This window comes from Hemiscyllium ocellatum, chromosome 37 (genome assembly GCF_020745735.1).
Source record: "Hemiscyllium ocellatum isolate sHemOce1 chromosome 37, sHemOce1.pat.X.cur, whole genome shotgun sequence".
NCBI lineage: Eukaryota > Metazoa > Chordata > Chondrichthyes > Orectolobiformes > Hemiscylliidae > Hemiscyllium > Hemiscyllium ocellatum.
In genome coordinates, this window is record NC_083437.1 from 42,746,742 (window position 1) to 42,890,920 (window position 144,179).

The window sequence follows — 144,179 nt, forward strand, 5'->3', positions numbered from 1 at the left end:
AAAGTTAACAACTTTTGACAGGAATAAATGTGTGTTGCAGGATTGTTGCTACAGCAACTGTTATTGCTGGCACCTGCCTGTCAGCTCAAGATTAAACAAAACCATACTCTGAAGAACAAAAAGCAAACAGTTCTGTTGCTGGTTATCTAAAATCTAAACTGAAAATGCTGAGCAGATCAAGTAGCCTCTGGAGAGAGAAGAGGTATATGTTTCAGGATTTGTAACATCTTGACTGATGCTGCCTGACCTGATGACTGTTTTGAAAATTTTCAGGTTGTTAGGGTGGCACAGTGGTTAGCACTAGCGCCAGGGACCCAGGTTCAATTCACGCCTCTGCCAGCTGTCTGTGTGGAGTTTGCAAATTCTCCTTGTGTGTGTGTGTGGGTTTCCTTCAGGTGCTCCGGTTTCCTCCCACAGTCCAAAGATGTGCAGGTCAGGTGAATTGGCCATGCTAAACTGCCCATAGTGTTAGGTACACCGGAGGCCAGTGTGGACTTGTTGGGCTGAAGGGCCTGTTTCCACACTGTAGGAAATCTAATCTAATCTAAATACTCCTTCAAATGTTTGGAACTATTTTATCAAGTTTCCGATCGTTGATTTTAGTTTGTTTATAATTGGAGTGTGCAAGGAAGTTGGGGATGTTTTTGTTAAACATGTTCTCTAAGGAGATCAAGCACGCAGCCACACATGCACATATTTATGTGTGCATAAATACATTATAGAAATATTCAATACATTGCAGCAGGTACTGTTATATAGGAAAAGCCTTTCTTTGATTCAGTTGCATTGACACACATTCTGTTGACAAATGCATCTTCAGGTCTAGCACGTTGTGCTCTGTCCAATGTAAGTTGTCCAATATGGAGTTAATTTCAACATAAGCACATTTTGCAATTTACTGCTATGCAAGTACACCAATGACTGTACATCTGAAATTGATTATAATGCTGAATGAGATCCAAATTCAGAGACGTTGCAGTGTGCCCAGCTGTTCCTGGCTAGCTTTCAAACTGATGGATAGAGATCTTTTGAGATCTACATTTTAAGTAATGTGATACTGTTTGGCTGTCACAGCCACGCGGAAACATAGTTTATGTAAGTGCTACTGAACTAAATAGAGTCCTTGAAAACCCATTTTCTTAATAATCTTTCTTAAATTGAACTGCAAACAGACAATGATCTCCAGACACGCTCCTGGACAGAGTGGTCTGAGTCTGAGGCACTGAAGGGAACGTGGGAAAACTTTGACCATGATGGAGTTTTTTCGAAGATCTGAAGATGAAGATTATTTCACAAATATTAAGTTTTTGATGTGCATTGCTGTGTCGTTCATGTTCATAGCTGGAGATAAATCTGTTGATGCATTTCCTGCTTGGACACCTCAGTTAGTGAGTATAAACTTTACTAAATCTTAAGGTGCTGGAAATTCTTAAAGCCTACTGCTTCTGTTTTTAATTATACATTGCCTAAAATTAAACTGGTGTACAAATAATGAAGAAAGGGCTATCTCTAAAAACTGCAAATCCTAATTTATTAATCTAATCTAACAATTCATTTTTTGTGCTGCAGTTAAAAGTTGTTTTGCAGAAAAGTTGTTACTGTTCTCACTATTTTACAAGATTTGAAACAGTGTAATGCTCAGTGCTAGGTGATTTCTACAATTTGATTTCTTTTGGTGTGAACTTTTTGTTGTCAGTAATATTTCTTTCCTCCCTGGTGCCTTGCCTAATGCACAGTTCTGTTCATTATTTTCCTGTTGAAACTGCACCAGTAAAACAATTCAGCCCTACTTCACACCCCATCCCCATATTCTTCAATTCCCTTACAGCCCAACAGGGTCCTATTGATCTCAATCTTGAATGTACTCAGTGACTCAGTATCCATAACCATTTGGGGCAGAGACTTCCAAAGATTCACAACCAACTGAGTGAGGAAATTTCTCTTCATCTCAATTGTAAATGGGCGACCCTTTGAAATTGTTCCTAGTTCTCAACACAGCAATAACCTTATCAATGTGAGAGATTTATTCTCAATATTACCTGCGGTAATCTGAAAGACTGTTCATTTCTGACAATCTAAGAGACTTTATTATTAATATTTTTCTTTTCAAAGACATACTTTGTTTATAAATTATCAAGTAAATACAACAAATGCAAAATAATAAAATAAAATGGTACAATTACAATATGTAAAAAGCATCTGAATGGGTAAATGAATAGGAAGGTTTTAGAGGGATATGGACCAAGTGCTGGCAAATGGAACTAGGATATCTAGTCGACATGGACAAGTCGGACAGGGGTCTGTTTCCGGGCTGTACATCTCTACAACTCCATAAACCTTACAAGCATTTTATGTTTCAAGATTTGGAGATGCCGGTGTTGGACTGGGGTGTACAATGTTAAAAATCTCACAATAGCAGGTTATAGTCCAACAGCTTCCAATTAAACCTGTTGGACTATAACCTGGTGTTGTGACTTTTAACATTATGTTTCAAGATATTGACTCGAGTTCTTTTGAGATAACGATCCATTTTACTCAATTTCTCCCCATTCCCTCTGATTCATGAATAAATAAAGGAAAACGTTTTGCTCCTGCCAGTATTGTCCGTGCGATATATTTCTGATGTAGGGTAACTAATTTTCCTCTTCCAGTGAAGATTTGCTGGACATCGATTCACTGTTTTCACTGCTGAGATTGCAGCAGGATCGAGTCAAATTTCAAGGAGATGATGGATGCAAAACTGAGATTGCAACATAAACAGAAGAACTTCTCCAAACAAATTTCGGAGTGATTTTGTGGGGTAAAAAAAAACGCAAACCAATCCCAGCTTCAGGGTAATTTCCCCTCCTTCCATGTTATCACAAATATTTATTTTCCAGTGGGATGTTCATCAAAAGTCCAAAAAATTCATTTTGTTCTCATTACTGTGAATTAGCCAAGCCTAGAAAATGGTTTTGTTTCTGCCGTTTCCATTTCCTGCTGCCAGTGAGTTAACTGAAAGTGAAGAGGTTAATTGGACAGTGGGCTGGGGTGGGGACTCGGCTTGATGATTTACGATCGAATTCTGTAATTTTGGGTTTTCAGTGCACAGGTTTCCTAGTTCTTCATCGTCATGCTTCAAGGTGTTTTGTGAAACTGAATGATAGTCTGTACTGAGCAGGGTCTGAGTGTGATAGTCTTTGGAGAGCCGGTGTAGACTAATTGGGCTGAATCTTCGAGTAAAAAATGAGGTCTGCAGATGCTGGAGATCACAGCTGCAAATGTGTTGCTGGTCAAAGCACAGCAGGTTAGGCAGCATCTCAGGCTGAAGGGCTTATGCTCGAAACGTCGAATTCTCTAGATTCCTGATGAAGGGCTTATGCTCGAAACGTCGAATTCTCTATTCCTGAGATGCTGCCTAACCTGCTGTGCTTTGACCAGCAACACATTTGCAGCTAATTGGGCTGAATGCCTGTTTTCACACTGTAGAGATTCGATGATGTTTCTATAAACATAGTGACCCCTTTAACTTTGGTAATCTGCAGTTGTGTTCCAGCTTTGGGAGCTGACATAATAGCTTGCTGGTCTCCACACTAATGCTTGGGTAAGCCATGTAGATACTCTGTACTTCCACCTAAATAGTAGTGGATGTTTTAATGTTCAACAGGACATTTTGCTCTTTTGCAGTGCCAATAACAATGAAGTTTAAGGTTTTTTGCGCAACTTGTAGTTCTGGAGGACTGTATACATTATGGCAGTGTTTAATAGCTTGTCAGATTCCTGGTCTCTCTCTATACTGCAGTTTTTAACCTGACTGAAATTTGAATATTAACCACATAGACCTCATGGTAATTACTTTTTACGAATTTCAGCAGTCACATTCTATAAACAACTAATGGCTTCATCTTCTAGGAAAATACCGTACCTCCCAGTTTTTTGGTGTTCGATGTTCACTCCACATTCCAGCACCAGGCAAGAAAGAAGAGGTACACATTAACTCCGCAGATGCAGAAATGGGATCATTTCAATCTAACATACAAGTAAGCGTGAAGAAATGTTGAATATAAAAGACCACACTTTTATCCCCCAGAGAATGCTATAAAATGAATATTTGATTTTTCTGAAATTCTTCTTATATGCAAGTGTGCCTGCATGCAGTTGGAGTATGAGGGGAAATTAAACTGTAAATTAGTCTGTAATGTGGTTATTTTACTTCATACCTTATTGTATAACTTACTGACGCAGAAGTCAGGTAATACTTGGTCCCAGTATTTCAAATTAAACCTTTATTTGGTTATTTTATGAACATTTTCAGTAATTGAATAGGTTAATTTCCATTCTTCTTCATTCTCTATTCTAAAACATGCTCCAGCCTTATTTTTAATTTCACCCAATCCCACTCTTTTCCCTGAGCATGGGAAGAAATCCAATTCGCTAGTAGGTCTCTGCTGGTGCTTCTGTAGGTGGGGTTGAGAGGAATTGACGAGGAGGATCATCCCCAGGCGAAACTCCAAGGCCATAAACTACTTTTGGGTTTGGAGAAAACTGCACTTTGACCCCTCCCAAATTCACAGCGATAGGCAATAGTAGCCGGCCCAGCCAGTGATGTACGTGTGTCATGAGCAATTTTGTTCTTTAAAAAAAGTCACCAAAGTCAGCCCATGGCCCTTAGATAATACCACGACGTCTCTATACCTACTCAGGTCATTCAGGAAAGTGACTGAGAACACTCGACAGTTGGATGGGTGACCCAAAATAGCCCAGAACACAGCGAATTAAAGCGTGGTCATCAGTGAGACAGTGATTAAAAGTGGCTAGAATGTACGGACCGTGGTGATCTGGCAGTGTGATCATACAGTTGGCTGCAGTGGACTTGGGTGGGAAGGAATCAGCCACGTATGATGACCATCTGGTAATTCTTGCTGAAGTGTAATTTTTTGGATTTGGGACGAAACAAGCTGAGCTGAGGTGACCTTATGATGGTAAGGCATGCCAACTTGAGTGAGGCACAGGATGTCTGCCAAACATCACGAACCATGCTCCAAACCTTCAGGAAAGGAGTGGAGAAAGTTAGAGGAAAATTACAATTTAGACTGTTATGGGAATTTAAATGCTGTACAGTGTACTGCAGTCCAGACAGTGCATACAGATTAACTATTGAATTTGTTAGCCTGTCTGCATGTTACTTTTTTGAGATATCTGATTTAGAATTCCAATTAATGGGAAATTGATTCTTTGAAACTTCACTATATTAAACATGCAAACAGTAAATGAATTGTTGAGTTGTATCTTGCATGGAAAATTATTTAGAAATTCTTTCTGCAAAGAGTTTTTCTAAATACTTCATGATAACAAGAACACTGGTGAGGAGAAAGTGAGGTCTGCAGATGCTGGAGATCAGAGCTGAAAATATGTTGCTGGAAAAGCGCAGCAGGTCAGGCAGCATCCAAGGAACAGGAGATTCGACGTTTCGAGCATAAGCCCTCCTTCAGGAATCAACTTCTTCAAGGAAGGCATCCTTGCAAGAGGATTCGCAGTAGGTTAAAATCTTTGAGGAGAAAGTGAGGTCTGCAGAAGTTGGAGATCAGAGCTGAAAAAATGTTGCTGGAAAAGCGCAGCAGGTCAGGCAGCATCCAAGGAACAAGAGATTCGACGTTTCGGGCATAAGCCCTTCTTCAGGAACACTGGTGACCACACTTCAGCTGCTCTGCTTTGCACAAAGTTTAGAAATCTCTTGGTTTGGTAAAGGTCCCCTTTACACAGTGTGACAGATATAAAGAAAAGTAATGAGATCCTCTACTGAGCTGTTACTTTAAAAAATAAGGTTGATTAAGAATGTATGAATATTATTTAGGACAAACCTGATGTTGCAGATAATTTCTGTCCCATTTGCTCATTCTGACAATCTATGAAAACTTTTCAAAGACTTTCAGAATTAAATATATTCTCCAGTCGCTTCTAGTGGTAATGACAAGTTTCTTAACTGATCTGGGAAACCCAGTTTTGAAATCCCTATTCCTGTTGATACACTGGGTTTGCCAGCTGAGCGGGTTTGTCAGTTTGGCCGTGCTATGCAGAGGACGAGGTAAATAGGCCGCTGGGTCTGCAAAATATAGAAGCAAAGAAACCTAACAATGAATGTGAAAGAAGACTCCCTCTCCCACTCTGTTTTCAGTTGTATATTTACAGTTGTTGGTTCACTTTATTTGTTTCTTGTCTTCCTGTCTTTAAGACTGGAATCTGAAGTAAACAGGAACCAAGGCCTATGTGCCTCCCAGACTCCTCGTGATTTTTTTTTTGTTGCTTTTTTTTTTGTCAGTGAGTGAGTAACATACTGCCTCAGGATGAATTGTTAGTAAAAGAAAGATGTTTTCATTCTGAGGATAAGTACTGCCATTAGCTGTCTTTATTACATTTCAGATTAAATGTTGGGCCAGCACAACTTCTACTCTCTAGAAAATGATGTTGGCCCTCTCCCTGGTAACAAAGGGCAAACCACACTGTTCACAACTCTAGTGTTGTGTCTGACCCCAAAGTGGGCTCCTGCTCACTTACTCGTGGTGTTGCCAGCAGCACATTTCCACCTCTGTGGTATTACCCAACTGCACTCCTGTCTCAGCGCATCTGCTGCTAAAACCTCTCCAGTCCTTTCTCAACTCCAGAACTGACTTATGTAACACACTCTTGGCTACCCTGCAGCGTTGCACCCTCCATATGCTTCGCCCTTGGCTCCTGTTTACTTGATGCTCCTGTCTTAAAGGCAGGAAGACAAGAAACAAATAAAATAATTCAACAATAATCCATGTACAACTAAAATCTGAGTGGGAGCGAGGTCATCCAAATCTCAGCTACCTTTATTCTAACTCTCATCATGTCCCACAGACCCATCACCCCCTTTTGCTTCCTGACCAACATTTGGTTCCTCGTCAAAGAACATCTTGATTTTAAAATTTTCATCCTTGATTTCAAATCCTTCTATGATCTCGTCTCTTTCTATCTCTGTAATCTGTGTTTTGACAACAAACTGATAATTTCATGGTCCATGTTGATGATGCACGTTCTTTATTGTAGGTTATTTCATTAAGTGAATTAAAGTGCCCTTATACAATAAGTAGGACTTCAACTCTCGTTTCTGGATAGCTATTCCAGAGGAAACTGCAAAACTGCACCTGTCAAACAAACATAAGTATACATCTAATGAATTATCCATTGACCTGCAGTTTTATTATTCAACATACGATATTCATCTTAACTACATGTTATGAAATGCATGTTTTATTCATGGTACCATCATTAATTCAGAAGCCAGATACAATACTGCCTGCCTGTCTCCCAGTCAAACTTTAAAGTCTTTATTATCTGGCCCCTTTTAAATATCAATTAACATTACTGAAATGATTGCAAAGGTTTAAGCTTATATAATTTTTTAACGATTCTGTGTTTCATTAAAGCAAATTAAAGGTGTTGCAGAAACTAAGTTGGTGTTCTATATGAACAGAGCAATTCCATTCAACTAAACTATCTGACTCCATTTTCTGCAACTTCTGTGTCAATGTTGCATGGCTTTCACATTGTGTTATAGCAAATATTACAGATAGCACTGGCCTTTCTAGTCTGGCCAACAATCTTATTATGTTCTCTCAAGATTTGCAAAGGCTACTGCAAAATAACAATGCAAAGGATACCTTTTCAAACTTAATCTAAAAGTCTGTGGAGTCTTCATTTTTAAATAGGACAAATCATTAGCATGTAGATGCTACTCTGAAAACATCATTTATTTGTTCATGGGATGTAGGCATTGCTTATTAGACTAACATTTATTATTCATCCCTAATTGTCTTTGAGAAGGTCATAGTGAAGCATCTTGAATTGCTGCAAACAGTAGAGAGTAGATACACCTTGTTAGGAGGGAACAGCGTTCCAGAAGCTTGCCACAAACAAATATAGGATAGCCAATTTTCTCTGATATAGACTATTTTGTCTATGGTACAAAGGATTATTTGTAAGTGTGATGGCTGATGTCTGTTATTGCTTATCATGCTCATAAGCTTATTTGACAATGATTTGCTGGGCTGTAAGAACTAGTCTCTTGCATATGGGAATGTCTTTTCATGGGGAAAGAAGATTCTGTTGAGTTAGCTGACTTAGTGCTCAGTTCTAGAGCTCTAAAGTCATCCTAATAACATTAGGCTTTTATATCCAGCATCATTGGGACACAGTTAAAATGGGAAAATAGAAAACTGAAGATAAATCAGACCTCCAACCACAATGTGACAAGTTCAAAATTTGTCACTTTGAGCAACTTGACATTTATTACAGTGAGACATTCCAATGCCAAGGGCAAAGGCAGAGGTCTGTGGTCAATTAACCCAACTGTAAGCATTTGATCTGACGAGCTGATCAAGGTATAGCATTGGAAGTGATTGGTAAACTCTTTCTAATAAAACCTTGCCACAACTTTCCAGGGGAGTGTATGTGCTCAAACTGCTTGTAGCACATAATTTTTGTGTGTATTTTATTTGTAATATCATCCATGAATGAAGTTGCTTCCATTCACAGAATTCTGTCCTTTCCAAAGACCCTGAATGAAAAGGACACAGAAAAGGGAATCGCACTCGCTTTTCAAATGTGGAGCGAAGTTTCTCCTTTCAATTTCACTCAAGTTCCTGCAAATGTCAGTGCTGACATTAAAATAGGTGAGAGTTTTTTTTATTCACTTACGGGATAAAGGTCTTGCTGGCTGGGCCAGCATTTATTGTCCATCCCTAGTTGCCCTTGAGAAGATGGTGGTGAGTTGCCTCCACAAATTGCTGCAGTTCTAGAACTGGAACTTGAATGTGTTGGTGTCCCCATGTATCTGCTGCCCTTGTCCTTCTCAGTACTGGTGATCATAGATTTAGAATTTCTGGCTAAGGAGCCTCAGTAAATTTCTGCAGTGCATCTTGCTGATGCTTCAGAGTATCAGGGATGGAGGGAGTGGATGTGGGCTGTTTTGTCCTAGATGGTGTTGAGCTTCTTGAGTGTTGTTGGAGCTGCGCCCACCCAGACAAGTGGAGAGTATTCCATCATGCTCCTGACTTGTGCCTTGTAGATGGTTTACAGGCTTTGAGGAGTCAGGGGGTGAGTTACTTGTTGCAAGATTCCTAGCTTCTGACCTGCTCTTGTAGCTTATTGGTATCAAAAATGATGAAAATACTCTATTACAGAAATAGAGGCAGTTATTGACAAATTAGTTGAATCCCACAGTTCACCTGGTTTACCTTTCCTCCTTCAAAAAGCCTTCCCAATGTTTCCCTCCTTTTTTAGGACCCCTGCTGCCTTCCCTAACTTCACCGAACAATACGCAGTCTTGTCTCATACTTTGTTTTGTTAAAGGTGTTTAATGTTAGATTTTCAGAAGTGAATTCTGATCTGAGTTTATTTAAACTGTGGAAGGAAAAGAAAGAATCTTAAACTAAAACCGAATCTCAAACTAAGATCAAATCTGAGCACATTTAATCAGTCACTCCAAGTTGCAAACTGGATTTCTTCTGGATGCAACAGGATAAATGTAGAAAATGTAATAAATATGATCATTGATATTATGTTGTTCTTCTCCTGTGCTAGGGTTTTATTCCATAAATCACACCGACTGCTTGGAAGTTCCTTCTCATCCGTGTTTTGATGGAATAACGGGAGAACTAGCACATGCTTTCTTTCCAACTATTGGAGAAATCCATTTTGATGATTTTGAACATTGGCAATTGGGTAAAACTCGCTTCAGCTGGAAGAAAAGTATGTTTCATAAAATAACACTCAACAAAAGTGAAAAGTACTGAAATGTAGTTAAGTTACTGGACTCAAAATATTAACTCTGTTTCTCTCTCACAGATGCTAACAGATCTGCTGAGTTTCTCCAGGAATTTCTGTTTTTGTTTCTGAACTATAGTTCATTGGTTCTCTTTTGCTCTGCTAGCTGTGCACTTGATTAAATAAATGAGTGGATTTATCCGCTTCCTCATGTAGTATGGGCAAAAGTAGAAAGTTAGGAAAATACAAGAATGAAAGACATCAGAATTTTCACGTCAAGAAAATGTTTTGTGGTTTTCATCTTGCGTTCTTAATCAGATTCTCGCTATTGAGCAGCGACCACTTATCTCCATTTATTTGCATCTCATCATTACCCCAACTCTCATTTCTACTTCACTTCCACTTCTCTCCTTTTTTGAGAAACTAGATGGTGCAAATACCCTGATGGTGTTACCTCGATTGGCAATCCATTGGATAAAGCAACGATCTTCCTCTCCATCGCTATATCCACCAGCACCTCCAAAATTCCACCCACGATGGAGGGTGCAAGTTTTCCCTGTTGAGTCATGTCCTCAGTGATGGTCTTGAAACACCATTGGAGTGTTCCACCAGTTCCTGGTTTACAGCATGTGATGTGGTGTGCAGCTGGGGTTTAAAGTTCAATGTCAGCAGCATTAATACTGCAAGGTCCTGACAGTGCGGCATCATCTCTGCCTCTCCTGTCACATGATGCCTCGAGACATTGCTCAAATTACCCAACTGCATGATTAATGAGGTGGAAGATGGTAGGAACAAAGTCACCACAGATGACCAAGTGTCATGAGTCTTACTCAAAATAATCTGTTTAACTGAAAATTGGAACGTTCTACCCTGCAGTTCTTACTGTGGCATATTATACACATTATCTGTTTATACGTATGGGAGAATTGTCGTTATTTCATTTGCTTAAGCACAACACACTCAAAATAATAACATCCCACACAATGAAAGAGCCCACCTCATTTAAAATAAAGGTGAGATCTACACTGTGGATATCCTGTAGAAGCTGCTGGTCTCTATAGTTGAGGTGTTGTTGATGTTACAGGCTTTGACTGAATGCCAATCCTCAATGTGCTTCAGATAACATTTTTGCGTAAATTGGAATTCCAGATAACTTACATTCTCAATGGCTACATGCAAAATTGACCAAGAACAGGGTCAATACTTGGTCCGTCCAGTGAGGCTGATCTCAGCTGAAATAGTAATTGTAGGGTTTTTGTGAAAAAAGCAAAGTTCAATATTACTGAGTGAGGGCAGAGGAAATAATAGTTGGTGTTTCTCGTCTTTGTAGATCTTGAGTAACCCCGGGTTTCTTATTTATCTTTGGTAGAACAATATTGCATGATAAATTTTAATGATTCCAAAATAAACGTTAATTTTATTTTATAAATGTAATTCTAAAAATGATTTCTCTCTTTCGCAGTTGTCTGGCTTACTGATTTGGTACATGTTGCAGCCCACGAGATTGGACACAGCCTTGGATTAATGCATTCACAGAACGCAAATGCACTTATGCACAAAAATGCTACTTTAACAGGAAAAGATAAAATCAGTCAGGATGATATCTGGGGGATTTGGAGGCTGTATGGTAAGGCTTGAGGGACTACCCTCACCTAGAGTTGTGAACAGTGACAGTACTGTGTGCGGGTGTGATACAGACTTACAGTTCTGGTTCCCACATAGCAGGTCTGACATCTAGGCCTGACTGTCTGAGCCACGCACAACTGCTGATACCCAATTATTTCCTTTTAAGTGAAACATCCTGCTGCTAAGAAACCTCTGCCCAACCAGCCAAGCTGCTTGTGGTGTACATGACATCCCAAATGTGGATGGAACATTCTGGAGACAAAAGCTGGTACGCAACTAACTTGAGTCTTCAGTTACTGGACAACAAACTAAGCACCCAGGGATGCAAAGGATACTAATAACTTACTGTAACTCTGGAAATATTTAACATCCATTTCAGATCATTGAAGTAAATTCTGAACTTTTAATGCTAATTGATGTTAGTTCAACAGCCCCAAGCTGTGCCATCAAAGGAGAAATATATAGCCCCATGAGATGAACAATGATGAGTATTTCCATTGATAGCTTTATTTTGCAAAAACAAAAATTCAAACTTTGTAAAAATATCAATGCAAAGTGAAACTTTAAGGTGAATCCATAGCTGGGCCTTCCAATTATCAAATTAGTTCCATACTGTATTTTCAATTTGAAGAGGAGTATTGATTGCTCAGTAGATTAAATTGAGGATTCTGGATTCATCAACACTCACTATAGCTGCATTCTCAAAGCAGAATTAACAGTTGTGCTGTGAGAATGCTGATAATCTCCCACAGGATAGAACATTACAGTGCAGTACAGGCCCTTCGGCCCTCGATGTTGCGCTGACCTGTCATACCAATCTGAAGCCCATCTAACCTACACTATTCCATGTACGTCCATATGCTTTGTCCAATGACGACTTAAATGTACTTAAAGTTGGCGAATCTACTATCGTTGCAGGCAAAGCATTCCATACCCTTACTACTCTGAGTAAAGAAACTACCTCTGACATCTGTCCTATATCTATCACCCCTCAGTTTAAAGCTATGCCCCCTCGTGCTCGCTGTCACCATACTTGAAAATAGGCTCTCCCTGTCCACTCTATCTAACCCTCTATTAAGTCACCTCTCAATCTTCTCTCCAACGAAAACAGCCTCAAGTCCCTCAGCCTTTCCTCATAAGACCTTCCGTCCATACCAGGCAACATCCTAGTAAATCTCCTCTGCACCCTTTCCAAAGCTTCCACATCCTCCTTATTATGCGGTGACCAGAGCTGTACACAATTCTCCAAGTGCGGTCGCACCAGAGTTTTGTACAGCTGTAGCATAACCTCATGGTTCTGGAACTCGATCCCTCTATTAATAAAAGCTAAAACACTCTATGCCTTCTTAACAACCCTGTCAACCTGGGTGGCAACTTTCAAGAATCTGTGTACCTGGACACTGAGATCTCTCTGCTCATCTACACTACCAAGCATCTTACCATTAGCCCAGTACTTTGCATTCCGGTTACTCCGACCAAAGTGAATCACCTCAGATTTGTTCACATTAGATTCAAGGGGAAACTGAAAAGAATGTCAAAGAGACAGGATCAAAAGGAGAATGATAAAAGGGTTACAAGAATGTAAACTTAGATTTATATAGCACCTTTAATGTAATGAAACACGCCAAGTACTTCACAGGAACATTGTAAAAGGAGTGTATGATGCTGGAACACATAAGATATTAGCTTGGATGAGCAAAGGCTTGGTTAAAAAGGTAGCTTTTAAGAAGTATCTTAAAGGAGAAAAGTGAGACAAAGAAGTGCAGTGAAGGGAATTGCAAAGTTTAGGGTCCTGGCAATGGAAGATATAGCTCCCTGTGATGGAGTAATTATGATTGGGAATGCAAGAGGCCTAAGTTGAAGAAGTGCAGAGATCTCAGAAGGTTGTGGTGTTGGAGATTACTAACGCAGCGGAAAGAGCTTGTAAACAAAAGAGAATTTTAAAGTTGTTTGATCAAGCACAGGGATGATCGGGGAACGGGTCTCTTAGGCAGCAGATTTTTGTATGATCTCAAGTTTATGGAAGATAAAATATGAGGCCGACCAGGAGTAGAGTCGAATCAAGCCTCCAGGTACAGAAAGTATGAATGAAGATTTCAGCAGCAGGAAATCCAAGACAGAACTGAAGCCAAGCAGTGCTACTCAGGTGGAAATAAGCATTCTCAAGATGTCTCAGACACAAACTTGGAAGTTCATCTCAAGATCAAAGAAGATAGTTGCCAGGGAGAAGGATGAAGTTGGTAAGTTGGGAATGGGGTTTGGAATAGGAATTGAAAATGATCAGTTCAATCTACTCAAAATTTAACTGGGGACATTTCGCATCCAGTACCTGATGTCGATGAACAGTCTGATAAAGTAATGGTGGAGAAGTCGAGAATGTGGTGGTGAGATGGAGCTGGTGTAGTCAGTCTATTTGTGGAAACTAAAAACATGCCTTCATGGTGAGGGGTAACGTGGAGACCAGAGATAGGAGGGGGGCTAAGGATAGATCCCTTAATTACAATTCTGTAGGTAAAAAATGGAACCAGGTGAGGGAATGAGCCTGTGAGCATTACATTAGGGAGGGGAGTGAAGGCATGCTTGACTAATCAAAAGTATAATTACTGATAACTTATTTGTTAATTTAAAGGTTGCTTGGACAGACTTGATGAATGTCCTTCCTGGGCGCAGATGGGATTCTGTGAAAAACAACTTTCTTTCATGAAGAAGCATTGTCCCTTAAGCTGTGACTTCTGCAGAGGTACAGTTCATCCGATGCCAATTACTCACCACATCCTTCTGTCTTTGTGTTTTCATCCCATGCTCAGAGATTGTAGGTTCACACTCTTCCTGCCTCAAGGTTGTGGCAGTGGATTGTGTGAAATCCATTTACTGCACAATAATGAATTATTTTCTGATTGTGAATGCACAAATTCCATTACAACATAAATGCATCCTGTAGGGATGTAGATCTCATAGTTAGAAGTAATAGAATCACAATTGTGTGTTGTCTCTATCTTGATAAGTTCATTTCAGCAGTTGTGTATGTGCAAGTGACTTTCAGCCTTAGGTAGAAAACTACCAATTCTTTCCTCATAATTCAGACCAGAATTTTATCATTAAATATTGAGAAGAGACGATCCATTGAGCATTTTCTGTAACTAAAATGGACACTGACTGCATTATATTTTTGAACTGAAGTTTAAATTCTCAAGTGGAAGGGTGTGGTGATATCAGCACAATAAGTAAACCTGCCTGCACTTGGGTTATTGCTACCCTGGTACAGATTTGAAGTATTTTTCAACGCAAGATAAGAAAACATGTTTCTGAGAAATGGACAACTATTATTTGCCTATTAATGAAATTGGGAAAAGTTATTCACCAACAAGCTCTTGTGTTTTTATACCTTTCATTGTAATAAAATGCCCAAGGTTGTTCCCACGAAGATTGTAAAACAGAATTTGACAATGAGCCACATCAGGAAATATTAGGGCAGATTGGTAGGTTTTAAGTGGCACCTTAAAGGAGAAAAGCAATGTAGAGGGTGGAGAGGGAATTCTAAAGCTTAGAATCTTGGTAGTGAAGGTGTAGACACCAATGGTGAAACATATCAGCCATGCTCCAGAGATGGGTGCAGTTATGTCAAAGATCTATAGGGCTGGAGGAGGTTATACAGAAGCAAGGCCACTAAAACAAGAACATGAATTGTAGAATTGAGATGTTCCTTAAGTGGGTGCTAGTGTTGGTCAAGAAATGCAATAGTCAATGGGATTTTGTGCCAGTAAGGACATAGGAAGCAGCATTCTGGAAGATCTCGTGCTTACGGAGGGTGGAACATTGGATGCCATCCAGGAAAGCACTGGAATAGTCAACTTTAGTGGAACAAAAGCATAGATGTGGGTTACAGCAGCTTCCTGTAAGACAGATGCATACAGTATGTTTTTCTTATACTGTTCAATATTGCTTTGTAACTTGGCCAAGGATTTGCAAAATTCATCACAAGTTCTGTTGCTGTAGATTTGAGACAATTCTGGGACTTGGAAATCCCAGCTGTTAAGTATTATTCTACTTTTCATTGTTCAAAAAATACACTGAATCTAATGTTTCATACAAGTAATAAATAATGGCTCAAATGCTCTGCAGATCCACCCATTCCAACCAATGCACCTACACCTTTACCTCCCAGGACTAAAGTTAGACGAGTTTCCAAAGGACGAAAGGTTACAGTTCAATGTGGACGAAAGGTTGCTCATAAGAAAGGGATATTGCAGTAAGTAATGCTTTTTCAAATAATCTACACTTCAGTAATTTCCTACAATTTACTTTCTACTTGGGCAGCCAGCCCATGGGGAAATGACCCAGCGTTAAAGTTCCTTTTACATTGCTGCAGGGACATATCTTCATTCCAACCTGAGGATAGCACATCCATGTAAACGTGACTACCTCCATGTAGACATGTTACCGTCTATACGGTTACAAACTTACTGCCTACTATCAGTAAGTGGTGCTCCGGTTTCCTCCCACAGTCCAAAGATGTGCGGGTCAGGTGAATTGGCCAAGCTAAATTGCCCGTAGTGTTAGGTAAGGGGTAAATGTAGGGGTATGGGTGGGTTGCGCTTCGGCGGGTCGGTGTGGACTTGTTGGGCCGAAGGGCCTGTTTCCACACTGTAAGTCTAATCAGATCAGGTAACTCCTGTGGGCATATACCTGGTAGGAGTTGGCATGAAATTCATTTGCAGAAGATGTATCAATAAGAGATAATTTTGTGGTGAATTTAAAATCTTGGTTAGTGTCAACACATTTGGCATCTAATCCACCAATTTTTAAAAAGCATTAACCAGCATGGCATGAATTGCTTGTCGACATTCCCACTACTCAGAGGCAAAACATAACCGGTCTCTGTTGGTGTAGAGTCTAATTTAAGTACCCAGGACTTACACAGTTAATGGCAGGGTACTGGGGAGTATTGCCAAACAAAGAGACTGAGAGGTGCAGGTCCATGATTCCTTGAAAGTGGAGGTACAGGTAGACAGGATGGTGCAGAAGGCATTTAGCATGCTTACCTTCGGATGTCATGTTGCAGCTGTACAGGACATTGGTGGGGCCACTTTTAGAATACTGCATACAATTCTGGTCACCTTACTATAGGAAGGATGTTGTTAAACTTGAGAGGGTGCAGGAACAATTTACAAGGATGTTGCCAGGACTGGAGGGTTTGAGCTATAGGAAAGACTAAATAGGCTGGAGTGTCAGAGGCTCAGGGGTGACCTTACAGAGATTTATAAAACCATGAGGGGAATGGATAGGCTGAATAGCCAAGGTCTTTTCTCTGAGGATCTAAAACTAGAAGACATAAGTTTAAGGTGAGAGGGGGAAGATTTAAGAAGAACCTAAGGGGCAAAATTTTCATACAGAGGGTGGTGCGTGTATAGTTACAAGCTGCCAGAGAAAGTGGTGGAGGTTGCGATTACAACATTTAAAATGCATCTGGATGTGCAAATGAATAGGAAGGGCTCAGAGAGACATGGGCCACATGATATCAAATGGCACTAGGTCAACCTAGGATATTTGGTCAGCACTGATAAGTTGGATGTGAAGTGTCTGCTTCTGTACTGTATGACTCTATGATCAGAATTATTTATGTTCCTCACTGAATAATATTATCCCTGAAGTGAACTGTCTATGAAACCAGGCCACATCAATTGATGTGAACATTAATTAGTTTATAAGAGTTTGATTTAAATTATGATTAATTTGCACATGATCAAGGCATTAAGTCCCCAGGAGCCAAATGCCTCGCTAATCAGAATCCCATTACTATTTTTAATTATGAAGATAAACCGTAGAAAAGCATTTGTTAAAATACTGTGAATGAGCTAGGTTTAAACTCTATTGGTGGAAAATGTTAGCACAGTGGTGATGTAATTTCGAGATCCAGGCTTGTTGATTAGAGGACCCAAGTTCAAATGCCACCATGAAAGCTGATGGAAATTTAGTTTCATCTGCCAGACTTAGTTTCTGTAACGGTGACCATGACACTACCAGCACTCCTCGTAAAATCCCCTCTGCTTCCCTAATGTTCTTTAGAGCAGAAAAATCCTTATTTGGGCTTGTCTACATGTGACTCCAGTTCCACAATAAGATGGTTGGTTCTTCTTGCTCAGAAGTGGCTGAGCAAGCCACACAGTTCAAGGGCAATTAGGAATGGACATTCCTATGGATGGCCAGTGACATCCACATTCCATAGGAAAATATTTTAAAAGTTGTATGACCAAAGACAGCCCTCCGCTTATAGTAGTAGAAATTACTGAACTAATGTTTGAAACACTGTTGTGTAGGTAAGATGCTCCTGCAGCTTATTGACCTCTGGTGGTAGAGGCTTTAAGGTTTGACTGGTTCTCTGAATCAATCCAGCTGGATCTTGGATGTCCTATGTGACTTATAGTCTGGCTCCCCACCAGCTACAGTATTCAGTTCAATGATGTCCTCACTGTCCCCTCCTGATCAGGTCAATTATGTTCGCAGTGTATGGCGGAGCAGACTTGATGGGCCGAATGACCACCACCTGTTCTGACATTTTATGGTCTTAAATACTATTCTGCTTTTTTGTGAACTCCTGCAATCCAAGGTCATTGTTTTGAGACACGTGTACGAGTATTGGACAAATTGCTTGTCTATTTTGCCACTAATTTGATATGGCCTGAGAACCGATTACATGAAGCACTGACATAACCAGAAACTAAAGGAGGGGTTCGTTTGGCTCATGCCATTAGCCTGACTTGTGTAACTTTCCAGTTATAAGCCAAGACAAAAATATTTGTGGTTTCACAAGAATCCAATGTTTGCTGGCCAGACATGCAAGTAGCATATTGTGTAAACTGGAATTGGAAATTTAAAAAGATATCAAGGCAAGATAGTACCCAATCTGCATGTAAGAAATTCATAAACTAATTCTGCTGTTGCCCCAACTGTTAAGTGATTCTGGTCTCCAAAACGACAAATGAGCCAGGCTTTCTGTTCTTGAATATTCTCCAACGATGTCTGCAATTGTATGTACAGTATGTGGAACCCAGGGCTGGGTCCTCTGTTTGAATAATAAACTTGTGCTGACTGAGGAGGCAGAATGCTCTGGAACTTGCTGTCTGTAACAGAAGGTGTGGGTGAGGCATTATTCTTAAATAGAAAGTCATAAAATCAGTTGGTTATTATTGTTTCAGCATATGTATCACTGCTGCCTCAGTGCCAGAGACTTGATGCGACTCCACACAGGCATTCTCCCAATGTATGCATGAGTTTCCTTCCACGGTCCATGTAGGTTACATGGATGGGCCATGCTAAATTACCCATAGCGATGTACAAAACTGAAACTACTGTTTGATATGTACAACACTTGGCTTTTTGCCCCTCTACTCTAACAATGTGTTTCTCCAGTTTGTAAGTGTTTAGCTAGCTATCCCACTGGACACTAATGTAGAACATCAATTGCTCAAAATACATAAAATCTTAAGTTATAAGAAGTTTAAAACTTGTTGTTAATGCTAATTTAGCTGCTTGGATTACTATATGGGATAAGGGATAGCATTACTGCTGTATTTCAGGGAAGTTATTTGGGTGGAACTGAGAAATACGAAAGAGATATTCCCCCTATCGTGATTGTATTATAGACCCCTAATAGCAGGGAAATTGCAAAATAAATTTGTAAGGGGATTTCAGTTATTTCTAAGAATAATAGTGTGTTTATGGTAGGGGACTTTAACTTTCCAAACATTGACTGGGACTGCCGTAGGGTTAAGGGTTTAGACGCAGAGGAATTTGTTATGTACAAGAAAATTTTGAGTCAGCATGTGGATGTATCTAATAGAGAAGATGCAAAACTTGGGAAATGAGGCAGGGCAGGTAACTGAAGTGGCAGTGGGGAAGCACTTTGGGGCCCATGACCATAATTCTATTAACTGTAAAATAGTGATGGAAAAGGATCGACTGGATCTAAAAGTTTAAGTTCTAAATCGGAGGAAGGCTAATTTTGACAGTATTAGGGCAAGAAATTTCAAAAGCTGACAGTGGGGGGTGGGGAGCAGATATTTGCAGATAAAAGGATGAGTGGAACATGGGAAGCCTTCAAAATTGAGGTAACAAGAGACAGTACATTTCTGTTTGGGTGAAGGGAAAGGTTGGTACAGGGAATGCAGGATGACGAGAGAAATTGAGGTTTTGGTTAAGAAAAAGAAGGAAGAATATGTCAGGTACAGACAGGAGAGATCGAGTGAATCCTTAGAGTAAAAAGATAGTAGGAGTATACTTGGATGAGGGAGTCGAAGGGTGGGTCAGTAAATTTGCAGATGATATGAAGATTGGTGGAGTTGTGGACAGTGAGGAGGGCTGTTGTCGGCTGCAAAGGGACTTAGATATGATGCAGAGCTGGGCTGAGGAGTGGCAGATGGAGTTCAACCCTGCCAAGTGTGAGGTTGTCCATTTTGGAAGAACAAATAAGAACGCGGAATACAGGGTTAACGGTAGGGTTCTTAGTCAGGTGGAGGAACAGAGGGATCTTGGGGTCTATGTACATAGATCTTTGAAAGTTGCCACTCAGATGGATAGAGCTTGTAAGAAGGCCTATGGTGTATTAGCGTTCATTAGCAGAGGGATTGAATTCAAGAGTCGTGAAGTGATGTTGCAGCTGTACAGGACTTTGGTTAGGCCACATTTGGAGTACTGTGTGCAGTTCTGGTCGCCTCACTTTAGGAAAGATGTGGAAGCTTTGGAGAGGGTGCAGAGAAGATTTACCAGGATGTTGCCTGGAATGGAGAATAGGTCGTACGAGGATAGGTTGAGAGTTCTCGGCCTTTTCTCGTTGGAACGGCGAAGGATGAGGGGTGACTTGATAGAGGTTTATAAGATGATCAGAGGAATAGATAGAGTAGACAGTCAGAAACTTTTTCCCCGGGTACAACAGAGTGTTACAAGGGGACATAAATTTAAGGTGAAGCCAGGGAACTATAGCCCAGTGAGCCTGACATTGGTGGTGGGCAAGTTGTTGGAGGGAATCCTGAGAGACAGGATTTACACGTATTTGGAAAGGCAAGGATTGATTAGGGATAATCATGTCTCTCAAATTTGATTGTTACTTCTTCAAAAAACTCAGGATTGAGGTAGAACTAGCCATTTTGATACAGAACTGACTCAAAAGGTGGTGGTGGAGGGTTGCTTTTCAGACTGGAGGCCTGTGACCAGTGGTGTGCCACAAGGACTGGTGCTGGGTCTAATGCTTTATATCTATGCCAAGTGCTGGCATAGATTAATTTTGGATATCTGGTGGTTATGGACAAGTTGGACAGAAGGGTCTGTTTCAGTGGTTAGTCGGGACATGAGGGATTTTGACCACATGGAGTTGATATTCCAGTTTTTAGTTTCTGGGATTGGCTGCACCAGAAGAGGGAATTACGGCAGTTCAAAGGTTCCCCATATTCTTCTTCCAAAATGAGTGATCATTACTTATTTAGAATAGCCAGATTTCTGTTTCTGTCCTCACACCTTCTGTTGTCTTCAGGTGATATCACAAAATCCTTTACATCTACCTCAGCCAGCAGCTGGGATCCTTTCACCCACAAAAGGCTGAAATTAGTCTTGCAAAATTAGTTACAAAAGAAGCAGTCTATTACTGTAAACTGTTGCATGACCCCTGTGGCACTATAGACTCATAAGTATAATTTCATTTTCAGATGGTATAAAGATGACGAGCTATTAGAGTTCTCATATGCTGGTTATATCTCCATGATGGGGAATAAGCTCATCATCGTTGCTAATGCAATCAATCAAGGAACCTACACCTGTCTAGTGAAGAAAAAAGACAAAATTCTTACAAAATACTCCTGGCGGTTAATAGTTAAAGAGTAAAAGACTTTACCTACCCTGTACCTGGTTATGATCTACTTAACTTGTTAAGTTAATACATTGTTTGATGTTTGTACAGTGATCTTTATTAAATCTGACTGACCAATCTGTCAAAATGTGGAATTTATGGCTTTTTTAAAAAAAAGAGTATCTTGCTTCTCACAAGGCGAGTAAGTTGACTAAGTTTGACCACAAGTAGAGTGCTACTAGTCCTAAAGATGCAAAAAGTAACTAGTGCATCAAACCTCAACTTCAAAAATAAAACAAAGTACTGCAGATACTGAGATGGAGTTTTCTAAGCAACTTCTATTTTCAACCTGTGTATATTATTGGTTGGTTCCTCACCTTCCTCCAGCTGAGAATGATGAACACACCACAGATCAGGAATCAAATATTCAATTAGCTCAATGGGTCATCAGCTTCAACACTGACAATATGGAAAACTAGCCCAGGGTGTCCTGTGCATAAAAAGCAATACAAAATCCAATCAGCACAACCAAACAATGTCTGCTTAGCTCCTGCCCTCATTACAGCCTTAGTCTTTATTTGAACTAAGGAGCCAACGGGAATCAGACAAAACTCTCCAGTAGTTGGAGTCACACCTCGCACAAAGGAAATGACTGACCAACAACCACCTTCAACTCAAGATAGTGTCCAACCATTTCTAGCTGCTTCATTCCCATCAGCATCGAACATTACAGCACAGTACAGGCCCTCTATGTTGCTCCAACCTGTAAAACCAATCTGAAGCCCATCTAACCTACACTATTCCATTCTCATCCATATGCCTATCCTATGACCATTTAAATACCTGAAAAGTTGGTGAGTCAACTACTGTTGCAGGCTGTGTATTTCACACCCCTACTGAGTAAAGAAACTATCTCTGACATCTGTCTTATATCTATCAATTGCCCCTCAATTTAAAGCTATGCCCCCCCATGCTAGCCATCACCATTCGAGGAAAAAGGCTCTCACTGTCCACCCTTTCTAACCTTCTGATTAGATACCACCATTTTGACTGGGACAGGCTAAGCAAAGACATGCCAGAGAATTCCTAGAGACCTGGCACTCCAATCACAACGCCATAAACAAACACATAGATCTAGATGGCATCTATCAACCCCTCAGAAAACTAACAGGAAATGACATCACGACAAACATTATAAATAGAAAGCAGGAGAGAACAGCTTTGCTTCACTTGGAGGTCACCACTGATGATGTTACCTAGCCAGATAATGAAACGTCAGCGAGCAAACCTACACCCTAAACCTTCTGATTATCTTATGTCTCAATTAAATCACCTCTCAACTTTCTTCTCTCTAATGAAAACAGCCTCAGGTCCTTCTGCCTTTCAAGACCTTCCCTCCATACCAAGCAACATCCTGGTACACCCCCTCTGAACCATTCCTAAAGCTTCCACATCCTTCCTATAATGTGGTGACCAGAACTGTATGCAATAGTTGAAGTGCTGCTGCATGACCTCATGGTTCCAAAACTCAATCCTTCTACCAATAAAAGCTAACACACTTGCTTCCTAGCAACCTGGGTGATGACTTTCAAGGATGTACATGGACACCAAGAGCTCGCTGCTCATCTACACTACCAAGAATCTTTTTATTCCTGTTACTCTTTCCAAAGTGAATTACCTCACACTTTTCTGCATTAAACTCCATTTGCCACCTCTCAGCCCAGCTCTGCAGCTTATCTATGTCCCTCTGTAACCTATAACATCCTTCAGCACTGTCCACAACTCCACCGACCTTAGTGTCATCTGCAAAATTACTAACCCAACCTTCTATGCCGCATCCTGATCATTTATAAAAGTGATAAACAACAGTGGACCAAAACAGATCCTTGTGGTACACTATTACTAGATTAGTGTATCTGCAGTGGGGAAACAGACAATTCAGCCCAACAAGTCCATACCAACCTTCCAAAAAATAACCCACTCAGACCCATTTCCCTCTGACTAATGCATTTAATTTTATGGGCATTTAGCAAGGCCAATGCACCTAACTTATAGAACATAGAAGGATACAGCGCAGTACAGGCCCTTCGGCCCTCGATGTTGCGCCGACCGAATCCTACCTAACCTATACTAGCCCAATAACTTCCAAATGCCTATCCAATGCCCGCTTAAATGACCATAAAGAAGGAGAGTTCACCACTGATACAGGCAGAGCATTCCATGAACTCACAACCCGCTGTGTGAAGAATCTACCCCTAACATCTGTCCTATACCTACCACCCCTTAATTTAAAGCTATGTCCCCTAGTAACACCTGACTCCATTAGCGGTAAAAGGTTCTTAGTATCTACCCTATCTAAACCCCTAATCATCTTATACACTTCTATCAGATCTCCCCTAAACCTTCTCTTCTCCAATGAGAACAGCCCCAAGTGCCTCAGCCTTTCCTCATAAGATTTTCCTACCATTCCAGGCAACATCCTGGTAAACCTCCTCTGCACTCGTTCTAAAGCTTCCACATCCTTCCTATAGTATGGCGACCAAAACTGCACACAATACTCCAGATGAGGCCTCACCAGAGTCTTATACAACTGCAACATGACCTCAGGACTCCGGAACTCGATTCCTCTGCCAATAAAGCCCAGTACACCATATGCCTTCCTCACAGCACTATTTACCTGGGTGGCAACTTTCAGAGATCTGTGTACATAGACACCAAGATCCCTCTGCTCATCCACACTACCAAGTAGCCTACCATTAGCCCAGTAATCCATCATCTTGTTATTCCTACCAAAGTGAACGACTTCGCACTTAGCTACATTGAATTCCATTTGCCACACTTCCGCCCAGCTCTGCAACTTATCTATATCCCGCTGTAACCTACCACTTCCTTCCTCACTATCCACAACTCCACCGACTTTTGTGTCATCCGCAAACTTGCTTACCCAGTTTTCAAGTCCTTCCTCTAGATCATTTATAAAGATAACAAAAAGCAATGGTCCCAAAACAGATCCTTGTGGTACACCGCTAGTAACTGCGCTCCAAGATGAACATAATCCATCAACTACTACCCTCTGTCTCCTTCCAGCCAGCCAATTCCTAATCCAAACCTCTAATGTATCCTCAATGCCATACCTCCGAAGTTTTAGCATTAGCCTACCATGGGGAACCTTATCGAACGCCTTACTAAAATCCATATACACAACATCTACTGCTTTACCCTCATCCACTTCCTTACTCACCTTCTCAAAGAACTCAATAAGGTTTGTGAGGCACGACCTGCCCTTCACAAAACCATGCTGGCTATCCCTGATCACGTTATTCCTACCCAGATGTTCATAAATCTTATCCCTTACCATTCTTTCTAAGACTTTGCCCACCACTGAAGTCAGACTCACTGGCCTATAGTTACTAGGGCTATCCCTACTCCCTTTCTTGAACAATATCTTTGCACATCTTTGGACTGTGGGAGGAAACCCACACAGACATGGGCAGAATGTGGAAACTCCACACAGTTACCCGAGCCCCTGGTGCTGTGAGGCACCATGCAACCCAGTAAGTGAACTCCAGGATGAATATTTCCCATCAACCACCACCCTCTGTCTCCTTTCAGCTAGCCAGCTTTTGATCCAAACCACTAAATCACCCTCAATCCCTTACCTCTGTATTTTGTGCAATAGCCTACTGTGGGGAACCTTATCAACCTTACTGAAATCCACATAGTCAACATGAACCTGTTTGGTCACCTTCTCAAAGAACTCAATACTGTTTGTGAGACGTGACCTACCCTTCATAGAACTGCACTGACTACCCCTAATCAGTGGGGAAATTTTCTAATCAGCCTGTACTGAGGTGTTCTCACACACCTCCAGAGCAGGGGTGTCTTGAACTCAGATCTCCTGGACATTGTGGTACACTGATAAAGTCCTATAGAAATGGGGATGTTACTGATGATCACACGTTTCACAGCAGCCAGCCTGCCATGTCTGCGCTTGACTATAATATGAAACTTGCTGCAGCTGTATAAGGTCTCATTAACACCCCACGATATTTTCTGATTGTTGGACCAGGCTTGTGCTTTTCAATTCAAGTCCATTATGAGTCCTTGCAACCAAATTTTCTGAACCGCCTTTTAAAAGTAAACAGGCTTTGGGTGATACAATTCTGGTTAAAATGCTCCTTTTTAAATATATTGTTTTTAAAAGTCTCATTTAATTTGGAGGATGTTGTTTATGCCTAAGGTGTTGTTTTAAAATTAATTTATCCCTGTCACTTCCAGAGAGCAGTCTAACATTTTTCAACAGAGTTGCACTTTACACACGAACATGGAATCGAAGATAAATCCATTAAAACTTGAGAGATTATCATCAGACTATTGGATATGCAGTCCAGAAAATTTGTAGAGGTTTCTTGGATTCACTAGTATTGTCCCATTTTTTAGGATTAAGTAATATGTAGGTTGACTGTTTGTTCAAGGGAGAAGAGATCAGCAAGGAATGCTGAAGGCATGAAACAGTTTCTGAAAGTTTATAATCTCAAAAACAAAGAACAAAATTGGAACCTCATGCTATATCAAATGATTGAAAACCAGCCCCGACTTGAGAAGTAATACAGTGGATTAAACTGTTTATATCCAACCACGATATTGCATGTTACAGATGTTTAACAAACCAGATTTTGTTTTTTTATTTGTTCATCTCTGGTGTAAACAAATTCTAGCAAAGGAATCTAAATTTTATTCTGGGTGACCACTGGATGTGTCAGAAAATAGTACAACCTAATAGAGTCAGATGGCGCTCTCGGCTATATCATGGCCGTTGACTTGGGAATTAGCTCTCACTGTGCCCTTTTCTGGGGTAGGATGGTTAATTTGCTACCATTTAGTTTTAAATGGAGTTCTGGACCTTAGCCTATACCTACAGAAGAATTTTTCAATTCTATGTCTTCACATACCCAGAGTAGACAAGTTCTTTGATTGGAACACTCCCAAGTTCAGGATTCAGTTTTGCAGACACATTTTGGGATTCCTTCTGATAAATCTACAGCTTTACTGTAATACAGAGACTAAAATTCAAAGAACACTTGATATGCCATCATTGCCCCTAATTACAACTGGAACATATAATACAACCTAATTAATACAGGCAGCTCTGAAGATGTCAACCTGAAAACTTTAACTGTTTCTCTCCTTAAACACCACCAAACCTGGAGTTTCTCCAGAATTTTGTTCCTGGCTATAACATCACTGTTAACAGTGTCATTTGCTCCTTTGAACACGACATTTTTAGCAACATGTGCATCAACATTTCAATGTTTCTTCTGCATAATTATTAAATGGAAACATACTTGAGATATTTAACCATGCTCCACCTTCCCATTGAGTTGTGTTGAGATCTCTGAATTATTTCACATTTGACATTGTCTTTTTTAAACTCCATAAACAATACTCTGCACTGGGGTCATTTACAGAAATTATGAACACCCTTACACTGAATTCCACAATCAACTATTTGAGACACAAACAGCAAACAGTGTGGAAAGTATTTATCTTTCAGCTGCATCAATCCAGGATAGTACTCCTCATTTAGATGATGCAAGTCCTTGGGGATCAGTCAGTGTGTTATTTCAACAATAACCACAGATCCATTGTTAGGCTCTGCAACCTCCTCACAGCAGGTCTGTCATTTCAGAATATATCCTATCATTCCCTGCTTCAAACCCCATCCTTCCAAATGGTTTGTGTAACCCCTTCCTCAAGTCCATTCCATTTTACCATACTTGATCAAGACTCCAAGATCTGCAAATCAACAGTCCATCACTTTTCAATCCAGTGGGACTCGAAGACTCGACAACAATGTTTGAAAACTATGTTTAGGGTCTCAAATTGCATTACTATTTGTAATACTTCATCAAGCGTCTTGTTCACCTTCAATGTCCTAAATCTTGCTACTGAAAGTTTTAATCTGCCACCTCCCTTAGCATACTCCCCTTTCAGTGTCGCACAATATAGAGTTATTTTTCAGTCATCGTTAATAGTTCAGTGCCTCCATGCCCTTGCTAAAATTCTAACATTTTTACACCCTTCATATTTTTCTTAATTCTGATATCCCCTTATTACACTGTGCCCATTTTTCCAGTCTCCTCTTTTGTCTTATAGTTTTGTCCATTTCGTCCCATATACAAATAAATACTAATGAGTCATTAGATTTTGTAAAGACAGGCAATTTTTGCATTTCAAACTATTCAGGAATGTTTGATTTGTAATTCAATACTATTGAAAAGTTGTTTAATCACATTTTTGTTTTAAATAGGTAACCACCCCAAGCAAATAGAGACATTTCACTCAAATAAGGCCTGTCTTCCGACACAGAACTGAACAAATTGTTTTTAGAAAAAAAATTCTGCTACCTCCTTGGAGACCTGTCCAATTTATTAATGTATTTCCATGTCCCATCCCGCCCCTTTCAAGTTTATTAAAATTAAGAAAATGATGATTGCATGTATCATATTCAAAATATATTATCTCAGCTTATTCTTTGGTTCAAACTGGGTACAAACTGACCTTGAAAATCCAGAACCTCTAACTTGCACCTTTCTGAACAGCATTTAGCTGAGTCTCAATAACTACTCACATCACATTAATATAGCACTAATGTTGAATGAGTTACTTCATTACTAATCCATAAAATAAGCTCCCGGCTCTGGAGCTGAAACCTATACAGAGCTCAGCTAATAACCTCAAGTAAAATGAACTTTTACTCATGTTTATTTTTAAGTTTACCAAAACTCTACATGTACACAAAATATTCCACTTTAACCAGTCAAGTTGAACAATTATTTTCCACATTGCAATTGACTTGATTAAATTATTTTAAATTTTACAAATGGATATTTAAAAGTTTAAAAAAAAGATGGAGCTCGCTGACCTGTAATGCTGTACAAGAAATACAGCACAACTTCCACTAGAAAGCAGAGTTTAAGATACCAAATGAAAGGCATCTTTGAGCTACTGAATTGTCTTTCACCCTAACCTTCAAATAAAACGTCAGGGCATTAGAACTTGAGGCTGAAACCTGGTCCAGCAGCAGAGGCTCCCTGGTTGGTGGTTGTCAGATGGAAGCCTGTGTCTTTCAAATCATCATCGCCCTGCAAAAAGAGAAAGTGTTTGCAAATAAAACAAAGTGCGTTTACAAAGTATCTGTTTCATTTCTGTCCTTTATTATTTTCTCATGAGATCATGACTGCTAAGTAAGAATTCTTTCCAATAGCTGTTAAGCACTCAATACTGAGGCCAGGCCGGGTGGGTGACATCCAATTTCAGTCAACCTAATTCCCCAAGCAGACAAGTGGCTACATCCAACTGCATTACACAGAATAAAGTTACCAGGCTTCAGAACAGGATCAATAACAAATATTATACTTTAATCTGTGACAATTTCCTGAAACATCCAATCTTGCTAATGTGAACAGTTACTGGCGTAGGGGTGTTTTAATCTGTACCAGACCATTTATAACATTCAGAAATTATTTTGCTATAGACAACATTTGAAATGAAAAATACATTTTCATGCTGAAAAGCTATTTCACACAATGGATTTTTTTTTTTGACTGGGTCCACTTGAATAGTGGAGAAAATACCAAGCTCTGTAAGTATACGTACTTGTCCCAGTTGGTGACAGCATGGGAGCGCTTTGAAGCAAAACATGTAAGTTTGAAAGAGAGATTGAGAATACAATGGAAAGGGAGTCAAAAGGGCTTTGAGCTCAGCACATAAGAACAGACTGTTGAATCATCATTTATGATCAGGTTTAATTTCTCTAATAAAAGTTAAGTCAGTAGACCGAGTTTCATTTCACAAACACAATGTCAAATTTCCCACAGAACTCCACTAATCCCTTCTTGCGCTTCACCAGGATGCTGTTCACTCATCCATGGCTAACTGTTCAACATACCACAAGTACAATTCTCATCCCAGTTTATAATTTGCACCACCATCCTCCAGATTTTTCTGCATGAGAACCACACCTAAATGAATTCACCAAGGTCAAAGCCTCCTCATGTTTAACTCTGTTATTCAGTCTTCCTCTATGGTTTTAGTTTAGATCTCCAACCACTTCTCATGGCTTCACTATTGGTTACCCTACTCCTTCGAATCCTCTCTCCAAACTTGAGTGCGCTTGTTCTCAATATTTTAGCTGACACTCCCGTTCACTTTCCCTACTACCAGTTACGCAGAAATATAAACAACTTACCAGTTGACTATAACCAAGTCCACCCTCAGGGGGCCGAGGACTAGTGCCACGTTTAACTCGTTGCTGCTCACTCTTTGCAGGCCAGGTTGGGAACATGGCTGATTCTATAGGGAGCGGAGTCTCCCTGAAATACTCATGTTTTAATGCTTCTTCTGCTGTAATTCTTTTGGCAGGGCAATAGGTCAAGAACCTGTTTCAAAACGAAAGAGTTCTTGCTATTATGCAGATCTTGCAACAATATATTTCTTAGCTTTCAAGATATGTGCTCTCATCACAAAATTAAACTTAAGAATACTAGATGCCCCCATTTCAAAGCCACACAAATGTACTCAAATTGACGCAAAATATTGTTCATCTTCAAGTTGATTGAAATGAGGTAAACATTAAATAAGTTTTAATAAAAATGGTAAAAAGTTAAAATGCAGCAATTGCGTGCATTGTTTTAAAATTCATGCAAATAAACTTATTTAAGCAGAATTATGGAGAGAATTTAACATTTAGAGTGTAATTTGTTTCCAGTTTACATCATTTGTCTTGCACTTTTCAACACAGCACACCACATCTTTTGTGGTACAGTGCTTGTGTCCCTACCGCTCAGCAGATTTCAACACCACAGCTTAAGGAAGATATATTGGCTTTTAAGGGTATACAACATTGGTTTACAAGAATGATACCTGGGAGTTCAGTTATGAGGAGGGATTACATAAATTCACCGGTTTTCTCTAGAATTCAAAAGGTTATTGTGTGGTCTGATCAAAATCTTCAAGACATTAACAGGAAACGTTTGGGTAAACAAATATAAACTTTTTCTATTGGTTTGGGATTCTAGAATTGGGGCAGAGTCTGAGAATTAACGCCACACTATCCAGAAGAGATGTTAGGAAGCACTTCTACTGCACAGGGTGGAAAAGACTCAGAGCCTCTTTCCGATGTTTTATCGGGGCAGAGCTGACAGACTATCAGGATTAGGCAGGAACATAAGAGTCATCATTTCAGCTACGATCTTACTGAATAGTGGAGCAAGCTTTCAGGTCGAGGGATTAACTCCTGCTCTTAATTTAGATATTCTGTAACTTGCAGTAAATTAAAACACACTGCTAAATTCACATAGGAGCCCCTAAAACTTACTTGTTCATGAGGTCAAAGCCTTGATCAGATAAAAGGGCCCCAAACCGTTTCCTCAGGTTGTTGAATGGATACTCAGTAAAGGTCATTTTCTTCACTGCAGGAAGTTCATTGTAACCAGGCCAGATCTTCTCACTTGGTGTACCCAGCTCCTGCAAGGAGAAAATCATTACACAGCTCAATGTATTACGGGTGAGCTATATTTTAAACTGTAGCCTTCACTTTCAATTATTCTATCAATGCAGTGTAATTACCAAGGAACTCCTAATCAACCTAGCTTAGATTATCCAAAGATTTTCAAGCATTTTTACCAGTCTATATACCATTCAGATTCTGGGATTAAGGAATTAGCCATTTTATTAAATTTTCCGGATTTGATGAACCACGAGGAAGTGAAGAAATGGAACGAAACCAAGTGAAGCATTCAAAGCAGCAAAGGCATGACTGGATCTGGTGGAAGCATTGGCATAATGGGGGTAGATCAAAATGGCCAAATACTGCAAGAAATGCATAACCCTGGCAATTCTTCTCAGAAGTCAAAAATACTGCATGAGGTAGAATTCAAAGTGCTTGCGTTGAAGTGGAAGGTGGAAGGAATGAGCTCCCAAGACAGGCAGCAGCTTCATCTTTAATATTACTAAAGCAATATGGACAGGATCTTTTCTGGTGTATAACAATTTGGGAACACATCAAAAAAGGCAGGTTTAAAGTCAGTTCCACTGCAACAGGAAATTAAAGTGATTAGTGTAAAAGAAAGTAAACAATATAGACATTACAGATAATCCCAATGTCTGCAGTTCTTTCGGTTTTTAAACAATCCAGCTGTTAGCCTCATTTGTACAAAATCAAGACACATCCCTGATTCAATATGCTTGTATACCTTAAAGATTTTGTTAATCTGATCAATTTCAGATTTCCCTGGAAACAAAGGTTTCTGAGTTAGGAATTCAGCAAAGATGCAGCCCACTGACCACAAATCAATAGCAGTTGAGTATTCCTGCAAAAGATAAAGATAGGATGTCAGTAGCAACATTTTCTCCCTCACTTCCAAAAAGAAACCCTAGGTCGAGATCATTAGAGAGATAAGTTTTTAAATATCCACTTTCAGAATCTTTAAGCAACATCAATTGTGTATGAATGCAATCATAGCCAAAAAACAGCCCAATATTTGTTCTGTCGAATTTCTCAAGTTAAAAACAAGAGAATAAATCTCAACAGAGAAGCATACACTGTACATAATAATGTGGATGCAAATGTAATTTTACACGAATACTGAAATGAGCCACCAGATAATGATAATCCACCAATTCCGCATATCTATTGCAAAATGCTGTTATGAAGTTGTAGGTGTGTACTGTACCTTTGAGAGAGTGCAAACTGGCAAGGATTTAACAAGCACGGAGTATGCTGAACAATTTTAAAATTTGGCTGTGAAACAAATAGCTGGAACTGAGTTTCTATGTTACACAATAAATTCAAGTTTGACCAGTTTAAATTATGCCCCAAGATACCAAAACCCAATCAAATTTGAATTTGAACATTTTGACGACATCAAACCAAAGACACGATCCGATGTTTTGGGGTATAAAAATCCGGCATTTTGAACAGTTAGCCAGAACGGCAAAGAGCACCAACCGACTGCCAACAGAATCACTCTCCGAAAGGTACCTCCTCATGTGAAATCTGTGAAGACTGAAGAAAAGATCCAGAAAAATCTACAGAGGAAGATAATAAGGGAAGACATTGCTGACTGGTTTTGAAAGGTTTTTTTGTGTAAAACTTAATCAGGGGTTTTATCAAATCAGTATATTGTTGGATAGTGGGAGGTAGATAAATCAATCAATCAGACAAAGGAGACTTACAGTGTAGATAGTTGTTGTTTAAATGTTTGTTTTTTTTTCTTTGGAGTTAAAAAATAAATTGTTATATTTTTCTTTAAATAGTGGGATTTGGAGATTCTTTATCACTCACTTTTACAGGTTACAAAGCGAGTTGAGTTTTCCTGTGTCTGGTTTAAATTAGCATGAGGGCTCACCCCGTGTCATAACAATACTTTCCCCACATCGCCTTACCTATTGAAATGAACTAGCCATATTGGGCAGCATGGTGACTCAGTGGTTAGCACTGCCGCCTCACAGTGAAAGGGACTCAGATTCAATTCCCGCCTCAGATGACTGTGTGGAGTTTGTAAATTCTCCCAGTGTCTGCATGAGTTTCCTCCGGGTGCTCCTATTTCCTCCCACAATCCAAAGATGTGCAGGTCAGATGAAATGGTCGTGCTAAATTGCCCATAGTGTATATTTATCTCTGCTTTAGGATAGGGGAATGGGTCTGCATGGGTTACCTTTCAAAGGGTCAGTGTGGACTTGTTGAGCCAAATGGCCTGTTTCCATACTGTAGGGAATCTAATATGCTCCAGAATTCAGTTCAACAAGGCAAGAATTTAGCAATTAATACTTAATTAGCTGAAAGATAAATCCACAAGAATGTTGCAAAGTACAGCACAGAAGCAGGACAATTGCATAAAAATAATGAATAGCTTCTCTAGTGATCAGTAGAAAGCAGCCAGTACAATGATACTGTCAGAAAAAGTACTCTGTTTGTAAATTACCCACCTCATTCCCAGGCTTAGATCACTAACCTTTGCTCCAAGTAGCAGCTCAGGGGTTCGATACCAAAGAGTTACTACTACTGGGGTGTAAGGTTTCAATGGGGAGCCATATTCTCGGGCAAGTCCAAAGTCGCCAATCTAGATAATGTTCAGGAAGACAGGTTTTAAATTATTCCATGGGCAAGCTAGCATCCATCACCAAGACAATTCAGCAATATATTTTCATTTTCTACAAACATCAAGTGCCTTAAATGGGCCAATCAATCAGAAAGTTTATCTGCTGCATAAGAACCAACACTGTATGTACTGATCTTAAAAAGAAAAAGACAAAAGTCAGTGCTTGCTTTAAATAGTATTTATTGATGATGCAGTCTAAAATGATAAATTATGAACGTGCATTATGTAGACCAACCTGCAACTGCCTGGAATGGGCAGTCAGTTATTGGTGTGAATACAGTATAATGCAACCAGGTAAGGTCTTAACGCTCTGGCAAAGAGCAGCCAGTGAATCTTAGCAGCAGCAGATCCATTCTTGGTATAATATTGTACAAACAACAGCAGAGAAAGAGTAACTTGAAATCAACAAAATGGGAGGAAGAGAGATTAACCTACTGCCTTTATAGCCATTCTTAGTGATTTGATCACCTACACGCTAATAAAAGCCAAAACTATCCTGGCAACATGGCTGGGAGCAGATGGTATGTTGGGTTTAAATTAGGGAATGGTACAGCAACCTGTACATAATGAATAGGAAAAGAACATCTCACTCGTTAAACAGGGGATATAACATGGTTGTAGGAATAGGTGGCATTCCACAGATTTGATGTTGCTAAGCTAGGATGCAAAAAAAATAAATTACAAAGCTAAGAATGTGCAGATCCAAAACATCTACAGTTTGAACATGGCAATCACAAAGCCTAAGGGCTTCAGAGAAAGACAGACTAGAGTACAATCCCATTAAAGTGGGATGTGTCTCAATGCAGCAGCACTGACCTTGAGGATTCCTGAATGACTCAGTAATAGATTTGATGTCTTTAGGTCCCGATGCAAGATCCAGTTATCGTGAAGATGTCGAACACCTTTTAGAAGTTGTATCATCAGTGTTTTAACTTCACCTGGAAGCAGATGATGAAGACTGATGAGTTTTCACACATGGGCGATTCTTTGGTCCATGTCAGTAATAGTGCGATTGCCACTACAGTATTTGCCCTCAACCTTCCCACAACTGCTGAAGTGACTGAAGACAAACCTTCTATCCTCTGTGTCAACTGTGTTATCGCGGTTCCGTTCCTGTGTTTCGCTTTCACAGCCACAATCACACAGGTTGTTTTTGAAACTTCAATCTTTAGCCTTTGTATTCCTTGCTGAAACTTCACTTCTTTAGTAATACTATCCACAACATTACATCTGTTTCTGTATAACACCAACACTTAGCTTTACTGTTCTACAATCTCCCATTATTTAATTCTGTACTGTTCATTATGATGTCTATGAGCCAGAATTTTCTTCAAGCATCAGCAAGGCTGAAGTTGTCCTGCTCTCCTCTCATTAGAATTACTCCATCACTGGCCTGATTTCAGCTCCTGCCCCCTGTGGCAGCTCTCTTGGATTGCATTTGACTGTTCACAATCTCAGCAGCCTGCACCACCGGGGACATATATATGACCCCACACCTCTGGCCTTTTTAAGGCTATTCACTTCCAACACCAAAAGACTGCTACTCCTTGCATCTACATCGCACTCACTAAATCCCAGATGCTGTCATCTCCAGCCTCAACTGTTCCAAAACTCTTCCAACCTCTACAGGAGAAAGGCATTCAGTCCCTTGAGCCTATTCCATCATTTGGAGAGATTGTGGCCTTAATTCCATCCATGTGCCTAGCTTCCACATCCTTTTACATTATCATCTAGTAAAATTCTAACAACGCTTTCCAGTCACCCTATCCTGATCAGTATTTGACCCACATCTCTTATGAAATTCTACCAAGAAAAGTCAGAAAATAATCCTAAGAACAATTTCTGGGGTTCTGGTACTGGACTAGAAAGTTAAATCTGGACATTTGCCGGCTAGCATCAAAAGTGACAGTGAAAGCCACTGACTGCAGTAAAAACCCAATAAATCACAGGGAAGGGAATGCTGCCACTCATACCCAGTCTGATGGCCTACCACCTGACGCTATCTCAGAACTGGTTCATAGTCCTCAAAGAAACAAATGGGGAATGCTGCCAAAATTACCCACATCCCATGAAGTATTTATTTAACAAAATGTTCTGGTGAACTAATCATATTTTTTTTACTTAGTCAGAAATGGTTGGTAGAAAGATCTGGAAGCCTAGTTCCACACAGTGGTCAAGTTGCAAACTGCATGCAAGTTTTAAAAGCACATTTGCAGATGCAATATTTAAAGCCAACAAGGGAAGTGGCTAATAAATGCCCACATTCTAAAAAAAAATGCATTTAACCATATTGGTTTAGTAATACATTTTCAATTTACAACAGGAAATGAAGAGAGATTTCCATTGTACTTCAAGATGCCAAGCCACTGACAGCTTGTCCCTATCACATCAAACAGTGGAAGATTTGGTATTATAATTCCACTAACAATTAAGTCATTCAAATCGGTTCCTAAGAAGAATGCTCATTTCATAAACTTACTATTGAAGTAACTCATTTATAGGACAGATACTGGGCAACAAAGGGAAAACAATCTATGTAAATTGGTCAGATTATACGTATATCACTTTCCTCTCTCAAAATAGCAGGTATTTTTGAAATGTTATAAAACTTTTATATCTTCACTATGAAGTCACAGTATCAAAAGAACCTAAGTTAGAATAATTTAATTCTGACTTCTCAATAATCAGCAAAGATGTCTGAGAATAGTTATTGTCCTTGATACTGGATGATATCCTGTCAAGAGATTTATTGCAAGTGAAGGTGAAGCTGGAAAGTGGAAATTCCATATTGTTATTTGCGATGCTGAAACTTGGGAGGTACCCTGACTCTTGACATAGCTGGTACCCTCATCTCTTAGTGACAATATTTTAAGTAAGCTATCAAATATCATATGCAACTTGACATGGAGCTAAGCAAATGACTTGCAGCTGTAAGTCAATTTTTACTGACATTCTCAATTTGAACGCCAAATCGGTGCAAAGGTTTTTAACCTTATACAGAAGTAAATGTGGTACACAGAATCTAGTACGCCATCATCAAAAATCATAACCTTAAACAACAAGAACCAAACAGGAGGTTCGAGAAACTGAGAACTCGCTCAATCTGAGAATGTTAACCCAAATACCAACAAGTTTTACTGAAGACAAGGGATATCTTTGTCATTAGAAGTTAGAATTTAAGATTGAAGTAATTCAAAACATATATAATTTACAAAGAAAATTTCTGAATCTATAGATTAAAACGTTAGGCTGTATTGTTAGATCCCTAACATATAGAAAAAAACTAAAGAGTTCACTCCATACATTTATTTAACTATGTGCAGAAATAAGAAGCAAAACACTTGCATTGCTTCCAAACGCACTAACATTTGCACGTTAATTATTTCAGATTGCTGACTTTGCGTTGTTCACAATGTGCAACACAGACTGTACCTGGTAAGAATGGTTGCTTCATGGTTTCCATTAAGCTCTTGAGGTCATGTTCAACATAATTCATAACTATGTATATCTTGTCCATGTTGCTCCCCACTACAATTTCCTGAAGAAATAACAAGAGATCCAATAAATATTTATTTTCACTATCAGCTTTCACTAAGACAGCATGCAATTCACTTCTCTCTCGTTTGTACAAAATAACATTTAAATCTATAACCCTGGGAGAGAGCTGGAAATACAAACAATGTGGATGATGGGGCCCAAAAGTGAAACTGTTTTCTTGCTGGACTGCATTAAGAAGAAAACACTATTCTTTCCAATTTTGAACAACCAGAATGAAGATCTGAATACATTTACCTTTATGGGAGTCATGAGAACCCCTGCATCCTAAATATTATAAGAGCTTCCACTGTAGTTGCAAAGATTAGGAAGTTCAAATGTAATTTCCCTTCACCTGTTCCCTCTCCCACACCTGTATTCCAGCAGGTGGCACAAATCCATCAAAATCACACTCAAAAATGATCAACATAACCTGGAGAATTTAGAGTCATAGAGATGTACAGCGCAGAAACAGACCCTTCAGTCCAACCCATCCATGCCCACCAGATATCCCAACCCAATTTATTCCCACCTGCCAGCACCCGGCCCATATCCCTCCAAACCCTTCCTATTCATATGCCCATCCAAATGCCTCTTAAATGTTGCAGTGTACCAGCCTCCACAACATCCTCTGGCAGCTCATTCCATACACGTACCACCCTCTGCGTGAAAAAGTTGCCCCTTAGGTCTCTTTTATATCTTTGCCCTCTCACCCTAAACCTATACCCTCTAGTTCTGGACTCTCCGACCCCAGGGAAAAGACTTTGCCTATTTATCCTATCCATGCCCGTCAATTTTGTAAACCTCTATAAAGGTCACCTCTCAGCCTCCAACGCTCCAGGGAAAACAGCCCCAGCCTGTTCAGCCTCTCCCTGTAGCTCAAATCCTCCAACCCTGGCAACATCCTTGTAAATCTTTTCTGAACTCTTTCAAGTTTCACAACATCTGTCCGACAGGAAGGAGACCAGAATTGCACACAATATTCCAACAGTGGCCTAACCAATGTCCTGTACAGCCGCAACATGACCTCCCAACTCAAGTACTCAATACTCTGACCAATAAAGGAAAGCATACCAAACGTTCTCTTCACTCTCTGATCTACTTGCGACTCCACTTTCAAGGAGCTATGAACCTGCACTCCAAGGTCTCTTTGTTCAGCAACACTCCCTAGGACCTCACCATTAAGTGTACAAGTCCTGCCAAGACTTGCTTTCCCAAAATGCAGCACCTCGCATTTATCTGAATTAAACTCCATCTGTCACTTCTCAGCCCACTGGCCCATGTGGTCCAGAAACTGTTGTAATCGGAGGTAACCCTCTTCGCTGTCCACTACACCTCCAATTTTGATGTCATCTGCAAACTTACTAACTGTACCTCTTATGCTCGCATCCAAATCATTTATGTAAATTACAAAAAAAAATTACCAATCCTTGTGACACTCCACTGGTCACAGGCCTCCAGTCTGAAAAACATCCCTCCACCACCATCCTCTGTCTTCTACTTTTGAGCCAGTTCTGTATCCAAATGGCTAGTTCTCCCTGTATTCCATGAGATCTAATCTTGCTAATCAGTCTCCCATGGGGAACCTTGTCGAACAACTTACTGAAGTCCAAATAGATCACATCTACTGCTCTACCCTCATCAATCTTCTTTGTTACTTCTTCAAAAAAACTCAATCAATTTTATGAGACATGATTTCCCACGCACAAAGCAATGTTGACTATCCCGAATCAGTCCTTGCCTTTCCAAATACATGTACAACCTATCCCTTAGGATTCCCTTCAACAACTTGCCCACCACCGAGGTCAGGCTCACCGGTCTATAGTTCCCTGGCTTGTCCTTACCGCCCTGCTTAAACAGTGGCACCACGTTTGCCAACCCCCAGTCTTCCGGCACCTCACCTGTGACTATCGATGATACAAATCTCTCAGCAAGAGGCCCAGCAATCACTTCTCTAGCTTCCCACAGAGTTCTCGGGTACACCTGATCAGGTCCTGGGGATTTATCCACCTTTAACTGTTTCAAGACATCCAGCACTTCCTCCTCTGTAATCTGGACATTTTGCAAGATGTCACCATCTATTTCCCTACAGTCTATATCTTCCATATCCTTTTCCACAGTAAATACTGAATTTCTGCAAATCTTGCTTAAATATTCCAGTCGAAACTGGATCTAATCTAGCTTGGGTAAATACCAGGGTAACCTCAAGTCTCTCAATATGTCTCTGCCCCACACAAAAGTAATTGTTGCTTGCTTACCCTAACAGTGACAATGTTTGGGTGCTGTGCTTTCAAAATTGTGTTGATTTCCCGGAGAGACGTAATTGGAAACCCTTCCTTCTCCTTTTCCATTTTTAATCGTTTCAAAGCCACTATCTCATCTGAAACAAATCAATCCCAACATATCATTCTATGGCATCTTCAGGATTCCTGATTCAAAGTTATTATTTACATATTTATGTAATTTACAAATTCTAACAAAATATAAAAACTGGCTATAATTCTATATAGGAGCCAAAGGTGGATTAAATCTATAGATCGGGCAGACTGTATTCTTACACCCCTAACATAAAAAAACAAAAGAGTTCGATCCATACATTTATTGAACTATGTGGTTACCTTTGCAAGAGACAAGAGCTTCATTTTGATGTTGCAATGTTATTTACTTTGAAAACTATTCAGTGCAACAGAGGATAGTTATGTGAATCCCTGAATACTGCCTTTACAGAGAAATGAAGATTTGATATTCTTAGCTTTTTGGAAAAGGAAGGAGCTCTGAAATCCATATCTCTAAAAGAACAAGTTACATTAAAATATACTGTAACCTCACAAAAAGCAATGTGTAGTTATAAAAGTATACTAATGACTAGACTCAAAAGTAGGTGATGTTTCTCTGCACAAGTCGTAAGTAGGTGATGGAATATGTAATGCTGCCTCTGCATTTAGCCTGTCTGTAGTCTGACCTGATGAGTGGCCTTCTCCAACACTGGTGATAATTGCTGAAGTGGCACGCAGTGATCAGAAGTATCAGATTAAATCTCCTAAGTGGTCCCACTAACACTGGTGCTGGATTTGTTTAGTCTTGGACTAATGTGCTTCAATCTTAATTGTCTTCTGAAGTGATGAAAAGTCAAACTGCTATATATAAAAAAAAACATCCACCATCCCAGGATAACATCAGGCATATAAAATAAATGATGATGATCACACTCCAATTAGAAAGATAAAAGATTTCATGATGTTACCACCTCTTCTGATGGCCTTTACATTAACTTGAAGAAACTACCTTTCAGGTAACCCAGTACTCTGATCTGCCACTACTGGCCTTTTCACTTTTTAAGTTGTGAAAGTCTTAAACTCAACTAAAAATCGAACTGCCTGAATTACCGACTGAACATAGTATCTGCTTGCAAATAGCTAATTACATTGTATTGTATACCACCACTCACCTGTCTTTTTGTCTTTAGCCCTATAAACCACACCATAAGTTCCTTCTTCAATTCTATTAAGACACTGAAATTCTTCTACACTGCGGCAACCCTTGAAACAAATAAACAAAGATAAATTAAATTTGTGGTTATAGCCCATTTTAGGGATGTTACAAATGTTGTACAATACACAATTTATTTTTCTTTTATCAATAAAAGGGGTGCTATCACTGAGAAATGCTGAAACAATCAGGACAGCAGTACTCAGACAATAGGTGCAGGAGTAGGCCATTCAGCCCTTTGAGCCAGCACCACCATTCATTAAGATCACGGCTGATCATCCACAGTCAGTATCCCGTTCCTGCCTTATCCCCATAACCCTTGATTCCACGATCTTTAAGAGCTTTATCCATCTCTTTCTTGAAAGTATCCAGAGACTTGGCCTCCACCGCCTTCTGGGGCAGAACATTCCATACACCCACCACTCTCTGGGTGGAGAAGTTTCTCCTCATCTCTGTTCTAAATGGCCTACCCCTTATTTTTAAACTGTGTCCTCTGGTTCGGGACTCACCCAACAGCAGAAACATGCTTCCTGCCTCCAGAATGTCCAATCCTTTAATAATCTTGTACATCTCAATCAGATCCCCTCTCATCCTTCTAAACTCAAGTGTATACAAGACCAGTCGCTCCAATCTTTCAGTGTAAGGTAGTCCCACCATTCCGGGAATTGACCTCATGAACCTACGCTGCACTCACCCAATAGCCATAATATCCTTCCTCAAATTTAGAGATCAAAACTGCACACAGTACTCCAGTTGTGGTCTCACCAGGGCCCTGTACATTTGCAGAAGGACCTCTTTGCTCCTATACTCAATTCCTCGTTATGAAGGCCAGGCCACCATTAGATTTCTTCACCGCCTGCTGTACCTGCATGCTTGCTTTCGTTGACTGATGTACAAGAACACCTAGATATCACTGTACTTACCCTTTACCTAACTTGACAACATTTAGATAGTAATCTGTCTTCACCCAGCTTTGTGTCATCAGCAAATTTGCTAATATTACTTGTAATGCCTTCATCTACGTCAATGATGTATATTGTAAACAGCTGCAGTCCCAGCACCTCACCTTGTGGTACCCCACTGATCACCGCCTGTCATTTCGAAAGGGAGCCATTTGTCACTACTCTTTGCTCCTGTCAGTCAGCCAATTTTCAATCTAAGCCCAATACCATGTGCTCTAATTTTGCTCACTAATCTCCTATGTGGGACTTTATCAAACGCTTTCTGAAAGCCCAGGTACACTACCTCCACTGGCTCTCCCATGTCCATCTTCATAGTTACATCTTCAAAAAATTCCAGATTAGTAAAGCACGATTTCCCCTTCGTAATTCCATGCTGACTCTGGCCTATCCTGTTACTGCTATCCAAATGAGTCGTAATTTCATCTTTTATAATTGACTCCAGCATCTTTCCCACCACTGACGTCAGGCTAACTGGTCTATAATTCCGTTTTCTCTCTCCTTCCTTTCTTGAAAAGTGCGGCAACATTAGTCACCCTCCAATCCGCAGGAACTGATCCTGAATTGATAGAACATTGGAAAAAGATTACCAATGCATCCATGATTTCTACAGCCACCTTAAGTATCCTGGGATACAGACCATCAGGTCCCAGGGACTTATCAGCCTTCAGACCTAACAGTCTATCCAACACCATTTCCTGCCTAATGTAAATTCCCTCAGTTCATCCATTACCCTGGGTCCTTCAGCCACTATTACATCTGGAAGATTGCTCGAGTCTTCCCCAGTGAAGACAGATCCAAAGTACGTATTCAACTCTTCTGCCATTTCCTTGTTCCCCATAATAAATTCACCCATTTCTGTCTTCAAGGGCCCAAGTTTAGTCTTAATCATTTTTTTTCCCTTTCACACTTGGGGGAATATAGAGAATCCAGAGGTTGGGGCAGGAGAGTTACATGAGCATTAGTAATGGAATTAAAAATATTGCTGGAATCTCAGGTTCTTCAAAGTCTCCTGCACAGTAACCTGGAGATGATTAATAATATAAATACACAATACATTTGTTTTGATATATTATTCAAGCAAATATTATAATTAAATTTTTTGGTGGTCAATCTATTTCTGCCCCCCCTTCCCTGCTTTCAACATTTCCATCTGCTGGGTGAGGCTCCTTTCAATAGATTAAATTACTCTTGTTCCAGTGAATCTATAAGACCCTTGTGGATGTGAAACAATTACGACATTTGTGTATTACCCGGACTAATGAATAAAAATTATTTTTGGATTAAGATTGCTGTGTGCCCCTGCTTTTATCATTTACATTACAAGAAACAGCAGAGTAGCTGTATTATGCAAATCTATGAATAATTTTAAGTGGTTTGGATCAAGTTTAAGATTCTAAGTTGTAAGATCCTGGTTCAATACCTGAAGAGCAGGCAAGTACTGTGGCAATTCTTTTTTCAGTTCAACCGGTGAAACAGGTGGAGAATCAGGAACATAGTCCCCTTCAGTGGGAGTATTTGAGACCAGACTCTCCTCCTCCTCCATCTCCTCCTCTTCCTCTTCCACACTCTCTTCTGAATCGTGATCAAATTTTGACTCTGTAACTAAAAATTTCAGTATCAGGAAGTATAAATAACACACAAAAGCATAACTTACACATTAGATTTGAGAAAGGGAAAACAGACAACATCATTTACCGATTTGGATGTGATTTCCATTCTGCCTTTCTTCATCACTGAGTTCCTCCTCTTCACTGATTTCTCCTAATGCAAAGAAAGTCAAACCCTTAAAAATCAGAAAGGTCCTCAATTCTAAATTCTTCGGGTATTTACTCCACCGAAGATTCTAGCATGTTTATTCAGAACCTATTTGGATCAGATAGTGCAAGAAGAAATTAGCTGTTCGCTTCAGAAGTAGATATGCATCAGCACTGGGAGAGTGACAAGAGGATGACTGTATTCAGTTACAATTCTCTTATTATTTAAAATTCCTTTAAGAACCCATGACACCAAACATGCAGAATTACTCAATGGCAAGAGTGAGCTAGTTTACAGGTGCCTAAGCCTCTGTATGGAACTTTTGTGAAAATTTAGTCCTCACCAGGAGATTGTTCAGATTCGACCTCCGACAGACTGGGAGACTCTTCAGATGCCTCGCTGCTGCTCTCTTCTTCCTCGGAGGCAGTTGCAGACCCTATTAAAAGATATTCAGGAACAAAAGCAGACCATTGAGTCATAAAATAAGTGTTGAAGGAGGTGTCCACAATGAATTTTTTAAAATTCCACAATATTTTGTGTAAACATGCTCTGTGAAAGAAAAACTTACAGAATTAAGACGACTAAAACAGACCAGCATTAAATTCTGATATAATTGTGGGAAAACAGCTTTGGAAAATATACTGAGTTCAGCAGTTTATGGAACTTAAATGAAACAAACAATTGCAGCAGTCTTCTTGGATGAAAATTGTCCCTGTTAATGTTCAAATTTATCTTAGCACCTCCTCTTCGGTTAATCACATCATGCATTACTACTTGACTGAAAAGCTCCATAACTCAAAAAAAATCATGACACAAAAACAGGCTGGGAGGACCTTTCTATGGATTCACCTTGAGTCGGTCTAACTGTGCGAGATGTAGTGGCTGTAAGAATTGTCATTCTTTGCAGCTAACTGGGATGGAGGGGCAAGTCGGAGAGAGAGAGTAAATGAGGTAAAAGATGTTTATGTCTCGTGTGAGTGTTCTCAATTCATGGATGAATAATCCATATGAATCTTCCTGCATATTGCGTACCACGCTCAGGAAATCACCACAGGCTCTACCATATGAGTTCATAGAAGCAACATATTTCGTTGGCAGAACGAGGTGCTTAACATGACAGATTAATATATTACTGTATATGCCACTGAGAGTCAATTGTTTTATTAGTTTGTGGAATGTAGTACTGCCAGCATTTATTTGTTCCCATAATGGTGGAGAATCATGTTTATGAAACTTTACAATCCATGTATATACTTCACTGCTGTTAAATTGAGAGTTCCAAAACTTTAACAGAGCATTACTAAGGAAGTACAATTTATTCCCAAATCTGGATGGTGTGATGGAAATTACAGAGTAGGAATCCCTCATTCACCCTTTCGCTTCCAGTCAGAAAAGATTATAGGGTTCAAAGATGCTGTCAAAACAGCCCTGGCAAGTTGAAGTGTATCTTCTGGGCCGTACACATTCTCTCCGTCACTGTAGCAGTAGTAAGTGCTTAAGGTAGTGAATAATGTCCTGGAAAGGTGTGGAGCTTCTGAGAACTGCATTCACTCATACAGGGGAGAGCGTACTCCATCACACCCTCATCTTGTGCCTCATAGATGGCAAACAGGCTTTGGACAGTAAGAAGGCAAGTCGCTCAAAGAATTCCAGTCTCTGACCTGATCATGTTACGAGGTGTTTATAGTCCCTAGTTTAGTTTCTGCTCCATGATATCTCTGAGAACGTTCAGGTGAACAGATTCTGTGATGAATTCAACCACTGAATGTTCAGGGGAAGTGGTCAGAGACTCTATTGTTAAGAGATGATCATTGCTGGCCAATTGTGCACTACAAACATTCCCTGCCACTAAATTAGCCCAAACCTGGAAGTTGTCCAGGTCTTGATGAATGTAGGTAGAGACTGTTTCATTATCTAAGGTGCTGTGTACTGAACACTGTGCTATCACAGAACAGCTCCATTTCTGACCTCATGAAGGAGGGAAGGCTTTTGATGGCTGGGACTAGGACACTACCCAAAGAAATGCTTGCAACAACATCCCGGAGGCTTACGTAATTGGCCTACAATAATTACAATGATCACATTTTATGCCAGTAGAAAGTTTTCCCAAGATTCTCAGTTGCTTCGGTTTTGCTCGGTCTCCTTGATGGCATTCAGGTCCGATGGTGCTTTATGTCAAGGGCAATCACTCTTACCTCACATCTAGAAAGCAGCTCTTTTGACCAAGTTTGGACCAAGTCTGCAACAAGACCTGGAGCCAACTATTCCTGGTAGAAACCATTTATTGATGTCTTTACAGCCTAACACTTGTACCCTAGCTTTTGGGAGGCCAGGATATCTACAATACCTGAGGAGGATTCACCAGATGTTGTCTTTCTTTCACTGTCACTTATATCCTGCAAATCAGACAGTGGATCTTTCTCTTCATGCCTCTCCTCTTTAACTGCATAGAAACAAATAGGACAAAGATTTACAGACAGGAACGTTAGACATGCCATTCATTAACTCTCCTCTGGAAAGTTCTGCCTTAAACATTTTACACTATCGGTTGCTTCACCAGCCTCACAATTTAGCAACCATCCTTTTCCTCTTCAATACTCATACTCTTCGCCTTATTGTTATTTGCTAATCAGCTCCCCAATATACCCTCGGAATTGCTTTCTACATCTTGAGTCAGGTTTGCATTCCCGTTGTACAAGGCTTGGGATGAGTCATACGCAATTTGTCTGGAGCGTGACTGGAATTAAGCGGTCAGAAAAGAATCTCTCTGATGAACTTTCCTGATTTGTCTGAGGATTTCTTTTATTGCTTCTCAGAGTTTGTGATGTTCTCATTGAATGAGTAAAATATGGCATACAGTTGATTGGGCAGAACATACTTAATAAGCTTTCATTTTTCCACCCTTTTTGGGATTTTACAGCTCAGTGCTGGATTGTTACACTTCTTTATGACTATGGGGCACTCATGTAGTGCTACATGTATTTCACAAATTCCAATTCAAGTGCAGCTAGCATGAAGCCAGACATAATTTGTGTAAAATTATAAAGATGTACAATAGTTAAAATTTATCCTGTTAACTTTACCAATTTTTCTTCCACCTCCAAGTTCAATCCTCTCCGTGTGATACCACACTGGGCTATGACTTCTGTGATGAGACTTCATTTTTGCAGTGTACTCCTCCTTTGCTATTCTTTGCTGTATCATAACTGAAAAAGAGAACAGGAAAGTTGAATCAAATCAAACCAAACTAAATGGACAAGAATTAAAACAGATAGAAAGCTACATTCTTAAAAAGATCAGCATTAAATATTATACACATTCCAGCAAAATAATTTCAAGTGGGCTGCATCTTGTGCTGGAGTACTCATTTCAGGACTCATTTCAGGACACAGCCATCTGGAAAATGGATTAGTGGTTCTATTTTCTTTGCAAAAAGATAATTGGAATAGCTAAAATAGAAGGCAAAAACAGATCAAATATAGTAAATTTTAAAATCGCTTCATCTGAACAATGCATTAATCATTACTAAATTATCAAGATGGTCTTACACTGAACTACAACACTTTTAATTCCTGCCTGCATTTTGCATCTCACAATGCTACTTTAACCCCAAGAGGCCCATGATCATCTAGCCTACAGCACACACATGCTGCAACAGTACAGAAATTGAGGCCTAACTAGTTGCTATACCCTTTTCAGGCAAATTTTCATCTGCATTATTTGTCCTCGGCTAAACCAGACCAGGCTGAAATCTAATATAACTATTGGACCATAAAGTCTAGGAGCAGAATTAGTGAGTAAAAAATGAGGTCTGCAGATGCTGGAGATCACAGCTGCAAATGTGTTGCTGGTCAAAGCACAGCAGGCCAGGCAGCATCTCAGGAATAGAGAATTCGACGTTTCGAGCATAAGCCCTTCATCATCCTGATGAAGGGCTTATGCTCGAAACGTCGAATTCTCTATTCCTGAGATGCTGCCTGGCCTGCTGTGCTTTGACCAGCAACACATTTGCAGCTAGGAGCAGAATTAGGCCATGTGGATCATTGAATGGCAGAGCAGATGCAATCACTGCTGATAGGGTGAGAAACCTATCTCTCAATAATCCTTGATCTCCTGACCAATTAAGGATCTATCTCTATCTTAAAGACACTCAATGACTTGGCCTCCACAGCCTTCTGCAAGAACGCATTTCACATGTTAACCACCCTCTAGCTGAAGAAATTCCTCCTCATCTCAGTTCTGAAGGGTCATCTTTTCACTTTGAGGCTGCACCCTTGGTTCCTAATCTCTCTGACTACTGGAATCATAATCGCCTTGGCCATTCTATTCAGGCCTCTCAGTATTCTTTAAGTTCCAATGACACCCACCCCTACTCATGTTTCTAAACTGCATTGAGTACATACTCCGAGTCCTCAACCTCATATGACATCTTGTAGGTCTGACCAGATTAGTTAAAGACCACATTATAGATAGGGCTTCAGTTATAAGACAACAACAGTGTCCTCTTTTCAGTATTATTGTGCACCTGACACCTATACTTGCTTTGTAAAAGGAGCTAAGCAAATACAATGTGCCATTCATTTTGTCTATTTCCACAAACAGACTAATAACACTGCCTAGTGACTGACATAAAGCCTTTCCAACATTAAGGAGTTGCCAACTTTATTTTCCATAAAATACAATAATGATAATTCCTTGCTAACACACAAACACTGTTGGAATCTAGATTCAATTAATAAATATGGATCATAAATCTGGTCTCGATAATGATGACCAAGACAACTATCATGAATTTTTGCAAAAATCCATCTGGTTCACTCATGTCCTTTTAATGTATCTCAAACATAACTGTACATCTACAGCAATGCGGCTACTGTTAACAGCCCTCTGAAATGGAATTAAGAACAAGTAACAAATGCTACCTTGCCACATACAATGACAGAAAACAAAATTTGTCTTGGGAAACATATACTCATTCTAATTCAAACACGTTCCTGTAATGCCCTATTGCAAAGATAAAGGTCACAAAGGGAGTAATTCAGTAGGAGGAAGGCGAGAAAGGGGGCGAGGAGGAGGATGGCGAGAGAGGGGGCAAGGAGGAGGATGGCGAGAAAGGGGGCGAGGAGGAGGATGGCGAGAGAGGGGGCGAGGAGGAGGATGGCGAGAGAGGGGGCGAGGAGGAGGATGGCGAGAGAGGGGGCGAGGAGGAGGATGGCGAGAGAGGGGGCGAGGAGGAGGATGGCGAGAGAGGGGGCGAGGAGGAGGATGGCGAGAGAGGGGGCGAGGAGGAGGATGGCGAGAGAGGGGGCGAGGAGGAGGATGGCGAGAGAGGGGTCGAGGAGAAGGATGGCAAGGGTGGTGAGACAAGATGGGAGGGGAACGAAGGGGTGGGCGAGAGAGAGGGATTTCTGTAGCAGTGGTCTGAGTTTGGGGCAGGTGACGTTTTGGAGTTTCAAGCAGTATCTCTGTGGTGGAGGGGATTATGGAAGTTCATATACTAACAGCATGCAGTATAATTATTCCAATTTTTTAAAAAGCAACATCATATGGATAGATTAGACAGTTATATACAGACATATAACCATTAAAAACAAAACCTGGATTTGAAAATCTCAAAGATTAGATATCAGAACTGACAGGTTCTCAGTCCTAGTTTTAAACAGTATAAACACCTTCTCTCCTGATATCTCGCCCCTTGAGCCTTTCCCGTTCCTTCTGTTGCTCCCACTGTTCCTTCTGCTGTTGTTCTCTCTCCCTCATTCTCCTCTCCCGTTCCCTCTGACGCTCAAGTTGCTCAAGACGGTCCCTGGAAGATTCACCACAAGGTGATAAGTTTATAAAAAGTATTCAAACAGAAAACATCAAGTGGTGTTTTCACACTTCACACACACAACAGCTCACGTCACTCACCAAGGACTGCCCTGCCCCACATTGCTTGTATCTATAAAAGGTTTCATGTGCCTATCAAAACAAAAACAAAACCTACTTAAATAACCCCACTGCAGAATCCAGGCAACTTTATTTCAATGTATGGATCGATACACTTCAGTTCTGAAGATCAAAGCTCTGTTCTAGAAACTACGTTTACAAACTTTTTAATGGTGTAGAAAGCTTCATTTCAAGACCAAGGTCTATCACAACACAAGATAAAGCTTGTTTTCTTGCTATTTTTAATTGGGCAGTAAGTCTGCATTACACATAACAAATTGCCATGATTTTTCAGAAGATCGCTGTGGGTTTATTTCACACATGACAGGATGGTTTTTGTTGGCAACAATTGAGCTCTATTCTGCAATCACACAGGAGTAATTCAGCTAACTATTTTCTGTCCACTCATGTCCCTCAATTTTGAGGCACCAAAACTCAGGCTATTCTGACCATAAAGGTACACAATGAGAAGCAACCATAACCCTCTAGGATAGAGAATGCTAAAAGTTCATAACCTTCTGAGGAAAAAAATTCCTCCTCCTCTCAGTTCTAAATGATAACCCCTCGTCCTGAGAAGATATCTGTAACTGGACTTGCATGATAAGCACAGATAAGCTCTCAACATATATCCTGTTCCAAACAGCCGCAGAATCCTGTCTCTCTCAATGGGATCACCTTGCTTTCTTAGACACTGCAAAAAAAGTGTCCGGTTTACTTAGTCTCTTATCAAGATGGCCTAGTTGTAAAGCACTAAACTATTAATCCAGAATGTCGCTAATGTTCTGGGAACCCAGGTTCAATCCTGCCAGAGCAGATGGTGGAAATTTAAATTCAATGAAAAATCTGGAATTAAGAATCTACCAAAGACTGTACAACTTGCTGATTGTCCAAAAAATCCCGTCTGGCTCATTATTGTCTTTCAGGGAAGCAAATCTGCCCTCCTCACTTGATCTGTCCTACATGGTACTCCAGACCCACAGCAACGTGGTTGGCTCTCAATTAGCCTCTGAAATGGCCGAGTTAGCTACTCAAATTGTATCATACGCTACAAAATCCCAACAAGAAATGAAATTAGACAGACCACCTGGCACTGAGCCACCGGAAAAGATACTGGCAGAAACAGCCGTGTCAACCCTGCAAAGTCCTCCTTCCTAACATCTGGGGGCTAGTGCCAAAATCAGGGGGAGGGATGTCTCACAGATTAGTCAAGCAAAGCCTGATCTTTTTATACTCATGGAATCACACCTTGCACACAATGTCCCAAATACCAGCATCACCATCCCTGGATACATCCCGTACCAATGGCAGGATAAAGCCAGCAGAGGTGTCAGCACAATAATAGAGTTAGGAGCAAGCTGTCCTTGGAGTCCTCGACATTAACTCTGACCCCATGAAATCTCATGGCTTCAGGTTAGACATGGGCAAAGAAACCTCCTGCTGATTAATACGTACTTGTCCTCCCTTTGGCTTATGATCGAGTACTCCTCCATGCTGAACAACAATTGGAGGAAGCACGGAGCGCGGCAAAAGTGCAAAATATACTCTGGGTGGGGATTATGGGCAACTCAGTAGGACAGTGATTAGCACTGCAGCCTCACAGCACCTCAGACCTGTGTTAGATTCCAACCTCGGGTGACTGTTTGTGTAGAATTTGCAAGTTCTTCCAGGGTCTCTGTGGGCTTCCTCCAGTTGGTCTGGTTTCCTCTCACTGTCCAAAGATATGCAGGTTCAGTGATACCTAGTTCGGATTTTGCCAGGGTCACTCAGCTCTTGACCTCCTTATAGACTTGGTTCAATCATGAGCAAAAGAGCTGAATTATAAAGGCGAAATGAGAGTTACAGCCCTTGACATCAAAAGATGCATTTGACTGAATGTGGCACCAAGACGCCTTAGCAAAACTGGAATCAGTGGGGATTGGGGGGATACAAACTGGAATCAGTGGGGATTGGGGGGATACAAACGCTCCAAGATGGAGTCCTATTTGGCACACAGGAAGATGGTTGTGGTTGTTGGAGGTCAGTCATCTCAGCTCCAGGACATCTCTGCTGGAGTCACTCAGGGTAGTGTCCTAGGTCCAACCATCTTCAGCTGCTTCATCAATGACTTTCCCTCCAGCATAAGGTTAGAAGTGGGGAAGTTCACCAATGATTGCACAATGTTCTGTGCTACTCGTGATTCTTCAAATACTGAAGCAGTCTATGTTCAAATGCAACATGATCTGAACAATATCCAGGCTTGGGCTGACAAGTGGCAATTAACATTCTCACCACACAAATGCAGGCTTCAACCATCACCAATAGGAAATAATCTAACCACCGCCCATGACATTCAGTGGTATTATCTCCCACTATCAACATCCTGGGGGCTACCATTAACCAGAAACTCAATTGCACTCACCACAAACACAGTGACTTACAACAGCAGATCAGCCAGTACGAATACTGCAGTGAATAACTCACCTCCTGAACCAACCTCGCCCCCACCCCCCCTTCCCAATAAAAAAAAGCATGTCCATCATTTACAAAGGCACAAGTCAGGAGTGTGATGGAACAGACCCCACTCGCCTGGATGGGTGCAGCTCCAACAATACAAGAAGTTTGACACCATCCAGGACAAAGTAGCCTGCTTGATTGGCACCACATCCACATCCTTCAACACCAATGTTCAGTACACACTGCTACAACTATCTCAAAAACGCAGTGCAGAAATTCAGAGATCCTTAGATTGTACCTTCCAAATCCACGAGCACTTCTACCTGGAAGGGCAAGGGCAGCAGATATATGGGAACACCATCCCCTGCAAGATCCACTCCAAGCCACTCACTATCTTGACTTAGAAATAGAACGCTGTTCCTTTATTATTGCTGGATCAAAATCCTGGAATTCCTCCCTAAGAGCATTGCGGGTCAACCTACAGCAGATAGACTACAGTGGTTCAAGAAGGCAGCTCACTACCACCTTCTCAAGGGAACTAGGGACAGACAGTAAATGCTGCCAGCTAGCAACGCCCACATTGAGTCACTGAATCACATGGATGCAGACCCTTCAGTTCAACCAGTCCGTGCAGAACATAATGCCAAACTAACTAGTCCCACCTGCCTGCTCCTGGCCCATATCCCTCCAAATCTTTCCTATTCATGTACTTATCCAAATGTCTTTTAACTGTACCCACATCCCCACTACCTCAGGAAATTTGTGCCATATGTGAACCACCACCTGTGTAAACGATTTGTCCCTCATGTCTTTTTAAAAATTCTTCTGTCACTTTAAAATTTTGCTCCCGGTCTCGAAATCCCTCATTCTAGGGGAAAGACAAGTATCACTAACTCTATCTATTCACCCAGGTTGGATAACGAGAGTAAAATTATTTTGCTTACTACTTTAACTTAGTAAATTTAAAGTAAGATTTGACACAGGGTAGTGTTCATCAAGAAACTAAGAAAACATTTTATATCTTAAAAGTAACAAAAAAAGGCCATGTTCTCTGCTAAGATACAAGTACACATTTATTTACCACATGACAAATTTTAGCTTGATTAAACACCATTGTTCTGCTTACACAACTAAAACCTAACATTTCTCACAGGAAAGCTTTATAAAAGATGAGCAAAATTACCTCATCCAAATTAGAACACACAGACCTAGATTCAAATTTGGTTCCTTCAGCCTGCTTCACTATTCACTAAGATCATGACTGATTTAATTGTGGCCTCAACTTCACAAACAACCCTTCCCCAATAACTCTCCCTTGACAAACAAATATCTGTCCGACTCAACTGATTACATCCAAGGACCCAGCCTCTACTGCTCTCCAAGTAAACAGAATATCATATTTTTCTTTGTGGGCATTTAAACTATCTCCACCTTAAATGGAGAACTCAATCTTCAAACTGCATTCCTTAGTTCTAAACTCTCCAACAGGTGGAAACATCTTTTCAGCATCCACCCGGTCAAGTCTCCTCAGGTTCTTATAGGTTTACACAAAAGTAATTCTCATTCTTCTAAACTCCAGTACGTACAAACTCAGTCTAATCTTTCCTCATAAAATAGGCCCTCATCTGAGGAATGACATGAATGAAACTTATCTGAACTGCTTCTGATGCAATATTCTCTCTTAGGTAAGGTGTCAAAAAATCTATACATTACTCAAGATGCAGTCTCACTCAAGGCTCTAATACATTGATAGTAACACTTCCTTATTTTTATATTTGATTCTCTGCAGTAAACACCATTATTGTATTTGTCTTCCTAATCACTTGCTGTACCTGCATTCCACATTTGTATGATCATGTTCCAGCACATCCCAGGTCCAGAGGTCTGTAATCTCTTCCCATTTAAATAATGTAATTTTTCCATTCTTTCTGCTAAAGTCAATAAGGTCAATAAAGTCATTTTCCTACAGTAAAGTTCATACTCCAATTTTTTTCCTACTCTTTTCACCTATCTATATCTTACTGTAGACTCTTCACAACTTGCTCTTAACTTACTTTCTTACAATGGTCATTGTGTCATCCACAGATTTAGTTACTATTCACTCCCTTCAGCAGAGTCATTAATAGATTGCCAACAGTTGAGGCCCAGCACTCATAGATCAGATTATTCAATAATTATGGTTAACCAATGCAAAAATGAACACCTAACTAATCCTGTATGCGCATATGGAATGAGCTGCCAGAAGAAGTGTTGGAGACTGGTACAGTTGCAACATTTAAAAGGCATCTGGATGGATATATGAATAGAAAGGGTTGAGCGAGATATGGGCCAATTGCTGGCAAACGGGACTAGATTAGGTTAGGATATTTGGTCAGCACGGATGAGTTGGACAGAAAGGTTTGTTCCCGTGATGTACGTCTCTGTGACTCTATGACCGAGATCTCCTATTTTGCTTGTCATCTTTGTGCTATCAAAATGGCTTTGAAATCCAAGTACACTAAAATTTAATAAATTAGTCAAAGAATTTCCCTTTCATAAAACCACGCAGACTTCACTATGATTCTCTATATATCCTGCTATTAATAAATTCTAGCATTTTTTATATGACACGTCAGGTTAAATGGCCTACATCTTTCTGATTTTTTTACCTCCTTCCTTTCTAGAAGAGATAAATTATATCTGGGATTTTCAAATCCACTGGAACCATTCCAAAAACTGGGGTGCTATGGGGTGACCTTATAGAGGTTTACAAAATTATGAGGGGCATGGATAGGGTAAATAGGCAAAGTCTTTTCTCTGAAGTCGGTGAGTCCAGAACTAGAGGGCATAGGTTTAGGGTGAGAGGGGAAAGATATAAAAGAGACTTAAAGGGCAACTTTTTCACATAGAGGGTGGTACGTGTATGGAATGAGCTGTCAGAGAAAGTGGTGGAGGCTGGTACAATTGCAATATTTAAGAGGCATTTGGATGGGTATATGAATAGGAAGGGTTTGGAGGTAAATGGGCCTGGTGCTAACAGGTGGGACTAGATTGGGTTGGGATATCTGGTCAGCATGGACGGGTTGGACCAAAGGGTCTGTTTCCATGCTGTACACCTCTGTGACTCTATGAATTCTGAAATGTAACAACCAATATATCTATCATCGTCGTAGTCAATTCAAGGTAATTAATTAAGCAAGGTAGTCAGTAAGAGTAATTTATTTTGCAAATTGTCTTTCAATTTGCAAATATTTCAAATTAATAAAACAAATTCCTATCATTTCACATTGCTCTATAATTTTGACAGCGGATCAACATAGAAACACTGCTGTGTGGCCGCAAGGAGCATAGCGTAATCAATACAGAATGGGAGGGTACAGATTCAGTTCTCTAATTTACTGATATTCTAATGAGTAACAACTGATGCAGATAAGCAGTAAGCACAGAATATGAAAGAGTTACTTGGATCAGTAGCATCTATTGTAAACTAATGGTGAACAGAATCATTGGCAATTTAATTATATAAGAGATGTTGGTCTAGAAAGGGGAAGAAATGGGAGGCAATGCCCCATCAGTAGCTTAAGCAGATTTAGATAAAACATGTAACTCAAGAGTAGACACACTCTGACATAATTTCCAACTATGTGACGGGGGAGGGGGGGGGGGGGGGGGGAGGGTGTGGAGGGTCAAAAATAAAACCTAACTTAAGCCAGGTGATATGAATCCAAGTTTCAAAAAATCAACATTGCTCTACTCATTGGCAGAAACATCAATCCCAATGTTTCAACTCAAAAATAATTTCCAAAAGATATGTATTTTAACTCACCAACATACTGGATGTCTGCACCAGTAAACTCAAGTTTCAATTTAATACGTACTTTGCATTCCAAAAATCAGATATTTCAGTTAGTAGTCGTTTGATTGTTTCAAGGTTTATCTCCCAAACTAAGTAAACTTGACTTCTGCAATATGGTTCTTAAGCGCAATGAAAATGAAGTTTTATTTTTATTATTGCACTCCCATGGTTAAAACAGGTTGTAAATAATTCAGATTGAGAGTGCACATTTCATTAAGCCATTTGATTCATTGTTCGAGGTAATACAAATTAAATAACTGCTGGAAATATGAAATGGCTGAAGTACAATCTTATTTGATCCTACCTGAGCCCCAGCAGAAAGACTAACTTTCAGCATTGTTCTAATTCATGAATTTCCCTAAGACTGCTGCACTGCATGTTATGCAGAAGTGATGTGTACATTAAAACCAAATATAAACTGCATGCTACGAGCACTGAGTCTTTCTTAAGTATCCAGGGTACTGTATATCAGAGGATGTACAAGGAACTTTGCTGTAATGATCATATGTTGGTTAACCTTCACAAAAGTTATAGCCTAGATCCCATGTTTCAAGCAGAATCAATTTGAAAGCTTTTGCAGGAGCAATGTTTTATTTAAAAAGTTAATGTTACATTAGCTGATACCATGGGCATAAGTTGCCAATTCCACAGGATGCAAAGGTGCACAGTTTAGCATTAAGCAGAGAAAACTGCAGAGATCCCAAACACTTAACAGAAAGATGGAAACTCTTCACTTCTGTACTATCACTTTATGGAGGTATATGGTCCTGAGAACTTTTCTTCAAGTCATTAGATATCCTTAACAACGGTTGCACAGCCTGCTAACCCAGAGGAAAATTATGTTCCTTCACCTTTCTCTTCTGGAATGTTCTCTGGCAAGTTCTCTCCGTTTCTGCCTTTCCCGTTCTCTACGTGCCTTATCTTGCTCTTCTCGCTGTCGTTTCCTTCGCTCATGCTCCCTCTCTTTTTCCTTATCTTTCTCCTTCCCTCTGATGTGTTTTCCTGTTTACAAACATTTGCATGTTATACCGCTCTTAAACTTTAATTAAATCTAATACTAGTTATCAACTGTAAATTAAGAGTCATCAAAATGGAATCAGTTGGAGTTTCTCAATTTTCCGTATCAGAAACATGTTGCATAGCAGTATCATGGACTTGTAGGACAGAAGTACTCACCACGATTCTCAGGAGTTTTAATTGCTTTTTTACACTCTCAGACTCACCCACATTGCTTCATGCAAAACGATATTCCATCTAGTAACCTTGTGACAGATGCAAAACAAGCTTTGAAAACAGAAAGCTAATCAGACCTAAAGTCTGAAATTTCCAAGTAGTAACAAGTGTCTTCTGGTTCACCTCATCTTTGTACCGGAACAGGAGGGGTCTTCAACCTGTTCTGATATTCAACTAGTTTGAGATTGACATATAGTTTAATGCTATTTACCCACCTGGATTCCATAATACTCTCGCCAATCAAAATTTTATCAATCTCAGTTTTGAAATTTTCAATTGACCTACCAGCTTCAAAGGTTTCTGGGAATAGTGCTCTAGGTTTCCACCACTTTGTGAGATGAAGTTTTTCCTAAACTAACTAGCTCTAATTTTAAGGAATTAATCCATTTGAGGAATCTTAGAATACATGTGCACAGATCCATGAAGGTGACAAGAAATATTGACAGGGTACGGAGTAAAATATATAGGATTGTGTGCATCATAAATTGAGCATGAAAGCAGAGAATTTATGTTGAACCCTTATAAAGTTCTAATTAGGCAACTAAAGTAATGCATTCATTTCTGGCAGCCATGTTTTACAAAGGATGGGAGAACCCCTGAAATGGTGCAGAGTGCTTTCAGCTACAAGGTTAATTTGAAGCAGCTGGGCTTGGGGTAGTTCTCATTGGGGCAAAGAGAATGGGGGAAACAGTACAAAGATGCATATGATTACCTACCCTGTCTAAATTGTCATAAAGAAACCCTGGCCCCTCTAGATGATGGTACAAGGGAACACAAGTTTAAGAGAATGAGGAGATTTTTGTTTAAATCACAGCAAGTGTTAATGCCACGGAGGATGGTGGAGACACAGAGCTCAAAGAAATAGGAAGGGGTCTTGAAGAATATCAATTTCCAGGCCTACATGGACACAGTAGGGGAATGGGATTGACTGGATTACTCCACGATGAACTGAAATGGATATGATGGATCAAAGGCCTCCTTCTGTGCAATAATTCTGACTCTATGAACTATCCCCAGCTGAGGGCAACAAATTCTATTAGGCTTCCCCCTCAATGGGCTCGGCCATCATTTTACCAACGTCCTTCCTCACTCTCAGCCTCTCTTCAGAAATGCCTCCACTTATGACTTTATTTAGATCCCACCTTAACCGTCAAGAACAACAAGCATCATTTATGCAAATTAGTATCATAATTTTAAGCCTTTGGATTACACAGTAAAATTACTCCAGCTCATATACCTTATGGATTGATTATGAATGGCCCAAGCCAGATCAGTAGATAAACATTGCAGCCATGTGAGCAATACCACAAGAGATTCACAATTAAATAAGCAAGAAATGAAAAATAGTTGTTACATCATGAAGCATGTTACCCCCATGCACTGAGCACTACGTATCCCGATTAAATTTCTGTGCATCAGCATGTGTTCGATACAATAATTGATTGAGTTCATGTTCATCTTTTCAATACAGATACTTATTCAAGCATTTCTTATAGAGATTAATGAATTCTTTTCCTAAGGATTTATTAAAGAAAGAGAGTAATAAGAGATGGGACAGGAAATCCTTTGGAGAATTAATAAATTAAATTTTCAGAGGATAACAACTGAAAATGGAAAAGTGGGGTGCAACAATGAGAGAGGATAACTATAGATAAGGAGTGAAGTAATAAAAATGATTGAGTTGTTACATCCTGATCTTTTGTCCAGAGGAGTTCCCGCAAAGCGAAGTAACACAGGCTGTGACCATATTTCAAACATCACAGGATACTGAAGTTGTGCAAGAGCATGGAGGGCTGCCACTGTAATACTACTGCTTAGACAGAATAAACCTGATAACTATGAACCAGCCAATCTAGAGTCCGGTAAATTCTCTAATGAGACTACCCAAAAACTGGCATTGCTCAAAAACCAGGCTTCTCAGAATCCCTACAGTGCGGGAACAAGCCATTTGGCCCAACAAGTCCACACTGACTCTCTGAAGAGCATCCCACACAGACCCAACCCCCCACACTATCCCTGAAACCCTGAGGTCCCCTTGGCTAATCCATCTATCTAACCTGCACATCCCTGCACACAATGGGCAATTTAGCATGGCCAATTCACCTGACTTGCACACCTTTGGACTGAGAGGGGAAACCCACACAGACACAGGGAGAACATGCAAACTCCACACACACAGGCGCCCACGGCTGGAATCAAATCTGGGTCCCTGGCACTGAGAGGCAGCAATGCTAACTACTGAGCCACCGTGGTTTCTTTTCATTTAAAAAAAATTTCTTGATTTTTCACCAAAAATGACAGAACACGGTGCAATCACAAGCAATAAACAACCGTAAACAAAACCCTGATCACGCGGCATACAAAACGCCCTCCCCGCGGCATATACGTCCCCCAAAATACAAAGAAGAAAAAAATGACAAACAACCCTAATAAATATAAACATATACAAAGCACAAAACCATAATAAATTAGACCAGCAATAAGATAACTGCATTAGCTAAAGAAAACAAAAGAAAAATCGCCACAACAGAAGATACTCCAATCTGGAACAGTTAAAAAGACAACATCCTTAACATATGAAATGGTTCCAGAATTTTGTAGATTTGTTAGAGGAGGCAGATAAGGATAATCTAATCTTTTCTAATTTCAACAAGTATAGCAGCTTTCTAACCCAGTGTGTAGGAGCAGATGGAATTAGGGATTTCCATTTTAACAATACAAATCTTCTGGCCAATAGGGTAGTGAATGCCATCATGTCTTTTTTAGAGGAAGAAAGATTAGGTAAAGAGGATGACACCCCAAACAAAGCAGTAATAGCATTCGGAGTAAGATTTTCGCCCGATATCTTTGACACCTTATTTAAGATATCAGTCCAATATCTCCTTAAAAGGAGGACAAAGCCATGTGCATATAATTTACTGGGGTTTGTTGACACTGATCACAGGATGGAGACATCTCTTCAAACATTTTTGCAAGTCGAGCTTTGGTATAGTGGGCGCGGTGTAGCATCTTGCACTGAATAAAACAAGGTTTTGCAAAGATAGAAGATCTGTGCACCCTTTCTAAAACCTCTTTCCACACATCACCCTGGAATTATCTCCCCAATAGTTTATTAGAATCAAGAGAATCTGATCATGCTTTATGAATGTTTGAATAAATAGCTGAAATAGCCCCCTTTAAAAAAGAAGGCAGTTCCAGAAAGATATCAAAACCAGAATCATTGGGAAGGGCGGGGAAAACCTGAAATGAACTCGAGACAAAACTGCAAACTTGGATGGATCTAAAGAACTGCCTTTTAGGAAGTGAAAACATATCAATTAATCGTTGAAAAGATGCATAAACACCATCAACATATAAATCTTTCACAGCTTTTATCCTTAACTTAGCCCAACCAGTGGCGTCTACATTGAAACTAAATTTTAAAGATAGGAAAAAACAATTACATTGTTCATGTAGTCATTATTTGGAGATGCCAGTGTTGGACTGGGGTGTACAAAGTTAAAAGTCACACAACACCAGGTTATAGTCCAACAGGTTTAACTGGAAGCACTGGCTTTCAGAGCACTGCTCCTTCATCAGGTGGTTGTGGAGGACACAATTGTAAGAGACACAATTTATAGACGGAACTGAAATTATACATTGAAAAATACCTTGATTGTTTGTTCAGTCTCTCATTTGTTAGAATGACCATGATAATTTCATTTCCTTCATATGTAAATCACAAAGCTTTTTTATAAAGTTACATTCTCAGGTTAACGCTAACAATTGGTGTCAGCCCAGATAAGATGTTGAAGGTGTTAGCCCCCTGTCTGTGCCATAATATTTAGGCTGATTGTAATCTAAAAAGCAAGTTAACAGAGTCTTACATGGATTCATGCAGTTTTTGAGCAAAGTACAACGTAACTCTGCAAGTACAAATTCACCCCACAAAAATATATGTGTATATGTGGGGCATGTGTGTGTGTCAGTGTCTGTCTTGGATGGGAGGTTGAGAGTATCTGGGAGAGACAGAGAGAGAGTGTGAGAGAGTGCGAGGGCGTGGGGGAGATGGGGAGAGGGAGTGTGTAAAGGGGTCTAAGTCAGTGAGAGATTGAGTGTGGATGTGTGTGTGGGTGTGTCTGTCAGAGAGTGTGCGCATGCGTGTGGCTGGGATGGAGGGTTGTCAGTGTCTGTAAGACAGAGTATATATGCGTCTATGAGAGAGTTTATATGTGTGTGTGAGAGAGTGTAAAGGGGTCTAAGTCTGTGAGAGGGTGCATGTAAGAGTGTGGGAGCATGAATGTCTGTAGGAGTGTGCATGAGTGTGTATAGGGGTGCCTGCGTGAATATATGAGTGTGTGTGCATGTGTGTGTGTATAGCGCAATGATGGTCAACTGTAGTGTGACATGAACCCAAGGTCCTGATTGAGCCCCTCCCAATGGGTACCGAACTTAGCCATCAGCCTCTGCTCGGCCGCTTTTCACTGCTGCCTGTCCCGAAGTCCGCCTTGGAGGATGGTCACCCGATGATCAGAGGTCGAATGCCCTGGACCGCTGAAGTGTTCTCCAACTGGGAGGGTACACCCCTGTTTGTTGATTGTTGCGCAGTGCCCATTCATCTGTTGCCGTAGCCTCTGTTTGGTTTCACTAATGTACCATGCCTCAAGGCATCCTTGCCTACAGCGTATGAGATAGACAACGTTGGCCGAGTTGCACGAGTACCTGCTACGTACATGGTGTTCCTATGCGCAATGGTGGTATCAGTGTTCACACTCTGACATGTCTTGCAGCACCTGCAGTGACAGGGTTCATGTCACACTACAGGTGACCACCATTGCACTATACATACATACAGGCAGATCTTTATACAGATACGCACACAGACACACACACTCCTACACTCACCCATGCACCCTCTCACAGACTTAGATCCCTTTACAGTCTCACTCTCACATACACTCAACCCTGCACCCCACACACATGCACATTCTCTCAGAGACTTAGAGACTTTACACTCACACACACACACCCTCTCTCTCACATATACTCACAAACCCCCTACCCCAGAACCCCCCCCCCCCCCCACTCTCACATGCAACCTCTCTCAGGCTTAGAGCCCTTTAGACTATCTCACACACATACAGACTCTCTCTCACAGACACTCACAACCACCCCCCACATCTTATCTGGGCTGACACCAACTGTTATAGTTAACCTGAGAATGTAACTTATTTAAAAATGTTTTGTGATTTACATATGAAGGAAGTGAAACTAACATGGTCATTCTAACAGATGAGATACAAAATAAACAATCAAGGTATTTTTCAATGTATAATTTCAGTTACATCACACTCTAAACTTTTGCTATAAATTGTGTACTCCATAACCATCTGAAGAAGGAGCAGCACTCAGAAAGCTAGTGCTTCCAATTAAACCTGTTGGACTATAACCTGGTGTTGCGTGATTTTTAACACTGTTCATGTAAATTGAGGTAGGAGAAACGAGAGGTAAATGCAACAAAGCCTCCAATGTTACCAGCCGGGTGGAATTTGCCTCAACAGTCAACCAAATTGGGAGAACATCAAGATTCTCCTATTGGAACCAACAGGTCAAATTTCTAATGTTTGCTGCCCAATAATAAAACAAAACATTCAACAGCGCCATTCCGCCTCGTATCTTAGGCGTCCATAACAACTGTTTTCATAGCCTAGAAGTTTTTTTAGTTTCATTCTTGAATTTATTTGGAATATTTACTTTATGGAAAAAGAAAGAGAGAGAATAATTAGAAGAATATTAGTGGAACAATATTCATCTTAATGGAATTGATTCCAGCAGTAACAGACAAATTAAGGAGAGACCATCATTCAAAGTCCCGTTTAATTTGTATCAGTTACAGTTCAAAACCTCTCCTGCACAAATTGCCCAGTGCAACTGCCATGTGTACATCAAAATTAACAAGACCAGACTTGGCTATTTTAAATGGGAAATTATCTAGAAGGCTTATTGAAAGGAAATATCTCACTTTTGCTAAAATTCAATTTATACCCAGAAATTTTACTGAAAGATTCTAAAACTGAAAGTGTGGTGGGAATAGGGAGAGACATTCGAGACAAATAGCAAAAGGTTACTTGCAAAGAGGACAATATTAGACACCATTTCTAATAATGCCAGAGAAATCAAGATGAGTCTGTAGTGCAACAGACAGAAGTTCAATTACAATGGCAAACAGCAGTGGATTCAAAGGACAGCCTTGTCTAGTGGAACGATAAAGGTAGAAATAATCAGAATTCATGTTGTTGGTCCTGATAGAGGCCGGCGGTGAGTGGTTTGATCCAAGAAATAATTTTTTTCCCCAAAGCAAAAAGAAAGATAATTTCATTCTATTCTATCAAAGGCTTTTTCAGCATTTAAGATATCAAAGCCTCAGGGAGAGTGGATGGGAAAGAATTGGAAACAACATTAAATACCCGCCTAAAATTAAGAAAAGGAGCACCAGTTGCAAATAAATCCAGTTTGATCCAAGGATATGATTGACGGAAGGACGGTTTCCAAACAGAGGGCCAATAGCTTTGACAATAATTGAAAGTCAACATTTAGTAGACTTATAGGATGATGTGAACCACACAGTAAGGGATCTTTAAAAGCAAAGAAATTGATGCCTGAGTTAAAGTTTGAGGAAGAGAGTCAGAATTAAATGTTTCAACAAACACACTACCAAAAGCAGAGTCAGCTTTCTTCAAAATGTTTTATAAAACTCAGCCAGAAAACTGTCAGGTCCAGGGGTTTTACCACTTTGTAGTGATCTAGCGGTAGCCTCAATTTCTATTGCTGTGATTGGTTGGTTCAATTCCTTTGCTACATTTTGATCAATAGTAAGAATGTTAATCTTAATCAAAATCTGCTGTAGCAGAGGAACATTCAGATGAATAAAGTGGAATGTAAAATTCCTTAAAAGTCTTATTGATTTCTAATGGGTCTGACATGACATCTGAATTAGCCTTAATTTGAGAGATTAATTGAGGGAAGGATATTTGGTGCAATTAATGTGCCAACAAATTTCTAGCTCTATCTCCTTGTTCTTAAAATTTCGAACTCAAGTGAAGTAAAAGCTCGGTGGGTTTTCGGGACATTACTACATCATACTCGGCCTGAAGGGATATGCGTTCTTTATATATTTCTGAAGACTTAGAGATTGCACAAAGAGAATCTAATTGACATAAGTATTTTCTTATGTGTTGCGTAAGACATTGTTTCACCTCTGATGAATGCCTTCAGGGTTTCTCACAGCAAGGGAACTGGAATGTCTGGAGTTTTGTTATTTTTATTTAAAAATCTATCCTCCAAGAGACAAAATTAACAAAATCTTCCTTTAAGAGTGAAAGGTGGGCGTTTATTAAGAAACTTCTAAAAGCATATATTCATAGAGACAGATGCATGGTCTGATAAAATAACTGATTATTTGCAACCAGAAATGGATGTCAGCAATCTGCCATCCATCAAAAATAAATCAATACTTGTGGAAGTGTAGTGGACATGCAAAAAACAAAACAAAAATTCCCTTTTAGAGGGATTAAAGATCCGGCAAGGATCAACAATATTAAACTCCTCCATAAAAGTATTAATTATTTTAGCAGATTTGGACTGGGCACTTGGAACACAGCAAGAACGGATTGTGCTGATGTGGGGAAGTAGGCAAGACATGAGAGTTATTAAATCTAAAATTTTTCTAATCAACCTGCTCAAAGTTCTTATTTTACACACATGCAACAGGTAGGAATGGAACTCTAGCCTCGTGGTTCAGAGGCAGGGACACTACAACTGGACCACAAGAGCCCAGTTATTATACTCATATGAGGTAAGTTAATTAACATCAGCACTGGAGTGACATTAACCTAAAGTGTTTTGCAATCAATTCAGTAAGTCTTATTGCACTCACTTTTCACTGAATCAGCATGTTCTCATTTGGAAAGTGCATTCAGAAATATTTTTCTGACAACTGGCAAGTTCCTAAAACTGATAGCCTCCTCCAGAAAATGATGGATTTGAAAAAGTGTACCTTGGAATATGAACCTAGAGTCGAGGATACAATGAACGCCCAAATAGAAATATATGCATTAACTGAGGATGGTCAGAACTGATGTCCAATGGTGCATCATGATTTACAAATTCAGTGGGTTTTTTTGGAACTGTAAAATGGCATGCATTAAAACGGTTCAGTAATTGCTGTGTGGATGGATTTTCAAGTTGTGTTGGAGGCTTACTGATAAAATTATTGCAGCCGGTGTTAGTAGGAACATAGCAATATGAACTGGAAGATACAAATTTATACTTTTCACATGGCAGAATGGAAACATGATGCTCTTCACCAAGATCTCAGCTATTTCATGGCAATAACAATCAGGATAGACATAAAGTGGCACATGAGGTGGCAATAACTGCCCTTCACATCAAGGCACCATCTGACTTAAACTTGAAAGGATGCAGAAAAGATTTACAAGGATGTACCAGGGTTGGAGGGTTTGAGCTCTCAGGAGAGGCTGATTAAGCTGGGGCTGTTTTCCCTGGAGCGCCAGAGGATAAGGGGTGACTTTATTTATAGAAGCTTATAAAATCATGAGGCATGGACAGGGTGAATAGTCAAGGACTTTTCCCCAGGATAGGGAGCCCAAAACCAGATGGCATAGGTTTAAGGTGAGAGGGGAAAGATATAAAAAGGGACCTAAGGGGCAACTTTTTCATATGGAGGGTGCTGCGTGTATGGAACGAGTTGCCAGAGGAAGTGGTGGGGACTGGCACAATTACAACATTTAAAAAGGATCTGGATGGGATACATCAATAGAAAGGGTTTGAGAGCGCTTAAGGGCCAAACGCTGGCAAATGGGACTAGATTAATTTAGAATATCTGGTCAGCTTGGACCCATAGAGTCTTACAGCATGGAAACAGACCCTATGACTGAGCATGGAAACAAGAAGCCTTATCAAAATTGGAGACTCAGGGGGATAAAGTCAGACCGAATATAAAGATGATTGTGACTGTTGTCAGTTATTTTAGTCCCAAGATATCACTGAAGTAATTCTTTAAGGTTGTATTCCAGGCTCAACCTTTAGATACATTTAAAAGGACAGAAATGGGAATGTTGACTGATCGTTGCACAACATTCAACACCATTCATGACACCTCAGATACTGAAAAAAACAAAGTGCAGTAAGAACTGGACTACATCCAGGCTTGAGTTGACATTTGAGACTTGCAAGTACCAGGCAATGACCATCTCCAACAAGAGCGAATCTAACGATGACCCTCGACATCCAATAGCATTACTATCGCCCTAGTAAACATTCTAGGGGTTGTAATTAATCAGAAAATGAACTGGTGACATAAGTTTTGTAGCTACAAGAACAGGTTTAAAGACTAGCATTCTCTGCTGAATCACTCATCTTCTGTTCCCCAATACCTTTCACCATCTACAAGGCACACATCAGAAGTGTAATGGGATACTCTTTACTTTCCTGGATTAATGCAGCTTCAAAACACTCAAGAAGCTTGACACCATCCAAAACAAAAACAGTATGCTGGAGATGCACCCCATCAACATTCAATTCACCGTTTACACACAGAGGCAGCAGTGCGCAGCATTTACAAGATGCAACTCACCCAAAGCTCCTCAGACAGACCTTTCAAACCCACAATTTCTCTCTCTCAGAAGAATGGCAATAGATGATGCATGAACACACAATCACCCGCACATTCCCAGCCAAGTCACTCACCAGCCTGATTTGGAACCATAATGTAATTCTTACACTGTCAGACTCTTGAATTCTCATCAGAATAGCTATGGATGGACCTACACTCCCCCAAGAAACTGCAGCAGTGTAAGAAGGTATCTCACCACCACCTTCTCCAGAGTACATAGGGAGGATCGATATAGCTGGTCTAATCGGTATTGCCATCATCCCATAAAGAAGTTTTTAAAAATAAAACTTTGGAAAGGATACAAAAATACGAAATGTTGTTAATGATGAGAAGCATAAGCAACTTCAGGAAGTTAGATAGATTAGTAGGCTAGACAACAGGTGTATAAAATTTAAAGCAGATAATGGGGATTTAGAATACAGTAGTAAGAGGAATGAGACAAAGTATATACATGTGTTTAAATATACTTATAAATATACACTCATATATAAACAGCAAAACTCTAGAACGTGTTGGGTTTCAGACACACAAATCTTTATCATTAGAAATAGGGACAAAGAATGTAAAAACAAAGAACTCATGCTAAACCTATGCAACAGATTGACTGGACTATTGTTAAAATATAGCATGGTGACCCGACTTGGGAAGTAAATTGTACCTCATTGTCCTTGCGCAATAATTTAATTACCTCCATTCCAATAAGCAATTCCAGTAGTGAGCATGAAGTATAACATTTAAAGCCATGCTGATCAATCCTTATTACTGCTTCAACATTCTGCACAATGCTGAAGCCTTTTTTCAGAAGTGTCAGTAGACCAATTGCAAGTTTCATTGGCTCATTCCTTAAAAATACATACATTGGGATAACATTCACAATCCTCAAGTACATCTTCTGTATTTACAGACCTCCTAAATATATCAATGAGAGCCTTACCCATTTCTTGGCTCATTTCCTTGAAGATTTTAAAGTTCATCTCATCTGCCTTAAGTGCCCTGTAGACATTAAATTCTTTGAGTTTCTTCGTAACAGTCTTCGTTTCCCATGATTCAGTTCTGAAGACTGTTGTAAAGAATTCATTTAACACTCTGCCATTCAGTAATCCCTCAACATTTCTATCCAAATATCTTTTAAATACTTTTCCTAGTCTTTAACCCTCTCCCACTTCAAACAGAATTTTAAGATTCTGAGGATCGCTCTTCTGAGGTCTATTGTTTTATTATCCTAACAGTCACTAAGTCATCCTCAAATGACCTAGCTCTTCACCAAGGTTACATCGTCTAGAGACTCTCGATTCAGCTGCTACAGTCTTGACATTGCAATTTTTACTTCCTACACTGGACTCTATTCTCTTTCCACAGAAAATTATTGTTATAAAACAATCCAGTTATTTATTGTTCTATTGCCTAGCATTCTCCTGGTATGCTTACTTTCCTAAAATCTTATAGCTGATTTCTTGGTCTGATCCTTTAATGGATTATTAAAATTAAGCACGAAACAGTCTACTGACAAGTTAAATTTGCTTCAGTTATCCACTAAATATTACATTTAACACAACATGCAACCTGATATCTAAATTTTAATTGTATTAAGTATATAAAATTTAGTATTTTCACACTCACTTTCCTTGACCATTCTCTGTGCTCATGTTCCACTATCTTCCCCTGGCCCTCGTGTATGCCTCGAATAGCCCCCATCTGTCTACATGCCTCCCAATGGTAATACATGTGCAATTTCCACCCTCAGTACTTCAGCCACCTTTATTACATTTACTCTTAATCTTTTTATCCTTCACCTCACATGCTAGGCATACTTATCCTTTACAGCTGAAATAACTTTTTGAGATGGCCTGTTTATCTATCGTCGTTTCATTACCAAAACAAATATTTACATATAAACATCTTAAACTTGCATATCTTTACTCTTGATGTTGCACTGTGCAATCACTCATGCAGCTTAAGTATTTGTTTACCAAAATCTTTAACAATTATTTCCCTGGCTTCATGTTAAAATTACTGAACAGAAGTGCATTCTGCATACTTAATGAAATCCAAAAGCTACGTATTAAGCAAAAATATACCAAAAGCTCACTTTTTAATAAATCAAATCAGAAATCTAAATTCACAGGAAACCTGACACTAAGTTCCCAAATACTGAAGTAAGTTTCACATTATGTAAAGTTGTTTAAAGTAAAGCTAACATCTCTCACCTTCAGCCGATCTGCTTCGATGTCTTCGCTTTTCCTTTCTGCGTTCCTCTTTTCTGTGATGTGATTTTTCTTTTTTAGAGGTTTGTTGAGGAGGTTTTATTGCCAAAGAATCATCCTCCTCACCTCTATGTCATTTAAAAAGAAACTGTCATTAAAATCAATTCAATTGATCAGTAAATACAACACTTAGTCTTGGTCTGTGAAACGGCAGCATAACATTTCTTCAGAATAGTGATGTTTTGAGAAGATTTGTAGCTCAGGTTGAGGTTCTGGATGGAAGTTTGCTCGCTGAGCTGGAAGGTTTGTTTTTAAACGTTTTTGCTCAGTACTATATTAACATCATCAGTTAAGCTCTGGTAAAGTACTTTTGGTATGGCCCACTTTTTATTTGTGTGTTTAGGTTTCCTTGGTAAACACCTTGGTAACCTAAACACAAATAAAAAGTGGGCCACACCACCAGTGCTTCACCGGAGGCTCACTAATAATGTTACCTAGTATGGTGCCGATACGTCTGAAAACGAACCTTCCAGCTCAGCGAGCAAACTTACATGCATTTCTACAGATTTGTTGCAAAATAAAGCTGGAAATTATAGGGCTCAAGACCACTAAAACATCCACAAATAAGTTGCTTGACTTGACTGCTGCTGAGAAAAGAGTTTGTCAAAGTATTTTATCTTGTACTCAAATAAACATTCACAAGAATACCAATGGAAAGGGGAGGAACAATTTTATATTGTAAGAGACATCACAAGACACCAGGTTATATTTGAAGTCACCGAAGGAGCAGCCCTCCGAAAGCTTGTGATTTCTAATTAATCTGTTGGACTATTACTTGGCATCTTGTGACTTCTGACTTTGTCCACCCCAGTTCAACACGGTCACCTCCATATCATTCTGTATGAGACATTTGCAACTGACTAACCCAACTCTATCGGCCCATGCTTGCAAAACTCAACAGTGCCCAATATTAGATGTGACTCCTCATGAGATAATATTTGCTAAAATTTCTAGTATACTCCAGATTTATGTTGACAATCGTAAGATTGTTGTTGGGCCTACAGTGTAATCATTCTTCGGCATACTGGAAGGTACATATATTTTGAGAAGATTTGTAGCTCAGGTTGAGGTTCTGGATGTAAGTTTGCTCGCTGAGCTGGAAGGTTCGTTTTCAGAGGTCTCGTCACCATACTAGGTAACATCTTCAGTGAGCCTCTGGATGAAGCATTGGTGGTGCAGCCCGCTTTCTATTTATATGTTTGGATTTCCATGGGTTGGTGATGGCATTTCCTATGATGATGTCATTTCCTGTTCTTTTTCTCAGGGCATGGTAAATGAGATCCAAATCAATATGTTTGTTGATAGGAGCTCCGTTTGGAATGTCATGCTTCAAGAAATTCACGTGCATGTCTCTGGCTTGTCCTAGGATAGATGTCTTGTTCCAGTCGAAGAGGTGTCCTTTCTCATCCATATGTAAGGATACTAGTGAGAGTGGGTCATGTCCTTTTTGTGGTTAGTTGATGTTCACGTATCCTGGTGGCTAGTTTTCTGCCTGCTTGCCCAATGTAGTGTTTGTTACAATTCTTGCAAGGTATTTTGTAAATGACACTTTTTTTTTTAAGATTCCCTATAGTGTGGAAACAGGCCTTTCAGCCCAACCAGTCCACACCAACCATCCGAAGAGTAACCCATCAAGACCCATTTCCCTCTGACTAATGCATCTAACACTATGGGCAATTTAGCATGGCCAATTCACCTGACCTGCACACCTTTGGACTATGGGAAGAAACCGGAGCACCCGCACAGACAAGGAGAGAATGTGCAAACTCCACACAGACAGACGCCCAAGGGTGGAATCGAACCTGGGACCCTGATGCTGTGAAGCAGCAGTGCTAGCCACTGAGCCACCATGCCGCCCATTTTGCTTGTTCTCTGTATAGGGTCTGTATACAGACAACAAGCTAAACAAATGGCATTTACAAAATACCTTACAAGAACGGTAACAAACACTACATTGAGCAAAAAGGCAGAAAACTAGGATACATGAACAAATATTTACATATAAACATCTTAAACTTGCATATCTTTACTCTTGATGTTGCACTGTGCTATCACTCATGCAGCTTAAGTATTTGTTTACCAAAATCTTTAACAATTATTTCCCTGGCTTCATGTTAAAATTACTGAACAGACGTGCATTCTGCATACATAATGAAATTCAAAAGCTACGTATTAAGCAAAAATATACCAAAAGCTAACTTTTTAATAATTTTCAAAATCAAATCAGAAATCTAAATTCACAGGAAACCTGACACTAAGTTTCCAAATACTGAAGTTTCACGTTATGTAAAGTGGTATGGCCCACTTTTTATTTGTGTTTAGGTTACCAGGATACATGAACATCAACTAGCCACAAAAAGGACATGATCCACTCTCACTACTATTCTTACATACAGAAGAGGATGGACACCACTTCGACTGGGACAAGACATCCATCCTAGGACAAGCCAAACAGAGACACGCATGTGAATTTCGAGAAGCATGGCATTCTAACTGGAACTCTATCAACAAACACATTGATTTGGATCCCATTTACTACGCCCTGAGAAAAAGAACAGGACATGACATCGCCATAGGACATGACAATGCCAATCCAAGGAAACCCAAACAGATAAATAGTAAGCAGACTACACACCACCAGTGCTTCATCTGGAGGTTCAATGAAGATGTTACCTAGTAGATTGATGAAATGTATGAAAACAAACCTTCCAGCTCAGTATGCAAACCTATATCCGTTACATATATTAATACTAAAACCCTGTTTATTGCAGACAGAAAGAATACACAGATATTGTGTCGATTGCAACTTAACCCAATAGATGGGAGCCAGACTCTGGCTCATTTTTCAAGGAAAGCTTTGGCCAGAATCCATCTGCTTGGTTTAAAGTTTTAGCAGTTTTATAGTTAACTGTCAGTGATCAACTAACTGGTACTCGTGCCATAGCCACACTGTACCAGAGTTGGTGCGCCAACAAATCAGCAGTCTTCTCATACCATACAAAAACATTGCTCCCTTTCACAGCGACATTCTTACAAAATTTCTGATGAACGCAAGATGCAAAGCCTTGACGATGTGTATTGATTTTACAGCAATGCTAAAACTAGGAAAGTTTTCTAGCTTATAGAAATGATTTAATTCAAATTAAGTTTCCTGGTTTTATCCAGAAGACAGGATAAATATTTGACTTTTTCTATGGCAATACTAAGAAACTTCGGATTTAAACTCTGTGCAATGAATGGCGTAAGGTATTAAAATGCATCTTCTATACTTCATGAAATAATAAAAGGTAACAGTTCCACTTGCATAAATTGGAAGGTGACATAAATTGACCATGTTAAATTTAAAATCGATGGACAATGACAAATATACTTATCAAAAAATGGTTTATCTAGTTATCAAACTCTCACAAAAGGGATAATAATGTTACATATGTCTGGAGTGCACTTACAGTGGTTTGATGAGTAACACAGACAGATAATTGGCAGATATTTTTAAAATATTTGTACTGCGCTTCCTCAGCAGAATGGCTTCAGTTTCTCACACATGAAACTTGACATTAATTGAACCTGTTGTCAACTTAATGGTTATAGAACACAGAACACATTTTTCATCTATTCACAGGCAGAAACTATATATGCCTGACACAGGAAAGTCAATGCCAAAAAATGATCAAATGTTTTACTTTCATGGGCACTTATGAAAAGAGCTGCACTACTTCAATTGATGTCATCACCAAGAATGGAAACAAAAGACTGTGGGACTTCATTCATGCCAATATAATTTTCAAAATAAAAACAGTTTAAAATGGACCAGCTTTCTGAGTAAATAAACTGCTATTATTAAAGGAGAAGTTGCCAAATAACTGTTCTTTGAATTCTCTCTTTTTAACAGGTAGTTTCAAAACACAATGAAGAGGAATCTCGATTATCCAAATATCGATTATCTGAATTTCAGATTATCGGAAGATGATTTCAAGGTGCCGCAAAAACTTTACATCAAAGAGGTAAGTGTATCCGATTTTCTTGTACTGAAGAACATGTGAAAATGCTGGCAAAAACAAAGAAACACAAGCAGCGCAAGCATCAGCGACTGGATACTTTTACTGGATACACAGCCCTTTGCAAAACTGTTTTACAGTATTCCCGCCACTTTACCAGGCCATTCATGAAAAAAATGGCCAAGAACATAAACGCATGTGTGAGGCTGTGTTTCTGCCTTTCTATCGCAAGACATAGCTCCCGGAAACTGAAAATTGCTCACGATCGTAGAACTGTTTGGGACCTTGTTTAAAGCTATCTTCACCACTCCTTGCCAAATGCTAACTATGCTGTATTTTTACAAAGATTTTCTCATGTTATCATGCTTTATTTTGTTCATCATGTGAAATGTGTGTCCTCTTACACTCAATATGTTAAGATTATACATTTAAACAAATTCTCCAGCACAGCACAGCGTTAGATCAGCATGGCTTCCCTTTTTAAGGTAAAAAATCGATTATCCAAATAATCAATTATCCGAACAAAATTGAGCCTGCCCATCTTGTTCGGCTAATCGAGGTTCCTCTGTAAATGGATCACACAAAATCACATTTTCGCAAACATATTAAGCTTGAAGAACAGCATCAAACTGGTGATAGATCGACATTAAGGGTCAGTTACTCCTTTCACTGATCTGCAAAATAAAAAGTATTTGGCCTGAACTTTTTTGAGTAGGCGTTTATATTGAAGTTTACTGAGAGGACATTAATAAGTGTTTCTTTTTCAATTGGAAAACATACCGATCATCTATAGATCCTTCTCGTCGGTGTGGTGAATTGCGTATAGTTATCTCCATCTTGTCCTTGTGTTCCTGAAGCTCTCCTTCCTCCAGTGAGTCCCGCTTAGAATCCCTGTCATCCAACTGAGATGTATAAAAATAGAATGGTAATTCTGGACTGTTTCACACTGTCAACATTTAGTTTTCACATCTTGTCTATGACACTTTTCTCATGTTCTAATTAATCTGGTCTTATGACACTTTTCATCATCAATTTCCACAATCATTTTTTTCATTTCCGTCTACACTTTAGTAGTTTTCTCATCACTTGAGGACTTGAAATGTCACGTGTTACAGATTTTTGAGAGAATGTCAAGGCTTGTAAAGAATCTAAAAATGAAAACAGTGGCATAGAGAAGTCACACAACTTAATTTGTACACCTGATACCACAGGATTTGACAGTTGTTTTTAGTAGCCAAAATGCTCTTTAGCATTCAACATTCTGCAGTTTAACCACAGGCGAGTGTTAAAATCCATTTTCAAATTTACAACTTTCATAAAAACAGTAGCAGTTGCTGGAAAAGGGATCTGTTTCCCTACACCTATATTGCAAAGCACCAAACTTCCTGCAGAAAAGTATATCACATTTAGGAAAGATCCCTTTATTGTCACCTCCTTAAAAGATTTTCTTTCTGCTGGCAAATTGAAAGGGACAATAAAAGGACTTCACTTTGGTACCAACAACACACATTTCTGTACTATTTTGAAAATAAGACCTCTGCGACACCTTAGTAACAAATGTTGACCAATAATTTAAAGTCATATTTTTATAAATTTTTCAATACATTTCTATCATTAGCTTAAAGTATCAAAGATACTGTGCGTCTGTGGAATATTTCACTCAGTAAGGCGAAAAATACGTCCACAGATTATTTTTAACTAAAATCCAAAGTTCAGGCTGGCTTTAAAAAACTTGTAGTTGTCACACCATGACATGCAATTACTTTCAAACAAATGTTCCTGCACTGCTGGTTAAAAGGTAATTGGCAGCAATTTCAAAAACTTCACTGGGTTGGTGAATAAACCAACTGGGTAGCAACCTAGTGAGGAGAAAGCACATATACGCACCATAAGGAACGTTCAGAGAAGCAATAACTATAACAGCATTAATAAACAAAAATTACAAGGGATGAAATCATTACACAAACTAGGGTCATTTATGGTGAAAAACAGAAACTGAAAGGTTGATTTGATGGAGGTATTGAAGGTGTTACAGGAAACTAAGATGTTAGATAGAGAGAAACTATTTCCTCCAGTTAGGGATCTCTTATTAAAAAATTAGAGTTAAACCTTTCAGGAGTGACACCAGTAAAGACTTTCACACACAAAGGGTTGTGGAAGTTTGGATCTCTTTCTTAAAATAGTATTTTTAAACATTCTTACATGTAGTGTGACCACTATTGGCTATGCTGAAATTTGTTGCCCATCACTAACTATCCTTAAGATGAACTGGGTCTCTAATGTTGCAGATGCTCGCTTAGTTGTTAATTTTAAATAAATGCTAGAATTTTGTTAACCAAAAGGTCTGAAAGGAAGTGGAGCAGAGGGCAGGGCTTGTATGGAGTTAGGTCAGAGATCATGATTTAACTGACTGGTGGATCAGACTCAAGGCAGCTAACTGACCTTCTCCCACTCATCTCAGTTTAGAGGCTGAAGAAAAGCCAAAAAAACATTGTTTCCGTAACATGAAGAAAACATTACAAAAGACTTCCTCAAATACATTCAATTGTTGGATTGACATGGACTTTACTGTACAGCAGTAAGTACTGTCAAGGAGAGTAACTCAACACAGATCAGGAGATCAAGCCTCTTACAGAGACTGAGACAACTCAGTTCACAGCACTTCCTTTAGAAATGTTAAATTTTGTTATCTTCATTATTTATATCTGTTACTAATTTTTCTTCCTTGTAAAAATGTAATTATAAATATTTTACTTATCTTGCTCCTTTTGCCTGAAAGTGGTTTGTAAGATGTAGATAAGCTTCTAAAAACTTTTGAGCGGTCCAGGCAAATTGAAAGCCCAGATCTTTAAAACTGAAATGACCACAGCATAGATGCTCAACCTTGGGTGCGCTGTCAGACATGACAACATGGGACAGACTGTGAACAAGTATCCTTGTTGGTGACCCAAAAACTGAATAATAGACAAGTAAACATGACCATTACACTACAGAAGTTAAAAACTAATATAGAAGTACTGCCAGGGTCAAATTAAATTTCAATTTTTCTTTGATTTGTCTTCTAATTATGACCAATCTGTAATATAGAACAGGACTGAATTTAATAAATTCAGATCCTTTTCCCCGGAGAAAATTAAATGATTTGGGCGTGAATATAGGAGGAATGGTTAGTAGGTTTGCAGATGATACCAAAAGTGTTGGCATAGTGGACAGTGAAGAAGGTTATCTCAGAGTACGCAAGACCTTGATCAGATCAGCTGTGAAGTGGCAGATGAAGTTTAATTTAGACAAATGTGAAGTGTTGCATTTGGGTAAGGTAAGTCAAGGCAGGACTTATAAATGTAATGATGGAGTCCTGGTGAGTGTTGCCAAACGAAGAGAACTTGGGTGCAAGTTCATAGTTCCTTGAAGGTGGAGTCACAGGTAGACAGGGTAGTAAAGTAGACATTTCACCCTTATTGATCAGTGTACTGAGGAAAGAGTTGGGAGGCCATGTTGTGGCTGTATAGGATATTGGTTAGGCCACTTTTAGAATACTGCGCTCAATTCTAGTCTCCCTGCGATAGAAAAGATGCTGTTAAACTTGAAAGGATGCATGAGGTTCATGAGGTTATTGCTAAGGTTGAAGGGTTTGAGCTGTAGGGAGAGGCTGAATAGGAAGGGACTATTTGCCCTGGAGCGTCGAGGCTGAGGGGTGATCATATAGAGTTAGAGAATCATGAGGGGCATGGATAGGGTGAATAGCCAAGGTCTTTCTCCCGGGGTAGGGATATCTAAAACTAGGCAGCATAAGTTTAAGTTGAGAGGGGAAAGATTGGAAAGGGAACTAAGGGATAATGCTTTCATGCATAGGGTGCTGCATGTATGGAATGAGTGACCAGTGGAGGCTGGTACTATTACAACATTTAAAAGGGATCTGGATGGGCACATTAACAGGATGGATTTAGAGTGATATGGGTCAAATGCTGACAAATAGGACCAGATCAATTTAGAACATTTGGTCCAACACATCCATGCCAACCAAAGGGTCTTTTTCCATGCTGTATAACTCTATGACTCTATAAAAGGATGGTATAGATTTTAGAAACCAAGCAAATCAATACAAGTCATAATTTTTTCAGTTATAACATATGACAATACAATATACTAATTCTTACAGTAGATTAAAAAGTAACTAATTATATCACCAGAAAAAAGGAAAATAACTAACCAGAATTCTGGATGGGCACCTCCACAGCGAGGGCTATAAATGAACCGAGAAAGACATATTTTTCTTGCAAGAGGGTATTCAAGTTGTGATTTATGCAATTAAATAAAATGAAAAATTTATTTGCTGTCTGAAGGGTACCTTTATAATTTTCAGTATTTATCAATATCAAGTTCACAATGAGTTCTTCCTTCTAAGGACTTTGTCAATTGTTCAAAGCTAACCAACAGAGCAGATTATATATCTTGTGAAATCAAGATGAAAAGCTTTCTGAACTGAATTAACCTGCTCACATGCTCATCACTGAATTGGAAGTTGTGAACTATAAAAAACAAACCTCGTCCTGAGATATAGGAGAGGTTGATAAGACCCCATTTATGCCCTTTCCCAGTCGTCATGAAAGTATTCAGTCAACCAGGCTATGTGCAACTGGAGTTACGTGTAAGCTAGATCAGGTCAATGTAATTAGTTTCCTTACCTGAAGGGCTTTAGGGAACCAGTCAGGCTTTATGACAATCAGAGTCATGCAGCGCATAAAAGGCCCTTCAACCCATCGAGTCTGCACCAACAACTACCACTAAAAGTATACTAATCTCAATTTCATGTACCTGCCTCATTTCCTTGAATGTTATGAAATTTGAAGTACTCATCCAAATAATTTTGAAGGGTTTAAGGTTTCCAGCTTCCACTACCTTCCCAGGTAGTACATTCCAGGTTCCCATCACTCACTGAGTGAAGAGATTTTTTTGCCATCCCTTCTGAATCTCCTCACTCTTACCCTAAACTATGCCCTCTCATGACTGACCTCTCAACCAAAGGGAACAGCTGCTCTCTGCTCACCACATTCATAGCCCTCAATCTCATACACCTCAACAATATCCCCCCTTAGACTTTTCTGCTCAAAAGAAAACAATTCAAGCCTAACAAATCTCTCCTTATGGCTCAATTTCTTCATCCCAGGGAACACCGAAGCGAACCTCCTCTGCCTCCCCCGTCTAGTGCTACCACATCCTTCCTGTAGGGACGTAATCAGAACTGCATACAATACTCCAGTTGTGGATTGACCCAGCACCTGTACAAACATCATCTCCTTGTTCTTATAGTCTATGCCATAACAAATGAAAGTAAACATCCCATATGTCTTAATTATCCTATTCACATGCCCTGTCAACTTCAGGAATCTGCGAATAATATCCCAAGATCGCTCTGTTCCTCGAAGCTACCCAGTGTCCTGCCATTCATTAAACACTCCCTCATCTTGTTCCTCTTCCAAAGTACATCACCTCACACACTTGGCAGGGTTAAATACCAACTGCCATTGGCCTGCCCAACCCATCGAAATCTTTCTGTAACCTATAACCAGAAGCTTCACTTTAAACCACTTTACCAATCTTGGGGTCTTAAAAAATGGAACCACGGTAGCCACCTTCAGTCCTGTGCCAACTGCCCCTCGGCCAGAAAGGAAGTTAAAGCGTCAGAATCCCTGCAATTTCCTGCTTCCCCTCCCACAGCAGCCCGGGATGCAGTTCATCTGGGCCAAGGGATTTGTCTATTTTTAAGCCTGACAGAGCCTCCAATACCTCCCTACGGCAACCTGTGCAAGTTCCTCACAGTCCCTTTTCCTGAATTCCATATCTAGTATTCCTTTTCCAAAGTGAAGGCCAAAGAGAAATATTCATCTAACACCCTTCCAATATCCTGCGGATTTACATACAGGTTGGCCCCTTGCTCCCTGATGGGCTCTACTCTTCCCCAGTTAATCTCTTCCCTTTCATGTATTCATAAAATATTTTAGGATTCTCCCTAATCCTGTTCACTAATCCTTTTTCATCCTCCTTATTGTTCTTTTAATTACTTTAAGTTCCCTCCTGTATTTCCCATATTCCTGTAGGGTGGCAACTGAATTGTTCCCTTTGGACTTAACTATCCCAGCAATCCAGGGTTCTCTGAACTTATTGCTCATATATTTTCCTCTAAAAAGGTACACATTGACCTGTATTCTTCCTCAGCTCCTTTTTAAATGCCCCCCATTGCTCTGTTGTAGATTTACCTGCAAGGTACGGTTTCCAGTTTCTGTGGCCAGATTCTGCTTTATTTTAATAAAATCTGCTTTCTCCCAATCCAAAGCCATTTTTTCCTTGTCCAAAATAAATTTAAACCGTACTTTGTTGTGGTCGATATCGCCTGAATGCTCCACTGACGTTTGCCCAGCATCTTTCCCCAGAACCAGATCAACCACTGCAGCGCCCCTCTTGGGCCTTCAACATATTGTTACAAAAAATATCTTTCAAGAAACCCCCTCTAAAAGACTATGCCTCTCTCAATTTATGCTGGGAAAGTTGAAAATCCTGAGTATAGTTACCCATTATTACTCTTACACACCTTTGTGAACTGTCTACATATGTTTCTCTATTTCCGCTGACTCTTTGGGGGGGGGGGGGGGTCTATAATACACTCCCAGTAACTGGTTGCCCGCTTAACTTTCTTAAATTCCAACTACAAAGCCTCTTTTGAAGATCCTGCCAAGATATCATCTCATCCTACTGCAGTAATTCACTCCTTAATTAATAATGCCACACCATTATCCTTTCTAAAGCCTCCTCTGTCTCACCTAAAGGTCTGACACCCTGGAATGATGAGTTGCCAGTCCAGCCCTTCCCTCAGCCATGTTTCTGTAATGACAACAATATCAGACATTTATGTGTCAATCCACGCCATTAACTCATCAGTCTTACCTATTACAGTCCTAGCATTAAAGACCATTCAGACATGCCTTACTCTTTTGACACTCAACATAGCTGAACTTACTCTGACTTGCTTCCTTTGCTAAAATATGGTGTGTCAAAATTCTATGCCCCCTTCCTCCGACAGACCAGTTTAAACCTTTCCCAACAGCACTAGCAGACCCACCTGCTGGTCCCAATGTGGTTCAGAAGCAGACTGTGCCATCTGTACACATCCCATCTTCCCCAAAAACGGTCCCAGTGATTCAGGAATCTAAAACCCTCCCTCTTACACCAACTCTAGAACCACGCATTCAGCTATCCTATTTCTAACCGAGAGTAATCCATAGGTTACAATCACCGAGGTCCTGCTTTTTAATCTACCACCTAAAGCCCTGAACTTTCGATGCAAGAACCTCATTCCTCATTTTGCCCATACCATTGGAACCAACACGTATCATGACCTCTAACCTATCATCCTCCGCTTTCAGGATGCCCTGCAGCTGTACAGTGACATCTCTGACCCTGGCACCAGGTAGGCAAGCGAGCATCCTGGAGTCAGTCTTCAATCGCAGCCTGTCTGCTCCAAAGACTAAAGAATCTTCTATTACTATTGTTCTTCCTTTCTTCAGTCAAGCCACTTGTGGTGCTAGAAGCCTGGGTCTTACTGAATTCCTCGGAGGTACCAGCACCTTCATCAGGTTCCAAAATGGAATACTGGTTAGTAAATGGGACCCTAAAGGATTCCTGCGCTACCTGCCTATTCCATCTGGACTGTCAGGTAGCTTTCACAGCGGTTTTCGAGTATGAGCCCACTTTTTGTTTAATTCATCCATAATATGCAGGCATCATTGCCAGGCAGCAATTATTGCCCACTCCTAATTAACCTGAAGGAGTTGCTGGGCCCACTGTAATTTGTGATATACATAAATGATCTGCCTTCTTGAGTTGCCTTCTTAAGCTGCTCCAATCCTTGAAACAGAGGTGCACCTTATTGCTGCAAGGAAAGGAATTGCAAGATTTTGAAGGAAAAGCACCTCACTTGAGTCAAAAAGCTTGGTGGCTTGGAGGGTCAAAAATACAGGTGGATGCAGGTGATGTTCCCACGTAGCTGCTGCCTTTGTCCTCTAGGTAGTAAAGGTAATAAGTTTGGAAGGTGCTGTATAAGACTTAGCAAATTTGTTACTAGTTATACATAGAAGATGGGAGGAGTGGACCATCTGGCCCTTCGAAATTGTTCCATCGTTCATTATGATCATGGCCGATCATTCAACTCAATAGCCAGCTCCTGCTTTCCTGCATATCCTTTGATCCCTACAGTCATAAGTGCTACATCTATCTTCTCCTCGAATTCATACAATGTTCTCACTTTAACTCCGAGTGAAAACATTTTCCAAATCTCAGTCCTAGATAATTGAACTTGCATTCTTGACTGTAACCCCTGCTTCTGGAACCACCTCTCACAGCCCGCCCACCACCAGCATCATCAGGAACATCCTTCCTCTATCTATCTTGTCAGAATTTTATAGGTTTCTATGATATTCTCCCATTCTTATGAACTCCAGTGAATATACAAAGAATAATGAAAATTACAGCTCTGGAACAGGCCCTTCGACCCTCCAAGCCTGTGCCAATCCAGATCCTCTATCTAAACCTGTAGCCTACTTCCCAAGGATCTGTACCCCTCTGCCCCCTGCCCATTCATGTACCTGTCTAGATACATCTTAAATGACACTACTGTGCCTGTCCCGACCACCTCTACTGGCGATGTGTTCCAGGTACCCACCATCGTCAGCACAAAGAACTTTTCATATATTTCCCTTAAACTTTCCTCTTAGCTTTAACTCGTGACCCCCTAGTAATTGAGTCCCTCACTCTGGGAAAAAGCTTCTCGCTATCCACCCTATACCACTCATGATTTTGTCGACCTCAATCAGGTCTCCCCTCAACCTCTGTCTTTCGAATGAAAATAATCCTAATCTAATCAACCTCTCGTCATAGCTAGCATCCTCCATACCAGGCAACATCCTGGTGAACCTCCTCTACACCCTTTCCAAAGCAGCTACATCATTCTAGTCATGGGGCAACCAGAACTGTATGCAGTATTCCAAACGTGGCTGAACCAAAGTCCTTTACAACCGTAACATGACCTGCCAACTCTTGTACTCAATACCCCGTCCGATGAAGGAAAGTATACCTTCTTGACCACTTTATCGACCTGCATTGCCACTTTCAGGGTACAATGGACCTGAACACCCAGAACTCTTTGTATATCAATTTTCCCCAAAGCTTTTCCATTTACCATATAGTTCACTCTCGAATTGGATCTTCCAAAACGCATCACCTCGCCCGGATTGAACTCCACCGGCCATTTCTCTGCCCAACTCTCTCACCTATCTATATGTTGCTGCATTCCTAGTCAGTCCCCTTCGCTACCTGCTTCTCCAATCTTAGTGTCACCTGCAAACTTGCTAATCAGACCACCTGTACCTTCTTTCAGATCATTTATGTACATCACAAACAACAGAGGCCCCAGCACGAATCCCTGTGGGACACCACCGGTCACAGTTCTCCTTTCTGAGAAACTGCCTTTCGTTACTATTGTGTCCTGTTGCCCAGCCAGTTCTCTATCCATCCAACTAATACACCCTGGACTCCATGCAAATTCCCATTCTCCATCAGCCTACCACGGGAACCTTACTAAACACCTTACTGAAGTCCATGTATATGACATCTACTGCCCTTCCCTCACCAACTTTGTCACTTTCTTAAAGAATTCTATTAATTTGGTAAGACATGACTTTCCCTGCACAAACCATGCTGCCTTTCATTGATAAGCCCATTTTCTTCCAGACGTAAATAGATCCTATCCCTCTGTATCTTCTCCAGCAACTTCCCTAACATTGACATCAGGCTCACCGGTCTATAATTACCTGGATTATCTCTGCTACCCTTCTGAAACAAGGGGACAACATTAGCAATTTGTTAAGGATGTGTTCAAGGATGCAGCAAAGGTATCTGTTAAGGCCCCAGCTATTTCCTCTCTCGCTTCCCTCAGTAACCTGGGATAGTTCCCTTCCGGATCTGGGCACTCATCCACCTTAATGCCTTTTAGAATACCCAACATGCCCTCCCTCCTTATACCAACTTCATGCAGAGTAATCAAACATCTATCCCTACCCTCACCATCTCTCCTGTCCCCCTCATCGGTGAATACCAATGCAAAGTAATCATTAACAATCTCACCCATTTTCTCTGACCCCACACGCAACTTTCCTCTTTTGTCCTTTCTCTAGTTATCCTCTTGCTCTTTATACATGACTAAAAGGCCCTGCGGCTTTCCCTAACCTTGTTTGCTAAAGATATTTCATGACCCCTTTTAGCCCTCTTAATTTGTTTCAGATTGGTCCTACATTCCCAATATTCTCCATCTGTTTCCAGTCACCTAGACCTTATGTATGCATCCTTTTTCCTCCTAAATAGTCTCACAATTTTACCTGTCATCCACGGTTCCCTAATCTTGCCGTTTCTATCCCTCATTTTCACAGGAACATATCTATCCTGCACTCTAAATCAACCTCTCCTTAAAATCCTCCCACTTATCAAATATTGATTTACCGTCAAACAGCTGCCCCCAATCTATATTCCCCAGCTCCTGCCGAATTGCGCTATAGTTGGCCTTCCCCCAGTTTTGCACTCTTCCTTTAGGACCACTCTTGTCTTTATCCAAGAGTATTCTAATACTTATGGAATTGCGATCACTATTCCCAAAGGAATTCCTTACTGAAACTTCAACCGGACTCATTCGCCAACACCAGGTCCAGTATGGCCCTTTCTCGAGTTGGACTATTTACATAGTTCTCTATAAAACCCTCCTAGATGTTCCTAACAAATTCTGCTCCATCTAAACCTCCAACATTAAGTCAATCCCAGTCAATGTTGGGAAAATTAAAATTTTCCATCACCACCACCCTGTGCTCCTACATCTTTGTATAACCCGCTTATATGTTTGTACCTCTATCTCACACTCGCTATTGGTAAGTCTGTAGTACAGCCCCAACATTGTTACCACACCCTTCCGATTTCTATATTGCCACACTGCTCAAGTCCTCCATAGTACCCTCCTTCAGCACAGCTGTGATATTCTCTCTGACCAGTAATGCAGCTCTGCCACCCCTTCTATCTCCCTCCCTATCCTGCCTGAAGCATCTATATCCTGGGATATTTAGTTGCTAATCTTGCCCTTTCCTCAAGCATGTCTCAGTAATAGCAATAACATCTTACTCCCAGGTACTAATCCAAGCTCTAAGTTCATCTGCCTTACCTACTACACTTCGCACATTAAAACAAATGCACCTCAGACCGCCTGTCCCTTTGCGTTCAAATAATCCTAACTGATTCAACCTCTCCTCGTACATCAGCTCTGCCATCCCAGGAATGAGTCTGATTAAGCTTCACTACACTCCCTTTTTAAACAAAACATTCTTTCTCAAATAAGGAGACGAAACATGCACATAATAGACCAGGTGGGGTCTCACTATATAAAATCAGTAAAACATCCCTGTTCCGATTTAATGACTTTTTAATTTCACTGCTTGGCACAATTTCACTTGTCTGTTGCTAGCCAGTTAGACTAACATAGTTAGATTACCAGATCAGAAGATACACAACACCAGGTTATAGTCTAATAGGTTTATTTGGAACGACAAGCTTTCACTTCACCTGATGAAGGAGCAGAGCTGTTGGAGCATAACCTGGTGTCATGTGACTTCTGATTTTGTCCATCCCCATCTAACACCGGCACCTACACAAGAGATCACCAAAAATACCTTTGTCTTAAAAAGAAGTACAGGACATCACCTTTCCCTTCTATGTTAAAGCAAAAGGGTAATTCAGCAGAACTGAACATAGTGAAATAATACAATAATTAATCATCTTCAAACCTTGCCAGAATAATCAATTTAATACTTACTTGAAAGTTGAATGTTACATAACAAGATGGAAGATAATAATTCATTCATATGGTTCATTCAGAAAATTCCTGCTGTTAACCAACTTCAGTGAACATCTGCCATTGGTTAATGCAGAAACAGCATAATGAATCAATAATGAGTACCCTCATTTAAGATGGTGCTCGATTTTGTTGATCACCAATTGAATCTGAGACAAATAAAACTGCAGATGCTGGAATCCAAAGTTGACAAGCAGGAGGCTAGAAGAACACAGCAAGTCAGGCAGCATCAGGAGCTGGAGAAGTAAACATTTCAGCTTACGTCTTAGCAACCTTTACAGTACTGCTACATAAGCAATCTGTGGATGACTACTTGCTGCATTCTCCAATTCATTCAATCATCAGTAAGACTCGTATCAGTTGACCAATGACATAGTGAGAGCTTGTCCTAATAAACAGGATTTCATGATAACTTTCCACTTCAACACCATTTGCAAAGAGCAGAATTAAAGTAAATGCAGCTTCATCATTGCACTCTGCAGTCTATAAAGAGGAATCTCGATTATCTGAAGGACATGGGTGGGGAACATTTCATTCAGTTAATCAAATTCCAGATAATTGAATGCTGGATAACATAGTTAGCCAAGTATTGGGACCTTGCGATCTTGTTCGGATAATCCAAAATTCAGTTAATCGAATGCAGGATAATCTAGGTTCCTCCATATTTTCTATAATTCACTAACTTTTGGAAACAGTTACAATTATGAGCCAACTCTTATTTGAAAACCACTTCCAGGAATGATTGCACATGCTACCCCAGAGCGACTGATTGCGGATTCGCATCCTGGTCCCCACATTAAGCATGTCAATCTCAACAGTTGTCAAGTGAAACAAAGACTGATAGGACTGATAAATCTATTAAAGGTAAGAATATAGCTTGATTCAACACTTGCGAATGATACTTTGATGGTATAATTCCAAAGCAGCCTCTCATGCAGGAAAGCAAAAGGAGAGAACAGGCAATATCAGAACTCTGTCAACACCCTACAGGTGGTGAACTCAGAGTGCAAGCCACACATGAACAGAAATTGGGCACACGATTCTTAGACTCAAATGGTAACTGAATTCTACAAATAATTTTATAATAATTATTAAAATAAGCAACACCATAAAAACACACGATCTTAGGATACAAAATGCTGACAGCATTACTACTTACATTTCTTGGACGTTTCACATCACCCTTTTCCTCCTGCTCTTTTCGTCGTTTCTTTTCCTGCAAAATTTCTTCAAGAGTTTTTACTTTCCAGTTATCCTTTTCATCTCCCATTGGGACAGACCACACTGAGCTAAAACAGAATCAGTTACATGCTAGTCATTAGGTTAAGAGAGACATAAAATTTCTGTCTCAACCATTTCATGCTGGACTTCAAAAAATCTTTTAAGATGTTACACGCAGACTACTTATAGCTCTTAAAGTGCAATGCAGATAATTTCTTCTTTCTGATCTGCTAATGAACTACAGACAAAGTCTCAAACACTTTTCCTCCAAAGAATCTGGCCCCTTCCTACTACAGAAGGTTCTTGGAAAAATAAAATTTCAAGTCAAACTTACACCAATAGACAAAATTTATTCTGCTTCTATATATACAAAGTCAAGCTTGCAAACTGGTAACTTCACCCCCAATTAAATAATTCCAAGCATCAGGACAGAGACTGAGAATGACTTAAAAACCAATGGGTGGTCATTATGTAGTTGGACATTCAAGAAAATTCAGTTCAAAATCTTTCTTACAAGCTATACTACATACCTCAGTAACAACATTCCACTTGTTACAATTCTAATCCACAAGATATTCAATACAAGTGTGAAGGAAAGTCAACTGGGATTTCAAAGCAATTTATAAAAGTACATTTTAAAATGTATTCCACAATACTCATAAGCTTTTTGCTTGGTACTAAGATGATCTTTTATCCTACTCAAGTAACAGGTCAAACTAATTTTGACCACAAAATCTTTTCAAAATAGTTATGGAATTTGAACTTAGGTGGATAAAAATTAAGCTGTTTAGACAGTGACAGACCTCACTGTTCTAATTAGCTTAAGCAAGTAAAAGTAAATACCTGCACATCAATGTACTGCTCACTCCTCAAAACCAATCTATACTTATTTTGAACATATATAATTGCTCTGACAGAGGGGCAGATATTTGATCTTGGATTAGATAATACGAGTCAATTTATTACTGCAGTACAGTGGAGTCCTTTTATTGTCACTTCCAATTTGCCAGCTTAAAAAAGTGACAATAAATGGTAACCGTTTCGCCAAGGGATATTATTCTAATAAAACATTCAAAATGAAATATTCTGCAAAATCAATATAAAATAAATAAGAACCACTTTTTGCAGTAACTGCTACTGCCATTTTTGTGGAGATTAACATTGTTCTAACATCTAGAAGGATCTATAAACAATTGCATCAGACTAATTACCCTTTAATACAGCATAGCAAAATTACTGCAAAACCTCAAATGCATAGTAGAAACTTAAAGTAAGCACATAACTATATTTGAATTAATTGCATTTTTTACATTGTGTGATTGGTATGTCACTGCTCATTTGTAAATTTCATTTCCTGATGAGCCTTGTCTCCTCAATTGTCAATAAAATGGACAGATCAGAATTAATGCTTGGTTTGAAAAAGCTCCCATTCAAGTGCCTTTCCATGATCCTTGATATGTAGTTAACCTGAAGTGACAAAAAAAATCAGAATAAAGCCTACATGAATATGAACATTTGTCTAAAAATTTTAAAAGTTGGCAGGAATTGACAATAAAAATGGCAGCATTTTTCGACCAAAAATTAACTGGCGTCCATTCACGAGTTGGGATCTCAAATAAGTTGTCATGATAATACAGAAAAACGTGGACTCCACTGTACTTCCAACAACCCATCCATGGAGAATTTAAAGGAAAGCTGCACGTTAAACATTTTCCAGCAGAGAACAAAATCTATATGAAGACACTATGAAACACAGAAAACATAAATGTAACTTCTATCACTAGAACGATACTGCTACAAGTGTCATTGTAGTGACTGTTCAGACTTACAAATAAACTCTTGCTCCAAGAGAACTGCAGATGTTTAAATACAGCACACTGAAAGCAAAAGGTATGAAATTAGTGGTTATTTTTGTTTAGTGTTTGCAATGTATCTTTTATTAACCTAGTGTATAATGTAAAACCAAACTGTTTACATGTGTCGTAACACTGTTACATAGCATTTTGAGAATCACAAAGCTTTACTCAGGTTCAATTAGTAAAGACCAAATTATTTTATTTCAGATAATGCTATTAAAATTTCTCAAGAACTGCCACTGTTTAGGAGATGCACAAAGTTTGAAATCATTCATTGGAATAATTTCTTTCTTAATTCTTTATCATTAACAGGTAACGTTGTATGAAAATAACCTTCATTTCTTGAAACGTGCAGCTTGGTGCTATTTGCAGATCAGAAACAAAGGCCATTGAAGGAACCAAGCTATTAAATTTTCTGTCTACATTGTTGTTTTGAAAGGATATGGATGATGAAGTAATATATACAATACTAGAAGAGATTATTGTAGAATCAACTTGTTGAAAATAAAATTAATTTTGCAACTTTGCAAAATTATATTGCAATATACAAAAGTATATTGTAACTTGCACTGATGAGAAATGACAAACCACAGCAGTTACATCTATCACAGAAATTTAAATTTTCAGTCAACATTTTAGATTTAGATTAATTCCCAACCGTGTGGAAACAGGCCCTTCGGCCCTCTGAAGAGTAACCCACCCAGACCCTCTGACTAATGCACCTAACACTATGGGCAACTTAGCATGGCCAATTCACCTAAGCTGCACATCTTTGGATTGTGGGAGGAAACCGGAGCACACGGAGGAAACCCACGCAGACACAGGGAGGATGTGCAAACTCCACACAGACAGTCACCCGAGGCCAGAATTGAAACTGGGAACCCTGGTGCTATGAGGCTGCAGTGCTAACCACTGAGCCACCGTGCTGCCCCTTTTTGAGTGATAGTAGATTACCATTATGGTGGCGCTAGGTCCAGTTCTCTGCTATAAGCAAACAAAATCCTCTGAAGCATGGGACAGTGTCATCTGGCACACTTACAACAAAAGATGATTGGCGAAATGAAGTACTCACATGTCAATTATAAACTTCCAATGTACAAACAAAGTATGGGTTTCTAAAGATGAGAAAGTAAAGGGATTGCTTAAGCAACAGGTTTACCTACAAAGGTCAGCTCATCGTAGCCAACAATAAAGCAAAAGGAAACTACTCAGGGTGACTGCTTCTGATCATCATGAAGTGATCCTGTATGCACAAGAGAGTCAAGTCCAAACAGATTTGGATGCAATTTTGATGCCTTTCACAATCAAATAACATACTAACAGTCCTGTCCAGGTTCACATGTGAAGTACTTGGGTAAGAAACTAGGTAACTACTACCACTTATGCACCTATACAGTCAGCATCATCAAGATAGGAGAGACAAATGGAAAATAAAATTGAACATACAGCATTGTGCAATGTAATTGTCTCATGACACTTTTGACATCAATCATCATGACAGCATCATATTTTTAAAGTGAGGGGTGAAAAATTTAAAAGGGACCCGAGGGGCAACTTTTTCCAGAGTGTGGTTTGTATGTGGAATGAACTCCCAGAAGTGGTAGATGCAGGTGCAGTTACAATATTTAAAAGATATTTGGATAGGTATAGTACATGAACAGGAAAGGTTCACAGGGACATGGACCAGACCGGGCAAGTGGAACTAGTTTAGTTTGGGAAACTATGGCAGCACAGGCACGTTGGACCAAAGAGTCTGTTTACATGTAGTATGACCCTATAAAAAGTTATAATTTGCATTCTATTACATTGAAGCAGTGGGCACAACAGTAACACCCCAAATGAAACTGAATATCAGATCTCTTCAATGGTTACCTCAAGCCAGCTCGCTCTCCTTCCCCGCTGGACCCAGATGAGCCTCCGAATTAAAACACTTTTATCCTCAGTGGGGCAACTGAATAAGAATGGGGGGGGGGGGGGGGGAAGAGAATAAAAAAAGTGATGTGTCCTTTCAGACTTCTCTGAAGGTACCAGTTCATTTCTAAGCTGGGTGTTTAGCGAAGATATTATCATCCCTTCCTTTTGGGCCCAGGTTTCCTAAAAAAAAATAAAAACTGAGTGTCAGGTCACCCTCCCCCTTCCCCTCCTCTCCCTCCCCCCCCCTCCCCTCCCCCTCTCCCTCTCCCCTCCCCCTCTCCCCTTCCCCTCTCCCCTCCCCCTCCCTCTCCTCCCCCTCCTCTCCCTCTCCCCCCCCGGAGACAACGGGCAAGGGGAGACGTTACAAATGTTGTTTCGTTTCAAAACGTCCCTCAGAAACCAAGGCCTTTTCCGCCCCGGCAGTGGGCCGTAGGGGGGTGTGAGAGGAGGCGGAGGCGGGGCCGGGGCCGGGGTAGGGGTAGGGGTAGGGGCCGGCTGGCTGCTCGCAGCCGCGGGGCCCTCACTACGCAGCGCCGAAGCTCGCTTCGGGCCTACTCCGCCACACGGACGGTGGGACGGTCAGTACAGCCGGCCTCACGCTGTCGAATACCGGACAGGACGGTCGAGAAGGGCCCCATCCGACTCAGGCTCACGGTCCCTCCGCCTCAGAGCTCACCTCGCTCCCTCAGATCGCCCGGCGCCCGCTCCAAGGCCGCAGCGTCGCACACATTACACGTCACCTCCAGCGACACGCCGTTCCTCTGGCGCATGCGCGCGATGGTGTTTCCCCTCTAGAATCTCCCATCATGTGGAGGAGCAGGGCATAGGCCCAACAGGTTCATTTGGAAGCATCAGCTTTCGGAGTACTACTTCTTCATCAGGTGTCCTTTCACCACCTGATGAAGGGGCAGCGCTCCGAAAGCTAATGCTTTCAAATTGGCCTGTGGGACTATAACCTGATCTTGTCAATCACTGTAAACATTGCAAATTTGTCAGACCACTAGTAACAGCACACTAGCCAACCCACAAAACTACCACTGACCTTCAATAAAGCTACCAGCTCAAAATAAACCTGAAAAACGTCTTGACTTAAGAATAGGGATATCTAAAATTACAAAACTTTTCTTTCTTTAAATTGGAATTTCTCATTTGTGGGGAGACACTATTCGGATTGCAGATCACATAATCTGGGAAATGTGACCAATGGCTTCAGGTTCATGTGAACTTCTGAACATTAAGTGGACATCAGCTTGCAAAGATGTAAGCTGCACATTCACCAAATACTTGATAGGTTGAATAAAACAACTGTGGATGCTGGAAATCTAAAACAAAAATAGAAATTGCTGTAGAATCTCAACAGGTCTGATAGTACCCGTGGGAGGAAAGCAGAGTGACTGTTTCAAGTCCAGTGACCCCGCCTCAAAACTTGATCAGTTTAACCAGGCAAAACAATGGAGGTAACAAAATTGTGATTTTTGCCACAATATATTTAGTGCGGCCAAATCAGATTGAAGATGTGCTCAAAGATTTCATTCCAAACATTCTGTTGACACATTCATTAAAATATTGTTACACTTAGCTTGTGAAAATTGGAGAACTGGTGGTTAAGGACTAACTGTTTCACTTTGAACTCAATAGCAGCAGCAATGTACTCAAAACTTTATAGGAAGAGGTCAAACATCACTACAGACTCATGGGAGATCCTGATTTGTGGCTGACAAAAGTGAAGAACGTTCATTTAGGGAGGCAGTGACCACCACATCAAGAAATATAATCAGGAAACAATTATTTAGTGAAAATATCAAGGGCCACCTGCTCTACATGGCACAGTCAATGTCGTACCTCGGTCCAGAGAGATTGTCGAGAAGGATGATCGTTTCTCATGGTTGTGTAGTTGAAGCTTCCTTCCCAAGAAGTCCCAAAAACCAGGAAGTTAGTCAACAGTGTTTATATTTCAAAAGTACTTATTTAGTATATTGAGGTTGTGAATGGCACTACACAAGTGGAAGGTGTTTTTTTCTCAAATATATATTTTTTGATGTGGTTCAAAGACAGCTAATGCAGGTGACAACGGAATGAGAAGAAAGCAAGCCATATTTATTATGAATCCAAAACTGTGCTTCATTCCCCTTTGGAGATACCCTCCATTTCACCTCTTCTAGGCTTTGGAACATATTTTCCTTGCAAGAAGTCGGAGCTTAATGATTTGCAAACAACCTATCATATCTGTCTTCCACTACAATGAATCATATTATTTTTGATTAACATGACATAGCTAAGTATTTACATTAGTGATTTTTTAAAAGATTTGTAGCTCAGGTTGAGGTTCTGGATGTAAGCTTGCTCGCTGAATTTGAAGGCTTGTTTTCAGGCATTTTGTCGCCAAACTAGGTAACATCATGAGTGAGCTTCCACTGAAGTGCTGGTGGTATGCCCTGCTTTCTATTTATGTGTGTAGGTTTCTTTGTGGGAGGAGGGGATGATGTCATTTCTGGTTCTTTTTCTCAGTGGATGGTAGATGGGGTCCAAATTGATATGCTTATCGATAGAGTTCTGGTTGGAATGCCATACTTTAAGGAATTCTCGTGCGTGTCTCTGTTTGGCCTGTCCTAGGATAGATGCATTGTCCCAGTCAAAGTGGTGTCCTCCTTCATCTGTACGTAAGGATATGAGTGATAGTGAATCATGTCTTTTTGTGGCTAGTTGATGTTCATGTCTCCTGGTAGGTGGTTTTCTGCCTGTTTGTCCGATATAGTATTTTTTACAGTGTTTGCAAGGGATTTTGTAAACGACATTCATTTTGCTTGTTGTTTCTGTAGGGTCTTTTAAGTTCATTGGCCACTGTTTAAGTGTGTTTCTGGGTTTGTGGGCTACCATGATGCCAAGTGGTCTGAGTAGTCTGAAGGTCATTTCAGAGATATCTTTGAGATAGAACAAAATGGCTCTGGTTTCCAGGCACATTGTGTCTGCTTACTTGGGTTGTTGCTGAGGAATCAGCTGTGTTTATTAGGTACCCGCTCTTCTTGAATATGCTGTATGAGTATTTCTCTTTTGCTCTTCGTAGTTCATCGGTGCTGCAGTGTGTGGTGGCTCATTGAAATAATGTCCTAATGCAGCTTTGTTTGAGTGTTGGGATGATTGCTTTTATAGTTGAGTCTTTGGTCCATGTGTGTTGTTTCCCTATAGACACAGGTTTGAAGTTCTCTATTGAATGTTCGCTGTACTGTGACATCTAGGAACGGTAGTTTGTTGTTGTTCTCCTCCTCTTTTATGAATTTAGTGCCAGTGAGGATATTATTGATGGGGTTGTATGTTTCCTCTCATTTGTTTCATTTGGCGATGACAAAGGTGTCAATCACTTAGCAGACCCAAAGTTTGGGTTTGATGATTGGCAAAGCTGTTTGTTCGAGTCTCTGTATTACTACCTCTGCTAAGGACCCTGATATCGGAGATCCCATGGGTGTTCCATTGGTTTGTCTCTAGGTTTTGTTGTTGAAGGTGAAAGTGGGTGGTAAGGCACAGGTCCACTAGCTTGACAATATTGTCCTTGCTGATGACGTCGGCGCTATCTGGTGTTTGTGTCTTTAGTTCTTCGAGTAGCATAATCAGTTTTTCTTCAGCCAGGTTGGTGCTAATGAGTGTGAACAGGGCTCTAACTGCAAAGGAGACCATTATTTCATCCTCTTCTATCTTGGTGTTTTTGAGTGTGTCGAGAGTGTGGTGCTGGAAAAGCACAGCAGGTCAGGCAGCAACCAAGAAGTAGAAGAATTGACATTTTGGGCATAAGCCCTTCATCACCATCTCTGATGATGTTCAGGAATTCTTGGGTGGAGTGAATTGAGTGGCATGAGTCTTCTACTAAGTGTTTTAGTCTTTAGTGATGTTTCTGGTATTGAGACTGAGGGTGGCTCCTGGTGTGCGTACTTTGGGTAATCTGTAGAAGCGTGGTGTGTTGGATCCATCTGGTTTCATTTTTTGGAAGCTGATCTTGTTTAATTCTCCAGATTTCTGAAGTTTTTTGAGTAAGGCTGTGATGTGGTTCACTAGTTGTGGGATTGGGTCTATCGCCACCTGTTGGTAAGTGTTAGTATCTGCAAACAATGCATTCGCTTTCTCACAGTAGTCTGTTCTGTTTAAAATGAGTCATGCATCCTTTGTCTGCAAGTAAGATTACAATGTTTTTGTCTTTTTTGAGTCCTGCTAGTGCTTTTCTTTCTTGTGTATAGAGTGTGCTTCCTTCTTCTTGCTTAATGTTGATGCAACTGTCTGTCTGATGGTCTGTAAGATTTCTTCTGCAAGACTGTTGTCTTTCAGTGTTGTTTCTAATGCTGCTAGGAAGTCCTTTTTGTTTGAGTCTCTGTTAAACCTTAATCCTCTTTCTAGGTCAGCTTTTTCTATGCCTGTTAAGAGGTTGGTTTGATAAGTTTTTAAATCCAAGCTTCTGTGTTGCTCTTTTGTGAGTTTGTCTAGTTTTTCCTGGAGGGCTAGCTTTTTCGTTTTCTGTGTCTGCTGCTATTTGATGCTTATGGCTCGTGTTGTGTGCCAGTCCATTCATGGTCTGTCGCGTTAGTGAGTAAAGCTTTTTGGCGCAAAATTTCACAATTGTGTTTATGGCATCGGTTGTGGGTATCATTAATCATTTCTCTAAAAATCATTTCTGCAGCAGTTTTATTCTGCTATTACATAGAACATAGAACATAGAAGGATACAGCGCAGTACAGGCCCTTCGGCCCTCGATGTTGCGCCGACCGAATCCTACCTAACCTATACTAGCCCAATAACTTCCAAATGCCTATCCAATGCCCGCTTAAATGACCATAAAGGAGAGTTCACCACTGATACGGGCAGGGCATTCCATGAACTCACAACCCGCTGTGTGAAGAATCTACCCCTAACATCTGTCCTATACCTACCACCCCTTAATTTAAAGCTATGTCCCCTAGTAACACCTGACTCCATTAGCGGTAAAAGGTTCTTAGTATCTACCCTATCTAAACCCCTAATCATCTTATACACTTCTATCAGATCTCCCCTAAACCTTCTCTTCTCCAATGAGAACAGTCCCAAGTGCCTCAGCCTTTCCTCATAAGATTTTCCTACCATTCCAGGCAACATCCTGGTAAACATCCTCTGCACTCGTTCTAAAGCTTCCACATCCTTCCTATAGTATGGCGACCAAAACTGCACACAATACTCCAGATGAGGCCTCACCAGAGTCTTATACAACTGCAACATGACCTCAGGACTCCGGAACTCAATTCCTCTGCCAATAAAGCCCAGTACACCATATGCCTTCCTCACAGCACTATTTACCTGGGTGGCAACTTTCAGAGATCTGTGTACATGGACACCAAGATCCCTCTGCTCATCCACACTACCAAGTAGCCTACCATTAGCCCAGTAATCCATCATCTTGTTATTCCTACCAAAGTGAACGACTTTTGGTAGTGGGGCGTTGAGTGGAGGTTGTACTTAAAATCTGTTGGTAGCACCTGTTTCCTTAGGCATTCATGAAGTAAGTACAGCTGTTCGTGGGTGGTGTTCCTAGATGTCACAGTAGAGCGAACTCTCAGTGGAGAACTTCAAACCTGCATCTACAGGAAAACAACACACATGGACCAAATACTTAACTATGGAAACAATCATCCCAACACTCTCAAACAAAGCTGCATTAGGACATAATTTTAATGAGCCACCACGCACTGCAGCACCGAGGAACTACAATGAGCAGAAGAGAAATACCTATACAGCACATTCAAGAAGAATGTGCATCCAATGTATAGTCCACCGATTCCTCAGCAACGAATCTAAATAAGCAGACACAATGAGCGTAGAAACCCGAGCCACTTTACCCTAAATCAAAGACATCTCTGAAATGCCTTTCAGACTACTCAGCCCTCTTGGCATCATGATAGCCCACAAACCCACCAACACACTTAAACAGTGGCTAATGATCTTAAAAGACCATGTTCAAGCAAAATAAATGTAATTTACAAAATACATTGCAAAGACTATAATAAACACCACAACAAACAGGAAGAAAACTATCCACCAGGAGACACGAGCATCAACTAGCCACAAAAAGACATGACCCACTAGTATCCTTACATACAGACGAAGGAAGGCACCACTTTGACTGGGACAACACATCTATCCTACGACAAGCCAAACAGAGGCACACGTGAGAATTCCTTAAAGCATGGCATTCCAACTGGAACTCTATAAATAAACATATCAATTTGGACCCCACCTCGCATCCTCTGAGAAAAAGAACCATAAATGACATCACCCACCAAAACAAACCTAAACACATAAATAGAAAGCGGGATATAGCATCAGTGCATCATCTAGTATGGTGACGAAACATCTGAAAACAAACCTTCCAACTCAGTAAGCAAACTTACATCCATAATATATAATTCTCAAAGCCCAAAATGAGTGTAATGCAACCCACAATTAGTAAAAGATTGAAAGCATGAATCTAACACGTTTTTACATGTTTGAAAATGTGAGCAGCACATAACAGTATTAGTCGTGATGAATTTTGAGAAGATTCGTAGTTCAGTTGGAGGTTTTGGTTGTAGGTTTACTTGCTGAGCTGCAAGGTTCATTTCCAGACGTTTTGTTACCCTACTAGATAACATCTTCAGTGGGCCTCATACAAAGCAATGCTGAAAATTCCTGCTTTTGATAGGATAATGAAGAAGGCGTTTGGTATGCTTTCCTTTATTGGTCAGAGTATGGAGTACAGGAGTTGGGAGGTCGTGTTGCAGCTGTACAGGACATTGGTTAGACCAACGTTGGAATATTGCGTGCAATCGGAAAGATGTTGCAAAACTTGAAAGGGTTCAGAAAAGACTTGCAAGGATGTTGCCAGGGTTGGAGGATTTGAACTATAGGGACAGGCTGGGGCGGTTTTCCCTGGAGTGTCGGAGGCTGAGAGGTGACCATATAGAGGTTTACAAAATTATGAGGGGCATGGATAGGGTAAATAGACAAAGCCTTTTCTCTGTGGTCGGGGAGTCCAGAACTAGAGGGCATAGGTTTAGGACGAGAGGGGAAAGATATAAAAGAGACCTAAGGGGCAACTTTTTCACACAGAGGGTGGTACAGGTATGGAATGAGCTGCCAGAGGAAGTGGTGGAGGCTGGTACAATTGCAACATTTAAGAGACATTTGGATGGGTATATGAATAGGAAGGGTTTGGAGGGATATGGGCTGGGTGCTGGCAGGTGGGACTAAATTGGGTTGGACTGAAGGGTCGGTTTCTGTGCTGTACATCTCAATGACTCTATGTTTGGGTTGGTGATGTCATTTCCTGTGGTGAAGTCACTTCCTGTTTCTTTTCTCAGGGGGTGGTAAATGGGGTTTAAATCAATGTGTTTGTTGATAGAGTTCCTGTTGGAATGCCATGGTTCTAGAAATTCTCATGTGTGTCTTTGTTTGGCTTGTCCTAGGACAGATGTATTGTCCCAGTCGAAGTGGTGTCCTTCCTCATCCGATAGTAGTGTGAGAGGGTCATGTCTTTTTGTGGCTAGTTGGTGTTCATATGTCCTGGTGACTAGTTTTCTGCCTGTTTGTCCAATGTAATGTTTGTTACAGTTCTTGCAAGGATTTTTGCAAATGATATTAGTTTTCCTTGTTGCCTTCAAATTCATTAGCTGCTGTCTTAGTGTGACGTTACCAGAAAAATATTTTTTAAAATCGCTCTCAACATTTGGAACAAAGCTAAATGAATTGTTACAATATGAATATAATTCCTCAAAATTGTTCAGAAAATCAGGTTTTGGAGGTTTCAGAATGTCTCCATCCTCTCTGCTCAGACTGCAGTATTAAGGAATTGCAAGCCGAGAAAGGTTACTATTGAAAAAACAAACTGCAAGTCTGGCTTTGATGATGGATAAAGCAAAATGTGATGTGGGATAGGGACAATAAACAGAATTAAAACATTTCTGTGGAGGATGAATGTTCAAACTTATTAATTGAAGCAAATAGTCTGACTGATGCAACTTTGAATATACTGCTGCTCAAATACAAGAGTTCCTTTGTAATAAGGAGCAGGAGCACTTGTACTTCTGATGCCATGGATTGAACCTCACTTCACATTTGAATATAATCTAAATTTACACTTCAGTGCTACCAAGGGATTACTGCTCTGAGAAAATAGCTGTCTTTCAGATGAGATATTAAAACAAACTCTCTGTGCCTACTCTGGTAAAGAAAAGATTTTCTCCCTGGTATTTAGGTTAATATTTTTCACTCCATCATTAAATCAGACTAATTTAATTAATTAGTATTTGTAGGATCCCAGTGTGTTTTGTTTGCCACATTGTAACAAGGAGTACATATTCTTTTACATTCATTTATTTTAAGTGAAGTGCCTTTGGACATCTTACGATTGTGTAAGGTACAAAATAAATTAACCTTCTTTCTGTATTCCACTTGCTGCTTCAGGAAAGTAGTTTATAATAAAACATTCAACAGGCACCATTCAGAAAGCACAACAACTAAAATCAGGTGGCATTTAATCAAATATTTAAAAAGTTTATAACATATATTTATATAAATCAGAGCATTTATATAGTAATATCAAAACTGTTTAAGCACAAATTGATCAGCTCCAATTGCCAAGTTGGTTAGCGTTCAGACATTCTTACAATTATCAGAATTCAGCATAATTCCCTTTATTGATTTGATGTGTACTTTAACAAGACCATTTTGGTTTTGTGCAAATCATACAAATTGCTCTCCAACACAAACATTAGGATATCACAAGGACCAAATAAACTTGGAGGATCTAGTTATCAGGATCCCTGATATTCAATTCTGAACCCATAATAATGTTCAAGATAGAACAAAGAATTAAAAACAAAGTGCTATACTTAACTAAATACAACAATAAACAATGTTGGCAAGGAAAGCCTTTCCCAAAAGGAACAACATCAGGCTTTAAATATAGTGGTTTACCTTAAAGTGCATTTGGGAAGTGAATTCATATTTCAACTAGCAGAGCTTCAAGTAATATTTTTGTTAAAAAAGAGAGAGTTCTGTTAAAAGTAGCAAATACCAGACAAGGTTCCATTGGCTGGAGAGTAATTACTGTACATGTCTTGGGTAAAGCAGCAATCTTTAATGTTGAGCTCAAATCAACAGAATTGTTTTCAGTTGTATTTTCCACAAAAGACTATACAAATATCAATTTTATATCATATTCAAAATGCATTCTCCCCATGTTTAAATTTACACAGTAAACAAGTGATTGCTGTTTCATGTTAAAAAGCTCAGTTCTGGGCACAAAAAGCACAGGGATAGTTTCATGAACTTAATTGAATACAAATCCGTGAAATTTGACAATACTGTAAACTCTCAATTCATTAGTTAAAAGTTTAGCATTTGACAGAAACAGTTCAGATCAGTAAACCCTGAGAAATAGGTTTCAATGATTACACATTTCATTGCAGTTTTAAACAAATATTGGGAGCTTGGTTTTAGGAAGAAAAAGTATTAAATCATTAACAGTTCTCAATCAAAAAAGCAATACATTTAAATGGTCAAGTACTGTGTCCATTTCATTGAACAAAAAAAAACAAATTAAGCTGAAGTTACTGTATACTCAAAATAAACAGATTTTCTGGACTGCATACAGATCAGCAATAGTTAATTTTTCTTGGTGTCAAAGTTACAGTTTTGATTAAATGAACAGGATGCCATTATATTTAAATGGACTAAGTACTTGGCAGTGCCCCACAGATGTCTCCGGTGATCAGAGTCCATCCCTCTCCCTGTCAAGTGACTGAGGTTGTACACAAACTTGCAGTCACATCAGACCTCCAAGATCAGCTTCAAACCATACTGCCCAAGTCATCACCAGGCCCCTTTATTTACAGCTCTTGCATCACCTGACTTTCTACATTGCTGTCTTTAATACCTCCAGATTAAATTAGTCCAGAGCAGTTCTGGTTGGCCACCCACAGCTTACCATCCATAACTTCATTAATCCACCATCAGTGGCTATGTCTTCACACGTGAACGCCCCAAGCTCTGAAAGTTCTGCCCTAATCTTCTCTGCTTTTCTTTCCTCCTTTAAGTGCTCCGTTAAACCCGTCTTTGATGACGCTGCCCATGAATCTTTGCAGCTGCATGTAAGAAGTTGCTTTATATAATGTTCATGAGAAGTGCCTTGGAATGCTTCATTAAGGTAAAGACACTATATAAATGCAAGTTTTTGACGATTGTGGATCTTAAACATTTTGGAAACAGTAATGCTATCTTTTAGAAGCAGTTACAATTTTTAACAGTTGGAATTTTTAAAATGTACTTTTGTAACTTTTATTTTTGAGAGTCTTAAATATCCTCGCTTAGCAGATGTTGAACCTCCTGTCCATTGTTATTGTAAGATACCAAAGACTGGATTTTTTTTCGTTGATATTGCCGAGCCTGGTTATACAAAAACACTCCAACAATGACCGATGCTGTCCCAAAGGCAGAGTATGCAGTAATCCTGTTGCTGAAGATGATGATACTGAGCCAAATTGAAAGGGCATGCTTCACAGTACTAGCGACGCTAAATTGTTGGAAGCAATTAATTAAAACATTAAACACTGTCAGTACCAATTTTTCATTTCATAATGCAAATATTCATTCACTCCTCATTCCAAATTTTCAAGCTTCCATTATATCAAATCATTAAAATAATTAGCAAAACAGTATGATTAAGAAAAACAGCTGATTCATGGAATGTTGAATCAAACAGGCTTAAAGTTTATGACGTGATGCGGAAAGCAAAGATTTTCAGCACTATTACGTTTTGTAATCAACTATAAATAATTGAAAAAAATCATAAATTCCTGGAAAAATTCAGCAGATCAGGCACTATCTGTGGAGAAAATGCAGAGTTAATGTTTCAGGCACAGTCACCCTTCTTCAATATTATATTCTGCAATCTACTATAGAATCCAAATAATCAATCTTTCAAATAAAAATAAATACAAAGCTGCACGTGGCAGATTAAAATGCTCAGTTGGATGTGGCAAAGCATTTTATTCTACACCTTGGTATTAGCTCTCTACATACATAGAAAAATGACAAAAAAGGGAAGGATTTAAGAACAAACTGAAAATACAATATACTATGTATCCTTACAGAAAGGCAGCAAATATTTGTCAATCCATATTTATATTTTTGATTCAAATCATGAGGTGATGTAGAAGTCAAACACAAACTTCAGGTAGGCATTTTTAGTGATGGAAGGAATGTACAGTATCATAAAGAGCAGAAAGTGTAGCTTCTATATTTTAGCAGGTGATAGCAAGTTTACCATACTGATGTATTTACAATATCAAATATTATATAAACACCTCATCTGAAATTAATACCAAGATTTTGTTCAGGACTTATGACCAACTAGCATTAAGCATTTTTTGTGCAGTGAAAGATACAGCATGTGTCTTAGAAGCTGTAAACAAAACAAACTAGGCGGCACAGTGGTTAGCACTGCTGCCTCACAGCGCCAGAGATCCAGGTTCAATTCCCGCCTCAGGCAACTAACTACATGGAGTTTGCACATTCTCCCCATGTCTGCGTGGATTTCCTCCAAGTGCTCCAGTTTCCTCCCACAGTCCAAAAATGTGCAGGTCAGGTGAATTGGCCACGCTAAATTGCCCACAGTGTTGGATGAAGGGGTAAATGTAGAGGAATGGGTCTGGGTGGGTTGCGCTTCGGCGGGTCGGTGTGGACTTGTTGGGCTAAAGGGCCTGTTTCCACACTGTAAGTAATCTAATCTAAAAAAACCAAATTACATCTTTTTCCAATAAAAGCAAAATACTACACGTTTTGGAAATCTAAAATACTCAGAATTGAAGAATCATACTGGACTTGAAACGTTAACTCTGTTTCTCTCCCTACAGATGCTGCCAGTTTCTCTAGCACTTTCTCGGTTTTATGATATCTTATTCTAAGCATTTTCTGGGGCTCAGTTGTTACTTACTGCATGTCAACTTAGTCACGATAGGTAAATTGTTCTGAAAATCACTGAATAGGAAGTAACTTTTATATACTCAATCAACCGCCTTTTTCACAGGGAAATTCTTCTACTGCTCAGATTGGTGTTAGCTTAGTGTTTCTGACCAAAGCAACACTAACACTCCTCTTCACTTCCCATCACCACATTTTCAATGTGCTGGTTATTTAACTTGTGATGTTTGCTCTTATTAAATTATTAGCTCCAAGTGGGAATGTCATGTTTCAGTCCCACCCCAGATACCTAAGAGGATTGAAGGATTGCCAGGCCAAGCTTTTATGTTTGTCATAGCTGCCAGCAATGATCAAAGAGAAGGATAAATTGCTGTATGCCACCATACCACATCAATAATACACCAGCAGCATTTGCCAGCAACTTCCGCAGCAAACACACTGGTGCTACTTGTTCTTTGACTGTAAATTTGTTGTTGCTCAAATGGCAAGTAGTTCCTTGTCTGGTCCCAGAAGCAACTGAAGCTTTTATTGCTGCTTTTCTTCACTTTTGCTATTGTTGAATAAAAATTAACATTTCAACTGCTTGAATACTTACCAATGTTTGATGATGTCACATTGAGCAACGAGAAGATCTTATGCTACAATGGGCAGAACAGAAAGGTGACCACTCCCTTAGACCGGGTTCTAATATGGGACACTACAAGGACAGATAACATGTGTAGCTTGGCTCTTGAAGCTGAAGTTACAAGAATTGTCAATCAACTCAGCTTGGTTGGCCAGACAGTTGGTTTGCGATGCAGAGTGACATCAACAGCACGGATTCAATTCCTGCACCAGCTGAGGGTACCATGAGTTGGCTGAGGTGTGCTGATACTCAATTTAAAGTTACAACCAGTCATCTCTCTCTAATAAGAGAGTAGTCCTATGGTCCTGTGGGACTATGGTGACTTTTCCAGACAGGTGATGTAAAATTGCAATGTATTTAAAAATGTACTGTTTGCAATGAGGTGCCAGCTGTGCCAAGTATGTGTCTGCAGAAGTGTTATTGTTCCTCACATACACTATGAAGGATGGCAGCCAGCAATCCCAGAAGGTGCTGACAGTGGCAAGTGCTATGGCTGTTATTTAGCAGAAGATAGCACGAGCAGGTTGCCATAAGGACATGGTGCATAGCTAATGAGACAAGCTACAGAGAATGCTATGAGAAAACTTGCTGTAACTAACAATGAGCAACCTTCCACAAAACACTCAAAAAATTGATATTTAGCCAATTTGTACAAAATTCATCTCATTAATGCTGATTATCTCCACAGATGAGCAAACTTTTTTTTTTAATTACATGTTCTTTAATGGCGATTCTCAAACAGATTTCTCATTTGTATTTTGGGTTTCACTAAAGCAAGTCATAATATCAATACACATGCGATTCACTTCAAATTATCAGACCGTCCCAGTCTTATGCTTTAAGTGATGAGAATTTATAGTTGTAGTGGAACACTTTAGCAATTAAGAGCACAGAAGCTACAAGAAACTCAATACAGACATTGTAAATATAAATTAAAATTAGCTGTTGTGTGCACAACTCTCAATAACATTAACAAAGAAAAATAGACTCCGATATTCGAAGACAGTTGCAGTTAGTAGACTGGTTGACTGCCATGTTAGGAGGACATGAAGACTACAGATGCTGGAGATCAGAGTCAAAAAGTGGGGTGTTGGTCAAGCACAGCTGGTTCCTGATGAAAAGCTTATGCTCAAAGCGTCAACTCTCCGGCTCCTCAGATGCTGCCTGACCAACTGTGCTTTTCCAGCACCACACATTTTGACTTTGAACATCATGCTATCTGCTTAAGAATCTTTTAACACCTCCAGATGGAATATAGTATTCACTGTAGACTTACCTTTGGTTTTCTATTCAAATTTGTACTAATTATTTTACTGTTTTTTTAAATTTCTCTCCATATTAGCCTACCTGAAAGTAACAGGTGATATCTTTCCCATTAAAGCATATGCAGTCACGCTCTGAATATGGAATAAGATTCCATCAATAAGCAGCAACATCACAATATCTTGGTCAAAATTGAAACTTTGTACCCTATTCCCAAGGACTGGAATATCCTACAAGACAAAAAAAGGACAACAGCAGGGTTATTTATCTTTATATCAATTGCACAAAAGCAATCAAAACACAGCTTCTTTGGGTCTATATATTAATCACTAAATTACAAAAGGAAACTAAATCTGCCCAGAGATAACATAACTGCAAATGCTACTCATCTATCAACTAACATACTTAATATTAACACTATCATTACAATATTAAGTATTGGTACAAAAAGTATCACTGACACAAAGAAGGCCACATGCTAGTTCAACACTGCCCCTTGGGTGGTTTACAATAATGTCAATCACCTCTGCTGTAGCCAAAGAACAAAAGATAACGTATCACTCTACACTACATGTGCTCCATAATGCCCTTCTAATTAATCTTCATCTTTGATATCCTTTCTTGCACTTTAAGTTTACAGCTAAGTCTTTTATGGCAGTAATTTCTGGACCTGTCACCACCAGACTATTTTCACATTTTGGAAGTCTGTCATTCCTTTGTTTTGACTGTGTATGTCTATTGTAGAGGCTTCATGCATCTATTTGTCTGTCCTTTTCATGATATGGGATTGGATTAGTATGAAAGGAATCGAAGAAGTCAAATACAGGAGTGACTACAGTGTGGATAAGCACTTTTGGATGCTGGTGATATAAATTCTGAGGCAGAAATTGAAGTGAACAAACTTGATTAAGGATACAATGATTTTCAAATAGAATCGAAGATCAAACAGCAAATGAAGTTCTGAAGAGTTATCACTAGACTCAAAACTTTAACTCTTACTCTCTTCACAGATGCAAAAGGAAGGGGGCAAGAACAGCACCTTGGGATTTCCTGAAATATCCATGAAAAAAGAAATCATTCTTGTGGTGGGTCTATGATTCTGCAGTTGGAATAAAACTGTTTGTTTTGGTTGTGTAAATGCAAGAAGTTAACCACTAAAACTTGCTTGCTGAGTCTCAGTGTTAAATGTAGATTCCAGTCTGCCTAAAAAGCAAATTCCAAGTTGTAGAAATAAGCAGAACAGCATATGGAGAATGCTCGCCTAAAATAGGATGAAATCTTAAAATTGCAAGTAAAAGCCTCTTTATCTTATGAGGGGTCTTGGCTAAATTCCTTACACGTTTGTGAACTGCAATAATAACTCAAATCACAATTTAACTTAAAAATCATATGGTTAAAGGCACTTTACAACATGGTTGCATATCTATAAAAACTCATTCAGATATCCATATTTGCTTAAAAACACAAATAGATAGCATGATAACCTGGGTCCTTCTAGGAAATCTTCGTACAAAAGGATAGTCAAAACCTCTGGGATGAGGTAATATGCACCTTCCTGCACCAGGTATTGGAGAACCAAATCAAAGCAGAGAAAAAAAAATTAAATTTAAAACAAAACACTGACCAAAGTTATGGTTCTTTGGTCTTCACACTTATAGAGTCAGAGATGTACAGCATGGAAACAGACCCGTCGGTCCAACCCATCCATGCCGACCAGATATCCCACCCAATCTAGTCCCACCTGCCAGCACCTGCCCCATAACCCTCCAAACCCTTCCTATTCATATACCCTCCAAATGCTTCTTAAAATGTTGCAATTGTACCAGCCTTCACCACTTCCTCTGGCAGCTCATTCCATACACGTACCACCCTCTGTGTGAAAAAGTTGCCCCTTAAGTCTTTTTTATATCTTTCCCCTCTCACCCTAAACCTATGCCCTCTAGTTCTGGACTTCCCGACCCCAGGGAAAAGACTTTGCCTATTTACGTTATCCATGCCCTTCATAATTTTATAAACCTCTATATGGTCACCCCTCAGCCTCCAATGCTCCAGGGAAAACAGCCCCAGCCTGTTCAGTCTCTCTCTGTGGCTCAAATCCTCCAACCCTGGCAACATCCTTGTAAATCTTTTCTGAACTCTTTCAAGTTTCATAAAACATGATTCTTAATATTTCCTACCAGAATCTGTTCAAGGAAAACAAACTATTTCTGATTCAGGGACAGCATCTGCTAAGTTTAAACATTTTGCCTAATTTTATTTTGGTTCATTTATGGGATGAAGGCACTGCTTGGTAGGACAGCATTTATTGCCCATCCCTAATTGATCAGAGGGCAGTTAAGGGTCAACCACATTGCAGTGGGTCTGAAGTCACATGGTAGGATAGCAGTTTCCTTCCCCAAAGAACACTCGTGAACCAGATGGGTTTTTTCTTGATAATCAACAATGGTCATAGTTCATGATGATTCATGGTCATCATTAGACTCTTAATTCCAGATTTTAATGAATTCAAATTCCACCATCTGCTCTAACAGGATTCAAACATGGGTCCCCAGAACTTTTACCTGGGTCTTTGGATTAACAATCCAGTGAATAATATCACTGAACCACTTCTTCCCCTATACTTCTAAAGTCACTGCTGATTACAACCCTTAATTTTGAATGTAGTTAGGGTGTGGGCTGAGGAAGAAGGAGGTCAATTTTTTTTCAAAAGTATGCTCCTACATTAAAACAAAACATGAAATTATGTAACTTCCTTCATTTGCAAACTGAGTTACGTACTTTTAGATGCAGGAAAAAAACCTTACATAAAAAAGATAGAAATGTTGCACTTATGATAGGGATAAAAATTTAAGGTATTCTATGTGCTTTACTCCTGAATATATATCTTCATATTAAAAAGGATTAGTATTCAGGTTTAGGAAAAAAATACAAATCTATTTTGGTTCGCTGAAAACATTTCCAGAACTCTTATAAAAGTCCTCTTACCACAAAGAACATCCAAGTTGGAATTAGCATTACCACAGCAGCAGCACTAGTATAGAACTGCAGTTCAGGTGGTCTAGAAATGCAAAGAGAGAACGTTTCAAATACATAGAAAGTTTAGCGTAATTGCAGAATAGAGGGAGGATATTTGGTCCTTCATGTCCTTACATCCTGCAAGAGCAATTCAGTTTTACTCCTTTCCCCAACCTTTTACAAAGCCCTGCAACCGTTTATCCTACATATAATGATTCAGTGCTCTGTTGAAAGGCATTACTGAATCTGCAACACCACACTGCATTCCAGATCCTAACTGCTCGCAGCATAACAGGCTTGCCTTATATTACCTTCGGTCCTTTTGTCACTTCTTTAAATTCAAGTGCAACAGTTCTTGACCATTCTAATAATTTCTCTAAGTCTTCTGACCCTCAATTTTGAGCACAATCCACAATATTGATTTTTTTTGGACATTCCACAGGACAAAATGACAATTGTGCTGAAGCTGTTTGGAATGCAAGTTTAATTTTCCTGCCATCCATGACTAGAAAATTGCTATAAAAATTTCTATAAAATGCACTGCCCTAAAATGTTAATGAAATGGAGAATTTTGGTGTACTTTCAGAGGTGACTAATTTTACATTACACATTGTCCCAGACTAAAAGTTGTAAATGCATACAATTGGGTGGAAGTGATTGACAGTATAGATATTATTGCAATAATAGTCCTCTAACAGAATTTTAGTGCTAGTCTATTTTTAGCTGGAAATTTAAAAACATTTACAATTTTGTTACTGGACAAGTTTTTTTTTCCCCCAAAATGTTCTACCATTAGCAGTTTCTACCACTAGAAAACAATTTTTTTTTGTGTATAATTCATTCACAGGATGAAGGTGTCGCTGGCCAGGCCAATATTTATTGCCCAGATGGCGGTTAAGAGTCAACCACACTGCTGTGTGGCACAGAGTCACATGTAGGTCAGACCCTGGTAAGGATGGCAGTTTCCTTCCCTAAAGGGGATTAGTGAACCAGATGGGTTTTTCCAACAGTCGACAATGGATTCATGGTCATCATTAGACTGTTACTTCCAGATTTTACTGAATTCAAATTACATCATCTGCTGTGGCAGGATTTGAACCCGGGTCCCCAGAACATTACCTGGGTCTCTGATTATGTGTCTACTGATAATTCCACTAGGTCATTGGGCCTATAAAATGGTTAACATTTAGCTGAAAATAACTGAAAAATACATTTAGTAATCAAAACATTTGCAGCATATTTTATCTTCCATTAATGAAAATTTCAGTTTATAATTGATATCATTAAAGTATGATATAACTGCATCCTGACTATGACTATATCTAAATAGATGGTGAAAGCTGATTCTATAAATAATTTTATTTCAAAGTTGGACAAGTATTTGCAGCTGAGGAACTTAGAGGGTTACAAACAATAGGATGGTACTGGGATAAAGTATACCTGCTGTAAGAGTCAGTATACAGCTGTAAAAATGATGCTTCTATGATCAAATAAGCAGACCAATAAATTGCTCTAACTCCACTTCTGGACTGAAAATCAGTTTGCACAGCCTCAGCTAAAATGCAATTAAAACCACAAGATACAGAAGCAGAATTAGGCCATTCAGCCCATCACAATTGCTCCACCATTTCATCATGACTGACATGTTTCTCAACCTCATTCTCCTGCTTTTTCTCTGTAACTCTTGAACCCTTACAAATCAATAACCTATCCAGCTCGGTCTTAAATACACTCAATAATTTGGCTTTCACAACCCTCTGATAAATCTGTGGAAGGCAATACGCAATCGCTAGCTAAAGAAACTCTCCCGTCTCAGTTGTAAAGAGTCGACCCTTCCCTCAGAGGCTATGTGCCGGTCCTAGTCTCTCGTACTAGGGGAAATATCTTCTCCACATCCACTTTATCCAAGCTTCTCAGTATTTTGTAAGTTTCAATCAGATTCCCCAGTCATCCTTCTAAACTCCACCGCTCCCCATTTGACAAGCTCTTCATCCTTGAGATCATGCTTGTAAACCTCCTCTGGAGCTACTCCAACACCACCAATCCTTCCTAAGTTACAGGCCCAAAACTGTCCATAATATGCTATGTGGTCTGATCAGAGCCTTGTACTGCTGAAGCTGTATCTCTCTGTTCTTGTATTCTAGCCCTCTTGAGATAAATAGTGACATTGCATTTGACTTCTCAACTGCCAACTGAACCTGCAAGGTAACTTTGAGAGAATCCTGAACTAGGTGTCCCAAGTCCCTTTGAGTTTCAGATTTCTGAAGCCTGCTCAGAAAATAGTTTATACCTCTATCCTTCCTACCAAAGAGAATAACTTCACACTTTCCCACATCGTATTCTATCTGCCACTTTTGTCCACTCGCCTATAATGCCAAAATCCTTCTGCAGCCTCCTCACTTCCTCAACACTACCTGTCCCTCCACTTAGTTTGTCATCTGCAAACATAGCAACAATACCCTCAGTTCCTTCATTCAGATAATTAATGTACAACATTAGTTGTGTTCCAGCACTGATTCCTGTTGAACTCGTCACCAGCTGCCATCCTGAAAAAGACCCTTCATCCCCACACCCAGCCTTCTGCCAGTTAGCCTATCTTCTATCTGTGCCAGTAGCTTGCTCCTAATATGGGCTCTTATCTTATTGAGCAGCCTCTTGTGTGACAGCTGGTCAAAGGCCTTCTATAAATCCAAGGAGATCAGGTCCACGACTTGTCTTTGAGGAGATAATAAGCAAGTTAGACAAAAAATTTTAACAGATTAGTCAGGTATGAACTCCCCCGACAAAGTCACTATTTTACTGCGCATTTCCAAGTACTCTGCAATCTCATCCTTAATAGTGAACTCTAAAATCTTACCGACAACTGAGGCCAGGCTAACCATCCTACAGCTTCCCCAACTTCTGCCTCCCTCCATTCTTAAGCAGGGGGTGTTACATCAGCCATTTGCCTGTTCTCTCAGACACTCCCTGACTCCAATAATTCTGTTGGGAACAAAGTGTTGCTTAACAAAGAGACCTTGGAGTGCAGGTTCATAGCTCCTTGAAAGTGGAGTCGCAGGTAGATAGGATAGTGAAGAAAGTATTTGGTATGCTTTCCTTTATTGGTCAGAGTATTGAGTACAGGAGTTGGGAGGTCATGTTGCAGCTGTACAGGACATTGGTTAGGCCACTGTTGGAATGTTGTGTGCAATTCTGGTTTCCTTCATATCGGAAAGATGTTGTGAAACTTGAAAGAGTTCAGAAAAGATTTACAAGGATGTTGCCAGGGTTGGAGGATTTCAGCTACAGGGAGAGGCTGAACAAGCTAAGGCTGTTTTCCCTGGAGCGTCGGAGGCTGAAGGGTGACCTTATAGAGGTTTACAAAATTATGAGGGGCATGGATAGGATAAATAGAAAAAATCTTTTCCCTGGGGTCAGGGAGTCGAGAACTAGAGGGCATAGGTTTATGGTGAGAGGGGAAAGATATAAAAGAAACCTAAGGGGCAACTTTTTCACACAGAGGGTGGTACGTGTATGGAATGAGCTGCCAGAGGAAGTGGTGGAAGCTGGTACAATTGCAACATTTAAGAGGCATTTGGATGGGTATATGAATAGGAAGGGTTTGGAGGGATATGGGCCGGATGCTGGCAAGTGGGACTAGATTGGGTTGGGATATCTGGTCGGCATGAACGGGTTGGACGAAGGGTCTGTTTCCGTGCTGTACATCTCTATGACTCTATGAATGGTGGTGCAGGCCCAAAGGGCTGAATGGTCTATTCCTGCACCTATTTTCTGTGTTTCTATAGAAGATCACCGCCAATGTATCAACAGTCTCCTCAACTATCTCCTTCAGAATTCTGGGGTCCAAGTGATTTATCCAAATTCTGACCTTTCAGCTTCCCCAGCACCTTCTCCTGAGTGATGGCCACTACACTCGCCTCTCCCCCTGACTCTTGTGAAGTTCTCGTATTTTACTTTCTCACTTTCAAATCACTCTGCAGTCTACTGAAATTACTATAACTCATGTGTGAGATGTTCAAAGCATGTGTAGTATTATCTAAAGTTTACCAGCAATTAAAAATTCACCAGTCAGAATCCTTAGAAAGGATATCCCAATTATGTGTTTTTTAAAAATTCTTTCTGGCTTTGTCAAAGTTCTGAGCTGCTAATCGTTGAAGCCTGAACTGGAAAATGCCACGTTTACACTGCAGCCTGGCAATAGCTAGTTAGGGCTTTGTTTCTAAATGCATATATGCCAAATGGCAACTGGCAGCACAACAGAAACGTGATTGTAACATTAAGGTTGGTGTGTAAATGTATCCTAAAATTCATCAATCCTTGAATTTCTGTCCAATAAAGGCAAAATGCAATGTGAGGAAATCTGAACTCAGATAAAGTATTTAAAGTAGCACATTCTGGCACAAGTAAAAAACAGGAAGACTGAAAGAAAATACGTTGGTGGGAGCAAGGCTTGGACAGTATTAGTTAGCAAATAGAGGAGGGCAAGTGCCAATGTTCAAATGTAAATAAAACTTTGATTTATTTTAACCATATTACAGGGTACAGATTGAGTTACATAAAGTTAACAGTAATGATACTAAAAAGATAAAAGTGAAACGATGGACACTTACGAGAATTTATATTTGTCTCCACTAAGCAATTTTTTAGAGAAGACATTCTGTAAACTGAAAAGATTTGAATTACCACAGGTGGCATATCACATGCTTTAACAAAGCTAACATTTATTTATATAAATCTACAACCATTTTCTTGGCTGAAAATCTAATTTAAAATGAATATAAAAGTCTCTTATAATAAGCTCACACAATATTATTAATGGCTGCAAATCCAGTCTTTGAATCTAAAGTAAAATTCCTGTGTGGCAGTTACCTGGTGGATAAATTTTAAACAGTGTTCTATAAGTTCTTGGTTTTCAACTCATATTACAAATTGCAAGGGAGCCAGGAATTTAGAACACTTAAATTTTGTTCACATTCACAGCACTTTGGCACCATAACTAAGACTACTTATTTCCACTTCTGTAGTTTCACCCAATGTGTCTCTTCCTCGGTTCATCTACTGCTGAAACTTTCATCCATGTCCTTGTTTCTGGAGAATTCTGATCTACTCCTGGCCAGCTGCCCATGTTTTAGAGTGTGCAAATGCAAGGTCAAACTTTGCTGCTTGTGTCCTAACTCACAGCAAATCTTGTTCACCCCTAAGTCCAATGGTCACTGAACTGCATGTATCCTATAAAGCCGAGTCAACTACAACCAATACATAAGAACAGTATTATTCATTTTCTATTGAAGCTATATTCAAATCAAAAATGATCTAACACTGCGAGTCTAGAACACTCACAATACAACTAGCAGATAGCACTCCACAGCACCAGAATTGCACATGGCTTTGGTGTACAATGCCTACAGGATATTGGATGCAGATTTAATAACTGCAACCAAAAGTAGTTTTAGTATATACTTGGAAAGACAAAAAGTGCAGGGACATGAGGAAACTACAGGGTGGTGGGATTGACTAAATTGCTCTTCGAAACAGCCAGTACAGATTGAAAAAGGGCCAAATGGCCTCCTCCGATTTTATTGCAGTCAGAAAGCCAAGAATTCAACTACATCCTAGGAAATGGCCATAAACAAGTAATAATGAATCTATGCATTCTTCCACTATTTCCCAAATAAAATTGATCCAAAGTTTCAGGAACTCAGTCTGGGCTGAGAAACCAATGTTTCTTCACCTACTGCTAACTACCAAACTAGTCAGTCATTTAATTTTTGAGAGATTTTGCAGCATTTATCAACATAACAAAAGCTCCACACCAACTATTAGAGTTGTTAGAAATGACAGGCAAAATACAAATTTCTAAAAATTCAAGTCCTTTTCACCAAAATCACTGCAATTATTCTAACAGATTTATAAAGTTTAAAACAATCTTGAAGGAGGAAATACACTAAAGAATATGTTTAGTATTTGTAAGGAATATAAAAAGTTTGCAACGTCTTCCATTCCAGATCCTGTACTGCCAGCAGTTTTAATCTGTAACCAATTGCACAGCAGCTAAAACAGCATGTAGGAATGAGGTTTATAGCATGAAAGTTGCAAAATTTGCATTTTTTAAAATGGCAATGTGTGTCAGAAGTACTTACCAATCCATGATATTGGTGGACAAAGCAGCTGAGAATCCAAGCATGTTAAAGCTGATTTCTGAAACTGTACACAATGCCAATCCACCCATTATGGGCATTAAAGACATGTTAACCCATAAACCTAGGATTACAAAGCAGTTACACCATAACATACAAGAACATATCTCAATGCATTTCACAGACACAAAGTCACATAAATTCAAATTAGAAGAAATGATCAAAGGGCTATTGAAAGGGGTAGATTTTTACAGGTGTATCTGAAGAGGAGGTGACATAGAGATACAAAGAGGTTTAAGGAGGAAATTCTAGAGTCTAGATGGCTGAAAGCATGAGCATCATTGGTGGAATGTAAAAGCAGGGATTCCAGCAGAAATAAGGATTGGTGAAGGTTGCAGTGATAGGCAGGGCTTTGAAAACCTGATGGGAATATTAAGATTAAGCCTTTGCTTAACCAACAGCCAATGGAGATCTGTGAGCACAAGAAGTGACAAGTAAATGGCGTTATCATTGTGGCAGGTCTTAGAGTGGATTATGCTCTTTGTTCGAATTAATAGAGACTAAAGGAGGAAAGCCCCTTCGTAATTTTCATCTTTAATTAATCATTGTCTAGTAACTATATAAATGACAAGGCTTAGCACATGGCTTCACGTAGAGCCATATTTCTGTAAACTCATCGTGTGATCACACATCACTGAAGATGGAAACTGTCTATTTTACATATTTCACCTTTACATCTCAAATGGAATCTACATGAGTAAAAATATGATGGTTCGCCTGTGGATGAGCTAACGTTGATCAAGAGTGGAAGATGGCAAGCTGGCTAGGAGAGCATTAGAGCAGTTGCATATACAGGCAACAAAAGCACAGATGAGGGCTTCAGCAACAGATGAGCTGAAGCAGAGGCAAGTCCATTATGTTTGGATAGGACCCCTGTTTAACATGAAGGAAGCTCAGGATTTGGTATTTGTTGTGGCTTAGTCTACAAGAATCCCAAGTACTGTCCCAAGTTTCAGAAAAATAAATTGACAAACCTGAGTAACAAGAGAATTTATTCTCTTAACATTATTTGCATAGGTAAATCAACACTTAGTGCCACAATCCTTGATTACACTGGGGTCATTACATTTGGCAATATTACTATATTTTCTATTCAAAAAGGATTTCTTACCTGTGTATTCTCCCAGAATAAGCCTAGACATAATTACAGTGAAGATTGGCGCTGAACTTTTTACAGTTTCTGCAAATGAAACAGCTACATTTTTTAGGCTTACTAATCCCAAAACAACAGTAGTAAACCTGCAAAACAACAAAAAAAAAATCAGTGAAACCTCCTAGTGAAACTTATAAAGTTAGTATAAAATGGCACAGGTACCATCATAATAATTATCAGTAATGTAGATTGGAGAGGGGTAAAGCCCTCAAGAGTTATTGCATTGAATTTGGACATCTCGTTCCAATCAGTTTCATGTTCGGTGTAATAACAATAATAATTACAGCAATCAAAAATATTCTAAGAAATTTGATTGAAAAAGAATTCTCATTATACTTAACCATAATACTAACTTGGTCCTTTATTCAAACTGGTTCAGAAACACTGACTCTTACCCCAACTCTGCAGGGGTATTATTAATTACAAACATATCCAGATTTTCATTCTGGAGGTACGAATCATCATGTATCAGGCCATTTCCGATATTGTAATCCTGCTGCCTGCCAGACAGGACTGCCCACACCATTTTCGTGGCAGAATGGCAGAGGAGAGTTGGACTCAGGGCTGCCACCTTCAAAAGCAAGGCCAAGATGGCAGATGCTGAGGTTGGCAGGTTAGGAGGCCCAGCTCCATTCGCTGGGATACCCAGTTCTGTAAATGAGTGTTAGGCATCCTAGACCTCTTTTCTCTTCCTCTCAACATGGTCGTTTCCCACTGCTAAATGTTATGATTTAATCCACACAGGTTTAATTACCTCAAACGCAATAATTTACTCACAAAAATCCATGTACTCGACTGTAGAGTTACTTCTACCATATCCCAACAATATGCTTCAGTTTGAAACTAAGATTAGAGGGGTAATCAGCCACCAGATATTTGACTGGGGTGGGGGTGACAGAGGAAGGGACAGGAGCTGCTTTAAAAGGAACGGGAAGACCAATTATGCTATCAGGCTTAGGGCAAGCAACAACACAAAGAACTGCCATTTCTCCTGTCCCTTGTTACTGCTATTTTATCAAAATTCTTGCTGAGCTACTTATACACCATTAAATGGGTTTTCAAAGTAATAGCTCAACTCCAGGCCAGGGTTGTGATCAGACTATTCAATAGCATCACTGCATTTTTTTCAAAAAGAGCACAGTTTTACTTCATCAAAATCTTTGGTACATTATGAGAAAGTGCTAAGGAAAACTTTCTGGGCATTTTCTGAACAAAATGTTGTCACAACATGCTAATTAAACCAAACACACAGAAAAGCTCAGCTTGCCTCGTAATCTTAAAATATGAGTGACAGAGAACTACCCAAATTCCAGTATTTAAAGAAAAAAAACAATTTTTTTCTTTAACTCCAAAAAAGGAACATTAAACAACAACTATTTATAATTCTAAGCTTCCTTTCTCAAAGGTTTGTTATCTATCTTCCACTCTATAACAATATACTGATCCAAGAAAGCCTCTATTAAATTTACAGCAAGTCAATTTTCAAAACCAGTCCACAGTTGTCATCCTTGGGTGTTGATTCTCCTCTGTGTGTAGATCTCCCTGGGTCGTCTTCAGTCTTCTGCTCCACAGATTTCTCATATGATAAAGGTAAAAAATGAGGTCTGCAGATGCTGGAGATCACAGCTGCAAATGTGTTGCTGGTCAAAGCACAGCAGGTCAGGCAGCATCTCAGGAATAGAGAATTCGACGTTTCGAGCATAAGCCCTTCATCAGGATGAAGGGCTTATGCTCGAAACGTCGAATTCTCTATTCCTGAGATGCTGCCTGACCTGCTGTGCTTTGACCAGCAACACATTTGCAGCATATGATAAAGGTACCTTTCAGAGAGGGGGTTTATGGGCAGTCTGTATGACAATAACAATACTCTTTCTCTGGCTAACCGTCCAAAATGCCTACTTTTTACAGCCCAAGACATTGCATCATCTCATTCGTTCGATGTTGTCAAAACAGTAAAATTCAAATTCGATTGGGTTTTAGTATCTTGGGGCATAAATTAAACAGATTTATTGAATTCAAACTGCTGTGAAAACAGCTCAGTATCTATGTTACAGCCAAAAGGTGTTACATCTTTCAATGTTCCAGCACACTCTGACATCACAGGTGTTTGTAAGCTTTCACTCTCTCTCTAAGATACAGCACACTGTCTACATCACTCAAATGCACAAATTCAAGAATAATTTATCAACTAGTGAATTCAAATGATGAAACCCAGAGTTGAATTGTAAAATAAGTCTCAATTAGGTGAAATATCTGAAATCTAAACTATTAAATCAGTTAACTAATAATTGACTTTTATTGACAAAGGTACTGTTCCAGACATGCACACCCCACACACAAACTTTTCTCTTTTAATTAATACCCAAATACATGGCAACCAATCTGAAGTAGACTGTTTATCTACTCTGTATACCCAGAGTGACATTCACAAATCTACATAACAAAATGGTACTGAATAAAATAAAAATTGAACTGGTTGATTTATTAATTCACTTATGCTTCTCCAGCTTACCTCATTAATCCTACAAAGAACATAATCATAAGGAAGTTTGATGGATATTCAGCTCGGGTTTTATGTCGATACAAACAACATGGGATGTATATTTTGAAACAACCAATCACAGTGGTTGTAAGTATTTGTACAGCACCTGAAAAAGTCAGACAAAGCAACAAAAGATGACCAAAAATTAGTACCGGCGCCAATCGTCAATCTTTTTGTAAATACAGCAAACTTTATATTTACTGCCATTTACAGGACCAGGAATGTGCCTGTTGATCAAATATTCCGGATAACCGAGTTACACACAACTGCAGTAAACCCTGACCAAGTGAAGCTTCGAGACATCAATATCCCTCAAAACATACAAAAACATCAACACCTAAAACCAAATGTAGAAACATACATTAAGTAATAGAAACCTAATGCAGGGGTGTACATATTATTGATCACAGTATTTGAGGAATAAAATTTTTGCCAGATTATCAAGAATGCCAATTGATAAAGGTGCCAGTTAACACAAAGTTTACTGTAGATTCGTTCATAGGTTGTGGGTGTTCCTGGCTATGTAAGGATGGCAGATTTCCTTCCCTAAAGGGACAGTGGTTAACGAGATGAGTTTTTATGACAGTTGACAGTAAAAATGTTCCCTTCAGGCTAGTTTTTAATATAAATTTTCAAATGGAAATTTCACTGTCTGTCATAGTGGTATTTAAACCCATGTCCCCAGAACATTAGCCAGAAATTCTGGATTACTGGGTATGTTACATACCACTACACCAACTCCTCGCCTCCAAGTTTAATGCCGAGTGCTTGATTTAGCAGCTAAAGCCACATAGTAGCTCAGTGGTCAGCACTACTGTCTCACAAACACCAGGGATGCGGGTTCGATTCCAGCTTTGGGAGACTGCCTATGTGGAGTTTGCACGTTCTCCCTCCATCTGCATGAGTTTCTTCCAACAGGTAAATGTGGGATTAGAAGGATAGCGATGGGGCTGAATGAGTATAGACTTGATGGGCTGAATGGCCTCATTCCGCAATGTAGGAATTCTATAATTCTGAATCTGGAGTCAGAGGCAGTGAAATCCATCCTGGATAAGGGATGATTCTTTTTAAAATAGCTATTCCCAACAACAAAAATTCTTCAGTGGTATCCAATCCACTGACCATTAAACTATATTCCTTAGTGGTTTAAGAGTCTCATTTCCACAGTGAATCTTTAGCACAAATACATTTCTTATGTATTTCTACAGCTGAGGAGAGAGTTAAGTTTCAAATCAATAATCTTTCATCAAAACATATCAACCTGAAATGTTCTTTCCCCAGATACTCCCTGATCCACTGAGCATTGCCACCACTCAATGTTTCATTTCAGATTGGTGTGTCAGCAGTTTTCAGACTAATACATTTTGATGACAAAGAAAACCAGAAATACAAAGTCACAATGGTACAATGCTTCCTTCCATAAAAATAAATCTTTCAAGTTTAAGAGATCAGCATTAAAAGCAAAATGATGTGTTGTTTTGCCTCCAGTTTCACATATAATTGTAATGTTTAAAAAAAAACAGCGTACAGAATATATGAAAAGAACCTGGGACAAGGAATCAGAGCAGGTTGCACAGACATGTAGAGTTTTAAAAACAAAGTCATTTACTTCAAAGATTCTAAATTCATGAGTGGAGTCAAAATGGAGACTGAACCAGAATTAGGCCCAGAACTGTCTGTGTGAAACCAGCAATGTATTAACATTAAAAAAATTCAATATATTTACCTAGCACTCCTGGTTCTCCTTCCAGCAAAGTCAGGATGTATTTGTTGAGGAAGAGTGTACAGAAACTGAAGAAGTACCAGAGGCTAAGATACATCATGGCCTTGACACTCCAAACTCCAGCATTTGATTCAATGACAGTGGTCTCCGTGATGGTGATTTTTAATACATTTTCATCTGTACAGCTGTCACTTCGTGTAATTACAATCTTTTCATTTCTGTTCAAAAGGGTGCAATGTCCTGGAATTTTTTTTTCTTTTTGCAACTTCTCATCAGGAGGCTTCTTCTTGTCTGGCAGAGGATGGGAACTCTCTGTCAGAGACATACTCTAGTTAGCAGTCTGCAACTTGCCGTCAGTTACTAAAAGCAAATGTTTGAAATGTTCTGTAGAACAAAATGGTCACTCTGCCAAGAATATAAAACCCAGTTTTATGTATAACGCTCTGTTAATGCCAAATGTGTGATCTGGTCAACATCCAATTCTTGCATCGTTGATTATTTCCACGTCATGCCACAACATCAATTCAGCAGCTGAAAGTAAGGAAAAATTTTGTTCTGAAAATTAACAATTATTCAACAATTGAACAAGTGAAAATATTTAGCGTATAATTTGCTTTTTATAAAAGCTGCCCTGTGTTTTTGCATTTGCTAACATACTAAAACATTTAAATCCAAACACATTTAAAGCTAAAGAAATAGTATTGCTTTGATAGCTTTCTGGTCATGTTATAGATCAAGAAAGTCTGCTAAAGTACATTTATCCTTATTAAAACTAGTGCGTTGAGAATTTCAACCACCCTTTGCTCCACAGAGATGGTTGCGGAAGTGAAACATAACGAAATAGGAACAAAAGAGTGTGGAGTTCCTGGTGACAGATGTCTCCAATCATCATTGGCCTAATGAGGCCATGTCCACTCTCCTGATACTGATATTGTTTTCTTACTTCCCTGCCACTCCTGCTTTAGCCATGCTACCAGGTCATAGCAAAGATTGCTGACCTCCCTTTCAGAGATATGCACTGTGCAAAACCCAGTCCAGGATTTCCCAGAATCCCGAACTGGATGGCAAGTGTGGCGGCAACCTACTAATTTGTCACCTACCATAAAATTCAGTCAGAAGGCATAGTGTCATCTGAAGCAGTTTCACAACCCAAAAACAAACCCAACATCAGTTCCTGCAAATTTAAGACTGTTACTATAAGCACTCTTGCCTCAGAATCAAAAGATTCTAGATTCAAGTCTCATTCCAGTACCTAAGGACAACAATTTAGGTTGACACTCCAGTTCAATACTGAGGGAGCACTGCACTGTCAGAGAGGCTTTTCAGCTGGAATGATAGATATAAATGATTCCATGGTTACCTCACTATTTTGAAGAGCATCAAGAGAGTTGTCCCTGGTATCCTGATCAATGTTTTTCCCTAAACGAACATGAAATACAGATTACTTTGTCATTATCACATTCCTGCACGTGGGTTCTTCCTGTGTCCAAACTGCCATGTTTTCTACATTAAAACAGTGACTACAGTTCAAAGGCACCACATAAAGGCAAGTCTTAAATTACTTTCAATATACAGTATCTCCTGCACAGACATTCCAAGACAGATCATAGCACCAGAAATCTAGCATTCCTTCCTAGGATTTCTGAATGTCAATGTGACACTAAAACATCAGCTTCACCACAGTGGCTCATTACTCAGTCCAATGCAGGATTAGCACTGCATTGTACCTCACCAGCTGATAAAGAATTTCACCAGTACAGAAACAGCACCAGAAAATAAAATCAACAAAATGTGATGTAGAACAAAGTCAAAAAGCGTGGTGCTGGAAAAGCACAGCTGGTCAGGCAGCATCTGAGGAGTAGGAGAGTTGACATTTAAAGCATAAGCTCTTCATCAGGAATTGCAGTACAGTCCTAATCTTCAACTTCTTATGTTACTATGGAACCAGTTAGTTTTGATTTGAAGAAAGTAGAAATGTTATGTAAAGACCATAGGTCTTCATACTGATCATTGCTGATGAAAAGTGAGCACATATTTATAAATATGAGATCGTAATTAAAGGGTCACCCATCCCATTGATGCACTCTCACATCTTCTTTCTTTCCTCCTTGGTGCAATCTTGGGATCCAAAGCTCAGGTGGAGGGAGCCTGTTGACTTTGGAATTTTGGTATCCTGAGGTGAAGTAGTAATCGATGCATCAGTCATGCAGGGCTAGGAGGGTGGGATAAGAGTGAATGAGGGAAGATGTTGCAAGTGATTTTAAGCATATATAACCATGATCCTCAGTGGGTGGTGGAAGTTGGATGCGATCGTAGAATTAGAGCATGTGAGGTAGCAGACAGAAGATGGTGGCACTACCCTGAGAGCAGAGAAGCTCAATGACCTTATTGCTGTATTGCTGAGCATTTCTCTGGATCATGGAGACTGCACCAGTCCAAGCAGTAACCTCAGACGAGGCTGGCATGATCTGGTGAGGTTGCTCCTCCACTCAGGGAAAGTGAGGACGGCAGATGCTGGAAATCAGAGTCAAGATTAGAGTGGTGCTGGAAAAGCAATGCGAGTCAGGCAGCATCTAAGGAGCAGGGAAAAAAACATTGACGCTTCGGGCAGGAACCCTTCATCAGAAATGAAGGCAGGAGCCATGAAGGGCTCCTGCCTGAAACGTCAATTTTTCCTGCTCCGCGAATGCTGCCTGACCTGCTGTGCTTTTCCAGCACCGCTCTAATCTTGCTCCTCTACTAGGCCTAGGGAAAAAGAGACGAAGCCTCCTTTGCATCAGGACAGCCAGGTGCACAAAGCAAGGTGCCAAATTTACCCACTCAATATCCAGGAAAACAAACAGAAGGCTGAAAGAAAACAGCAAGACAGGCAGCATCAGGTGGTGAAGGGCTATTTCAGGACTTACTCTCCAATGGCTTTTTTAGGTTTGATGGACAATCCTGCAGAATTCCTTCAGCAGATGAAATCTCAGAGGGAGCAGTAAAGTGAACCTGTGTAGCAGTCATGCCATCTTTTTATTGCATTCATAAGAATCATACAGCGTGGAAACAGACCCTTTGGTCCAACTCGTCCATGCTGATAGAGTTTCCTAAAGTCCCATCTGCCTGTGTTTGGTCCATGTCCCTCCAAACATTCCTTATGCTTATGACTTTGAAATACTGTAACTATACCTGCATCCACCACTTCCTCTGGAAGTTCATTCCACACACAACTCACTGTGTAAAAAAGATTCCCCCTCATGTCTTTTTTTTTAAAGTCATTTTCCCTCTCACCTTAAAAATATGCCCCCTAATCTTGAAATCCCTCACCCTAAGACACCAGCTATTCATTTTGTCTCTAGCCCTCATGATTTTATAAACCTCTATAATCCATATAACCTCACCCTCCTTTGCTCCAGTGAAAGAAGCTCCAGCCCATCCATGCTCTCATTATAATTCAAACCCTTTCCTGGCAACATCCTGGCAAGTCCCATCTGACCCTCTCCAGCTTAGTAATAGCCTTTCTATAACAGGGAGACCGTACTTGGATAAGTACTCCAGAAGATGCCTCACTAATGTCCTGTTCAACTTCAACATGATGTCCCAACTTCCTTACTCAAAAGGTCTGAGCAATGAAGGCAAGCCTTTTTATCAATATGTGATGCAAACTTCAAAGAATGATGTACCTGACCCCTTAGGTCCCACTGTTTACAACATGACCCAAGGTCCTTCTGTTAATTATGTAAGTTTTGTCCTTGTTTATTTGACCTCACATTTACCAACTTAAAGTCCGTCTGTCAAGTTTCAGCCCAGTGTCCCAATTGATCAAGATCGCATTGTAATCTTAGATAACCTCCTTCTCTGTCATACCACCAATTCTGGTGGCATCTGCAAACTATCCAACTATGCCTTCTAGATTCTCATCTAAATCATTTATAGAAATGATACACAAAAGTGGACCCATCACCGATCCTTGTGGAACACCACTGGTAATCAGTCCAAAAAAACATCCCTCTACCATCACTCGGTCTCTGGTCGTTAAGCCAATTTTGCAGCCAATTGTCAAGCTCACCCTGAATCCCATGTGATCTAACTTTACTGATTAGTCTGCCATGTGAAACCTTGTCAAAGGCTTTACTAAAGTCCGAGTAAACAATGTCTATCACTCTGCCCTCAATCTTCTTGGTTAGTTCCTCAAAAAATGCAATCAAGTTTGTGAGACAATTTCCCTCCCACAAAACCATCACTAATCATTCCTTGCTCACGTCTTTATTTTGGAAACCCCTGGGTGACCTTGGTGGAGTTCAGCCAGGATCTGGGGGTAATCTTTACTCGGGACAATCACTCACGCTCTCATAATAATGCCATCCTCTCCGGGTCCAAAAAGGTTTCAATTCTGGTTGTGATGGCCCTTTGGTTTCCCTTATCACCACCAGCTGTTGGATCTTTCTGCATGCAAAAGTTAATATAGTCAGCTATGACTGGAAGTGTGTCAAAAAGGTTCAAAACCAGTACAGATTCTTCCAAAAGGCAGTATCACCGGTGGTGTGTCTGCCAGTGGGAGGCGGCTCAATGCATCCGCATTTGCTACTTGGCCACTCAGATGAAGTTCTGATACATTAGTATTGGAGGCCACATATGAACTCACACTAAAGCAATGGGCTGCTCTGTCACACTAAAGCAATGTCCTCTTTAAGCAGACCTAGCACAGGTTTGCGGTCCATTACTATTACAAATTTATGTACATAAAAGACATAATTCCAAATATGACCACCAAACTTCCCTTCTCTATGTGGATATATTTATGCTCTGCAGTAGTCAAAGTCCTGGATCCATATGGTGTTGCATGTTTGTCTCCATTGAGCCACTTACTACTCTGATGCTGTATGGGTGGCATTGCATATCAATACCAGAGCTCGCTTGGGATCATAGTGTGCCAACACCTTAGAGGATCTTTTTAGATTAGATTCCCTACAGTGTGGAAACAGGCCCTTCGGCCCAACCAGTCCATACCAACCCTCCGAAGAGTAACCCACCCAGACCCATTTCCCTCCGACTAATGCACCTAGTACTATGGGCAATTTGGCATGGCCAATTCACCTGACCCGCACATCTTTGGACTGTGGGAGGAAACCGGAGCACCCGGAGGAAACCCACGCAGACACGGGGAGAACGTGCAAACTCCACACAGACAGTCACCCAGGGCTGGAATCGAACCTGGCACCTTGGTGCTATGAGGCAGCAGTGCTAACCACTGAGCCACCGTGCCGCCCAAATGATAGCGGAAGATAGCGGTTTCTTCACCTCACTGAAAGCTATGGCTTGGCTATGCAACCATATCCAAGGCTAACCTTTTTTTGCATGAGTTGATGCAAAGGTTCCAGGATGAAGGCCAGGTTATGAACTTTCCATAATAATTCACCAGTACAAGAAAAGACCCAAGCTCTGGGACATACGTAGCAACTGGGGCACTTTTGATCACCCTCACTTCCAAAGGGTGTAATCCAGTATTGTCGACTCTGTAGCCCAAGTAGGTTACTTCTTTTCACTTCTAAGGCTAACGCCCACCTGGAAGAACTGTCTAAGGACTATATCCAAGTTGTTGAAGTGCTCCTTACTGGTCTTCACTGTTAGATAACTGATGGGATCTAAGGTCTGATTAATTCAGTGATCAGGGACGGGAGGGTGAGACAGGAAATAAGGGAACCCAGAGAGGAGTACAGGAGCTTTAGACTTTGTAAAGAATGGCAACTTGTTGGACAACTACGTTTGTCTGGATGAGAAAGAGACAGAGAGAGGAGGCTACAGATTGGATGAGCTAACTGACCACGGCATCATAGTGCAGAAAGCCATTCATGTATGGGGAGCAAAAAGGAAGGTAATAATCATAGGGGACAGTACAATGAGGGGCATGACAATATTATCTGCAGCAAAGAGCAAGAGTCCAGAAGGCTCTGTTGCCTATTTACTTCCAGGGTTCGAGGGGATCTTACAGCAGAAGGGCAGGGTCATGTTGGTACAAAATGACATTGACTGCACAAAATAGGTTCTGCAACGTCAGTACAAATTTCTAGGCATTAAGATATAAATCAAAATCTCAAAAGGTAAGAATCTCTAGATTATTACCCCAGTCATGTTCTGTTTCTAGCACCGGTGCTGGGAAAAGTGAGATCTGTATTGTTGGGACAGTTTACACATCCACTGTGCTTGGGCCAGTTTTCCAGTCAGTCACATAACTGGGGAAGGAAAAAAGATTTTCAACAAAATAATATGGGCAAGGTTTCAAACTTGGAAAAGTGTGGTAAATTGAAAGAATAGAAACAAGGCCTTAGAGTAAAATATTAATCAGGGAAATGATAAACTGACTGTAACTGAAAGGAATAGGTCAAATCTGAATACATCACCAGGCAAGGCTAGAAGTTACAAAACTAAAAAAGACATATAGAATGCACTTAGCATTCAAAACAAAAATCAACCAAGCACACAAGTATAAATACATATGATCTGCTAGCTACTACAGAGACATAGCTGCAGAATGACATAGATTGAAACATAAATATAGAAGTGTACGCGTCATTTAGGAAAAACAGAAAGGTAGAAAAAGATGGAGCGAGAGCATTACTAATTAGTTACGGTACTACTACAAAAGAGGAAGGATTTGAGCTTGGGAAGGCGGGATGTAGAAGTGATTAGGGCAGAAATGCAAAATGATAAGGCAAGAAGTCACTTGTGGGAGTGGAGTACAGACGTCCAAACAAGAACACGTTAGGACCAAATATAAAGGAAGATATCATGGGAGCTCATCAGAAAAGTACAATAATAATCACAGGGGATTTAATTTACATTTAGACGTGTAAAATCAAATGGGTAACAGTAGCCTAGATGAGATGTTCATAGAATATTTTCGGAACACCACATTCTGGAACGTAAGAACCAGGAGCGGGAGTAGGCTGTCTGGCCCTTCGAGCCTGCTTCACCATTCAATATGATCATGGCTAATCTTTTCGTGGATTCAGATCCACTTACCCACACTCTCACTGTATCCCTTAATTTCTTTATTGTTCAACAAAGCATCTATCTTAGCTTCAAAAACATTGACTGAAGTAGCATCAACTACTTCAATGGGCTGGGAATTCCATAGATTCCCAACCCTTTGGGTGAAGAAGTTTCTTCTCAATACAGTCCTAAATCTGCTCCCTCTAATCTTGAGGCTTTGTCCTCTTGTTCTTAATTTCACCTGCTAGGGGAAACATCCTCTCTCCCTCTATCTAATCTATTCCGTTCATAATTGTATATGTTTCGAATGCCAGAGTATCCTTTCTCATGCAAGGAGACCAAAACTGCGAGCAGTACTCCAGGTGTGGCCTCACGACCACCCTATACAGCTGCAACATTACCTCCCTGCTTTTAAACTCCATCCCTTTAGCAATGAAGGACAAAATTCCATTTGCCTTCCTAATTACTTGTTGTACCTGCAGACCAACCCTCTGATTCCTGCACAAGGACACCCAGGTCCCTCTGCATAGCAGCATACTGCAGTGCTTTAACATTCAAGTAATAATCCTCTTTACTGTTACTCCGAACAAAATGGATGACTTCACATTTATTAACATAGAATCCCGTCTGTCAGACCTTTGCCCACTCACTCAATGTATCTATGACCCTCTGCAAAGTTTCACAGTCCTCTGCACACTTTGGTCTGCCACTCATCTTAGTATCATTAGCAAACTTTGACACACATGTTGTCCCCAACTTCAAATCATCGATATAACTTGTGAATAATTGCGGCCCCGACACAGATCCCTCAGGCACACCACTAGTCATTGATTGCCAGCCAAAATAGCACTCCTTTATCTCACTCTTTACTTCCTGTTAGTCAACCAGCCTCTATCCATACTAATACTTTACGCGGAACACCATGCATCCTTATTTAATGCAGCAACCTCCTGTGTAGCACCTTGTTTAAGCCCTTTTGGAAATCTAGATGCACGACATCCGCTGGGTCCCCATTGTCCACCTTGCTCTTAATATCTTCATAGAATTCCAGAAGATTTGTTAAGCATGACCTGCCCTTCATGAACCCATGCTGCAACCACTCAACAAGACAATTTTTAATTGAGATGCCTTGCTATTTCTTCCTTAATAATAGACTCAAGTACCTCCTCACTACAGAGGTTAAACTAACTGGTCTATAATTCCCCATCTTTTGTCTACCTCCCTTTTTAAACAGTGGTGTCACATTTGCTGTTTTCCAATCTGATGGGATTGCCCCAGAGTCCAATGAATTTTGGAAAATGACCACCACTGCACTTGCTATTTCTCCTGCCATCTCTTTCAGTACCCTGAAATGCATTCCATAAGGGCCAGATTTGTCTATCCTTAGCTCCATTAGCTTGCCCAACACTACCTCTTAATAAGTGTTTCCAGGTCCTCACCTACCTTTGTCTCATTGTCAATTACTGACATGTTATTAATGTCCTCCACTGTGAAGACCAAAATTAAATAACTGATCAATGCCTCAGCCATTTCATCATATCCCGTAATTAAATACTCCTTCTCATCCTCTAATGACTTTAGCCATTATTTCATTTTATATATTTATAGAAACTTTTGCTATCTATCTTTATATTCTGTGCTAGTTTTCCTCCCATATTCTATCTTACTTTTCTTTATAGCTCTTTTTGTGGCTTTCTGGTGACTTTTAAAGTTTTCCTAATCTTCTAGTTTCCCGTTAATCTTGGCCACTTTGTACGCCTTCACTTTCAATTTCATAGTCTCCCTTATTTCCTTCGACACGCAGGGCAGATTCCCCCTTTTCTTATAGTCCTTCCTTTTCACTGGAATATACTTTTGCAGAGCACTTTGAAAAATTGCTTTGGAAGTCCTCCATTGTTCGCCAACTGTCCGACCATAAAGTCAATGTTTCCAGTCTACTTTAGCTAACCCCTCCCTCATTCTATTGTAATAGAATGCATCCTTGTTTAAGCACAGGACCCTGGTATTGGATTTTATCTTCACACTCTCTATCTGTATTCCAAATTCAGCCATACTGTGATCACTCCTTCCGAAAGGATCCCTGACTATGGAGGTCATTAATTATTCCCGTCTCATTACACAGGACCAGATCTAGGATAACTTGCTCCCTATTCAAGGAAATTATCATGGATACACACAACGATCTCTTCCTCAAGGCTACCCTGACCGAGCTGATTCGACCAATCTGCATGTCGATTAAAATCTCCCATGATAATTGCCATACCATTTTTACAGGCATTAGTTATTTCTTTGTTTATTGCCCGACCCAATGTGGTGTTATTATTTGGTGACCTACAGATTATGCCTATCAGTGACTTTTTCTTTGTAGAATTTCTAATTTCCACCCAAATGGATTCAACCTTATTCTCCATAGAGCCTATATCATCTCTCAGCACCAAATTGGTTGGTACAATTGCAGCATTGAAAAAGTATCTGTATGGGTACATGAATAGCAAGGGTTTAGAGGAATACGGACCAAGTGCTGGCAAATGGGAATAGATTAATTTCGGATATCTGGTAGGGGTGGACCAAAGGGTCTGTTTCCATGCTGTACAACTATATGACTCTATGTAATAGAGCAAGGTAGCTACGAATATATAAACAAATACTAAGAGTTCCTAAACATACTTAAGGACAAAAATTAAAGTGACCATTGATCCTACAGAAAGGGAAGTTTAGGGAATTAATCATGGAAAATAAAGAAATGGCAGATGAATCAATGGGGAGACAGTGGCATAGTTGTAATATTATGACTCAATCTAGAATTAAATGTTCCGAGGACACAGGTTTCATTTTAAAAATCTGTTTAAAAAAATCCTATTTAAAAAGAAATTCTATTTAAATTTGTTGATGATGCAAAGATAGGAAACTAAGTTTGCTACAGAGGGATACAGATAAGTTAAATGGAAAATGGTTAGCTTAACTGATTAGGCCAAAATCTGGCAAGTGCTATATTATATAGGAAAATGTGAAACTGCCCATTTTGGCAAGAAGAATACCAAGAAGTATGTCGTCTAATTAGTAAGACATTGTGGAGTTCTATGATGCAAAGAGATCAGGGTGTACTAGTAAGTACTAGTTAGAGGGTAGGTACAGCAAGTATCTTGGAAATCTTTATGATGGGAATTGAATACAAAGGTAGGAAGGTCATCATAGAATCCCCAGAGTGTGGAAACAGGCATTAGCCCAACAAGTCCAGACCAACCCTCCGAAGAGTATCCCACCCAGACCTATTCCCCTACCTGATTACTTTACATTCTCCCTGACTAATGCACCTAACCTGCACATCCCTGAACACTATGGACAATTTAACATGGCCAATGCATCTAACCTGCACATCTTTGGAATGTGAGAGGAAACCTATGCAGACACAGGAGAATGTGCAAATGCCACACAGACAATCGCTAGACGCTGGAATCTAACCTGGGTCCCTGGCGCTGTGAGGCAGATATACTAACCACTGAGCTACTGGGCTGCTTATGTTCTAGTTATACATGTCATTGGCGAGACCACATTTAAAAGTACATTGTACAGTATTGGTCATATTTAACCTGTTATGAAGTTGAAGGCATGTACTGTACCTTTGAGAGACAGCAAAAGCTGAAAGCTAGCAAGCGCCAGTCATGTGACTGACTAGTAGTCACACAGTGTACTGGAAAAATTGAAAGATGTAACATTTGGCTGTAACCTAGATACCTCAGTCATTTTCACAGCAGTTCAAATTTAACCTAATTAAATTATGTCCCAAGATACAAAAACCCAATTGAATTTGAATTTTACTGTTTTGACAACACTGAACCAATGAGACAATCCGATGTTTGAGGTATTTAAAAAAAAGCAGGAATTTTGGACAGTTAGCCAGAAGGAGCACCAACTGCCACTGAAAGACTGCTATTCACACTCTCTGTCAAAGGTACCTTTTTCATATGAAACATCTTTGCAGCAGAAGGCCAAAGACGACCTAGGAAAAATCGACAGACAGAGGAAGACCGACACTGGAGAGGACAGCCGCTGTAAAGTTTTGAAAGCTAAGTTGCTGTAAATTTAATAGGGGCTTTATTGAATAAGTATATTTTTACAGAGTGGGAAGCAGATAACAAATCTTTAAGAGAAAAAAGTCTTAGAGTTGTAAATAGTTGTTGTTTAATGTTCACTTTTAGAGTTAAAGAATAAATTGACATTTTTGTTAAATATTGGAATTGGGGTAGTTGTCTGTTACTCATACTTTAACAGATTACAAGGCGAGGTGAGCTTGTGTGCATTTGGTTTATTAGCAGAGGGGTTTACCATCGTGTCTTAACAAATCAAACATGTAAATATCTTGGAAGTAGTTGAGAGAAAATTTACAAGAGCGTTACCAGGAATGGGTGAGTTATGTCACGAGGATCGGTTAGGCTTATGTCTGCTAGAGTTTAGAAGAACAAGAGTCAACTTGATTGAAGCATATAAAATGATAACTTAGATTTGACTGGGCTCAGCACAGGTAGGGCAGAGATGATTAAACTCAAACAAAAGACTCTTATAGAATCTAGGCAGGCTAATATTTGGCTATATCCTGTACCTAGGATCACGATATACTCTTGCTAGTATGAAGGGTACCTTCAATGATCCAATTAAAACTATCCAAGTAGAAACCCAGAGGCTGGAATTCAAACATTTTCTTTGATTCCCAAAAGCCTTGAAATTCCATGAATACTGGTCAGAATCTTTCAGATCACAGAATTATTACAGTGCAGAATGGGGTCATGTCACGTCTGTCTCGATCTCCAAAGGAGCATCTCACTCAGTGCCATTCTCCTTTATCTCCCATAACCATGCACAATGTTCCTTTTCAAATAACCTTCTAATTCTTGTGTGCCTCAATTAAACCTCTCTCACCACAGTCAGAACCACTCATCATGTGAAAATGTTTTTCTTCATATCCCTTTTGCTTCTTTTAGGAATTACTTTAAATATGTACCCTCTCTTGATCCCTTTGAGTGGGAACATTTCTTCCTGTTTTCTCTGTCTAGACTTCATGATTTTGAAGACTTCAATCAAACCTTCTCTTCTTCAAACAGTACAGACCTAGTTTCTCCAGTTTATCTTCATAACAGAAGTTGGCTCAATTAGTTCAAACAGAATCATTCCAGTTATTAATACAACCTTGCAAGAATAAAAACCAGAATTTTCAGTTAAACTAATACAGGATTTTTTTTAACATCATTTCAGTTTGATTGATCTTTTCTCATTTTATTTTTTTATTTTATTTCTTTTCTCATTTTAAAAAGATCTCAACGAGATGGGCAAGATGTGAAAGTTATTAAATCCAATGAGTGAGAAGTGAGAAGGCAATTAACCAAACGTGCTTTGTAATCAAATCATTTAGTTCTCCAGTATCTCATTAGTGCATTAGGATTTGAAATAACAAAATTTCTTTCCTAAAAACTGGCAAGTTCCAAACAGGCAAAGCCTCACTCCAGAGATGACCAAATTTGAGATAGCTTTGTAATCAATTTGCTATGTTCCAATGATGCATAACTATTGTTTCTTTCACAAAATAAGTGAAACAAATACACACTAAGCATTGAATGCAAGGCAACAAAATACACACAGTGGAAGTCAACATGCTAGGTTTCATGTATAACACTGCAGCATTGATTAAAGGTAAACTCAGGGGATAGCAAGTCACTAACTTTTACAATAAAGCCAATAGATATGTTATTCAGAAACACCACAGAGATTTTAAACGCATTTCAAAAAACAGAAGGTGTCAGTGTTCAAATTCAGTGCCATGGTGAAGCAAATCATGTCACCGTTTGGATAAAACAAAACGTTGCTTGGACATGCTTCAGATGGCAGTCTTTAGCAAATTAAAATATTAAGTTAGTATTAAATCTTTAGCATTTTATAAGCTGAATTGTACAGTAATTGTTCAAAGAGCATTACGCCAAACAAGCTGAAAGGAAGGGTGGTGTTTTCAAAAAGAAAGTAATCATTTGAATAATTAGTCCAACTTGTTGTGATACACCTAGGACAGTTGAGTTGTAAAAGTGGAATTTCTGGCTCAGACGTAGGGGCACTACCACCACACCAAAATAATTCTTGGCTTTAATTCATATCCTGTCTTAACCACTGCACTAATAGCATTCTGGGCGTACCCATGCCAATAAACTACAATGGTTCCAGGAAGTGGCTCATGAATACATTCTCAAGGGTAACCAGGAAGGAGCAAAAAACTGGCCAGCCAGTGATGTCCACATCCCATGAACATATGAGAGGAAGAAAAAGCTATAGAGACAAAAGTAAAGATTAAGACAGATTCTACTTGGCCAATAAAAATTAAAAGAAAGACCTGTATTTACATCATGTATTTCACAACCTCCGAACATTCAAAATTACAATTGATAATGATAAGTCAATCTGAGGTATAAATGATTACCAGAAAGAACCGAAGGGAAGTAATCTCTGATGTGCACAGTAAGTGTTGTGGGATCTTTAAATTTCATAAGAGAAGGCAGACAGCGTTTAATATCTTATCTGAAAGACTGAACCTGACAACACAGCACTATCAGCACCACATTGAATATCAGTGTAGACTTTGAGTTGAATGCTCTGGAGTAAGACTTTAACCTGAAGATCAACAACAGCAAACTGAAAACACTAAGCTTCACAAAAAAACTGTAAAACTTATTATATACGAAGAACTCATTTATCACACATATTGACACTTAAAATATTTCAAATAACACATTTTCAACATACTTCTCTGGAAAATTTCAACATGTCTTACAATTTAGTTACAATAATCTTGTGTAATTTACTGAAGTTCTTCAGGAAAGCATTTACTCCATTCCTTATCTCATATATAATTAACTGCTTGAAGTTATGAAATAAATAAATGTAGTATTTTTCTTTGCTCCCAAACAGTGATGACATTACCAGTTAATCCACTTTTGATGATTTTGGTTGAAGGAAAAATATTGATCGAGTGAACAGGAAAACATGCCATCTTCAGAGAACGCCATGAAAGTTTTATTGTCCACCTGAACCATCAGAAAAGACAGACAGGCTTAACATTTCAACTTGAAGACTTTAAACAATGAAACACATCATTTCTCACTATTTAACTGGGTGAATAAGCAACTTTCATGCAAAATATATGTTGCCATATGGAATTCCAACTCTCAATCTTACGAAGCAAATTAACAATCTAATGCCCCACACCATCCAGTTGCTCTTACTATTTGTTAAACCATGAGAAATGTCCTAATGGGAGGTCAGGGATTATCCAACAAGGTGAGGAGGGGAAAAAAAAATCAGCAGATCTGACACAATAGTCAAGTGATTACTGAAAAGAGACAAATGAAAGCAGGTAATAAACAATTAATCTAGCCCTGCGGTGAATCTATTTCTAAAACCTTGGATGAAAGGTCACAGACCTGAAATGCTAACATTGTTTCCCTCCACAGATGCTGCCAAAACCACTGAGTATTTCACCATTCTGTTTATAATTTTAGATTTCCAGCTTCTTCAGCATGTTGTTTTGGTAACAAACAGCTTTGTACTGGTGAACAGTGCAGTACAGTACAAGGTTAACTAAAAGAGCACAATTTTTGTCCAACAAACATTAGGGAACAGTGATAAAGTACAACATCATAAGACAGTAGGCCATTCAGCCACTCATGCCTGCCCCATCATTCCATAAGATTTTGGCCGATCTGGCACAAGCCTCTTTCATGCCAGCTCCTCAAACCTTAAATGGTTATTTCAAAATCTACTTACCTCCTTTTTCAATGCTTAGAGTGATCTTGCCTCCACAACTCTCTGGAGTAGAGAATTCCAGACATATACTATATATGGATACATTTCACTCTGTGCCCTCCAAGTAATTATTATAGACAATAGACCTCAATCTGAGCTAGAAATCTTCTCAAAACTTGCTAAGACAATAAATAATTGAGGCTGTAGAAGTGATTTTTGTGGCACTCCACAAGTTACATCCTTCCGACCTGTAAAAGACCCATTAATCCTGACTCGGTCTTCTATGTTTCAAATGCTCAATCCATGCTGTTACCCTCGACACCATGACCTTGTATCTTGTGCAATAAATGTTTGTGTGACACCTTAGTGAATGCTTTCTGGAAATCTAAATATTTTTCATCTATTTGGTGAACAGTGTTGTTATGTCAACTATTTGTTATATCCTCAAAAAGTCCAGGAAATTTGTTAAACATGATTTCGCTTTAGCAAAGCCACGCTGAATCAGTTCGATTGTATTCAGCTTTTCGAAATGTCCTGCTATTTCTTCCTTAATATTGGACTCTAGTAAATCTAACAACAGCTGTTGGCCTATAGTCTCCTGCTTCCCATCTCTTCTTGAATAGGAACCTGACATTAGTGGTTCAAATTTGCTGGAATCCTCCCAGAATTACACGTGCTGGAAAATTTTGAGCATTGCTTCCACTATCTCTGCAGCCACTTCCTTTAATAGCCTTAGCTACAGGCTACCAGGAAACCTGTCTTCACTCTCATTAGTTTGACACAAACACAAATTAGTTGTCCCTCATGATAGAAACATTTACAAGACTTTTCCCATTAGCATCTTGGGATGTTTAGCATCCTTCACCATGAAGCTTGATGCTTCATGCTCAAAATATTGATTTAAATCATTTGCCATTTCTCAATTCCCTAGTCACATCCTTCAAGGGGACAACACTCCTTTCTTTCTATACTCAGAAGTTCTTGCTGTTTGTGTTTGTTCTATTTCCTGCCATTTTACTTCCAATTTTCTCTTCATTAGCTTTTCAGGCATCTGGTGCTGGTTCTGAAAAATTCCCAATCTTACATTCTACCATTAGTTTTGACACTATATGCCTTGATTTTGATTGGATATATTCCTTAACTGCCTTTAACAACAGGTGATTCATCCTTCTCTGAGTCCTCTATTTCGACTGGAATAAATCTTTGCTGAGCGTTCTGAGGTATCAGCTTGGCTGCCACTGCTCCCAGGCAGTGTCAGACAACCCTTTCTATACAACCCTGAAATTGCTCTTAAGATGAACCCACAGAATTTAGACCAGCATTGTTCTTCATCAGACTGTATCTGAAATTTTACCACATTGTGATCACTAATCTCAGACGATCCTCTGAGGTCTCGTATTAATCTTACCTCATTTCACATTACGTAATGGGCAGCATGTGGCTCAATGATTAGCACTGCTGCCTCACCAGGGACCCACGTTTGATTCCAGCCTCGGATAACTGTATGGAGTTTACACATTCTCCCAGTGTCTGTGTGTGTTTCATTTGGGTGCTCCAGTTTCCTTCCACTCTCCAAAGATGTGCAGGTTAGGTGAATTGGCCACGACAAATTTCCTATAGTGTTCAGGCATGTGTAGTTTAGGTGCATTAGTCAGGGGTAAATATAGGGTGGGGGAATGGGTCTGGGTGGGTTACTCTTCAGAGAGTTGGTGTGGACTTGTTGGGCCAAATGGCCTGTTTCCACACAGTAGGGATTCTAGTCTATACAAATTAAGAGATCTTTGGTGTTACAGACCCGATGGAATGAAAGGCCTCTTCTGTACTGCACAAAGTTGTCTAAAATTAACCTGTTCCCAGGTAGGTTGCTCAACGTACTGATTCGGGAAACAACCTCTTGATGCACTTTGACAAATTTGTCTGTCATGTTACCTTTGCCCACCTGATCCTTTGACATTCCCTTAATAACCAAGTCAAATTATTCTTCTGCATGCTAACATTTCTGACATTGTCAACAGTTTTTGTAAATATTCCACACTGCAGAATCTAACTTGCCAATCTGTTCAGACATGACATGTTTACAAGTTTATGAGGCGTACCATCTATTGATGCAAATTGGTTTATACTTTCACCTCAGACAGTTAAACACATGCCCCTGGGGCATCTCAATAGTTTTATATATGAGATATAATATACACAAAGGCCTTGGTTTAGCATATTATATGATACATGGCCTCACTCACAGAGAAGGAGAGTTCTACACATTGAGGGTTGAATATTACCCAGTCTGTCAATGCATTATAAAAAATGAAAGCGAAAAAATTCTGGAGGATCACTAGACCCAAAACATGAATTCTACATTCTGCCAGACCTGCTGAAATTTTTCAGCAATTTCTGTTTTTGTGCCTTCTAAAAACGACAATCATTTCCAAATTCTGCAAATTATTCAGCTTTCTCATGCTAACTGCAGATGAGATGTGGCAGAACTTATAAGGGAACACTCCCAAATCAGCCTGAAGTAAAAAATCTCAAAAATGTGAATAATGTTCAGGATTTTCACTTATTACATTACTTACTGAATGTAATGATTTTTCCTTAAATACCGCACAATTTTGAATTTTGGTTAAGATTTGAAATCAAGAATTCAAATTGTTTTGAAGAACTTCAGATAACTCTTATCCAATGAAAGACTAACTTCTAATGGAACGAATTGCTTGTTACATCATTACTTGCTAAAAGAGAAGAATTCGGGTGGAAAAGTTACTTTCACGAAGTTTTTGACTGGAGAGCTGCTTACGTAGACACGATTGTGATTTATTTTTTGTTTGTTGCAGATTTATAGTGCTGTCGGTGAAATCTCTGCACAAGAAACAAAACCAATTGCTTTACTTTGTCCCGTCCCCAGGGAAAGTGAGGACTACAGATGCTGGAGATCAGAGTGAAGAGTGTGGGGCTGGAAAAGGGCAGCAGGTCGGGCAGCATCCTCGGAGGAGGAGAGTCGACGCTTCAGGTGTGAGCTCTCCATCAAGAATGAAGCATTCCTCGGATGATATCTGACCAGCTATGTTTTTCCAGCACCATATACTTCGACTTCTCCCAGTCACTCCCAGTTAATCGTGTGCGAACTCCTAAACCTAAATGTGGTATGCAGTTCTGAGACATTGAGCTAAAACATTCAGAGGGAGGGACACCTGATCTTCGGCTTAACCTGCACACAAGGACATCCAAATGTCTTTGCAAACCACTGTCTCATCTAGAAGACAAGCTGCAGACTATCTTCTTCCACTTAATGACTGTCGGTATTTGCGGTAGATTTATTTTAAATAGCGAAAGGAATTCCAACAGTAAGAGTCCCGGAAGGTCACCGTGAGCTCACAATAACAACCGCTCTCAGTCACAGCCAAAACGGGGAAAGCCCAACGCATTGCCCTCTCCGGTCCGCACCGTTGTTATTGTCCCTTTCGGGTCCGCACCGTTGTTATTGTCCCTTTCGGGTCCGCACCGTTGTTATTGTCCCTTTCGGGTCCGCACCATTGTTATTGTCCCTTTCGGGTCCGCACCAATATTATTGTCCCTTTCGGGTCCGCACCATTGTTATTGTCCCTTTCGGGTCCGCACCATTGTTATTGTCCCTTTCGGGTCCGCACTAATATTATTGCCCCTTTCGGGTCCGCACTAATATTATTGCCCCTTTCGGGTCCGCACTAATATTATTGCCCCTTTCGGGTCCGCAAGATTACTGGCCCTCTCCCGTTCGCATATCATAACTGTCCCCTTCGAGTCCGCACTCATCACTTACCCGCCACGTCTCTCCTCCGCCCACCGCGGCCCGGCCAGCCTTTCCCGGCACATGCTAAGCGCACGTTCCCCATCCCTGTGTGAGCAGACACAGACAATACAGTGAGACGCCCTCCATTTGCGGCCAACAACAGCGGCGTCGCTGAGACAAGGAGCATGCGCGCCACAGCGTCAAGGCGGTCCTGCCGCTGTGCATTGTGGGGCTGCAGCGTCTTACCCCAGACAGAATTACAACAACAACTGGCCAGCAGGCCATTGTCCATATTCCCTGACAGGGGCATCCCTCTTCACTTAACTGATACCACAGAATCATAGGATTGATACTATTTAATTGTTCTATTACCTGGTGCCAATCTCCTGTGTCTTCCCTAGTACTTGCACACCATTTCTATTAATCCATTGACCTCCTGAACGTCTCTTCCTGCACCATATGCCCAGGCTGTGGATTCCATTCCATACTGTGTGAAAAAGTTTTGTTTTCCTCACATAATCCTTGAATTGCTTGTGTATCACTTTATATTTATGTATTCTTTTTGAAACCAAAACAAATCACTGGAAAACTCAGCAAGTCTAGCAGCATCTGATAAGAGAGAAACAGAGTTAATGTTTAGGGTACAGTTACCCTTCTTCACTTGTTCTTTGTTTTAGAGGCAGGAATTGCTTCTCCCTATATACCACCCCTGGGAAAAAGAACAGGAAATTACATCAACTCATTGCTGGGCCTCTTACTGAGATAATTGTATCATCAATAGGTACAGGGGATGTGCCAGAAGACTGGAGGTTGGCTAACGTAGTGCCACTATTTAAGAAAGGAGGTAAAGACAAGCCAGAGAACTATATGCCAGTGAGCGTGACGTCAGTGGTGGGCAAGTTGTTGGAGGGAATCCTGAGAGACATGATGTACAAATATTTAGAAAGGCAACAACTGATTAGGGATAGTCAACATGGCTTTGTGCATGGAAAATCATGTCTCATAAACTTGATTGAGTTTTTTGAAGAAGTAACAAAGAGGATTGATGAGGGCAGAGCAGTAGATGTGATCTATATGGACTTCAGTAAGGTTTTCGACAAGGTTCTCCATGGGAGACTGATTAGCAAGGTTAGATCTCATGGAATACAGGGAGAACTTGCCATCTGGATACAGAATTGGCTCAAAGGGAGAAGTCAGAGGGTGATGGTGGAGGACGGTTGTTTTTGAGCTATAGGGAGAGGTTGAATAGGCTAGGGCTGTTTTCCCTGAAGCGTCGGAGGCTGAGGGATGACCTTATAGAGGATTACAAAATCATGAAGGGAATGGATAGGAAAAATGGGCAAAGTTTTCTTTTCCCTGGGGTTGGGGAATCCAGATCTAGAGGGCATACGTTTAGGATGAGAGGGGAAAGATATAAAAGAGACCTAAGGGACAATGTTTTCACGCAGAGGGTGGTACGTGTATGGAATGAATTACCAGAGGAAGTGGTTGAGGCTAGTACAATTGCAATATTTAAAAAGCATCTGGATGGGTATACGAATAGGAAAGGATTGGAGGGATATTGGCCAGGTGATGGCAGGTGGGACTAGATTGGGTTGGGATATCTGGTTGGCATGGACGAGTTGGACCAAAGGTTTCTGTGCTGTACATCTCTATGACTCAAGGAAACCCAGCACATAAATAAAAAGCAGGCCATACCACCATCTGGAGGCTCACTGATGACGTTACCTAGTATGGTGATGAAATGTTTGAAAATGAACCTTCCAGCTCAGTGAGCAAACCAACATCCAGAACCACTACCTGAGCTACAGATCTTCTCAAAACTCACTATATATTCAGTCCAGTCCACTTATGAGTTTGAAAAGCTCTATCAAATCTCTTCTCAGCCTTCATCTCTCCAAAATAACTATCCTTAAACCGAACTATTCTTGTAAATCTGTGCTGCACTTTCTTAATTGCCTGTGAAAAGATGATGGTGAGCTGTCTCTTTGGACTGCTGCAGTTAATCTCATATATGCTTATACCTAGCGGACAGAGCTCCATGATTTTGCTGCAGTGACAGTGAAGGAACGTGATATATTTCCAATTCAGGATGGTGAGTGACTTGGAGGGGAATTCGCAGTTGGTGGTGTTCCCATGGATCTGTAGGCCTTGTCCATCCAGATTGTAGTGGTCATGGGTTTGAAAGGTGCCATCAAAGGAGCCTTGGTGATCTGCTGCAGTGCATCTTGTAGATGGTATGCACTGCTGCTCATGTGCATCAGGAATGAAGAGAGTAAGTACATGGTTAAGGTTGTGAATACAGTGCTGATCAAATGGGCTACTTTATCCTGGATGCCATTAAGCTTTGTTAGAGCTTTGTTAAACTCCAGGTTTTTCGCTAATTTCTATTGACTTTAATTTTCCATCAACTCCATGAGGTCACACTTAGTCAACTGCTGCCTCTTGTCAACAGCAGTACTTCTATCTCACCTCTCAGCTTTGTTGACCATGTTTGGACCAAGCCTATAAAGACATCTGGATCTGAATGGTTCTGGAGGACAAATAAAAATGACTCCACAAAACAGGAAACATTGTGAAACACAGTCTCCATGAATCATACTAAAATAGCTAAGGTACAAAATGAAATAGAATGGACCTCCATAACAACATGTGAATTCGTGATTCAGTAACAAGGTAATGCCTCTATTTATTTCTGAAGGAAAACACTCAGAGTATGTCATCTTCTTCTCTGATTCACTTTACACCTCTGATCTGAAAAGCTACTTATGATAGCAATGGATAAATTCTGTTCACAAACTACGGACCAAGAGAGCACAATTCAAACAGTCGTAGAATCCCTACAGTGTAGAAGCAGGCCATTCAGCCCACCGATTCTCTGGAGAGCATCCCAACCTCCACCCGATAACCTTGCATTTCCAACGGCCAATCCACTTAACCTGCACATCTTTGGACTGTGGCAGGAAACCGGAGCACCCAGAGGAAATCCACACAGACATGGGGAGAACGTGCAAACTCCACACAGACAGTTGTCCAAGAGTGGAATCAATCCTGAATCCCTGGCGCTATGTGGCAGCAGAAGTTTCAATTAGAAGTTTTGATGCTTACTGGTTGGAAAATATGTAAAAATTAATTCCGTTGTTGTAGATCCAAAGAGTTTAAAGTACAAGATTAAGCTGCTAAATATTTGAGAGAAACATTACATAATCAGAACCAATCATAATGGACTATGGGAGGAAACTGGAGCCCCTGGAGACTGCGCAAAATCCCCACAAAAACATTGCCAAATGGTGAAAACAAACCCAGGTCCCTTGTGCTGTGAGGCAGCAGTGCTAACAACTGTGCCGCACTCAAAATGCCTTTGTCTTTTTGTAACTGTCACTTTGACTCTGGGGCTTTTTCTAGTTGGTTACATGAACAAACAATGAGTACCACACAAATTCTAGTCATCTGGATTCACCTGTTAAATGTAAATTCCATTATCCACAAACAAATCCATTCATTCAATGTGAGGCCTAAATTGTTTACCTGGAAAAAAATTAAAACAGAAGTAGAACTTAAAACAATACAGCGCAGAACAGGCCCTTGCACCGACCTGTGAACTATTCTCAGCTCGTCCCCCTTGTTGAGACGGAAACCGAATGGTCTCGTCTCTACGTGTTCGTTGGAAGGAGAGATCAAACCGGCTAGAGTTTGAAGCAAAAACACCGTTTATTACAGAATCAAAACTGGTACACTATACAACGAATTCAAAAGCATGCAAATTCGTTGCAGAAGGCGTTCTGTCTCTCCCTTCGGATCTGGTGCAGTTATACTTCGCGCTTCCTCGAGTTCCCGGTCAGGTTCCCCTTGTTCGGCTCTTTCATTGGTCGGTTCACCTGTCTGTGAAGGGATTAGTGTCTCTATTGGCTGCCCCGAGATACCTGTCCCACTCCTGCTGTGCCGAACAATGGGTAGACATCCTGGGTTCGGCAGTTTCCGATCTTGTAAATTAAAAGTTTATTGTTGGAAGGGTTTCCTCATTGCCATGCGTCTGGCTGTCTGGGCGTTCACAATAGTTCTCCATAGTTGAATATACAGATATTATCATTTAACATAGGACCCGAATGAGTTTGACGTCAGCGGAGGCATTAGCAAGTACTTTATCAATCAAGTGTGGTATCGGTGCGATTTACACTATCCGATAGTTACCGGTTTCCTTTATTAACAATGAGAGTGTAGCAGGATGATCTGAAACTGACGGACATGTTCTAATCCCCCAGGAATGTGGCCCCAGGCAGGCAGTCCTGCAGTGGCTGGGTTTACTTTACATGGCTGTGTTTTAGCTGGTATCTGACAGTGTCTGCTTTAATACTGGTGCTCCCCTCCCTAGCCCCAATGTAGGTACCCCGATAGCAGATTCTCCCCAACATTCCCTCCCTTGGCCTCGAAAGAGGCCACACCCCCTTATCCCGTAAGGAACGCAACCCCACGAGGCGACCGGTGTCCGGTGTTGTATCGCCCAGACTCACCGGTTCTAAGGAGACAGTCATATGGGGATGAAGGGTGCCCTGAAAAACGCGCCGCTACACAATTAAGCAATAGACAGTCACAGCTGCATGCTAAGCTAAACTAATAGTTGAAGTAATTGAGGCAGTGTCTGCAGAAATAACGAAAAGCACAGGATTAGACAAGCATTGCACTAAGTCATTCAGAGCTGGCGGAATGTACGCGAGTGCGTTAGAATGAGTAAGCCATTTAGTAAACGGAAGTCAGTAGTCCAAAGAGCCGGCAAATGTAAATAGGCGTTGTAAGTTTGGAAAGGGAGTAGGAACAGCCTGGTACCAGCAGCTGTGCCCCGGTGGTCCCATAGATCAGTATGCTCCAGAGAGCAGCAGTGCTGTCCAACCGTCCGACACGGATGCAGGCAGGCAGAAATCTCATCAAATGGAGATGAACGGAGGCCACGCGTTCCGATGTCAATGCGCGACTGTGCCTGTCTTAGGTTGTCCCTCGCCCGAGGGATCTTACCCGTCATTGGCTAACCAGTCGTGCTGCATTGAGTAATAGATGGCGACATCCATTTCACCACCCCAAGGACAGGCATGGGCAGCTCAGTAGCATGGTCAGTGGCCTCCGAGGGTGGCTGAGGGCAGTCAGGAATACTGGACAGACCGCAAAGGCCGCCTGCGAGAACAGCAGTGTCTCAATTGCCAAGGCACACAGTACATTTCACCCACCCGCTGTTATGGAAGGATCAATTGACATATCCCCAATTTAGACGGGCAAAATAAATGAGTAGGGGCTCTTTGGACAACCAGGCTTCATTCATGTGGATGAAGATGAAAAGTTAGTCATGGGTACAACAGGATCAGATGAATTCGGAAGAAAACCATTGAGGGAGCTGACATGCACCGGAGAGATAGCATGTACAACGCCCGAATCGCGAGCCCACGCAAAGGCGGTAGTAGACCAGTGGAGAGACTAACTGGCAGGTCCCCCATCACCCGCCCTTAATGCAACCAGCCGTAAGCAAGAAACCCGGTATCATGGCTCACGAGCGGACGTCGCATTACAGCATGTATTGGATGTGTCCCTGTCCGTTTGTAGGAGGTCACACACAGGCTGTCGTGTTGTTGGAGTTGGTGGCAGCGGCGTCTCCTGGTGGAGCTCAACGGATGGGGGTCTGGTTGAAAAGTAATGATACCTTATCACCTTTAAATCAGTGAGATGGGGCTGTGGGAATGCAGTAAAAAGGAGTCCCCGCATCACCAGGGTGATATATGGCGGGGTCAGTCAGGAACTATGTGACTACTATGGGAAATAAAGTGTTGTGTTGTAAGGGGTCTTTGGGGTGGCATGTCTGGGAGACCGGAACGGACGGGAGGCAGTCCCCAAAGTCTCCAGTCAGTACTCCTGACCATAAGGTCTGTGCTCATGTGGACTGTCAAATGCAACCAGGAAGAGTGTACTCAACCATTTGTGTAAGAGGAATGGGGGCAGATATAAAGACCATGGTGAAAATAATGACGGTAGTGTGAAAGCCTTAACTATTCTTATGAGTCGCGGACCTGTATGTGGCAGTATTCCACAAAAAGGAGTCACATGAAAATAGAGAGAACTCTGTGTGAGGTAGAAGGAGTGGTTTCATGTAAGGGAAAGGGTACAACTTTACACAAAGGTAGTCAGAGGGATTCGTGATCTCAAATCAGAGAAAAAAGGCTCCCCAGCACGGGCTGCCACAAAAAGGCAGTCGAGGCAGGGGTAGCCAGATTATACTGTAGGTGTTTTAATGTTCGTCGAATTACGAAGAGGCAGAGGAAAAATGTAAAAACGTAAGCATGACACTGGTCCAGTGTCGGTGAGGTAATTGCGGGGAGCAGTCACGCAAACGGTGTCAAGTTGCAATATTCTGACAAAGTTAAAATCAAGTGTGCGCATAGTGTGGAAGACAATTAGTAGGATAATCCGTGTCCATTTGAGCAGCAGCACTACACGGGGTAGATGAAAGTCGGGACACTGATACAAATGCAAGATAGTACGAGTGGCAGTTATGACTCGGTGGGAATGTGTGCTAGCAGCTGCAGGAGCACAGACGCCTGTATGTTTTAAAACGCAATGTTTGAAGAGTAAAAACATTCGTCCAGGAGTTGTGTCGAAAAAATAGGGTGAGTCCCTCAAGCGGGAAGTGGGATTGGTAATAGTGAGAAGAGAACCACAATAGACTGCATAGGGGAAGGAAAACGGTACGCTTTGATAATGCACAGTAAGGGACACAAGTAGTTTCGATTAGCACACTGGGGAACTGCTGGTGCTCGGGGCGCACAACCAATGGTGTTGTCATAGGACAATCGTTCGATGAGGCGCCCATGGAGACCGTTTAGTATAAAGGTGGAAATGATGGGGATCCCGATCAACTCTGTGGTGATAGGACAATAGAGCAGGTGAAATTCCAGTGTGTGGTTAGGGAAGACGAAGCGCAGGAGATGCCCCTAACCTCTCGGGGGCGCAGCATAAGCCTCAAGGCAGCTGGGACCCCCCCTTTGCAGGCAGGGCGGATTGTCGCCCCCAGACATTTGGGTAGGATATTGGAGCGGACCGCGACTGTAACTCAGAATATGGGTAACATCAGAAAAAGGCGCCTACGCAAGTGATAAAGACAAATTTAGACGAAAAGGGAGTTGTATCACCAACTAAAAAGGGCACACTCCTACTTGGACGGCTATTTGCCTGCTCACAGCGGAGTCCATGATTAACAAGGTGGACCTCCCAAGAGAAGGCCCAATGAAGAGTTCAGACAGCAGAATAAAGTACAGGAAGAGCAAAGATATCAGTGAAACAGAGCCATGTCGGGCCGTGTCAAGGTGGGGCTGCATGTTCCCATCTCAGTCTGCATCTCCCCGCGAGGTCCTGTCTCATCGAGTGATTTTAGGGATATATTTGGTTGTGCTGACCTGGAGCAATGGGAGAAGTGGTGCGTGTAGTGGCCTATGTGTTTCCAGCCAGCTCGGTATAAGATATGATGATGATGATTATGGAGAGGGGGCCTTTCTCACTGGGACCCTGATGAGTAAAGCAAAACTCTGGGCAATTAGGAGATTTGCGGTGGGACGAAATTGGACTGTTTGCCTGCGGGGACTTGTCCCCCCAAACGAGATACAAAACGAGAGGCGCAAGTATAATCCTTGTGTATGCAAGAATCTGTGTGTGTGTAGGGCCGTGTGGCATAGACAAAAGAGAATGCGCAGGTGCTG

The 144,179-nt window shown here is 40.1% G+C and overlaps 3 protein-coding genes across 18 annotated transcripts; 1 reads left to right on the plus strand and 2 right to left on the minus strand.

The window, feature by feature from the left end:
- Positions 1-773: 773 nt before the first annotated feature.
- mmp23ba (matrix metallopeptidase 23ba) lies at positions 774-21,380 on the plus strand. Of its 4 annotated transcripts, XM_060852181.1 has the most exons (9): positions 774-846; positions 1,173-1,388; positions 3,892-4,019; positions 8,539-8,675; positions 9,586-9,753; positions 11,231-11,395; positions 14,024-14,134; positions 15,517-15,643; positions 21,093-21,380. In XM_060852181.1, exons 2-9 carry the CDS (start codon positions 1,251-1,253, stop codon positions 21,265-21,267), a joined length of 1,149 nt encoding a protein of 382 aa, XP_060708164.1. In that variant the 5' UTR covers positions 774-846; positions 1,173-1,250; the 3' UTR covers positions 21,268-21,380. The 4 variants fall into 4 exon arrangements, with proteins under 4 accessions (XP_060708164.1, XP_060708165.1, XP_060708167.1 ...); XM_060852182.1 differs by lacking the exon at positions 774-846 and having other exon boundaries at positions 980-1,388; positions 15,560-15,643; positions 21,093-21,203; XM_060852184.1 differs by lacking the exons at positions 774-846; positions 1,173-1,388 and adding an exon at positions 3,474-3,583 and having other exon boundaries at positions 8,558-8,675.
- Positions 21,381-28,031: 6,651 nt separating this feature from the next.
- cdk11b (cyclin dependent kinase 11B) lies at positions 28,032-90,192 on the minus strand. Of its 11 annotated transcripts, none has more exons than XM_060852350.1 (26): positions 90,109-90,192; positions 89,391-89,469; positions 87,492-87,539; positions 86,973-87,129; positions 85,601-85,730; positions 76,711-76,743; positions 73,281-73,402; positions 68,446-68,570; positions 67,173-67,298; positions 56,184-56,334; positions 49,047-49,097; positions 48,809-48,942; positions 46,220-46,342; positions 45,484-45,579; positions 43,480-43,572; positions 43,077-43,142; positions 42,802-42,977; positions 40,379-40,469; positions 39,189-39,310; positions 36,829-36,934; positions 34,213-34,334; positions 33,250-33,357; positions 31,489-31,605; positions 30,612-30,760; positions 29,484-29,673; positions 28,032-28,377 (listed from the first exon to the last, which is right to left on the minus strand). In XM_060852350.1, exons 5-26 carry the CDS (start codon positions 85,709-85,711, stop codon positions 28,285-28,287), a joined length of 2,505 nt encoding a protein of 834 aa, XP_060708333.1. In that variant the 5' UTR covers positions 85,712-85,730; positions 86,973-87,129; positions 87,492-87,539; positions 89,391-89,469; positions 90,109-90,192; the 3' UTR covers positions 28,032-28,284. The 11 variants fall into 11 exon arrangements, with proteins under 11 accessions (XP_060708333.1, XP_060708329.1, XP_060708330.1 ...); XM_060852346.1 differs by having other exon boundaries at positions 42,802-42,983; XM_060852347.1 differs by lacking the exon at positions 87,492-87,539 and having other exon boundaries at positions 42,802-42,983.
- Positions 90,193-97,940: 7,748 nt separating this feature from the next.
- On the minus strand, positions 97,941-136,613 carry si:ch73-236j9.2 (solute carrier family 35 member E2A). 3 transcript variants are annotated; one of them, XM_060852008.1, is made up of 11 exons: positions 136,477-136,613; positions 131,859-131,962; positions 119,284-119,342; positions 117,927-118,454; positions 116,171-116,306; positions 113,617-113,744; positions 112,449-112,569; positions 110,919-110,972; positions 106,279-106,351; positions 103,378-103,523; positions 97,941-99,996 (listed from the first exon to the last, which is right to left on the minus strand). In XM_060852008.1, the coding sequence occupies exons 4-11, from the start codon at positions 118,246-118,248 to the stop codon at positions 99,777-99,779; spliced, it is 1,200 nt and encodes a 399-aa protein (XP_060707991.1). In that variant the 5' UTR covers positions 118,249-118,454; positions 119,284-119,342; positions 131,859-131,962; positions 136,477-136,613; the 3' UTR covers positions 97,941-99,776. The 3 variants fall into 3 exon arrangements, with proteins under 3 accessions (XP_060707991.1, XP_060707989.1, XP_060707990.1); XM_060852006.1 differs by lacking the exon at positions 119,284-119,342; XM_060852007.1 differs by lacking the exons at positions 119,284-119,342; positions 131,859-131,962.
- Between the last annotated feature and the right edge of the window lie 7,566 nt (positions 136,614-144,179).

Bases quoted from the DNA above. Each gene is read 5' to 3' on its own strand.
- cdk11b (XM_060852349.1), bottom strand. From the start codon at position 85,711: ATGGGAGATGAAAAGGATAACTGGAAAGTAAAAACTCTTGAAGAAATT. The intron at 46,343-48,808 runs GTGTTTATACTG...TCTCTTTTTCAG, and splicing joins GCGAGATATCAGGAGAGAAG to TTATGATACAGCAAAGAATA. The intron at 31,606-33,249 runs GTTAGTGATCTA...TATCTTTTGCAG, and splicing joins AGCTGCTACTTGGAGCAAAG to GAATACTCAACTGCTATTGA.
- mmp23ba (XM_060852181.1), top strand. From the start codon at position 1,251: ATGATGGAGTTTTTTCGAAGATCTGAAGATGAAGATTATTTCACAAAT. The intron at 1,389-3,891 runs GTGAGTATAAAC...TTCATCTTCTAG, and splicing joins CTGCTTGGACACCTCAGTTA to GAAAATACCGTACCTCCCAG. The intron at 9,754-11,230 runs GTATGTTTCATA...TCTCTTTCGCAG, and splicing joins TCGCTTCAGCTGGAAGAAAA to TTGTCTGGCTTACTGATTTG.
- si:ch73-236j9.2 (XM_060852007.1), bottom strand. From the start codon at position 118,248: ATGTCTCTGACAGAGAGTTCCCATCCTCTGCCAGACAAGAAGAAGCCT. The intron at 103,524-106,278 runs GTAAGAGGACTT...TTTGTCTTGTAG, and splicing joins CAACTTGGATGTTCTTTGTG to GATATTCCAGTCCTTGGGAA. The intron at 99,997-103,377 runs GTAGGCTAATAT...CCAACAATTTAG, and splicing joins ATATCACCTGTTACTTTCAG to CGTCGCTAGTACTGTGAAGC.